The sequence below is a fragment of the Juglans microcarpa x Juglans regia genome, chromosome 8D (genome assembly GCF_004785595.1).
Source record: "Juglans microcarpa x Juglans regia isolate MS1-56 chromosome 8D, Jm3101_v1.0, whole genome shotgun sequence".
NCBI lineage: Eukaryota > Viridiplantae > Streptophyta > Magnoliopsida > Fagales > Juglandaceae > Juglans > Juglans microcarpa x Juglans regia.
In genome coordinates, this window is record NC_054608.1 from 5801385 (window position 1) to 5945563 (window position 144179).

At 37.9% G+C, this 144179-nt stretch overlaps 7 protein-coding genes, 1 long non-coding RNA gene and 2 pseudogenes across 11 annotated transcripts; 4 read left to right on the forward strand and 6 right to left on the reverse strand.

The window, feature by feature from the left end:
- The first annotated feature begins 26265 nt into the window (after positions 1 to 26265).
- LOC121243748 lies at positions 26266 to 31665 on the forward strand (annotated as a pseudogene).
- Positions 31666 to 35202: 3537 nt separating this feature from the next.
- Positions 35203 to 35717, reverse strand: LOC121242151. The gene has a single exon (XM_041140053.1). It carries the CDS (start codon positions 35715 to 35717, stop codon positions 35214 to 35216), a length of 504 nt encoding a protein of 167 aa, XP_040995987.1. The 3' UTR covers positions 35203 to 35213.
- A 7546-nt stretch (positions 35718 to 43263) lies between these two features.
- Positions 43264 to 49029, forward strand: LOC121242680 (cytochrome b5). The gene is made up of 6 exons (XM_041140602.1): positions 43264 to 43399; positions 43556 to 43600; positions 46491 to 46523; positions 46650 to 46802; positions 48433 to 48488; positions 48582 to 49029. Exons 1-6 carry the CDS (start codon positions 43360 to 43362, stop codon positions 48933 to 48935), a joined length of 681 nt encoding a protein of 226 aa, XP_040996536.1. The 5' UTR covers positions 43264 to 43359; the 3' UTR covers positions 48936 to 49029.
- Positions 49030 to 50533: 1504 nt separating this feature from the next.
- Positions 50534 to 54842, reverse strand: LOC121242683. 3 transcript variants are annotated; one of them, XR_005935946.1, is made up of 6 exons: positions 54539 to 54833; positions 54037 to 54151; positions 53259 to 53888; positions 52567 to 52750; positions 50890 to 50981; positions 50534 to 50776 (listed from the first exon to the last, which is right to left on the reverse strand). XR_005935946.1 is itself a non-coding variant. In XM_041140607.1 (6 exons), the coding sequence occupies exons 1-5, from the start codon at positions 54613 to 54615 to the stop codon at positions 51513 to 51515; spliced, it is 1071 nt and encodes a 356-aa protein (XP_040996541.1). In that variant the 5' UTR covers positions 54616 to 54842; the 3' UTR covers positions 50534 to 50981; positions 51464 to 51512. The 3 variants fall into 3 exon arrangements, 2 of the variants coding, with proteins under 2 accessions (XP_040996541.1, XP_040996542.1); XM_041140607.1 differs by adding an exon at positions 51464 to 51577 and having other exon boundaries at positions 50534 to 50981; positions 54539 to 54842; XM_041140608.1 differs by having other exon boundaries at positions 50534 to 50981; positions 54539 to 54832.
- Positions 54843 to 55990: 1148 nt separating this feature from the next.
- On the forward strand, positions 55991 to 59625 carry LOC121242684 (cytochrome c oxidase subunit 6b-1). The gene is made up of 5 exons (XM_041140609.1): positions 55991 to 56199; positions 57261 to 57590; positions 57710 to 57792; positions 57880 to 57961; positions 59258 to 59625. The coding sequence occupies exons 1-5, from the start codon at positions 56158 to 56160 to the stop codon at positions 59309 to 59311; spliced, it is 591 nt and encodes a 196-aa protein (XP_040996543.1). The 5' UTR covers positions 55991 to 56157; the 3' UTR covers positions 59312 to 59625.
- Positions 59626 to 60188: 563 nt separating this feature from the next.
- Positions 60189 to 62868, reverse strand: LOC121242682 (cytochrome P450 81Q32-like). The gene is made up of 2 exons (XM_041140606.1): positions 61843 to 62868; positions 60189 to 60904 (listed from the first exon to the last, which is right to left on the reverse strand). Exons 1-2 carry the CDS (start codon positions 62746 to 62748, stop codon positions 60275 to 60277), a joined length of 1536 nt encoding a protein of 511 aa, XP_040996540.1. The 5' UTR covers positions 62749 to 62868; the 3' UTR covers positions 60189 to 60274.
- On the reverse strand, positions 60189 to 75458 carry LOC121242681 (cytochrome P450 81Q32-like). 2 transcript variants are annotated; one of them, XM_041140604.1, is made up of 4 exons: positions 74471 to 75376; positions 72676 to 73310; positions 72450 to 72470; positions 60189 to 60260 (listed from the first exon to the last, which is right to left on the reverse strand). In XM_041140604.1, the coding sequence occupies exons 1-2, from the start codon at positions 75374 to 75376 to the stop codon at positions 72693 to 72695; spliced, it is 1524 nt and encodes a 507-aa protein (XP_040996538.1). In that variant the 3' UTR covers positions 60189 to 60260; positions 72450 to 72470; positions 72676 to 72692. The 2 variants fall into 2 exon arrangements, with proteins under 2 accessions (XP_040996538.1, XP_040996537.1); XM_041140603.1 differs by lacking the exons at positions 60189 to 60260; positions 72450 to 72470 and adding an exon at positions 75435 to 75458 and having other exon boundaries at positions 72600 to 73310.
- A 1067-nt stretch (positions 75459 to 76525) lies between these two features.
- Positions 76526 to 94048, forward strand: LOC121242686. Its single transcript, XR_005935947.1, has 3 exons — positions 76526 to 76556; positions 80117 to 80120; positions 93938 to 94048. It is a non-coding gene; the product is annotated as an uncharacterized LOC121242686 (long non-coding RNA).
- LOC121242685 (cytochrome P450 81Q32-like) lies at positions 92071 to 94987 on the reverse strand. Its single transcript, XM_041140610.1, has 3 exons — positions 94973 to 94987; positions 93999 to 94915; positions 92071 to 92773 (listed from the first exon to the last, which is right to left on the reverse strand). The coding sequence occupies exons 2-3, from the start codon at positions 94908 to 94910 to the stop codon at positions 92156 to 92158; spliced, it is 1530 nt and encodes a 509-aa protein (XP_040996544.1). The 5' UTR covers positions 94911 to 94915; positions 94973 to 94987; the 3' UTR covers positions 92071 to 92155.
- Positions 94988 to 141255: 46268 nt separating this feature from the next.
- Positions 141256 to 144179, reverse strand: part of LOC121242152 — a 3921-nt pseudogene continuing 997 nt past the window's right edge.

Sequence of the window (144179 nt, forward strand, 5' to 3'; positions counted from 1 at the left end):
TAATTAACACTAATATATAGCTTGGTTTCTAAGTGTGAATGTTGTACAGAGGGATCAATTGAAGATTTAAATCATGTGTTATATGGAGGAAAAATAGCTTCAAAACTATGGCAGACAGTTTCGAATTTTTTGGGCATTCTTTTGTTTCATCTCGGTCTTGGTCTCAAGCTGTGGAAGCATGGTTAAGGAGATCCAGGAAATCCTCACAGGTGGGAAATCTATTTGGCTTGGTCCCAGCGATATTAACGTGGAGCTTGTGGTCATGGAGGTATACTGCTCGCATGGAAGGACACAAGGAGCCGTTTGATGTTTTATGGTGTAAAACAAAATATTGGATTGCCTGGATTGCTAGCCATTTGAAAGACACTAATCGTTTGTAAAAGAGGGATATTTCTATTTTGCAGGAACTAAAGTTGCCGATGGAGCCTTCCCATCCAAAGCAGGTGAGAGCAATATTTTGGTATAGGCCAAGTCATGGTTGGTTTAAATTAAATGTGGATGGAAGTAGTCTTAATAATCCTGGAGAATCTAGTGCCGGTGGAGTGTTAAGAAATCATGATGGAAAGCCACAATTTGCATTTGCGGAATATACTGTTTTTGGATCGAATAATAGAGTGGAGTTGATGGTGCTCTTATTTAGTATGAAAAGATGTAAATTGCATGTTTTTAATAATGTCATACTTGAAATGGACTTTCTTTTGATAGTTAATTGGCTGAAGGAATGTTATTGTAATGTTTGGTATTTGAAAGATTTTTGGAAGGAGATTTGTAGTCTGCTAAGGGACTTGAATGTGAGGTTTCAACATGTATTCGGAAAGGAAATTCTGTAGCAGATTGGCTTGCGCGCTTGGGTAGTAGAGGTTGCATTGAAGAGTTTTCGAATTATAATATTCCTCATTTGCTGAAAGGTATCTTGAGATCGGATCCAAGTGGCCTGCCGAATTTGAGAATTTGCTTTTGAAGTGTTCTAAGGTCTTACACGGGTTTTGGTGGTTTTAATTGGTATTTTTTCATTCATTTTCATATGCATTAAGTTTAGTAATAAGTGTTATTGGAATGACTTGTAACCATGGTATTCCTTTGCCACAAGTAAGGTTTTTTCTTGTTATATAGTCTAAATTCTAAAATTAGCTATATAGCTATAACTAATACTAATATTTATATTAATACTAATACTTTAGTCTCTAATATAGTAATGTAGAATATAATTATACTAAATCACTAATTCACCATAACTAATATTACTAATATATAACTATACTAACAGTCTAATACTAATACTATTATATAATTATACTAATACTATTATATAATTATACTAATTATAATAACTAAATCACTATAAGTCTATAATTATATATATTTAATATCAATGTATATTATATTCTTTAAAGTATAAGTATAATATATAGTACTAGTATATATTAATATATTAATATATTAACATATTATAAATTTATAATAGTATGGATAATTAAATAATTTATGCTTATTTATAATAGTATGTTAAGTCTGTATCTTTTTCAATTATGAATGTATGGATAATTAAATTATTTATGCTTATTGCTTCATATACAAAATGTAAAAAGTTGTATATAGCTCATTATGCATTAACTTAGAACTATCATAATACATTGACATACTCTAAGTTAGTAACAAAATAACAATTGACATCATCAATATAATTATAACTAAATCACTATAAGTCCATAACTATAAGTCCATATATAGTATTAATATCACTATGACTAATGACTATATCACTATGAGTTTATGACCATATATTATTATATAGTGTTAAATATAATATCACTATTAGTATGGTATATAGTATTAGTAATAATTTAGTATTAATGTATTTTTATATAATATATAATATATATTCCATAATGTATAACATATAGTTTTAGTATCACTAATGTATGAAGTAAAAGCAATTACATCTTCATCAATTACAAATATTAATACCATTAACTAATGTATGATATGAATATCAATTAAGTAACATATCATCAATTCACCATTAACTAATTATAAACATCTACATCTATAATCTAATTAAAGTTACTAGATAATTTTTTTGTAAAATACCTAAGTTGGAAGTAAATATAAAGCATGTATGGACCTATGGATAATTCAATTATTTATGCTTCATATACAAAATGTAAAAAGTTTAAATTGTTTAATATAGTTCATTAATACATTGACATACTTTAGTAACAAATTAGCAATTAACATCATCAATATAATTTTAATTAATTATTTTTTAATGAGTTAATTAAATAATCTACAATAAATAGTTTACTTAATTTTAATTTTACTAATTTAAACAATTTTTGTTATTAATTTATGTGCAAAAAATATAAAAGAATTGAATCGCATTTTAGTCATTATAGAAAACAATGCCGTTTAGTTGGGTTGCATGAAATGGCGATGTTTCACGCAACTCAGTTTATTTTTTTTCAGAACCCTAGGGGTCAAGACTCAGTCTCTACTAGGCTGCCTTCTCCAGCCCCTTCGTTGCATACCCTCCCCTCTCCAATCCATCCGTCACATCCCCTCCCACAAACCAGCCCCTCCGTTGCAACTCGTAGCCCCTGCCAGGCTGCCATCCCCAGTCCCTCTGTCGCTTCCTGGAATCAATCTGAAGGTTACTTTGTATGCCTCAATTTTATTTTGTAGTTTTTGTTGTTTCTAGATATTGTTGCATCTGCTTATTTATACATTGCAATCTCATACATTTAAACACTCATGCCTAGACTTCCGTTCTCTTCCCTTTGGGCCACGTCCGTCCTAACGCGTACTGCTCATTCAGGCCCTGTGAGAGGATGGGGATGCATAAAAATTAAAATGAGTTGATGACTCGTAAACATTACTTCATACGGTTAAAATATAACAACATAGGTTTTCATTAATGCATTCATTATATCATACATACTATACATGCATGCATGTGTGTGTTCGTTCGTTTGAAAACATTACTGGACTGGGTTTTTCTTTAAAAATGAGCTTTCTTTTCGTAAAACGTTTCTTCCGTCAGTGCCTTCATTTCTTAAAAAATGCGATGCATTCATGCATTTATACATTCTTTCTTATCATTTTCATTGGCCGGTACACACTATTACGCCCCGTGTGTTGCGGTTAGTGGTCTTCCTTTGAACCTTGACTTCGCCTATGGCCACGGGTTAGGAATCTCCTTTCACTCAGGGGGTGGCACTTGGTGTACTATCAGAACTACTTACCTAGCATTGCAATGTGCCCATTCATTGGTACTCTTTTCATACATTCATGTGGCCGTTATGTATTTTCACACATTAAACATTCAGTCATTTCATTCAGTCCATTCTTTCAGTTCAATTCTTTCAATCCTTTTTTTCAGTTCATTTCAGCTCTATCTTTCATTTAACAGTTCATTCATGGAAAATGTCATTTAAAAGCGTGGGCTTAAACATCATCTTTCGTCATCTTTCGTGCCATCCATAAAGCATCAGTTCATTAGGGCATTTTAACATTAGTTCATAGGGACCATTTTAAAACACTTTCTTCGCATCAATCAAAGAATCAATTAAAGCTCAAGGCACAAGCCTCGACATTTCTTTTCGTGAAAAATACATACAATAGGTACAGCGTATAGTCATCCGTTCATATGCATACAATTAATACTTTGGGTGCGTAAAAAGGGGCTGCCAAGGAGGGGCCGTACATATGTATAACTTTGAACACTTATACTTAGCATGTTTTTCGTAAAACATCTTTCGTGTCATTTAGCAAGGAGAAAGCGTTTCATTTTCGTTTCTTGTATTTTAGAAAACTTTAGAAGAGTATGAACGTAATACTTACCTGGACTCCATGATACTTTCATATCATGCAGTATATTCATGTGCGTGTCAGATGGCAACCTACATGCATACACATAACCTTAGCGTCATTCTCCATCTAATGCTAAGCAATTTAAACCATAAATAAAGCTACACATCACTTGGAACACTCTCATTCTATCCCCTGCTCTTACGTACCCTTTATTTATGCTAAAACATTCTGGGTTCGTTTACGGTTGCTACCTCTTCCAAACTTGACGTTCTACTTTGAGTACTCATCCCCTAAGGTGAACCCATGATTCACCTTAGGATTAAGACACTAAATCCTTCATCTTACTCTTCTTACCAACCACATTCTGACGCATGATTCCGACAGATGGAATCACGTATCCCAATCCTAGACAATACACACGTCACTATCTTCATACACTTTAGCTCACACTAAATCCTCATTCCCATCCATACACGTCACACTGCTCTAAGCCAACTCTGAGGCTTAAGCATAGTGTAACTATGTTTAGGACAGATTACCCATTACATATGGTGAACCTGTCTGGCACATGTGTCCAACCAGATTACACACGACCTTACCCCCTTATCACTTAAGACCAACATATAATACGTTGATCACCTGCTTGTGTAAACCAGCACCATACTCCAATACCAACCTTATATTAACTTGGCTAGCATGACTCTTCATGCTATCCATCCATTTTAATAGTTCATCCCAACACTTAACACGACAAGATTCCATTCACAACCACGCCTTACGTCACGTCATATAGCTCGAGATTACTCCCAAGCTACACCGTGACCGTGTCACGTCACCTGACATCCTGCTATGCCATTTCTACGCCAACTCCTAACTCATTACGAGTACGATTCCTCCCATACTCCTATCACATCGTGACATCTTGTCACGATCCCTGCTATGTCATTCCTAAGCTAACTCCTCACCTATCATAAGCACGACTGCTGGTAACCATGTCACTTCGTAACATTCCCCAGTCATATTTCCGCTGCGCACTCTTACACTTGTTCTTCTATTTCACCCATACTCCCAGCCATGAGTCAACTACATGGTGACACTCGTCACCTCAGACTACAGGCTACACCATCACTACTTCGGAACACTGTTCTACAATTCCCGACCCTACTCATCATGCTATACGCCCATCAACCACACAATCATCCTTATCTCTACGACACGCCACGCGGTGTGTCGCTGCACCTCCTGGAGTACACTCCACGTGTACTCCTTCTTACACGCTACGCCACATCACCACTATAGCGTACATGCCATATGGTGCATTACTCCATCACATGGAGTACACTTCGCGTGTCCTCCCTTCATACACGCTACACCACACAGAGTACACTCAGCATGTACTCTTCTCATCCCACAATATGCCAGGAGAGTATGTTTTATATATATTCTCCTTATCCCACACTACGCCACGAGAGTACATGCTTTCTTCCCAATCCACATGACGCCATGCCACCATTACAGCACATATTCCACAACCACACTACACAACACTTCACAGCACACTCTTCAACTGCGCCCAACACTTCATTACACATCACATCGCAATACAACGAACTTCACAATACTAACAGCATAGTGTACAACCTAATCAACTAATTAATATCTAACATAAATAATGGGGGATAGAGGGTTATATCATCATCGGGGTTAACCCGTGCATTGTTCACTATCCGTCATGATTGATGACGTCGGAAGGGTCGTACGTGGCTGCTAACCCACGTACAGTGGCTGTCTTGGCCATTAAAGGTGGCTAGAGGTGCGGGTCTAAGTGTAGGTGGGTTAGGTCGTGGTTCTGGAATGGTGGTCTCATGGTGGTGCCGAGGTGGCACACGTTGGAGACATAGCGACTCGTGGAGGAGCTAAGGTCGTGGGTCTCAAAATGGGAACTCGGAGGGAGGCTCGGCTGGTCATGGCTGGTCATGGAGGAGCTGAGGGAGGTGCGGTGGAATTTATGGTGGTACTGGGGTGGCGCCACGGTGGTCCACAACGGTGGATCTAGGCCGTGAAGTGGAGAGGAGCCGTGGGAGAGTGAGGGAGTTAGGTGGCTCGGCTGGACCTAGGAGTGGCTGGGGGTGGTCGCCGGTGGAAGGGGAAGCTCTTGGTGGTGATGTAGTGGTTGTGGGAGGCGGAGCTCTGCCACGGGTATGGAGAACCCGTGCATCGAAGGAGCTCCGTGTGGCTGAGGAAGGGGCTATGGGCTTCGGGCCAAGGAGAGAAGGAAGGGGAAGGGAAGGGGAAGCTTGTGGTGGTGCTCGATGGGGCTAGAACCAGCGCACGAAGGCGCTAGGGTCGTCGGTGGCCTTGAAGCCGCGTAAAACCCATTTATGGGTTGGGTGTGTACGTGCAACGGAAAGGGAGAGAGAGGTTGTGGTGGAACTTGGGTTCCATGGAAGGGGTTCACCGGTGAGAGGGGAGGCAGTTGGTGGTGGTGTGGTGGCCTGGGTGGCTACGTACGGTGGCTTTAGGAGCTGCACACGGTGAAACCGTGCGTGAGAGGCTGTGTGCATGCATGGGGGAGAACGACTGCAAGGTGGGAGCTGGGTTTGTTGGTGGGAGCTCGTTGGCGTGATGGGACGTTGGTGGTGGTGGCGGTGAGGCCAGGCGGCGTGTGGCAGTGCCGAGCTGGGCTATGGAAGAATCGAGCGAGAGGGGGGTGGCGTACGTCATACTCGTGAGGTAGAGGGAGCAGAGAGAAAGGGGAGGGAAAAGTGAGGGAGAAAGAGAGAGGGTATGGGTTTTAATCCTGATCCTTTCGTCTTGGGATCTATAAAATGATCTAACGATAAGATTTAAATACTGATTTGAAAATGCGTAAATATAAACTTAATTAAAAGCACTAATAGGAATTAAGGTAGAATATTATTTGAACTAAACTTTAGTTTATAAGACAATATTCCTTCATCATTAATAAAATGATGAAGTCTTATTTAATATCTTTAAGGAATAAAATCATTTAATTTAATTAGAGTTTTAACATAATTTCAAATCACATAGTATTTTAAATAACTTGAATCATTTTAATAAATGATATTAAAATGATTTTCGATAATTATAATATTTTTGGAGCTTTTCAAAAATATTATAATTGCCTTATTTAAAATCAAGGTTAGTTCAATAACCCTGAAAATACTCTATATAAATATTTTCAGTGCATTTAAAATACTGGACGTACTTTAGAAATCACAAAGTATCTTTAAAAACACGCCATCGGGGTTCAGCATGCATAACGAGGCTCGCATTCGTTAGAGAGAAGGAGCAGACTATTGCATAATTTTCTTTCTCGAAATTTGCTTACATTAGAAGAATGAGCGTACGTACAAAGGAAGGAGTGGGGAGTTACAAGGTCCCTAATAGTGCAATATGTTAAATGAAAATATATAGTATTTCAACCATTGAAATACTATCTACTATTTTTATATGTTAAACATGGACCCATGCATGATGCATGAGCTTCCATGCTTGTTGAAGCCAAAAACTTATGAAGGATTTCAGTTAATTACACACACAAACACACACATATATATATAGGTCATGTGTATAAAGCATGAGCTGATGATCATTTGCATAAAGAATGATCTAATTATTAGATTACATTGAATCTAATTAGATTACAACTTGAATACAATTCCAGTACCCGGCCTTTAATTGACCCTTGAATCTCGGACTAATTAGTGAGCTCTCAATTTTCAAAGCATCTTCTTTGATTTCTCAATAAAGTAACTTTGTCTTGAAAGCATTATTTCTTTTAATGGCAAGCATTTGATTACTTCTTACTCTCATTATTTTTCTAGATGGAGTCTTCTACAAAAGCCTCCCATGCGGGGCACCAGAGAGAAAGGTAGGCCTAAAGGTTGCTTTATCCCTCCTACGGCAAAGTGCGGGTCAGTCCTCAGCCACTCAAGGAGAAAAGACTTACCTTCCTCGTACGTGTCAACAGGCAAGAGCTAGTCCAATAACAAACTGCCCGAACGACTTACCTCCCCTCGGGATACCAAAGGGAAAGGTAAGCCTAAAAGTTGTCTTATCCCTCCAGCGGCAGGGAGCGAGAACAGCCACATAGCTACCCGAATAACTTACCCTGGCCTCCATTACGACGAGGTGTGGGATTAGCACTAGCCTGACCCAAACTTACCTTTTCCTGTGATGTCAAAGGGCGGGACGGGTCCAACAACATACTTCTCGAACAACCAACCTTCCGAGAGGAACAAAGGGACGGGTTGATTTTGAGGCCTCCTTGTCCGTCCCACGAAGAAGAGTGGGTCTGGCCTTGAGGCTACCCGAATATTTACCTCGACCCCATCGCGGCGAAGGAGCGGACCAGCCACGTCGTTGTCTAAATTACCTCCTCAGGGAGCAAAGGGGTGGTTTGGCTTGAGGAGTTCCGAACCCTCCCCAATGGAGTGCGGGTAGTCCTTAGCTACCCTAAAATGAAGATTTACCTTCCTCGTTAGCGTCAACAGGTGGGAGCAGGTTCAATAACAGACTGCTTGAACAACTTACCTCCCCGCATGATACCAGAGGTAAAGGTAGACCAAGAGGTTGCATTATCTCTCTCGCGGCGGAGAGCAGGACTAGCCCTATGGCTTTCCAAATTACTTACCCGAATCTCTGCTACGACGAAGTGTGGGACCAGCGCCAGCCTGACCCAAACTTACCTTTCCCTGCAGTGTCAATGGGTGGGAAAGAGTCCAGTAACAAATTGCCCGAACAGCTTATCTCCTACGGGAAACGACGGGATGGGCTAAGCCTGAGGTTGCCTTGTCCCTCCCGTGAAGGAGAGCGGGTCAAGCCCCGAGTACTTACCTCGACCCCCATCACGGTGAAGGAGAGCACTAGCCACATTGCTATCTGAATCACCTTCCGGGGGACAAAGAGGCAGTTTGACATGAGGCATTCCGACCTCTTCCCAACGGAGTGCGGGCTGAGTCTATTAACCGTCCGAATAGTGCATCGAAAAGCATGGACATCAGCAGCACGAACATCGGCAACATGGCATAAAAACAGCAAGCGCAGTACAACATAGGCCAGGAGGCCTAGGTTTGCAAAATTAACTTTTGCCCTTAAGGATAAAATAATGATATCATCCTTGTTTTCCAACTAAGGATCAAATATGAAATGTCAATGGGCAAAATCCTAAATTGCCTATAAGGTTTACCTCCCTGTGGACCAAGTATACATGTTGAGCCAGATGCTGCCTTTTTTCCCAGCGATAGAGAACGGGATCAACCCCACAGCTACCAGAGGGAAGGGCATGGAGATGACTGCATGCCCCAATGAAGCACAGCGACTCAAAATGGAAGAATTGCATGCCCCAGTAAAATACAACGACTCAAAAATGGAAGATTAAAAAGATTAGGTGGGGTAAAGCCCAATCGAAGGACGGACAACGAGAAGAGGAAATCAGCACAATTAGAATGCGGGGAAACATTGGTCTTGTCAGAAAAAATTGCTAAAGGCCTCAGGAGAAAGACGAATCCCATTCCTAACTGTCCAAATGGCTTACCTCCCCATGGACCAAGGAGATGAGCTGAGCAAGAAGCCGCCTTGTCTCCTAGCGTTAGAGAGCGTGATCAGCCCCCATGACTACTTGAAGAATCGATCTCCGCCATCATCATGATAAAAAGCAGTCCGGCCTGCTTATATCCAACTTCACGGCCACGACGCTACTCGGGAGGGGCACAAAAAATGGAAGGAAGAAAGGTCTAGGCGAGGTAAAGCACGTTTGGAAGACTCACTATGAAAAGAGAAAGTCGGTGTAAGAAAAAGGTGAAGAGACATCAGCTACAACAAACAAAGTCGCAGAAAACCTCGAGAGAGCAACTACTTAATGAAGGCAAATATAGTATAAACAGGAGGGCCATCGAGCCACGAGGTTGTCAAGAAAAGGCTAGGCGTATGGGGGTTGGAATTCCTACGCCGTGGAAACCCCCAGCCGGCCCAAAAAAATACAAAAAGAAGAAGAAGACCAAAAAGACGAAAGAAAATGCACAAAGACAAACAGTCGGACACAACAACATATAAGGTAATATCATTAATCATCACAAGTTATGACATGAAGTTGCAAAATTACAAAGGACAAGTACTTACAACATGAAGCTGCAAAATTACAAAGGACGAGTTACAACCTGAAGCGACTAATTAGAATGAAGCCACAGAATTACAAAGGACGAGTAACAACCTGAAGCGACTAATTGCAATAGCGAATAACAGAAGCCAACCAAGTGCAATAGAAAGTTGTAAGGTGGGGCGAACCAGAGCCTAGTCAAATCACATTCTGGTGGAAGTGGTAGGCAGAGATCTCCATCACTACGACGTGCCAATAATGCCCGAGCTTTCCTAAAAAAAAATCAACAAGGATGTAATAAGACAACTAATTGAGTTGTACGGTGACAGGGATTGCCCATAACGCCACCAGACACCATCTGCCAGCCGAGGAGAGGTATGAGAAACTGTTGGAGGAGGTGAAGACAGCAGATAGGAACCACCTTAAAAAAGAGCTCAATAAGTAAAAGGACGAGAACGAGGAGAGCTCCATAAGCAAAAGGACGAGAATGAAAAGACAAAGAGGAGGTTTGAGGCCATAACACCAGAGAAGAGCAAGAAGATCTGCCTGGAAAGAGCCATGCGGCTTGCAGCCGAGGTGAGTCCACTTTCAGTAAGCAGGTTCCCAATGAGGCTACCACCAAGGGAACTTGGAATTAGACCCTTCCTGAAAAGAGCACCCCGCTCCAGAGACTCCTTACACGAAGAAAGTTCCCCTACACATAGGACCCTCAGGTCGCATCGAGGATTCTAAAGAATGTGAGTCTTCATCCGCTCGAAGTCGTCGGTATAACTGAAGTGCCATGCGTCGTCGCAAATGCCATGGACATATGACAACTCCTCCTATAGACTATTGATGGTAGCATCACAAGCCCCGAAGACCCTCCTGGCCTCAGCTTGGTCAGCCTCCAAATCCCTCCTCCGTTTCCTCTCATCTTCCAGGGCTTTTCTCTTGTCCTTCAAAGACTTGGAAACCTTCATGTACTCCCCCTGACATCCACTTGTACTACCGTTCGTTAGAGTCTCGCTGCTTGCGTAACTCCAAGTTCTCAGCTTGCAACCGCTAAAGGTCCTGCTGATAGGTTTCAAGAGACTGTTGTAGCACTTCCTTCACCTCGAAAGCAAGCACGGCCTCGAGGCGAAGAGTATCGACCTTGCCCTGGGATCTCAACAAGTCGACGAGGGCCTCCTCAGCCTCTTCTTTCTACTTCTGCTTCTTCACCACACAGTCTAAGGCCAACTGTGCAAGCGAACAAAGTGCTCGGTTCTCGCTCATCACCTCTTCTCGGCAATCCACGATGAAAGCCGCCAAATGCTCCAGCCCCTACCATAGAAATCTAAATCAAGATCAAGAAAGGAAACAAACGAAGAGTCAGGCGAGTTTGTAAGTAAAGATTGTAGTCCATCGAATGGCCTCTTAAGTTTGCCATCCATCTAGCGGATGCGGTCAACGCGGCTTACAGAAGATGTCGGCCTAAAGTCTATCGGAACCTCATCGACAACCTCATCGCCCTCCCCCTCGTCAAGAGCACCCATCGTCACCTCCTCAGCCGAAACGACAATCCCCACCACTTCGACATCGTCGGAGGAGACGACTTCGATCGTGGGAACGGTTTCGACAAGATCACCTTGAACCGGCGGCACGAAGTGAGGGAGATCCACTATTGTCACCATCTTCTTGGGAGCCGACGGTTTGGACAGGATAACGAGCACCATTACAGAAGAACCCCCAGGAGGAATGGGAACGTTCTCAAAATCATATCTGACGTGGGAAATCCTCTGGGACTTTTTTCCTTTCCCCTCCACAAGCGGACTAGGGAGCGACTATGGGCTCGCGACGTGACCAGCCTTATTACAAAGCCTATGTCGAGTGCAAATTGGCCGAGAGAGCCAAATATTGACAAAGGTTATCCTTAGCCAGCAGAGCCTCCGAATAAATGTCGTTTGGATGTGCCTCCACCCAAGCTCGAATGACCTGGAGTTTAAATGCCTCCTCTAGGGTCGGGCTAGGTCAATGACCCTTATCCTCCATCCACGGTGCCCCATATGGTAAAAACATGAAATTGACACTTAATGGTCTGCCCAATAGGAAACTCCCATCCATCGCCCGACAAAAAGAAGAATCGATGACTATACCCTTTCACGACAGTATGTTGCGCCTCCAACTGAACCAACTCTGAGACTGGCTGGAAGCCGTAAATGTGCCGACCCTTCCTCAAAATGTTGTGGGTGAGGAAGAGCACACACGTTGTGATGCCAAATAACATTAGTTGGACCCAGCCTACTCTGCGCCAAATAACATAGCACGAAACGAAAATCCTCCACGCATTGTGAGGGAGTAGAGAAGGCGCCAACTCGAAGAAGGCCAACACTTCTCGCACTGATCAACAGAAGGACAGCCTAAGGCCACAGGGGAACATGGCATGGTACACCTTGACCTTGGTGCCAAAGCCCTCAGAGTCTACCACCCCTTCGGCAGGAGAGGGCACCATGAGCTTCACCTTTGAAAAACCTTATAGGTCTCCTTCAATGACTCCAATTCTGCAAGGGTCACCACCAATCGCCACGAACAACCAGCGAACTCTTCCAGAACGATGCCGCCCTGGCCACCAATGGCTCGTGTATCATCGGAGGGCCCAACCGATCCAGAAGAACGCGAAGATTTCTTCAAGGCCATTAGCAACCAAAAGAAAAATAAATGAAATTAGGAGGGGAACTAGAAGAGAACGATTCAAAGGAAGAGTCTAAAAACGGGAAAGGAACGTAAAGAACAAAGTAGAAGAGGGGATAAGTGAAGTGGACTACCACATGGGAGGAAAGGGCTTTATATAGGCGAGATTAATGGTTGACCTCCCAAGGCAATTGAACTCCACGTGTCCCCCAAAGTACCAGAATCCCTTTTAGTATGACCAAGGGAGTAAAGAAAGAACTCCCCTCAGACCTATGAGAGGAATTGACGGTTAGCTGTAAGGGAATTTTCCCTACTTCACAAAGCCCACTAGGCTTCGGCCCAATAACCAGCCACAAGGTCCTAAGACCACCCATAAAGCAAGGTGCTTGACAGGGAAATTGATCAAGACTGACAGACCAGTCTGACATCGTACGACCACGTTCCAGACCTGGGAACTTGTACAAAACATGGCAGAAAATATGGAGAATCCTTGATCCACTAACATGGGAATATCAACGGCTCACAAAGGATAAAAGCAAGGCTAGGGAACCACGCCGCATTAATGACACTACTACCAAGCTACATGCCACATTGATGGTGTCATTGATAAGCCACACTGCATTAAAAGACTCTGACAAGAGGAACAGTATGAAGGGCACAGACACCGTACAGACAAACACGATCTACCCCCCTCCCAGACTCATGACATAAATAGGAAGCCCCAGTTACGAGAAACTCTCTCTGATCCTTAAATTCTCTCGCTTATTTACAAACTTTCAAGAGAATTTATTAACTTTAGCGTCGGAGACTCCTTGCCCCTAGATCGCCCTCTCCTAGTTGCCTCATTTCCTATCTTTTGCAAGCCCAAGTTCGGAAGATTTTGGCCTAAAGATGTGTGAAACACAACGTTAATACTTATGTTATGACATAACTTATGTTAATCAATCTCTTATTGTTTTGAATATAGCATGGCTTGAAGAATCTAAAAATACAATTCTAATATGGGTTTTTTTTAATATGTATTTTATGTTAGGTCGGTTGATTCAACTGGTGGTTTACTCTTTCTCATTGTGTTATTTGTTAGTTTTTTTTTTTAACTTCACTAATTCATTGATAAACTGTGCTAAAGCACAGGGTAAATACATTTTGGAGACTCCTCTAATTCATCTATACATTCAGTTACTAACAAAGCATCTTTTCCCAACTTATGAGCAACTAAATTGCCCTCTCTGTGTACATGCCTAAAGTAACATGAATTGAACTGAAACATCAACAATTTAATGTCTGAGATAATCATTCCAAAATAGTTGTTCTGCTACTGCCTCTGTTGAATTGCCTTGACTACCAACTGTGAGTCACCTTCCATTACCACATTCGGCATACCCAATTCAAGGCAAAAAATGATTGCTTGAAGAGTAGCTCTTGCTTCTGCTATTGGAGGGTCTAGGATGGTAGTCTGTTTCTTCCTCATTGTTTCCAAAAAGTTTCCTTGCTCATCTCTAACAGCCCAATTAATTTTGGAAAAATCTTGTGGAGGACATTCCCAATTAATTCTTCTTATATTAGCAAAAATGTTGATGTTGAGGTCCTTGGAATTTGCAGCAGCCAAGTCAGTCTTCATTTGATTAATTTTGTTTATCACTTTTGGTTCAACTAAAATGTTGCAAAAGACTAGCTCATTCCTCCTCAACCATAAATTCCAAAAGGTCAAAAAGAGCTTCACCATTCCTCCCTTGTCAAGCTTTTGAAGCATTTCCTGCAAGATCTTTTTGAAACTTCCTTTTGATGGTTGACTTTTCTGAATCTTCCTAGAGATAACACCCAATACATCAGATGCAGATACACAATCCCACAAAATATGTTCAATTGTCTATGGTTCTTGAAGGCACATTGGACATGTCGAGTCTTTCAAAATTTTCTTTTTACACAAGTTAACTTTAGTAGGCAAAATATTTATACAACCTTTTCACAAAAAGTTCTTAGTAGCTGGCATAATTGGTAGATTACACAACTTGGTCCAATCTTCACTTAGAAATGTTTTGCATGAGGTTTCAGGTTGTTTCCTTGCTTGCATCTCCCTTTGCATATGATATGCACTCCGCATTGTGAATCCGCCATGTGTATTGCCTTTCCACATTAATTGATCTGGTTGTCTATAGTAACTGATTGGAATCTGAGTAATTAGATCGGCCTCTTTATTATTAAAGACATCTTTGATTAAAGAGACATTCCATTTCCTAATGTCTTCATGAATGAGTGTATTCACAATAGCTTATATTCCCAACAAATTAATACCATTTTAAGGCTTGAACAAAATAGGTTAGGGAGCTAAGGATCTGACCAGATTTTAGCAAAACTTCCAGTACTATTCTCCATTTTAGGCCTTGTTGCAACAATTCCCTAGCTGATAAAATACTCCTCCATATAAATGAAGGACTACTTCCCATTTTTGCTTTAAAGAAATCTGAGTTAGGAAAGTAGTTTGATTGCAACACTTTAGAGACTAGGGAATTAGGATGTTTGAGCATCCTCCAAACTTGTTTTGCTAATAAAGCAAGGTTAAAGTGTTCAAATTCCTGAAACCTAAGACCCCCAATTTTCTTTGACTTTCCCATTTGAGACAAACTCATCCAACTTAGCTTTCTTTCTTGGTTGACTTGACCCCACCAATACCCTGTCATTTGCCTATTGAATTGTTTTAGCAATCCTTTAAGGAATTTAAAGACTTTCATTGCATATGTTCGGATGGCTTGAAGAACAAATTTTATCAACACTTCCCTTCCTGCCTGTGATAGCAATTTGAATTGCCAATTGCTTAATTTAATTCTAACTTTGTCTAGGATTTCTTTGAAGCCTTGATTTCTTGATCTTCCTATCAAATTTGGAAGTCTTAGATATTTCTCACAAGAGGTTGTAATTCTGACCCCTGCTACACAAGTAATATTGTCCTTTGTTGCTCTTGGTGTGTTCTTGATGAAGAAAATGGAAGATTTTTTTCTATTCAATCTTTGCCGTAAAACAAATTCATAACTGCCTAAGAGATACAACAATCTACTCAATTCCAATGAAGAGGCCTTACAAAAAAGCAAACAATCATCTGCATAGAACAGATGATTTAAATTCATTTGACCCTTGGCTAATGGAAGATCTGTGATCAGTCTATCTCTTGTAGCCTTGTTGAGCATTTGACTTAAAGCTTCTGAACAAATGTTGAATAAATAGAGGGACAAAGGGTCCCCCTGTCTAATACCTCGAGTTGGAATAATCTTAGATTGTGGAGTTCCATTGAGTAAAATCGAATAGGAAATAGTGGTTACACACTTCAAAATCAATTCTATCCATTTTCTAAGAAATTCCATTTTGTCCATCACCCTTTTAATAAAACTCCATTCTAGCCTATCATAGGCTTTACTCATATCCAACTTAAGTGATGTATATCCATTTTTTCCTTTTATTTTGTTCTGCATAAAGTGCAGTGCTTCAAAAGTAACAATAACATTGTCTGCTATAAGCCTTCCTTGAACAAAGGCAGATTGAGTTGGAGATATGATGTGAGGCAAAATATTTTTCAATCTACTAGCCAACATCTTTGCCATGATTTTGTATAAAACATTACACATACTAATGGGTCGATACTGTGTCACAGCTTTAGGATCTTTTGATTTTGGTATCAAGACTAAAAAAGTCTCATTAATAACACTATCCCAAGTGTTTGTATTTAAAGCCAATGTAATAGCTTCACAGAGATCCGTACCTATTGAGTTCCAATTCTGTTAAAAAAACCAGTTGAGAAAACATTTGGCCCTGGAGAACTCATAGGATTCATGTTTAAGATAGCTTCCTTCACTTTTGCATGCTCAAATTTTTTGGTCAGAATAGAGTTCATTTCTTCAGTAATCAAAGAAGTGATGAATGCCACACTTTATTGTTGTCCCAATGGATGAGAAGTATTGTACAAAAGAGAAAAATAGTCTTGAAAGGTATGAGTAAAGCCTTCTGAAGTAGTATGATTACAACCAGCTTCATCAGTTATATTTTTTTATAGCATTATTTTTCCTCCTTTGAGAAGCATAACTGTGAAAATATCTTGTGTCCCTATCCCCCTCTTTGAGCCATTTTATTTAGACCTTTATTTCCATTTGACTTCCACTTGCTCTATACTGAGATTAGCAAGTTGCTGAATCTATCTAATTTCAACCTAATTTGATCATGTGTTCATCTCTTTCAACTGTTTAATAAGACTTAACTTGTGTTCAATATCTTGAGTTCTTTCCCTCTCTTGATTTTTGTTCCAGTCAATTAAGCAGCCTTTACACTTACCAAGTATGTGAGCTAGTGTATTCATGGACCTATCCACAGTAACATTTTTTTCCCATTCTTCTCATATCATTTCCTTGCAAGAATTATTAAGACCCCGACTAAGCTCATACCTAAACAGCCTTTGTCTTCTGTGAACATGTTGTACTTGAGTGCTCAAATGTATTAACAGTGAACTATGATCAGAAGAACATGTTACTACATTAGATACTTGAATTGCTTGAAACAAACCTATGCATCGAGTGTTTGCAAGAACTTTGTCTAGCCTTTCTTTGGTAAAATTAGGTCCTTCTCTATTATTTGACCATGTATATTTTGTGTCAATATAGCCCATGTCACTTGAATCCCTGTCTTGCATAGCTTGTTTGAAAGCTTCCATATGAGATAAAAGTCTTTGAGGTCCCATACTTCTCATGGTAAAAGAGAAGTTCATTAAAGTCTCCCAACACAACCATGGTTCACTCTCCTTAGGTTTCAACATCCTTAAAAGTTCCCAACTCCCCTATCTTTTTGCAGTAATTGGATCCCTATAAAATCCAGTGAGAATCAAAAAGTTTTCAATCTATGAATCTATTACTCTGACTGAAATATGGGAGCAGGTATAGTTCACCACCTCAATGTCAACATTTGATTTCCACATTATTGCCAGCCCTTCCCTAGTTCCCCTACTATTTACAGAAAAAATTCTGTCAAAACCTATCTGATTTCAAATTTTTTCAATCCTATCCCTTGAGCTTTTAGTCTTTATAAAGGAAGAGAATTTATGGGCACTTCTTCTTCACCATAAAGTGAAGCTCGGAAACTGTACAAGGGTTCCCAAGCCCTCGACAGTTTCATGACATACACCTCATTGCTTCTGGTGGGGCTGCACAACAACCAGCACCTCATTTTCCTGAGTTTTGCTCTTTACAAGATTGAGCCCCCTTCTTTGACTTTTTTAAACAACTATTGTTGATCACCATTACCTTCTCTATTGATCTCCCTCTTTCTGGTACTAGTTCCAACTTGGTTATTCTCCCCACTATCCATCTCTTGCTCTCTTGATAAACTGACTACTATGGCCCTTCTTTTCCATCCCTTAGTCTTCGAAGGAATTATCACCTGTTCCATAGCATTAAAGATGGATGTATCAACATTATTAGCTGGAATGATTTCATCTTGTTGTCCCTCATCTCTTAGAGTCTGCCCTTGTTTAACAACATGATCTTCTTTATCTGGCAGAACTATTTGCATAATCTGTTTCCCCTTGCCAGAAACTTCCTCCTGATGTAGGTGATTCAATTGTTTAAGCACTACTTTCTTACTACTTTGTCCCTCTACAGGTCCTTGTTTATCATTTGGTTGTCTAATTCTTTTTCCCCTTCTCTTTTGTCCCCAGTCCCCATCAACTTAAAAGCAATAGCTCTCAGCCACTGTCCATATTGGGATGTGGCAGCACTTCTGTTGAGTAGTTTGTTGTTTTCCATGGTGTAGCTCTTATGAACATGTTGAATTGCTTCACACTGAAAACAAAATAAGGGGAGTCTCTCATATTTAAAATCACACCAGCTAAGTTTGCCATCAACTCGAATCAATTTCCCTCTTGGAAGAGGTTAAGTTATGTCCAAGTTCACTCTAATTCTAAGACATTTTCCCCAACCTAGTTCTTCCTCATTCACATCGACTACTAGAACCTCTCCTAGAGAGGATCCGATTATTTTCCCACCTACAGTTGTCATAGCAACAAGAGGCAGGCCATATAATTAAATCCAAAAAGGCTCATGAGTAAAAACAACTTCACTAGGAGGGTTACTATTGTCAAAAGGTTGTATACAGATTAGGTGCTTGTCAAGAGACCAAGGTCTTCCCTTTAATACACATTCCATGTCCACTAGTTTCTGAAATCCAACTAGGAATCTGTGATGTCCTACTTCATGGAAAATTATACTTCTTTCAGGATTCCAGACCTTAGTCAAAGTTGCTTTGAAAGCATCTTTGTTGAGATTCTTTTCAATTAAGATGAACAACAACATACATCTATGTGCTTTCAACTTAGCTCGTTTAGTTTCATCTTCAGTAAGAATTCCCTCTTCTTTCTCATTCTTTGTTAGATTGAAATTTCTCCACCGCCTTACCCTTCAAGAGGAAAGGACTCTCACCTTACACCATTGTGTTATTTGTTAGTTGTTTGCACTTCCACCATTATTTTGCTTGTCATTTACTCTATGGTATGTTCTTTATTTGTTAATATTTTTATTATATTTTGTGATTGTCATGATGCTACCTTTATAATATCATTTTCTTCCAAAAAAAAAAAAAATTATCAATGTTTAGGATATTTTTTGTTTGGATTTATTTAATTTTTAGTTTTTTGAAGTAGGACATATAATCAAAATATTTCTCCGTAATGATTTAAATCCTATTGTTGTTGTATATTAATATTTAAAGTAATATACCAGTTATATTGGCTCTAATATCGAATTTCAATTACACAGAAATGAAAAAGACATTTTTATTTTTTTCCTAATTGGACACACGTGCAGTGCACCTTATTAAGTAATGATAAACGAAGAGGTAGAAAAATTCAAACAAATTTGAAACAGGTCATAAATTTACAGAAGTTAAAGTAAACTTAATAAAAACTAAATAGAAGTCATAGATTTATACTTAATTACTAAGTCTAACATAAAATGAAATATCAATTTAATGCAAAATAAATTAACAGTATGAGAAATATATGTTAAAGTATCTTGGTTAAATATTTGTAGAATTCTATCGATGTGAAATGTTGACATCGTAAAAATGGCACAACAGGCCAAAAGGGAAGAATGAGTCATTCTCAGCCCATTAGGGCGACTTGGGCCTCGTTCGGTATTGTTTGGAGCCCCCGATAGTGTTCTGGTTCGGTTGTATGGTGGCGATACGTACGTCCATGGCGGTGAATAGAAAACATAAGTGTAGAGAAATAAAAGAGATGAACACATAGGTTTACGTTGTTTGACATAATGCCTATGTCCATGGGTGTTTGGGGAGGAGAAATCCACTATAATATTCTTGTTTACAGTCCCTCATGGCCTCTCATATCTCACTATATAATTGTGATTCGGCATATAAATCTACTAAAAAGAAAGTCTTCAATGGAGCTTCCTGCGTATCTGGTTTCGAAGGAGAAGTCGAGGAAGGAAAAAATCTCTCTAGAGAAGAAGAACTCAGGGAGAAGAAGAAGAACTGAATAAGGAGAAGAGAGAGCCTCCTGCGGGTCATCTTGCTGAAGGCCTTTTATCCACCCCCTGTTGCGTGTGTCAGTCGGTAATGGTGGAACCGGTCCCTTGCATGTGTCAACCCCCTTTTCCTTGTAATTTCCACTGATCGGCTCAAATCCAAATGCCATTTGCCTGCTGCACCTCCCACCTTGTCCCTCGCTCACATCTTTTGTCCTCCACTCATAACTCATTGTCCCCCCACTCCTAATGTGGCCTGGTGGCTGGGTCTGGTATTGACTACTTTATTTTCCCCCTTCACAGTACCCCAAGATTCATAAAGGCAGGTAAGGACCTTGAGAATCTTTAGAGGTAAAAATATAGCTGACTTAGTCTGCCCAGATACATGGGGAAGTAAATTCCTGAGGCCGGCTCCCGTTCATTTGTTTATCTGGCGCAAACAGTAAATATTTTTGAAATCAAGTTTGAGATATGAGCTCAATTACATAGAGTGCAGGTAGGCAGCTTGTGTGAGTCTAGGGCGGGACATGGGCTCAACCGCGTAGAGTGCGAGCATGTGGCTCGTCTAAGGCGAGTGATGGACTCAACCTCATATGGTGCAAGCGAGGAGCTCGAGTGTGGCAGGAGATCGACTCGACTGTGTATGGTACGAGCACGCAACTCAGATGAGGCAGGAGGCTGGCTCGACCACATATGGGGCGAGCGTAGAGCTCAGATATTTGTTATTATTTGTAAAGTGTATGTTCATTTTATGCCTGTGTTTTGTTGTTAGTGTTGGAGTTTATGTGAAGTAACCCATGCAAAGTGATCAGAGGGCTCGTCGACCCCTTGGGTCCACCTTAGGTGGTTGTCGAGTCGGTTGGCTTGTTCCCAAAGATAACCTACTGGCAATGGTTATGGCTCAAGCGTGACATGCAGCGCAAGTCTAGGGACTCAAATTGTCTTGGACAAGGGGTTGGATGGTCTAGAGACTTGGCTACCCCGCAGCGGGTCTAGAGGCCCAATTTCTTGCGAGTGTAAGAACTCGACTTTGTTGGACGGGGGGTCGGCATCAAGTCTAGAGACTCGGCCTTACCTCGCAGCGAGTCTAGGGACTCGACTTCGTAGTGAGTCTAGGGACTCAGCTTTGTTGAATGGGGGGTCAGTGAATCTAAGGATTCGGCCTTACCCTGCAGGGAGTCTAAGCACCCGACTTCGTGGCGAATCTAGGGACTAAACTTTGATTGGCGAGTTTAGGGACTCGGCCTTACCCCGTAGCTAGTCTAGGGACTCGGCTTTGTTAAATGGGGGGTCGACCAGTCTAGGGACTCAACCTTACCCTCAACGAGTCTAGGGACCCGACTTCTTGCAAGTGTAGGGATTTGGTTTTGTTGGATGAGGGGTCGACGCCAGGTCTAGAGACTTGGCCTTATCCCATAATGAGTCTAGGGATCCAACTTCGTGGCAATCTAGGGACTCGATTTTGTTGAACGGGGGGTCGGCGAATCTAGGGACTCGGCCTTACCCCGCAGTGAGTCTAGGGACCCGACTTCATGACAAGTCTAGGGACTTGGCTTTGTTTAACTGGGGTCAGCACCAAGTCTAGAGACTTGGCATTACCCCGTAGCTAGTCTAGGGACCCGACTTCTTTGAACGGAGGTGCTCTTCCATGCCATATCGCTTCGCCAGAGCGTGGGGCCACATGATCAGTGTTTCTGCACTACAAGAAGTGATTTCATTAGTAGAAATAAATTCACACAAGTTTTTTGAGAGACAAGCCGGTGATTTATTTAGATGAATTTCCTAAGTGATGCGCCCCGTGCCAAGGGGACTTTTTCCTAACGGAGGAAACTTCCCCGAGCTATGCTTTCCCAAACCGTGGAGGTGAATCTCGAGTGGAGAGTTTGAGCGATGTTGAGGGTCTGTCCCAAGGAAGGTTTCCGACCAGTTGACTCTCGTGATGGTGACTCCCTCCCGAGCAGGTGATTCCCGAGTAAAGGAGCACAGTGCAGACCAGGTCTGTCCCGATGAAAGTCGGCGATCGAGCAAGTGCTTCCCGGGCGGAGTAAGTTCTGATGGTGACTCTCGAGCAGTATAAGGGCTGGTCCTCAGTGGGTGGGCTATCAAGCAGGTGCTTCCCGAGCAGAGTAAGTTTTGATGGTGACTCCCGAGTGGAGTAATTTTTTATAGTGGCTCCCAAGTGTAGTTGTTCTTGAGCAGATGAGTCTCGAGCCGAGGGGTTGCGATGGTGACTCCCGAGCAAGTAGAGGTGGAGGTTCCCGAGTTGAGAAGTGGAGGGGGAGGTTCCTGAGCAGTGGAGGTGCAGGGCTGGTTGTCCTCGAGCTGGTGACTCCAAGGTAGGTGGTTCCCGTGTTTGTAAGGTGAGTCAACGCATAGGAGATGAGTCTTGGCAGGTGTGTTCCGAGCGGAGCAATGTTTCCTGAGCAGTGACTTCCTCAAGCTGCGAGTCTTGTGTTACAACCTTCCTGAGCAATGTTTCTAAACAGTGACTTCCCCGAGCTGCAAGTCTTGTGTCACGACCTTCCTGAGCAGTGTTTCCTAAGCAGTGACTTCCCTGAGCTACGAGTCTTGTGTCACGACCTTCTTGAGCAGTGTTTCCTAAGCCATGCTTCCTGAGATGGTTCCCAAGCCGTGCTTCCCAAGCTTAGTAAGTCCTGGGCAGAAGAGGTGCCGAGCAGGTTGCTCCCGAGCAAAGTGAGGGTCTGTCCTGAGCATGGGTTTCCCGATAAGTTAGGGTGTGTTTGCTTTGAGCCTCTTGGTTGCGCCACGGGTCCAAACCCATTTGGTGTGCACCCCTCGCACTAAGTTCATGCATGGCTAATGGCACCGCTAGCTGATCGGGGTGGTCAGTAACCACCCCAAGTTTCCCTTAAAAGCTGGGCGGTCAAGTGGTAACCACCATCAAGTCCACGTAGCTCACGTCCGTGCCGTGAGCCTAAACACACGTTGGTGCAACATGCAGCCAACAACCATGGCCAGTCAACTGGGGTGGTCCAAGACCACCTCATGGGAGGCAGACAGAGCCGACGACACCCTTGGTGGTAGTCGGGGGCCCAGCCATGCCACTGTACACGTGGGGTGCAACGCTTGTGTGCCACTGTGCACTTAAGTGCAAAATGTTTGCCCGCTAGTGTCCGGGCAGTGTGATTTTTGCATGATCGTTCCTTACCGTACACTTACTTTTGCATGTACATTAGAGCAAACTGGTGCAATGGTGAGGAGCTCAGTTCCTCGCCTGGGCGAGAAAAGATTTAGTCGCCCATTTCTGCAGTAACATTTTTTATAAGTGTAAAAGTTAAGTAAATCGAGAATAATCATCTGGTAGGGTGTTACCCGTTCATCCGATGATTTATTCAGTGTGCCGAGAAATCGTTCTTGTCCCACCTTCGACAAAGAAAGGAAATCGTATCCCACAGACGGCACCATTGTTGACATTGTAAAAATCGCACAACATGCTAGAAGGGGAGAGAGTCATTCCAAGCCTACTGGGGCGACTTGGGCCTCGTTCGGTGTTGTTGTTTGGAGCCCCCGATAGTGTTCTGGTGCGGTTGTACGGTGACAATGCGTACATCCATGGCGGTGAATGGAAAACATAAGTGTAGATAAATAAAAGTGATGAACACATGAGTTTACGTGGTTCAGCATAATGTCTACGTCCACGGGCGTTTGGGGATGAGAAATTCACTATAATATTCTTGTTTACAATATCTTATAGTTTCTCATATCTCGTTATACAATTGTGATCCAGTGTATAAATCTACTGAAAATAAAGCCTTAACTGGAGCTCCCTACATATCTGGTTTCGAAGGAGAAGCCGAAGGAGGAAAAACTCTCTCTAGAGAAGAACTTTGGAAGGAGAAGAAGAAGAACCAAAGAAGGAGAAGAAAGAGCCTCCTGCGGGTCATCTGGCTGAAGGCCTTTTACCGCTACATGTGTTAGTCCCTTTTCCTTATAATTTCTTTTGACCGGGTCTAACCCACATGTCATCTGCCTGCTGCACCTCCCACCTTGTCCCCCCCCCCCCCTCCCCTCCCCTCACATCTTTTGCCCGCCCAGCCCCCCCCCTCCCCCCTCCCTACCTAACGTGGTTTGGTGGCTGGGCCCAATAATGACTTCTTTATTTTTCCCCGTCACATGAAAGAAATGGTTTTGCTTCAATGACCTTTTTTTTTTTTTTTTTTTTTACTTGAAACAATTTTATTAACTCATTTTTAACAATAATAGGAAACATCAATTACAAATAAATAAATATGAGAGACATGTATTCTATCGATATGTTATTATTACAATCATCAAGAATATATTTGAATAAAACTATACAATTTTGCAATTTATATAAAATTATGTTAGATTTGTTATTTGTATTTAAATAATACAGATAAATGTATACAGAATAATGTGTGACGTAAAGATTCTATATATAATTTTTCTATTCTGTAATTTACCTCATATATGTCTGATTAAAAAAGAAAAAAAAAACATAACTGATTTAAATTAGATAAAACTCTAAAATCAATGGATGCATTTACTGTAAGGAAAGCACTATGCCTATAGAAGATTTCTACCGAAATTCTCTAGCGAAATTTTTTTTAACTAATGATTAAATAAGTATTTTTAAATGAATATGTGATTTTTTTATTTTTAAAAAATATCTAAATAATTTAAAAAAATGGTGAAAGAAAAAGTAAAAAACCTAAAAAAAAAAAGGAGTCCCTCTAATCGATAACAACTTTTCATTCATGACAAGTGTACTCTTTATCCAGGCCCCATAAATCGACATATGTCAAACGGCATCATAAACGACACAGCATATCTCTCTCCCAAAACACAACACGGCATGTAATTAAGTGTCAAGTCGTATTAACAGAGAATATTCGTATCGTGTAAAGATATATATATATATATATTATATTATATAGATCAATTTTAATCTGATTTATTAAGTTTATTATATAAAAATTTCAAATCTTAATATGATCCATTAACATAACGGGTTGTGTCTATCCGTCTTGATCCGTTTATATAAATTGATTGAATAGATTTAAAATTAATTTATTTGATCTAGTTAAATTTAGCATAATTTTATATAAATATTAAAATCACAATATCTATAAAAAATGTAAAACTAACTATAAGTTCAAAATTACAATTTCAACGATTTTATTTTTAGGTATAATTATAACTTTAACTTTTTTAACGGATCATAACAGATTATAATAGATCAAAACGGATTGACCCATTATCAACTCGTTAAACAATCGTGTCTTAACATGTTAGCTTATTTTGACTCAAATCCGTTAAAGTTAAATTTTAATCCATTTTTATCGTATCGTATTTATGTTAAATTAACTAATTGTGTCATATATTACCATCTCTACGTGTATCAGTTTCTGTCACAAAAAGCAGGGGCAAAGTAGCAAACAAAGTATTGGACGCATAAAGTATGGGACAAAAAGGTACACAAACAAAATAGAGGGATAAAATCGTAAATGTAATATAAAAAAGCAAGGATAAAAAAGAAAAACTACTAAATAGAAGAGTAAAAGTGGGAAAAAAAGACTAAAATTTGCCTTTTACATTCACGCTTTTAATATGGAATAGATATATGAAAATTATATTCGTAAATCTTATACATTACACGTCACTTTTTTATTATTTTTTTATTTTTTTTCTTATTAAATGTGTAGTATATAGATAATAAGTAAAAGAATTTAATTATTTAAAAAAAATAAAACTAAAAAAAAAAAGTAATGTGTGTGACTTATGAATAATAAAGCTCATTTATCATTTCTATGTATTACATACCACATTTATTTATTTATTTATTTATTTATTTTTCTTATCAAATATGTAGTATATAGGTTATTAGTAAAAAAATCTAATTATTTTAAGAAGAATAAAATAAAATAAAAATTTTAAAAAAAATATGATATATAGTGTATGAGAATGATTAATAACAAAAGCTTATATAAATATATATATTTAACCTCGCAGAAAGCCAAAATTATGTCATGGCTGGGGTCATCTTTGAGATCGGATTTTCTGCTTTTTGTTCCATATATGTACAAGGTAGAGCAGAGTGCTCCTGCATAATTAACCACTACAAAAGAAAGCTTAGGAATTTGGATTGAAGGTTGACTGGGAGTAGCAGGACTCTTTCCTTCCAACCCCACTCTCTTCTTACTTCAATTTTCATCCTTCTGTTTCATCCTCTCCCATATTCTCATAATCATGATCACCTGGCTGTGGGCTAGAGCTGTTGGTGCCACTGTTTTTGATACCGTTCCGTACCGGCCAGTTGGCCGGTATCGAAAATATGCTATTCCGTACCGGTTTAAAAACCGAGTGTATCGGCCGGTACCGGCCGGTATTTTATGTTTCGGCCGAAACAGAAATTTCGGCCGGTACATATTTCGGCCGGGTCAGTCGAGTTTAAGGCTGATGGCATTTTCAAAATTATGGCAAATAGTTAGGGGCAAAGTTGGAATTTCACCTCAAAATTAAAACCTAACACCTCATTTCTCTTCTCTTCTTTCACTTTCAGCCTTCTTCAGTTCTTCCTTCAATTTCATCACACGCAGCCGAGTCCCAAAGGGCCAAACAGCGTAGCGCGGCAGCGCCAGCCCAGCAGCCGAGTCCCAAACCGCAGACGGCCAGCCAGCTGCCAGCGTCCACCGCACTCCGTCTCGTCGCACCGCACGTCGCCGACCACCGCCCTCATCTCGGTATTTTACTATTTTTTTTGTTTATTACTTAGTTTGATTTTTTTTTGTTACTTTTTTTATAAATAAATCATAATTGTATTTTTATAGATGTTTTAGATTATATGTTTGTAGATGTTTTAGATTATATTGTTATAGTGTTTATTTTTATAGATGTTTTATATTATATTTTTATAGATGTTTGTTTATATTTTTATAGATTATGTTTTTGTAGATGTTTGTTTATATTTTTATAGATTATATTTTTGTAGATGTTTTAGATTATATTGTTATAGTATTTGTTTTTATAGATGTTTTAGATTATATTTTTATAGATGTTTTATAGATGTTTATTTATATTTTTATAGATTATGTTTTTATAGATGTTTATTTATATTTTTATAGATTATATTTTTGTAGATGTTTTAGATTATATTGTTATAGTGTTTGTTTGTATTTTTATAAATGTTTTAGATTATATTTTTATAGATGTTTGATAGATGTTTGTTTATATTTTTATAGATTATATTTTGATAGATTATATTTTTATAGATGTTTGTTTATATATTTTATAGATGTTTGTTTATAGTTTAGATTTGATTGAGTTTCTTCTTAATGGCTTACTTATAAGTGTTAATGTTTTATACTTTAATAGTTATAAATGTCTAGTTGTCAATCAACCGGTAGTATGACTTCAAGTTCAACTCCAGCACTTGCTCCTGTAAGATCAGAAGATGCAGCTTGGGCCCATGCACGTGCAGTGCCAGGGGCAAGAAATAATACCGAATGTTTATATTGTAATAAAGTAATTAGAGGTGGCGGAATCACTCGGTTGAAGTATCATCTAGCTGGGATTCCAGGCGATGTAGAAGCATGTAAAAAGGTCACTGAAGATGTAAAATGGCAAATGAATGAGTTGCTTAATGAAATGAAAAAAAGTAAAGAGAAGAAAAGAAAAATAAGTTCAGAGATTGGAGGCGATATAGATTTAACATCTGATGATATTGATGATGGTAATAGTATAGAGGAACAGTCTCAGCTTTCAAAAGGTAAGGGGAAGTCGAAAGAATCTGGAACTGGAAAGTCAGTGGGTGGATTGAGTAGATTTTTTGCTCCAAGAACAACTCCTGGGGCCCAACCTTCAATTAAGAGTTCTATGTCTTCAAATGAGATGATTGTAAAAGCAAAGATGGTTGTAGCACGTTGGTGGTATGATGCTAATCTGCCTTTCAATGCAGCTCAATCCAAGTTTTATCAACCAGCTATCGATGCCATGACTGCCATCGGGTCAGGATTCAAAGGCCCATCTTTATATGAGTTGAGAGGAAATTTGTTAAAGATGGCTGTAGATGAGGTTCAAGATTATTTGCAACAAATTAAGAAGGTTTGGAATGAGACCGGTTGTTCACTAATGGCAGATGGTTGGACAAACCAGAAGCAACAATCAATAATCAACTTTCTAGTTTATTGTCCGAAAGGTACAATGTTTTTGAAGTCTGTTGATACATCTGGCCTTCGAAAAGATGCTGAAACATTGTTTAATATCTTTGATGAGGTTGTTCAAGAAATTGGAGTTGAGAATCTTGTGCAGTTCATAACGGACAATGATGCAAGTTATAAAGCTGCAGGAAAAAAGTTACAGCAGAAGTATGGCTCTTTCTACTGGTCCCCATGTGCAGCTCATTGCATAGATTTAATGTTGGAGAATTTTTCTGATTCAAGATGTTTTCCCCTTATTGATGATGCTATAAAAAAGGCAAAAAAGATAACAAAGTTTATCTATAACCATAGTTGGGTTTTGGCATTGATGAGAAAAGACTTTACCAAAGGTCATGATTTGTGTCGTCCTACAATTACAAGATTTGCGACAAATTTTTTAAGTATCCAATGTTTGCTATTGTTTAAGAAAGAACTCAGACAAATGTTTACTTGTGATAAATGGATTGCATCAAGTCATTCTAAGAGTAACATAGGGAAGGAGATAGCTGAGATCGTTTTAGAAGATAAAGAGTTTTGGGCTCAATGTCAATTTATTGTCAGAGTTAGTGAGCCTTTGGTTCGTGTTCTACGACTTGTTGACGGGGATGAGAAACCTACAATGGGATACTTGTATGATGCAATGGAAAGAGCCAAAGAGAACATAAAAGCAAGATGCAATAATAAAGTTAGTTTATTTAGTCCATTCACCAGGATCATTGATTCAAGATGGGATAGGCAGCTTCACAGTCCATTACATGCGGCGGGTTGTTTTCTTAATCCTGGAATTTACTATAGCCCCAATTTTAAAAATAAAAATGATGTTGTAAGAGGCTTCAACAGTTGTGTTATGAAGATGTAACTTGATCCCGATAATCAAGATAAGATCATTGCAGAACTTGACTTGTATAAGAATGCAATAGGTGAGTTTGGACATTCTTTAGCAATCCGCCAGCGTGATAAGATTAATCCAGGTATTATCATTTATCAATATCATTTGTTAAATAATGTGACTTTGTACTTTAAATTTTATCTTATTTTATTTTTACTGATTAATAATTTATAATTGCATTATTGTTATAGTTGCATGGTGGACCCAATTTGGTTGCGAGGTTCCAACGCTTCAAAGGTTTGCTGTTCGAGTGCTAAGTCAATGTTGTAGTGCAACTGGATGTGAGAGAAACTGGAGCACATTTGATGTTATTCATTCAAAGAAGAGAAATAGATTAGTGCATAAACGTTTGAATGACTTAGTATTTGTTCGTTATAACTTGAAGCTGAGAGAGAGGTAAATTTTTTTAATACTAATGTTTTCACTCTTGAAAAATATATAATATTTTCACTTATGTTTGATTTTATTTTTACAGGAGCATAAAAAAGGGAAGAGATGCTTTAAATCCAATCAATCTTGAAAACATTGATTTGATGGAAGAATGGGTGGGTGAAGAATCTGAGCTTCTTGATGGAGAAGATTTGGATTGGGCAAATATTGAGGAGCCATTAGCCTCACTAAATGAGGAAGACAATGATAATGTTTGTATTGATGTTGATGACAGTGATGACGTTGATGAAAATATTTTGATTAACATGTCGAATCTTGATCCTTATTGTCTTTTTGATGAGGATGAGTATCTTTGATGACGTGGTGACGTTAATGACTTTATCATGATAATGTTGATGTTTATAACTTTATGTTAGTTGTAACTTAAAACTTAAGACTTGTATTGAGAAGTATTGAGTTTATGACTTATTCTGTTGTTATTTTAGAATACAGTTAATGCTTGTATATATATAATTTATTCAAGTATAAATTATTCCGAAACGGTATACAAAACGGTACCGGTACCGAAACGGTATCGGGACCGAAATATTATCCCGAAACGGTACACGAAACGGTACCGGTACCGAAATATTTCGTTCCAATGCCTTGACCGGTACGACTTTCGGTACGGTATTCAAAACTTTGGTTGGTGCTACAAAGGCAAAAACTTTTTTTTATTCCCCAATGCTTAAATTCTCAATATAATACACCCACTTGCTATTTCTTTGCAAATTAACTCAGCTTTATTATTTTTTGAAGAAGATAAACGATGCCAAAGAAGCAGTACTACCGCCAGGAAGCTACCAAAGTGTGGGCCTGGCTATCGGCGTGACTGGAATCGAGGGCAACAGGCTCGCCGAAATCCTCCCTCTTCCTGACACTCCGGGAGGCCCGTGGAAGGTCTATGGCGTGGCGCGTCGTCCTCGTCCCAAGTGGAATGCGAAGCATCCAGTCCATTACATTCAGTGCCACGTCTCGAACTCAGAGGAAACCGAAGCTAAGCTTTCCCAATTAGCAGATGTCACCCACATCTTCTACGTCGCTTGGGCTAACCGACAAACCGAGGCCGAAAACTGCGAGGTCAACAGCGCTATGTTCCGCAACGTGCTCCGTGCTCTGATTTCGAACACTCCGAAACTCCGGCACATCTGCCTCCAGACGGGCACCAAACACTACGTCGGACCCTTCGAGGCGTTTGGCAAGATCCAACCCCACGAGCCACCTTTCACGGAGGACTTGCCCCGACTGAACGTGCCGAATTTTTGAAGAGGCGAAGAAGAAGGAAGGCTTGACTTGGTCCATCCACCGACCCATCACTATATTCGGATTTTCCCCATATAGCATGATGAACATAATAGGCACGCTTTGTGTATATGCAGCAATATGGAAGCACGAGGGGCTTCCTTTGAAGTTCCCTGGAAACAAAGCGAGCTGGGAAGGGTACTCAGTGGCTTCAGATGCTGATCTTATTGCAGAGCAGCATATATGGGCAACAGTAGACCCGAATGCAAGGAACGAAGCGTTTAACTGCAACAACGGGGCCGTGTTCAAGTGGAAGCATCTTTGGAAGGTGTTGGCGGAGAGATTTGGGATTGAGAAGTATGGATTTGAGGAGGGTGAGAAAGTTAGTTTGGTGGAGATGATGAAGGACAAGGCACCAGTGTGGGAGGAGATTGTGAGGAAGAATCATCTGCAGCCCACGAAGTTGGAGGAGGTTGGGGTGTGGTGGTTTGCAGACTTGATGCTGTGTGTGGCTGGTGCGTTGGACAATATGAATAAGAGCAAGGAGCATGGGTTCTTGGGTTTCAGGAACTCCAAGACTTCTTTAATCACTTGGGTTGATAAGATGAAAGTACACAATATTGTACCTTGAAGGTTGTGACTTGTGAATGTCTTTGGACACGCCGTTAGTCCTTTTTATTTTATGTTTTTTTTTTTTTTTTCTGTTTTGGTGACCACTTCCACGCACAAAAGATCGTTTTTGTTTTAAAATAGGTAAGAGAGTGTTGTGGTTGTACGTTGGGCTTATAAATAAGAGCATGCAAACAAAGCTTATGTTTGGTTTGGCATCCGCCCGATAAGTATTTTCGATGAGAAAAAAATGTACTTTGATTCGGTTTGGAGTTGGACTAGAGCAAGGATAGAAGCTTTTAGAACAAGGGCGAATTCAATAAAATACATCATTTTTATATTCTATAAAAAAATCTATAAAAAGAGTCTTTAAAGGGTAAATTTTAAAATATATAATTTTTCTCTTTTCTTTGGATTTCTCCTCAACCAGCTTTACTCACTTTTTCTCCTCCTCTTTCTTTTGGCAATGGAAGACTTTGTTGGTTTGCTCTTCTAATATAAAATCTGAATTCTCTCTAAGCGGAAAGTTGTGTTTAAACCTCGCTCTCTCTAAATTCACAAAAAGAAGACCGTATGAGTGGGGGGAGGAGCTCATTGCTCTTTCCTTCCCTCCCCCTTCCTTCTCTCTGGCTCAGAAGTCATGGATATAATAATCTCGTGTGTTTTTTCTCTTTCGGAATAAGAAATAGCTTGTTTATCGCCTTTTAGCCACCTTCGAACTACACACGCTACACCATCAGATTGCCGATTTACAAGGAGCAAAATGTGATGAAAAACAGTGAGGGAGTGTGTCTCATGCGCCATCCAAAGTGGCAAGTGGGCCTAAAGTGCCATTCGTTGCTAAAGCTCCAACCGCCACATGCGCAGCTCCATCAGATGTTTAGACCTTAAATCTTTAAGATATGACCATCTACACCCCTCCATTATAGGAGTATAGATCTACATACTCTACAAACGCTTGCAAACATGTGACCGAATTGTTCCTCCATTCCCACCTATCTTGCAATTTTTCCTAAAGTCCAGAGTCGACGCACTCTCTTATCCAAGTCTACCAAATAAGAGGCAAAAGCCATCTCCAATTGCAACAATCAACCAAGAATTTGTGCAACCCTATCTACGACAATCTCTCACGGCTACCCTAGAAACCTTAGGCTGGCCTTTCAAGGACTGCCTACAAGTTGATCTGTAACGCCCCAAATCCGGGTGACTTGGAGAATTTCTACTTGTCACTCATAAACATATCTCCCAACACATCCAAAGAATAAACTCCAAAAAAAACTTCATAAATGAAATTAATCTCAAATCTTCTCAATAATCTCATTACAAACTCCACACAATCTTTAATGCAATAATAATAAATCAAAGGGGTCCATAACCTCCCGATAGTCATAACAAACCAACTAAATCTTTCATAAATCTTACTAAACTCAAGACATAAATAAAACTCAAAGATATTAAAACTAAGAACACCAGAAGTCCTTCTTCTACCAACATCTCCTCAGCTTAGACACAAACAGCATTCTAATCCAGGTCCTCATTTGGACTCACCACATCATCTGAAAAATATTATAATGATAGGGAGTGAGTTATCAATAACTCAGTAAGCAGAAATCATATGCTAGCGTGCAAACATGAGCATTTATCAAGGAGAGTATGCAGAACAAAATAATTTTTCCTGAGTTATCATGCAGAACAGAACATATTTTCAAAATAACAGAGCGATGGTTTTAAAACAAGTAAAACCCATGGTACTTTGGCATAACATAAACTGAGTATCATTGTCAAATCAAAACAGAGCATCAAACAGAGCAGAGACCATGTTTCACCCCCGTGGTAGGGTTGTGCTAACCCCGGTGGCCAAACCAGGCAGAGACAGAGGTGAAATATTTCCTTTATTCTTCTCGGAGCCCCAAGTGTGCACACAGGAAAGACCACAATAAAACCACTTTGTTCCCAAAGTGGGTGCACTCAGAGACAGAGAAGTTGGTACCAACCCAAACAGAGCAGAGTATAACAGAGCAGAGCAGAGCAAAGCAGAGACAGAGTCAGATACGAAAACCAGTACACCATGCCAAAGGTTTTCAAATGCTATATCAAAATAATACAGAGTACCAAAACAGAATCAGACAGTTTACCCACACTGAACACAAAAGTCAGAACATCTTTTTAAATAAATGCACAACTTTTCATATTCTCAATATCGCTCATTTTTCAGATTTCAGAAACCACATGACAGAATTTAGCCCATGTCTACACAATGCATGCCAGAACATATTTTTCCTTTTTCGTACAGATTTCATGAGTATGCAGATGAGTGACCGAGGTTGATCTTTATTTTCACAAGTTCCTAACACAACACAAAATATGCAAAGTTTTCAGAAAATCAACCTCAGTCTTATTAACTTGTATAAAACCTAGCATAGGAACCCCGCTTACCTGACTCCTGCAATGTATTATCTATGACTTGGATACGGTCTCTATCCGTCTCGCCACCTATTCATAAGATAATATAAACTAAATATTAAAGTCCAACAATACACAATTGGTCTTAAACATCTCAAGACTCAAACTCTAGACCATAATTCAACGAGTTTAATCAAACTTAACTAGCCAAATAACAATCCGGACAGCCCACCATTCGACCCAAAATATTCTATACTAAACTCAGTATGTTGGTTATAAGTGGAGACTGATTTGGAACTAAAAAAAATATTTGCTAAAAGTTGGCTTGACAGTTGGCTCGAGCCAAGTTCGCTCGACATACCGCTCGAGCGAAGGCAAGTCAGAGAGGTTCGCTCGACACTCCGCTCGAGCTAATGCAAGACAGAGAGGTTCGCTCGAGTCTCGCTCGACACTCCGCTCGAGCGAATGCAAGTCAGAGAGGTTCGCTCGAGTCTCGCTCGACACTCCGCTCAAGCCAATGCTCATTTGGCTGTTCGCTCGAATCGCGCTCGACAGTCTGCTCGAGCGAAGTACGCAGATTTTGCCAACATAACCAGTTTACACTACACAAAGCACTCTTATTTCCATTCCCAACTCCATAACATAAAGTATAAACTAACACTTCCAAATATTTTCTCAACCACCAGTCCAACAATTCCACTACAATGAAACTTCAAATAATCCAAACCTAGGACAAAACACCAACCCGAAATACTCACCACGTAACAACCAGAAAAACTTACAAAAAACTACTCAAACTCACAGCCAAAACAGATACTGCATCAAAAAGAAGATAAACCAAACCCAAAACTAAGAAGCAGAAATCGCACGGTTACAGAAGGAGAAACCGATACTTGGATGAGAAAGAAACCCTTACCAGTCGAAAATGGAGGGGATGCGAATTGATGCCCGTGAGTTATCGACGGAAACCAAAATGCAAAAATGGAGGAAAAAACAGAGTGTAGCAGACGGCAACACTCGGGAAACCAGAAGCAACGCAGCAACAGAAATCCACGTGAGGAGGTCTAGGGCATGGGATTCGGAAACTCAAACTAATGCCAACAACAAGAAATAAAGATGAAACCGAAAAGAAAAGAGAGACGTGCGCGAGAGAGATGCGGGAGAAACTAAAACTGAAACAGAAAAATGCGGAAAGAAACGGAAGTTGAAGAAGAAAACACTCACCTCAAAAACGACGTCGTTCAGGATTCTCACTAAACACGAAAATGGCTGGGCCATTTTCATGCACTGATCCGGGCCACTTTGATGAAGAGGCAGGGCCTTACATCCTCCTCCCCTTACAAGAATTCCGTCCTCGGAATTCGTTACAAGCTATAATAATTTATTTCGAACAAGTGAGGATACTTTACTCGCATCTCTTCCTCGAATTCCCAAGATGCTTCATTGATAGCATGATTATTCCACAATACTTTAACCAAAGAAATAGTTCGATTCCGCAACACTTGCTCTTTCCTGTCCAGAATCCGCAATGGTTCCTCGGTGTAGGTCATGTCCTCTTGAATCTGCAAGGGTTCATGATCTATGATGTGAGTGGGGTCATGGATATACTTTCTCAACATGGACACATGGAACACATTATGCACTCCCGAGAACGCCGGTGGTAGAGCCACCCTGTACGCCACCGGTCCAAACCGATCAAGAATCTCAAACGGCCCAATGTATCTAGGACTCAACTTACCTTTCTTTCCGAATCTCATAACTCCTTTCATTGGTGAAATTCTCAAGAAAACCTTATCTCCCATCGCAAATTCTAACTGACGGCGGCGTTTATCTGCATAGCTCTTCTGTCGACTTTGAGCTGCTTTCATTCTAGCCCAAATGATATCTATCTTTTCGGTGGTCTGCTGAATAATCTCTGGCCCTAGAAGTTTCCTTTCACCTACTTCATCCCAATACAATGGAGACCTACATCTCCTGCCATACAAAACCTCGTAAGGTGCCATCCCAATGCTAGCCTGGAAGCTATTATTATATGCAAACTCAACCAATGGTAAATGTTGCATCCAAGATCCCTTGAAATCCATCAAGCATGCCCTCAACATGTCTTCTAAAATCTGAATAGTTCTTTCTGACTGTCCATCTGTCTGAGGATGAAAAGCGGTACTGAAACTTAGCTGAGTACCCATTGCCTCCTGTAAGCTTTGCCAGAACTTCGAGGTAAAGCGAGGATCTCTATCCGACACAATGGATACCGGTACTCCATGCAACCTCACTATCTCCCGCACATACAGTTCAACTAGTTTCTCTAGTTTATAAGAAACTTTAATGGGCACAAAACGAGCGGTCTTCGTAAGCGATCCACGATCACCCATATAGCATCTTGCCCGCTTACAGTCCTTGGTAGACCTGTCACAAAATCCATGGAGATATGTTCCCATTTCCACTCTGGAATCTGAAGTGGCTGTAATAATCCTGCAGGTCTCTGATGTTCCGCCTTCACTTGTTGGCAAGTCAGGCATTGTTCTACGAATTTAGCAATTTCCCTTTTCATGCCATTCCACCAAAAGGACTCTCTCAATCCCGATACATCTTGGTACTCCCTGGGTGAACAGTATACAAAGAACGGTGTGCCTCTTCAAGAATCAACCTTTTTAGTTCATCATCAGCAGGTATGCATACTCTACTCCTAAACCTCAAAACTCCATCCTTGGAAATACAAAAATCAGGTTTGTCCCCGTTTTCGATCTCTTCCCTTAGCTTCACCAACTCTGAGTCCACTTTCTGAGCATCTTTGATTCTATCTATCAAAGCAGGTTGAACCACTAAACTGGCCATGACAGCACTTGTATCACTAGAAAAGACTTCAATACCGGCTCTTTCTAAATCCATTAGCAACCTATGCTGAGTGGTAATAGCTGCAATTGTCGGTCCCACTGACTTCCTACTTAGAGCGTCGGCTACAACATTAGCTTTGCCTGGGTGATAATTCATGGTACAATCATAATCCTTGATCAACTCAAGCCACCTCCTTTGTCTCATGTTTAATTCTTTTTAGGTAAAGAAATACTTCAAACTCTTGTGATCCGTAAAAATTTCGCACTTTTCTCCATACAAGTAATGTCTCCAAAGCTTAAGTGCAAAAATGACTGCCGCGAGTTCCAGATCATGGGTGGGATAATTCTGCTCATACACTTTCAGTTGGCGTGAGGCATAAGCTATAACCTTCCCATGTTGCATCAGTACACACCCCAAACCAAGCCTAGAAGCATCGCTATAGACAACAAATCCGCCTCTAGCTGTGGGAACTGTTAACACCGGGGCTGACACTAATCTCTGTTTCAACTCTTGGAAGCTTTCTTCACACTTTGCTGTCCATTCAAACCTATTATTTTTCCTGGTGAGTGCAGTGAGAGGAACTGCTATCTTGGAAAACCCATCAATGAATCGACGGTAATACCCCGCCAATCCCAAAAAGCTTCTAACCTCAAGAACATTCCTCGGTGCCGACCAATTAACCACGGCTTCCACTTTTCCTGGGTCCACTGAAATACCATCCTTCGAAACTACATGCCCCAGAAACGTGATTGAATCAAGCCAAAATTCACACTTCTTCAACTTAGCAAACAGCTGCTTGTTTCTGAGTGTCCCAAGTACCAACTTCAAATGTTCTTCATGCTCGGTCTCGCTTTTGGAGTATATCAGTATATCATCAATAAAGACAACCACAAACTTATCCAAAAACTCATGGAACACCCTGTTCATCAAGTCCATAAATACGGCTGGGGCGTTAGTCAGGCCGAAAGGCATGACCAAAAACTCATAATGGCCATAACGGGTTCTGAACGCCGTCTTAGCCACGTCTTCAGCTCTGATCTTCAACTGGTGGTAACCTGATCGAAGATCAATCTTCGAAAATACTTGAGCACCCTGAAGCTGATCAAACAAATCCTCTATACGGGGTAGCGGGTACTTATTCTTTATGGTCACCCGATTAAGTTCCCTATAATCGATACACATTCTCATCGATCCATCCTTCTTCTTCACAAAAAGAATTGGAGCTCCCCAAGGTGAAACACTGGGCCTGATGAAACCCTTATCTAACAAATCTTGCAACTGCTCTTTGAGTTCCGCTAATTCAGATGGCGCCATGCGATAAGGTGCTTTCGAAAGGGGTGCCGTGCCTGGAACTAACTCAATAGCAAACTCTACCTCCCGCTCGGGTGGAAGTCCCGATAAATCTTCAGGGAAGACCTCTGGATAATCTCTCACAACAGGTATTTGTTCCAACATCACTTCCCCCTTTGGCGCTTCTACCACACAGGCTAGGAATCCCTAACAACCTTCATGCAACAGTTTTCCAATCTGAATGGCAGAAATGATGGGTGGAGTCAACCTCACTTTTGACCCTGTGAACCGAAATTCACCTTCATTAGGGGGTCTGAATACCACTTCCTTTTTAGCACAATCAATACTGGCGTGATAGGAAGCCAGCCAATCCATACCCAAAATTACATCAAACCCAACCATGTGGAAAACTATTAAATCTGCTGGCATCAGTCTTCCCTCTATAGAAAGAGGGCATCCAGGTAAAATCTCACTACAGACTACAGAATTTCCTGTTGGGGTCGCAACCACTAACCTGTTCCTCAACCTTTCAGTATCTAAAGTGCAAAATCTAGAGTACGCCGTGGAAACAAAAGAATGTGTCGCTCCCGAGTCAAATAACACAAAAGCATTATTAGAAAACAGAGAAAGAGTACCTGTGATCACATTCAAACTCATCCATGAACCAAGAATATTCAAAGTCTTAACCAGAATCAATCAAAGAAAAGAAAATAATAGAAACTATAAATCCTTGAAGTAAAACCAAAGAGTCATACCAGTGATCACGTCATTCCTACCCTCAACTTCTCCAGGTGTTAGTACAAAGACTCGAGCAGGCGCAGTAGGACGTTGATTGCTGCCCCGGGCCGATACTTCATTCCTCTGAGGTGGCGGTATGAATGTCTGGTTGCTCCTATTTTGCATTGGGCAATCCCTGATGTAGTGTCCTGTTTTGCCACAACGAAAACACAATCCCGCCCCTTTTCTGCACTCTCCGGAGTGCACTTGATTGCATGTCCTACACTGGTAGGGCTGTTGATTACTCTGAACCAGCCTTTTTCCCGAACTACTACCCTCATTCCTCTTTTTCCATGGTCCCTGATCCATGCCAGACTGGTACCCAGTAGGAGTAGTCCTTTTTCTCTGTTCATGCATTGCAGCGCTTCTTTGAAGGGTTCTTTCAAAAACTGTTGCTTTATCCACCAATTCTGAGAAGTTCCGAATCTGGAAACCCACCACACGCACGTACAGTTTCTCATTCAGTCCTTGCTCAAATTTGCGTGCCTTCTTTTCCTCATCGGGAATCAAATAAGTAGCAAAACGGGATAACTCAGTAAACCTAGCAGCATACTGATGTACCGTCATGGTTCCCTGAACCAAGGTGGCAAATTCCATAGCCTTGTCCTCACGGAAAGAGCTAGGGAAGAAGCGCTCAAGAAAGATCTGCTTGAAGTGCAGCCAACTGACTATCTCTGTCCCCTCTGCTTCCCTGATAGATCTTTCAGAGATCCACCACCTCTTCGCTTCCCCAGTAAGCTTGAATGTGGCGTACGCCACTTTTTGCTCCTCAGTACAAGTTAGGACTCGCAAAATCTCCTCAATGTCCTGAACCCAATCCTCCGCCAAAGTTGGATCGCCTCTCCCATCAAATAAAGGAGGGTGCATACGATTGAATTGCTCAACAGTACAACCCCCTTCATTGAAATTACGCTGGCGACCCGTGGGATTTTGCACAAGGTCATCAATTAACTGATGTGCAGCTGCTCGTAACACGTCGGAAGCACTCGGGTTTGCTTCCCTTTCGTTCTCGATCGCATTCAGATCCGACATGCTTCGTTCTCTACGACGAGGTGGCATCCTGACAAAATAACTAGAATTTTTAAAAAATCGCTTCGAAAATAGAATTTATAAGAACATAGAAAATTAGTGGTATTTGTAAAAACAAAACGTATATATATTAGAATTAAAAAATATAAGAATATCTATAACAGAGACAAAAGAGGAACGCACAACGGTAGTAATAGTCAATCTCTCCAAAATTTAACATCTTACTCCATCTGAGTATTTAAGAAGGCTCCGCCACTAAACTAAACCTTAATCAACATGAATTTAGTTCATAGACCTATGAAATACCACACTTCATAGTTATTCGCAAAGCTTGCGAATTCTAAGACTTCCCACTTCAACAATATTCAATCCTATGTACCCACAGAAATCTAAACCTCCTAGGTTTATAGTATGCAGAATTCTAACCTGTCTCTGATACCAAATGTAACGCCCCAAATCCGGGTGACTTGGAGAATTTCTACTTGTCACTCATAAACATATCTCCCAACACATCCAAAGAATAAACTCCAAAAAAAACTTCATAAATGAAATTAATCTCAAATCTTCTCAATAATCTCATTACAAACTCCACACAATCTTTAATGCAATAATAATAAATCAAAGGGGTCCATAACCTCCCGATAGTCATAACAAACCAACTAAATCTTTCATAAATCTTACTAAACTCAAGACATAAATAAAACTCAAAGATATTAAAACTAAGAACACCAGAAGTCCTTCTTCTACCAACATCTCCTCAGCTTAGACACAAACAGCATTCTAATCCAGGTCCTCATTTGGACTCACCACATCATCTGAAAAATATTATAATGATAGGGGGTGAGTTATCAATAACTCAGTAAGCAGAAATCATATGCTAGCGTGCAAACATGAGCATTTATCAAGGAGAGTATGCAGAACAAAATAATTTTTCCTGAGTTATCATGCAGAACAGAACATATTTTCAAAATAACAGAGTGATGGTTTTAAAACAAGTAAAACCCATGGTACTTTGGCATAACATAAACTGAGTATCATTGTCAAATCAAAACAGAGCATCAAACAGAGCAGAGACCATGTTTCACCCCCGTGGTAGGGTTGTGCTAACCCCGGTGGCCAAACCAGGCAGAGACAGAGGTGAAATATTTCCTTTATTCTTCTCGGAGCCCCAAGTGTGCACACAGGAAAGACCACAATAAAACTACTTTGTTCCCAAAGTGGGTGCACTCAGAGACAGAGAAGTTGGTACCAACCCAAACAGAGCAGAGTATAACAGAGCAGAGCAGAGCAAAGCAGAGACAGAGTCAGATACGAAAACCAGTACACAATGGTTTTCAAATGCTATATCAAAATAATACAGAGTACCAAAACAGAATCAGACAGTTTACCCACACTGAACACAAAAGTCAGAACATCTTTCTAAATAAATGCACAACTTTTCATATTCTCAATATCGCTCATTTTTCAGATTTCAGAAACCACATGACAGAATTTAGCTCATGTCTACACAATGCATGCCAGAACATATTTTTCCTTTTTCGTACAGATTTCATGAGTATGCAGATGAGTGACCGAGGTTGATCTTTATTTTCACAAGTTCCTAACACAACACAAAATATGCAAAGTTTTCAGAAAATCAACCTCAGTCTTATTAACTTGTATAAAACCTAGCATAGGAACCCCGCTTACCTGACTCCTGCAGTGTATTATCTATGACTTGGATACGGTCTCTATCCGTCTCGCCACCTATTCATAAGATAATATAAACTAAATATTAAAGTCCAACAATACACAATTGGTCTTAAACAACTCAAGACTCAAACTCTAGACCATAATTCAACGAGTTTAATCAAACTTAACTAGCCAAATAACAATCCGGACAGCCCACCCTTCGACCCAAAATATTCTATACTAAACTCAGTATGTTGGTTATAAGTGGAGACTGATTTGGAACTAAAAAAAATATTTGCTAAAAGTTGGCTTGACAGTTGGCTCGAGCCAAGTTCGCTCGACAGACCGCTCGAGCGAAGGCAAGTCAGAGAGGTTCGCTCGACACTCCGCTCGAGCTAATGCAAGACAGAGAGGTTCGCTCGAGTCTCGCTCGACACTCCGCTTGAGCGAATGCAAGTCAGAGAGGTTCGCTCGAGTCTCGCTCGACACTCCGCTCAAGCCAATGCTCATTTGGCTGTTCGCTCGAATCGCGCTCGACAGTCTGCTCGAGCGAAGTACGCAGATTTTGCCAACATAACCAGTTTACACTACACAAAGCACTCTTATTTCCATTCCCAACTCCATAACATAAAGTATAAACTAAAACTTCCAAATATTTTCTCAACCACCAGTCCAACAATTCCACTACAATGAAACTTCAAATAATCCAAACCTAGGACAAAACACCAACCCGAAATACTCACCACGTAACAACCAGAAAAACTCACAAAAAACTACTCAAACTCACAGCCAAAACAGATACTGCATCAAAAAGAAGATAAACCAAACCCAAAACTAAGAAGCAGAAATCGCACGGTTACAGAAGGAGAAACCGATACTTGGATGAGAAAGAAACCCTTACCAGTCGAAAATGGAGGGGATGCGAATTGATGCCCGTGAGTTGCAGACGGAAACCAAAATGCAAAAATGGAGGAAAAAAACAGAGTGTAGCAGACGGCAACACTCAGGAAACCAGAAGCAACGCAGTAACAGAAATCCACGTGAGGTGTCTAGGGCATGGGATTCGGAAACTCAAACTAATGCCAACAACAAGAAATAAAGATGAAACCGAAAAGAAAAGAGAGACGTGCGCGAGAGAGATGCGGGAGAAACTAAAACTGAAACAGAAAAATGCGGAAAGAAACGAAAGTTGAAGAAGAAAACACTCACCTCAAAAACGACGTCGTTCAGGATTCTCACTAAACACGAAAATGGCTGGGCCATTTTCATGCACTGATCCGGGCCACTTTGATGAAGAGGTAGGGCCTTACATGATCTTTCCCTGAACGATTGCAATCTATCACTAATATTTTATAGAATAATATTATATATAATTTTAAATTGTATAAGGTCGCACACTCTTCAAAAAAGAATGTCATTTACTATTAAAAATATTTTTTTTATATAGCTTATACATTTATCTTTTTTTAAAAAAAAAAAAAAACAGATGCGCAAAACTTTACACACTTTAAAATTATATGAGTGAAATATACACTCTATTTTACATAGCAGCTGATATGAAAATATATTTATTTTAGAAAAATTATACTCATCATTCTTACATTATATACTGCACATAATTTTTTAATTTTTAATTTTTTTCTCTTGTTAAATTTATAGTATATAAATGATGAGTAGAAGAATTTAATTAATTTAAAAAAATAAAATAATAATAATAATAATAATAATAAATATGACATATAATGTGTGAGATTACGAGTAACAAAATTCGTTATTTTATAAATAATTGAATTTCGGTCCAAATGTAGTAAATTGAATAACAGAGGAAAACCCCCATATTTAAGGTTGTCTAGTTTCTTTGTACGGACCAAACTTGATAAGAGAGCTTATTCGGCCGCATAAAGCAGTATGGTGCTTACAGATTTCAATGGAGCTGGCGTCGGAATTGGTACGGCCTGCTATACCTTATGCATACGATTATTCAAGCTGGGACATTTCTCAGAATCCGATTCTCTGTCTTCTTCTTCTTCTTCCTTTTTTTTTTTTTTTTCCTCAATGGTCTGTTACTAACTTTACAATGGTCTCTGAAATTTCTTTTCTTCAGGTTTCGGCATCGGTTGTGGTTTCGGAGTTGGCTGGGGTTTCGGAGGTCTGTGTTTTGTCCCTTTCATGTTCACGTGCTTGAGATAATTTGTTCAATTGAGAACTTTTATTTCATCTTTCGGTGTTTTGGATTGGATTTTTTTTCTTTTTCATTGTGCAAAAATAGTTTGACTATACGGTATTTCTTGTTGCTCAACAAACACAGATCCGAACTTTTGTTCTTACAGCCCTTCAAACCCTTCCACCCTACCAATAAATCCACCACTTCTCTAGGCATTACCCAATGTAAACCTGTCCAGCTCAAAGCCTCATTCCACAAGAATCTTGTGAAGAAAAAGATGATTTACTGATTCTCCATCCCTTTTGCACATAACGCACGAATCAGCAATAAACAATCCTCTCCTTCTAAGATTATCAGTTGTCAACTCTTTGCCCAAAGAAGCCACCCAACAGAAAAAAGCAACCTTGGAAGGATCTTTCACTTTCCAAATACTTTTCCAAGGGAATACACAACTACTATGGCTTGACAAAATTCTGTAATAAGATGAAACTGAAAACTTAGCATTTCCAGCTGGAATCCAAACCATGCTATCCTCTCTTTCTAGCACCAACTTTGTGCTGTAAAGTTTAACCAGCAATGCCTTAACTTCATCCACTTCCCAATCATTAACATCCCTTTTAAAAATAACATTCCATTCAACCTTATTATTACTGCTGCAGTAAGAATCACAAACAGCTGCATTTTGATCTCTTGCAATTCTGAAAAGGGCAGGAAATTCTAGCTTGAGAGCAGTATCTCCACACCACAGATCATGCCAAAAGAGTATCCTCTTTCCATCTCCTACCTTCAATCTGAAATTATTGGAGAAGGAATCCCGTCCTTTTCTAATATATTTCCATAAACGCACCCCGTAAGCTCCACTAGATTCTTTAGAACACCAACCTCCCCTCAATCATCGTTCCTTGACAAAGTAAAGCTTGATTTTTTTTTTTTTTTTTTTGGGTGGAAGTGAAACTGTGTGAGTGTTGGTTGCTAGAAAATGCAAAGGGCAGAGTGTTTCGGGGTGGAAGAGATGAGTAAACTTAGTCTTGGCCAAATAACACAAACACAACATTCCCCACTCATGTTTCAAACACTAGAATTGGAAGGAACTGAAACAGTATATATCAAGATGGCATGGGTCTTAGCCACGCATTCGGATAAATAGGTAGGAAGTTACTGAAATGGTGTTACACTTGCTTACCAAATTCGATTATGTAAGTTGACAACAGCTATCACCTGCGTGGCTTTCTTTAATCAAGGTTGTTCTAGAATGGATTGGTGCATTATAGGCTATGTGCCTCTTGGGTTTCACGAGCATGGTGGCATTCATCAGGAGTGTGTTACTGTTAACACCCATCCCAAAATAGAGCCTATGGCCCCTTTTCAAGAACTTAATAGTTCAACCTCTCTCATTAACACTATTGTTATACTCTATAGGGATGCACTCTTCATTGTTTTCTTCAAATGAATGGATAAACTAAACTAGGGTGAGAATATCTAATAAGATGTCATGTGACCTCATTTTCTCCATTTAACCTCCTTTATGGAATCTATGATCAGAACAATTGAATATCAATCTTTATCTTCCTCAATGTGTCATCCCTTAGGTTCCCAGCCGATGGCTTGGTAAGAGAACGAGCCAAGCTTCTCTCTGACCTTACATCGTCCATCCATTCTCAATAAGCTGTCTGACAATGTTATGCCTCAATCTTTTGTGTCTGGATTTTCCCATTAGAGAGTTATATCAGCCTGGCAATCATAATTAGTTCAAACATGTGGGACTAGTTTAGTCCAAAAAGGCAAATCTACTAACAAAGTCGGCCATTCGGTTTCTGATCCAGCCTTCTCTGAAGCAACATAGATTCAGAGGTTGATCTAGCTATACAAGTCTTGCCATAGGATTTCCAATGACAGCTCTTGCTAGTGTGAAAACATATCTATTAGTGGGTTCATTTCATCCAAACATTGATAATTGTTTGTTACAATATAACCTTCAAATACAGCAGGAGAAATTTCATTGCTGAGGTTTTTACCCAAGTGCACCTTTAAATCAATCAAAATGATCAAATCTTTTGAGTATTTTGTCTAAGTAGTTGTGATGTGACCCTGTAAGGCAATCGTGTCTAAGAATGTAATGCCAAAAATGACATCAGCATATCCCATTTCTCAAATGTCAAATTTAGAAGGAGAAAAGCCTTACTGTCATGCAAAATATTCGAATTAGCTCCAAAAAATAAACTTCTGATGGATAGTCCTATAGAGATAGGATACCTGGGCCACTTAGTAGCAGAAGTTCAGGGATAGGTAATGGTAATGAAATCCATTTGTGGTTGTTGACAAGTGGACAATGAATGACAGAAAAGCTAATTACTGGTTTTTCACACTTAGTTAGATTTTGCAACTTATAATAATATAGTTATTCAGTTAGTACTCTTAGTTAAGCTGGTGGAAAAGCGTAAAGTTTGACATATATGAAACAAGGGGCTGCAAGTTCATTACCCATTAACAAAAAAATAGTGGCTGCAAGCTCATTGACCGTCAGCATCTCTTTTGACCATGCATGTCATATATGTATAGGCAATAATCAGTCAGAAATTCGAAGGGCAATAATCACTAGGTTGTTGACGTTTGGCTTGGACAAATATTTGGAATCCTAGATTTTAGAATGGTTTTATTTCCACATCTCATGATTTTAGAATGATGTTATTTTTCAGGTTTCAGGTACCTGTATGACAATGCTAATGGTGTTGGTCATATGTCATATTCTGTCATTTTTCCAAATCAACTTTTACTTTATAATGAAATGATTGAACTCTTTCTGTAATTCCTTGATTATTTATGTTTCTGTTACCAACCAGCTGATTTGCTGATGTTTGATGATTCTATGCTACAGGCATGCCTCTGAACATATTGGGCCTCGGTGCAGGTATGCAACTAGCACCCTCTTGATTGAAAGCAAAATATTTGGTTGATCTATAATAGTTATATCATGTAACAGAATGTATCATCTTTATATCAAAAACACCCATAACCTTGGAATTTTGTTTTAAAGGTGGAGGCTGTGGGATTGGATTAGGCCTTGGATGGGGCTTTGGCACTGCCTTTGGCAGTCAGTATCGATCATCAAGGGTCATGTTTCAGGGTATGGAATTCAGTAAAAAGGATCAAAGTGATGATGCATTCAAAGATTTATCACAAATCACCCAAGAAACTCGTACTTCACAATAGCTTTTCATTTCGACATCTCTTCAACGCAGTGGCCATGAACTCAATGTAGAATGCCGCTCATTGCAAATCTGCCATTAAGAGTTGTCAATTTTTGTGCAATGTAGAGCTTTTGTGCACACAATATTGGTACTGTAGAAAGCAAACGTTGAACCAATTACCATTAAATAAAAGGGGATGAAAGAAAGCACTTCTCGGCAAGCCACTGTGATGACTCATCTGTTTTTAACCTTTCACAAAATCCACAAGATCTAGAGAACTTAAAGCTGTCTAGCCCCGTTTGGTTGATAGACTTAATTGAAATCAATTCAGTTCAATCTAATTTTAAACTGAGTTTAATATCCAAACACTCAAATTGTTAAATTCATCTTAACTCAAAATCTGTTTACACGTGAGATCTATAATTTTTTTCAATTCAACACTTATTTGTATGTGGGATCTACAACTTTTTTTAATTCCTTATAAATATATCTAAATTTGTTTTAACATCCAAACACATTTAAACTCATATTAGGTGGATTCTATAAAATTTATTTTATCATATCAATTCACTATTATTTATAAAGAGTTTAACTCAGCTCAATATTCTAACGCAACTTTAATGATTATAAATTGAGGAGTGTTATATGGCAACTGGCAGTAGTGACAGGATTTTAAGGTGTTTGTTTTGGAAGTTTAAGGTTAAAATTGCAAACCACGGTTAGCAACTTACCAAATGCTTGTGTTCAAATTGTTGTATACTACACTGTAAATCTCATTTCCATCATACTGTATTGTTGTGATATTGTCTGTCAACTATTATATCCACTCTTATTTTAAAAATAATAAAATCAATAGTTGATGGATAATACTGCATCAACACAATGGGATAGGAGTCGAACATCTTTGTGTGTGCATGGATAATGACCGTGGTTTCAGTGGCACCTCTCCTTTCCAAGACACATCGATTAGTATAGCAAAATTATCTCACCTTGATTAAAATGAAGTGTAAAAGGAAAAGAAATGACACATAAGTGTGCTCTATTATCTGTAGCATTTCTTTTCCGTATCAAGCCTCTTAAACAAGAGAAAAAATATTTACAATCGTGAATTATGCAACTGTCGTGTAATCGTTTTGAAAAAAGTGAATAAAATATAAATTCATATGAAAAAAATTTATTTTTTAATAATAAACCTTATTTTTTTTCAAAACGATTGTGTAGCATTTACGCATTTCACGATTATACGTAGAATTGTTTTTCAAATAAATATTTAAAGAGGATTTTGGTTAGGTAAACAGATTTAACGTGGGGAGGACCAGAATTAGGCTCAGCTAACTCCAATCAATCAATCTTCCTCATGATCGGAGTCATTTTCACCATCTGAGGGTCAACTTCGTCTGGTCCAAAACGTGTCTGTTATGGTTACCATCACAACTGGTGGTTGTTCGCGTGCTCAGTGCCTAACCCCCATCCCCATCCCCCCCGCCCCCTTACCTTTCTTCTCCTACAAATTCTGCACTCAGTTCCTGCAAAACCAACACACCAATTACTTCACTTGATCAGCACACCACATACACGCACTCTTTCAAAGCCCAGTAAAAACTATGGCCACTAGAGTTTTCACCCTCTCCCAGGTTGCTCTGCACAAATCAAAGAAAGATTGCTGGTTGGTCATCAATGGCAGAGTAAATCCTTCTCTCTCTGTCTCTGTGTGTGTCATGTTCTGGGTCGAGTGAATCACTCGGAGTGATGTGAATTTGACTGTTTTTCATGATCAGGTTTTGGACGTGACGAGGTTCATGGAGGAGCATCCAGGAGGAGAAGAGGTGCTGATAGAGGCGGCAGGGAAGGATGCCAGCAAGGACTTTGAGGTTATTGGACACAGCAAGGCAGCTCAAAAGTTGTTCCTAAAATACCAAGTGGGTGTACTGGAAGGATGCACAGTCCAAGACGGAGAGTCCAAAGAAGTTGGGTACAAGGAAGCCAAAAGCAAGGAGATGAGTGCTTTCGTGATCAAGGACGACATCACACCAAACTATGCAGCTGTTCTTGAGTTCTTCGTACCCTTCTTGGTTGCTGGTTCCTATTTCTGTTACAGATGCCTCACCAGAGCAGCCCAGATCACAATTTAGATCATCATCTTGTCTAATTTGTTAAACCACTATATATCCATTGTGATCATCTGTATGTTGTGGGGTTTGTTATCAGTGATCTATATTGGCAGAATTTATTGGATCAACCTGAATATCTTCGATTCCTCTTTGGGGGATATACCTACTTATTCATCAAGCAATTATGTACTCCATCTGCAGCCGGCAGCAAATCCTCACACACGTCACTTAAAACTACGTTTGGAACACAAAAATAAACATTCCTTTCGACATTAAACTTTGAAAAATGATAAACACACGTCACTTTTCACAACACTTTACAAGTTTTTGTACTAGTTTTAGCATGGTCTGATTGTACTAGTTTTTGTTAGGTGTATATCCTTTTTGAAAAATTTTTCTCATCAACTACTATTCATCACCCCACATCTCACACATTATGAAAAATACCTCCGTAATTGATGCATTGTAAATCTCATATTTTTGTAGGAGCTTGATTTTGGAATCTTTTTGCAACTCCCTTACTCCTTTTTGTATAAGGTATTCCTTCAAAACAAGTGATGGTAAAGAATCTTAAGAAACTGTATATTTTGACATAGATTTGCTCAATGAATATTTTGAGGAGTTCCAGAAATATTTATATAGATTATACATCTTAGTTTATTACAAGAATTCTATCATTAACTGTATCCAAAATATACAAGAGATTAGATTGAATTTGATTTGATTTCTCTTTTCAGCTTCTTATCCTTTATCTTCATTCTATTTGTCTTTGACTTCATCTTTATCTTGAGTTTGAATTGAGTCTGATCATATCAATAAAATTGGAATATCATCATTTTTTAAGATTTATCTTCACTTTCATTTGATGTGATAGTTAGAAGTAATGGAAGGACAATAGCATTAGTTTGTAGATTTGACATTGGCACGCCACTTTTTATTCACACAAGATTAGTATCAATCCAATAATTGGAGTAGCCACAACAGCGTTAATGGCAATCCAGGACACAATGAATAGAAATTTGAAAACAATTCTCATTGAACCAGACTCAAAGCTGGCAATACAACTATTGCTCAACCAAAGTACACAGAAAACAGATTCGACAATGTAGTCTATCATAAGAGACATATAATATCTGTTACATTCCTTTGATGAATGGGAAGTGTAAAAAACTCTTCAATCTCAAAATTGTTGTGAGCATAATATTGAGCAATGTACAACTTTCAACTGGACATATGAAAGCATTCCCTTTATTTGTATTCCTCGATGTCTATTAGTTTTTCATAGTGGGAAAGATCCACTCAGACAAATTATATTACGGAGATTGCTTGTAGTGTAAAGGCTTTCAAATAGAATTATTATTTTATTATTAACTTTCTTCGAAACCGTTGCTACGGTTTATTTTTCATCAATAAAACTTGGTTAGGGGAAAAAAAAAAAAAAAAAAAAAAAAAAAAAAAAAAAAAAAAAAAGGGCAAAGGTGCTTAACACTCGAGTTTCAAGTTCAGCCAAACATATTTGCCTCGTTTAAGGATGTATCATGTTCTGATTTCATACAAGTCCCCATATTTCCTTCCCTTCTACAGCCATTGCAGATAAAACAAGACAAAGGATAAACATGGAGGAGATTAACAGAAATGCAACTCTGCTAAAATATTTGTGTATTTTTTACAACTTCAAGTAGCTGATAGGTAAACATGTTTTGAATTACAAACCTATGCAAACTTTCTTTCACGTCTCTCCTTGCCCCTTATCATATACAAACTGAGTTTGTCCTTCATCAAAGAATCAAAATTGGAAAGAAAAAGAAATGCAAAAAACAGAGGGAGATGGCGTTTCTACAAAGTGCTTGGATCGTTCCCTCAGCAGTAATCACCCAGGACCGGCATGTTTAAGACATATATTGTGTACGAAAGAATAACGACCCACGATTCAACAAATCCAGCAACAGCCTAAACATGGTGCATTGCCATTCCCTGAGATCCTCTGATCCGAATACTGCCTCTCCAACAACAAAATGCAGATGAAGAACATAAGTAGATCCTTCTACACGGCACATAACACTAAAACTGCAGAGAGGAAAAAGAAAGATAAGCATCCATAAAGGGAAGCACCAAGAACAACCCCCCTCCGCCCCCCACGAAAAAAAAAAAAAAAAAAAGAAAAAGAAAAATAAGACATCAATAGATTATAAAATTAGAGATAAAAGCTTCATACGAAGTTGGATGCAGAATCAAATGGAGAATTAAAATATTGAATCGATGAAAAATATGTGTGGATGCCACAGGTACAAACTTTTTGACCCAGATTAATATCTTATGCAGAGGGGAAACTCTTGAGGCAACTTAACTTCCATTTGACATTTCTTTATGATCAATTAATTAACAAATGAAAAAAGAAAATCTTGGAGAATGATTTTAATTGAGACAGAGAAAGATGGATACACAGAAAGTTTTCAATCTCCAAAATATTCCGTGGAGAGTGCTTTAATGACAAACTGGCAACATAAATTTTAAGGGAGAAATCAAAATGCTTTAAGATTGGAATGTACATCTCGAGGCATTAATTCTTCATTATGGAAGCATGCATCATTTTATTCTTCAGCAATAATTTGGAGCCTCATAACCCCAAAAGAATGTAATTGCTGGAATACCGACATTTATACCTGCTAGAGTATGAACTTATAAATGAATTACCATGTCTCAGAAATGAGTCAGTTAACATGACAACAGCTGAAACAAATTATAGTTGGGCAGTATACAACAGAACACTGAAAGAACTGGAGGTAGAAGTATCAAGCATATTACATGGAGCATAAAAAGTTTCTGCTTCTATATACTGCTCTTGTGGAAAAATTCTTCATCTAGTCCATTTTTCATAAGGTTCATGAACAGCAAAGAGTGATTGCATGGGCATAAAATGACTGAAAAAATAAGTACCGTGATAGGCCCTTAATGAGTAATTGTAGTGGCTGCTAGATGACAATTTTTCCTAGACCATGACACAAATATTTTCCTAGTGATTGCATTGTATTTGGAACAAATAATACAACATATGTTCCACTAGTTTTTCCACATTGAAAAATTTGTTACATTCTTGAAAATGTTATTGGTAGTTTAGTGCTAATATTCACTCTGTCACCCTTGCTGTATGTTTTCCCACTCCATTATCACTTTCATTTCTCCATTTGCTTATTGAGTAGTGCACGTACTCAAGCGAGATTCCCAGCAATCACGTTTAGCAATTCATTTTCTCCAATGAAAAATGATACTTGTGCCCCATATATATATATACTTGCACCCCATTTAACAACCAACAATAGTTTTTTCCTTCTTTTTTTTTGAATTTTCTTCAATGAAAAACTTCAAACTTTTTAATTTTCAATTAAAAAAGACAAAATTTTAATAAATAAAAATTTTAAAAAATTCTTCAATGATAACTTTGAAATTTTTTAATTTTCATTTAAAAAAAATGACAAAATTTGAAAACAAGTGAAAAAAAAAATTGTTGATGGTTATCAGATTAGTTGTCAAATGGGGTGCTCTCTAGAAGGACTCTTCTCCAAAATTTTCCACACAGCTTTTGATATCCGACTGAGATGAAATCAATCAAAATATGAACAAATAATTTGGGGAGGATTTCAGGAAAACTTACAAAGCAAGCATAGTAGAAGAGCAATCCAAAAAGTCACTTGAACAGGTCGGCTATACTGCATCTGGTACTGAGACCTTTGAAGCTGTCTCTGAATAGCTCCATGCCATCCATGAAGTTGCTTATCATAACAATCATTGCTACCATCGAGGCAACTCTTACTTCTTTCATAGTATGCATTAATGCCCTTTATGAAAAAGAAAATAACATAATTATGAATACAACAAGGCAGATATAGAAATCACCTGGAATTGCATCGGTGATGCCTAAGTGGGTGGTAGATTTGTTCACTTGTTGGCAAAGAATTAGGGGCAATTGCCATAATGTGAATGTATGGAGAATGATTCCTTTATGTATTATGTGTTGTCTGTGTATTGAAAGGAATGGTTGAAGCTTTGTAGATAGGGAACGTTCTCCAGATGAGCTTAAAAGTTTCTTCTTCCATACTTTATTTCTTTGGGCCTCAGCCAGTGTTTTTAATGGAGCCAGCTTACATGATTTTATTGTATCACTTTCCAGCTCCTAACTTGTAATTAGGTGTTTCCTGTTTGTATACTTCCTTGTGTACTTGGGCTATGCCTATTTATTAGCTTCAATAAAATCTTATATTACTTATCAGAAAAGAGAGATCAAGCAGCAAGTTTTTTGAAAAAAGTCTTAACCTCAGAAACATATTGAAGTCATTGAACACACACCTTAGACAACTGAGGAGATTGCAAAAATGCAGTATCAGCTTCTTGTTGGCGATCCGTTGCCTTCCACTTCCTAAAACCATTCTTTGACCACTTCAACTTGGATGAAGATTCCATGGAACTTGGGAATACTGACAAACTGGGTATCTTACGTACAGGCAACCCAGTCTGCTCTTTTGAAAAATTCTGCTGGTGTCCATCATCAGGAACGACAATCTTCCAAGCACTAATGTCAGCACTAGCACTAGCGGTCCTCCTGTGTCCATGTGACTTACCTTCGCTAACCTCCATGCACTCAGCAGAACGACGGGAGTTCTCTGAACAATCGGGCGTTGAACCTTTATCTGTCACTTGTGGATTCTCAATATCCTTTCGATTACTCTTCCCAGGAGTTTTGTCTTCAGATGTTGACGATCCCAAAAGAAACGATGCCAGTTCATTGCATTCTCCTTCGTCTAAGCGCATCCAAGGCAATGATGCCCTGCCCTCTGAAAGAGTGGATACCTGCAACGAGTTCTCGATTTTTGAAACCTGGTCTTCAATGGCGATAACAAATTCATGGTGCCTGCCTCTTGTATCGTCACTTGAGCTCTTCACGTAACTAGACTGCACAGCCCGTTCAAACTCTTCTAACTGCATTGCCCGCACAAAAGTTTCAATCAGATATTCACTCTACTGATACGAGTAGATATATGAGTACAACCCCAATCAATCAAATATCCAATTTACGTCAGCTGAGTATGCGTGCGGATGCAGGCACAGTCAGAAGGTCGGAAACTACCTGCCATTTGGTAGTGCCAAGGACAGTGTGAAGATCACGGCGGAGTTCTTCGGAGTCCCACATGCTAGAACCGTCTTTCTCCGCGTGAATCCATGTTCTATACGTAGATTCCATCCTTCACAACAATAGAAACAACAATTACAAAAATATGAATACAACCAATCCCAAACTCCGCATTTAACGTTGAAAGTGAATTGGAAGCATGGTTTTCTGCCTGTGTTTGATTAAACAAAGACCCAGATATACAATACGAGGACAACCCAAGCTCTAAATTTTACGTATAATCAGGGCACAATAGAACAAATGGCTCAGCCAAAATGTCCTAACAATAAAACAATGTAGCATAACTGAAACTTTCATTCATTATCGTTTCCGAACTTTTTTTCTTTGCTACCAAACAAATAATATAAAAAATTTAGGACAAAATAGAGACTGCAAATCCTGAAAAAAAAGAACCCAAAACAGAAATTGCAAATATTTGATAAATTGAATTAATGGGTACCTGTCGGCTGACTCTTGAACTTCCTCGGCGGCAGAAAAGAAAGGATCCTTCTCCCACCGATCAAAACTGGAACCCATTATTAAAAAAGGAAAAGATAATGGATACGAAGCAGATCGATGAATCGAGATTCGATTTCAATCAATAGAATCACAGAGAGAGAGAGAGAGAGAGAGAGAGAGAGAAGCTAAGGCGGGTGAGAAGAATGATGTCCAAGCGGACACAGCGCGGCCTCACGACGGAATATTTATTTGTTTTGTTTTTTACCAAATTGCGCCGTCAACCGGAAAATCAGAAGAAACGGTGTCGTTATGAGCTGTGCGGTCAAAATTCGTATACGGCATGGATCTAGTTGGGAGAAAAAAATACCTTAGCTTGTTGACAAAATAAAAAAAAAAATATATATATATATAAAAGTTCCACAATCATTAACTTATTTTGGCTCCTAATGGATTCCCCACTATACAATCAATTTAGAGAGTTGGATGTTGCAATCTTACCTATGCATATAAAGCAAATATGTAATTGTTTTATGATTAGTAGTACCAACCAAGCAACTTTAACTGTATTAAGATGGGCAGTCAAACAACACCTAACTTCAATAATGGACCATTTTATCTTTAGATATTTGAAGATTCTAGAACAAATATATGATTGCATTTCCTAGTCTTTCATTTGCTCTTTGCATATTACACGTGTTGCTTGAAGATGTGTCTCTCCTTTGTAAGGTTTTCTTTGTTTTATTTTGAAAGATCTTTGTTGATTGATCTCTATATTGAGTTGTGTTATATATAGTCGTTTTTGTGTATTCTTTACGCACTCTACTAATGTAATTTATCATATTAGTTATTTTAAATTAAAAAAAATTGACACAACTAATCAGACTAATGAAATGTACATAAAAGTAACAGTACATAATATTTTTAATTTTTTAATGTGCTAAAGAGTCATTACACTTGACATAGAGCCTACTTTTATAAGCCTCATTCACAATATTTTTCCTTTTAATGGGGGTTCGTTATATATTTAATGTCAATTTCAGCTCAATTATTCCACAACCTCTTAGTCTTTTTTTTTTTCTTTTTTTTTACTAATCAATGATAATTAAATATAAATTAGATATATAATCAATTGCTTAAATAATGTCTACAAGTTACGAAGATCAAGCCCCAAGAAAATAAAGAAAGCTATTTGTAAATTTATATTTTTACATATTTAATATACCGAAGTGGGTTCTACGATGATGAAAAAGTATTAATATTTTAATTTTTTTTTATAAATATATTGAGTTTCACAAATTAAACTTGTATATTATTTAAAACTCAAAACATTATTTTTCCATAGTAGAATTCCTACTTTTCTTTTCTTTTTTCATTTATTATTATTATTATTATTATTATTTCTAATTTTTATCAAAGACAAAAGTTCGTGCCAAATAAAGTCTAGCACAAAATGGAAATGTGGCCAAACGCAGTTGGCTGCCCAGTGTTACCATCTGAAACCACACCCACCCAACCATACGGACATACTCCCTTTTCCTCCTTCACCAATCTGTTTCAGCTCGGCGGCCTCTGACCTGACCACAGCTGTACGTGGTGGTACATCGCTTTCTCTCCATCAAAATGGCGGAGGCCCAAAGCGACAAAATTCCATCTCTATCTGAGGTAATCTTCTAGTTTTCTTTTATTTATTTATTCATTTTTCCCCAAGTACCTAATGCTCCAGTTTTGTTCGAACAAACGGGAGCATGTCAACAGTCGATCTGTTGGGTAGATTTTGCACCCCGATCACGATTGGATCTTCGCTTTTGTGCGTTGGGTTCTGATTTTCTGGGTCGATTCTGGTGTGTGTGGGAAACGATCAGAAAAGTAGGCCATGTGTGACAGAAGACTTGATTTTAGTGTTCGTTATGCAATTTTTTGTTTCCTTTTCAGTGACTAAATTGATTGATGAAAACATGCTTTTGGTTTGCGGGCTTTGTTTGTTTGTTTGTGAACGATGGAGCCAATGTTCTCAATTATGAGCATTGACGAAGCCGTTTTCCACATGGAATTCACATAATTGTTGTTTCAGATTTTCGATTTAGTGAACGCTTAAAATTAGTTTGTTTCCCAAAGTTTTAGAATTTATTTTCGTTCAAGTATACTGGAACCCCGTGATTGCGTAATTGCTTACCGTTTATTAGAGATGATATACTTCGAACAAAATTATTGGAGATGATATAATGTTCTTTGCACCGCATGGGTCCATCATATAGCAAAAACCTTGTTCAAAGTGTAATGACATATTTTCTTATACAAGGACATTGTGATATTCTCTAAGAATTAGCCTTTTGTTTTGTACTAAGACCTGACAATTATAATGAGATCTTTTATTTTTCTTTCCTATTATTATTTTTGCGGGAGAACTCGTTAACATTCTATAGCTACTTTTATTTCTTTTTGGAAGAAAGTCTCTCTAATTCATGCTTAAAAAGTAAGTAACTTATTTTTTAATTCTAAATAAGTGGTGCCATATCACGTGGCCACTCTAGGGATAAACTCATTAGGTGTCGATGCTGGCTTCCTTCATAGGGACAACATCACCTGTTAAGAAACCTGGAAGACAGTTACCTGGTTGAATCACAGGAGAATGTATAAATTTCAGTTTGGTTGTAGTAAGATTTTGGGTGCACTTATTACTTAATTAGAATGTTAACCTTTCTGCCACATGATTTGACTTACAGCAATACTCATTGGAGGAGGAGAAGAAACCTGATGCAGTTACTAAATCTGTGGAAGTAAAAGAGGTTGAGAATCCAGTACCTGCTGAAGCTGAGGAAGTTTCCACTGAGAAAGCTGAGGATTCACCTGCTACTGCAGAAGAAAATACTGAAGTTACCTTGGTTGCCAGTGAAGCAAGCAGCGAAGCAACCCCTGATTCTGGAGAGAGCACTGAAGCCAACTCTACTGCTGTCGAAGATGATGGTGAAGCTGCTACTGAAGCAAGTGGTGAAAATTCTGAAGAGGAGAAAACTGGCGAGCAGGATGCTGCTGAAGAGACAGCAGAGATTAAGGTTACTATGCCCAGACCATTAAACTATAAATTCTTTATATTGCTACCTAACTGCATCATTCATTCAATATTTGCATCTTATGTTTCTTTTTTATTAACTTAAGAATTGTGGTTATACAGCTTGAGACAGCCCCTGCAGATTTTCGCTTCCCAACTACAAATCAAACAAGGCATTGCTTTACTCGATACGTTGAGTATCATCGGTAAGGCAAACTTGTTCTGTAATTTCTTCAGATCATTTTTAAAAACTTATTTTGGTAATTTATCTTTATTATTTTGATCTGCTGTAGGTGCATAGCTGCAAAAGGGGAAGGTGCCCCAGAGTGTGATAAGTTTGCAAAATATTATCGTTCTCTTTGCCCAGGTGAATGGGTATGTATCTTCAATGCTTTTGCATGTTTACAAGAGTACAATTTTATCTTTTCTTGTCAATCATCTTTAAGTTTGTTCTAAATGTTCAGATAGATAAACTGCTTTAGGTTTTATTTATTCACTGGTTTTACACGTTTTGTGCCTTAATCCAATCGAATTGTGGCCCTCATGCACTCAATCTCTGTTGATGATGCTTCATTACTCTTGCAACCATTGAGAAATTTTGAGTGCAAAGCTAAAAGTGATACACCTAGATTGGTATGAACTAAACACCTCTTGCCTGAAAGCCCGGCTTTTGACAAGCTGGACTTTGTATGGTTGACACCATGCACTGATGAAAAACTACTGCTTCAAGAATGAGTATGCTGCTTCTGACTGGAAATAGTTGGAAAAAGTTGCTGCTGATAAAAGCGACTAGTATCTAGTTACACTATACAAAGTGGAATATCATCACAAATTACTAGGGGTATTCAGGTTTGGGCCGGAATTTCTCCACCTGAACAAAACAACCAAATTTGGGTGTTTACCCATATTTCTGCAAAACTAAATATATTGGTTTGGGGCTCAGTTTCAAGGGTTGGTTCACTGACCCCAATCTGAAAACCATGCATTTATATGTTAAAAAAGAATTTATTTCTAATTTTTACCCCTAGTCCCTAACAGATAAATTAGAAACCATAGGTTCCAATCTCCCCTTGGTTTCTTTCCTCCCTGCGACATTGCCCTCGCTTCGTACCAGGCCTCCATTAACTCTGGTCAGACACCACCCAGATTCACAGACTATCCATCTCTCTCACACTCATACTCGACTGACCACCAACTGAAGGTTTTGGTTTGTGGGCAGCAAGCATGTGTAGAACTAGGTTCAGTTTGGCCATTGTAAATCATCATTTACGTATGCTTGGCTCTAACCCCTTTTGAACGGAGGTGGTTGGGTTTGTGGGCAACCAGCATGTGTAGAACTAGGTTCAGTTTGGCCATTGTAAATCATCACTGACGTATGCTTAGCTCTACCCCCATTGTAAATAATCATTGACGTATGCTTGGTTAGACCCCTGAAATTAGACGTGCTCACTAAATAATCATTGATGTAAGTCATTGCTTTCTTTTTAGAGTTTGCAGCTACCAATTACAAACTGACAATAGTATTCTGATACATTGGTTGGCTGATATATCATGGTGTTTGATAGATTGTAAATTCTACTTTTGGGTATAATTTGATCTCATTTCTTGTTTGGCGGGTTGACTTGGTTGTGTATTGCTTATGAAAACTGTTGTGTGCTTTATGCATGTCAGATCGACAGATGGAATGAGCAAAGGGAGAACGGAACCTTTCCGGGTCCTCTGTAGCTGATGTTTCCACTTTGATACTGAATTTGAGATGTGGTTTCTTTGATGAGATATGGAACCTCAGGGAATGTGCTTTTAGGACAATTGAGTTAATAAGAAATTTTGGTTGTTTATTGGGATTTAGTTCCAGTTCAAATACACATAAACAAAGTTACTGTTTCACTATCACTCAGGTGTTTTTCCATCATATACTTCTGCTTCAACTGTTCTGTAACAGTTAGAGGTTAATGAATGGAAATGGAGAATAAGAATGTAGCATTTACCTACATGTTCTCTACGCATGACATAATAATAAAATAGTGTTTCTTGAAGCAGTTTTCAAGCATCGAGAAAGTCTATATGCCATTGCCAAAACGTTTTAATAAGGTCGTGTTTTGGACGTGAAACCGAGTCCTTTTCCGTTCTGGCTCATCTAATAAATATGCTCCTTTAGTATATTACTTAACATGTTAAAAACAATGAAACTCCATGAAACTGATCCTACTGATCAAGATTATTTTTGGCTGCATATGTTGAAATCCACAGATCGTTGTGTTCAAATGCATCTATTTTTGCAGAACCTTTCTTTGGTTTCAGATGTTTTTGGAGGATTACACCCATTAGGAAGACCCTGTCCAACAATATTCCACTGTCTAGGTAACTAAGGCCACATTTGTTTTCAGAACTCCTCCTAACTCATCTCATCTCGTTTAATCATTACAATTTTTTCGAACTTTCATATAAAATAACATAAATAATTCAATTTTTTCAAATTTCAAAATAAAAATAATATTAAAACAATATATTCTAATAATATTTTATTTAATTTTAAACTTTAACTTCAATTCAGCTCAATTCATTTTATTTGCGAAAACAAACTAGTCCCAAGACCAATGTATTTCAAAGCACAACAACACATATATGACAAGGGCAATGTGCACATTTCTTTTGGGCTGCTATATATATATATATATATATATTGGTTCAAAGTTGAGAAAGAAGGTTGGCCATGGCTGGACGAGGTCGACAAATAGCATGCAATGGTCGAGCCTTGGTCAAGGTCAGCCCAACCACTTCACTCATGTCTACCATTTCCTCATCAATCCTCTGCCACTCGAAGCACTGTATCAGTGAACCCAAAGCAGAGCCAACCACCCTCATGGCCAAACCTTCTCCGGGACAGCCCCTCCTCCCTGATCCAAAAGGCATGAACCTAAACTTAAACTCATGATCTTTCATCCCTTCAAAACCTTCAAACCTCTCCGGCTTGAAATTCGTGGGGTCCTCCCAAATTGACGGGTCATATTGTATGCCCCACAAATTCACAAGCAGTGTAGTGCCACGAGGGACGTGGAAACCACCCACCTGGCAATCCTCCGATGACTCGTGCGGCACAAGTAATGGCGCTGCTGGATACATGCGCAGTGTTTCGTTTATAATGCAACGAAGATATGGAAGCTTAGCCAAATCGGATTCATCAACCAGGCGATCGTGTCCCACTCGATTGTCGATTTCTGCCTGCGCCTTCTTCAGAACTTCTGGGTTGTTGAGCAAAAGTGACATTGCCCACTCCATGGTGCCGGCCGAAGTGTCGGTTCCAGCTGATAATAGGACCTGTACATGCATGAACATATTTCAAGCATAATTATTTTGTGTTTGTGTAATGATGGCACTTTTTTGTTAGTGATAATATTGCTCGGCGTAGATAAATATCTTTACATGAAATAGACAGTATCCATTTATACGATAATATAATGATCAAATGTCCCACACAGCGCTAAGTGGATATTATCTCTTTCATAAAAAGAAAAGAGACACCAATGTATACATTTAAACCAAGATGTTTTGTGGTATGGAACTTGTATTATTTTGTTTTGTCATCTTATAGATGGTAACAGTCTTGACTTATACATGATCACATATATATTTCTTCTATATATGTTGATTCATACAAAGACCAACATCAGTTGAGTTACAACATTTTCCATTAGTACAGAATTATGCTGTTGCTGTTCCATTTTAGACCCCAAATTTTCAGCTTTTGCTGGTGTCTTGTGCTCACTGGTACAATGATAATCCTATTTTATTTTCAAGTAATGCTATTCATCATTTCAATTTTTATCATCTTCCCATTATCTTATAATGTGACATTAGATAATTGGAGATTATTTATTATATTTTACTTGTGAATCTATTATCTAATTTCGTATCATAGGATGATGAGAAGATGATGAAAAAATAAATGATGAATAAATTTTTTATTTTTAATTTCCACATGAAGTCCCAATAGAGGTTCAGTTTTTATTTTTTAAAAAATTTTATTTTTTTAAACTTTTTAATCCAAAACACTATAACTGCAACAGAGGTTCAGGTTGTCAGATGCTTATCTTTTATGTTTTCGTGACATTTGTTACTGTAAAAATTAAATTATAAATTAGTGATCTAAAATGACTCGATCTGTCTACAGTTATAGAGTTTTGGATTAAAAAAATCTTGTTAATGCATGAAAATTTTGGTGATCCTTTGCAAAACTAGATCATCTCAATACTTACCAGCATGATGCCTCTGATAATCTCGTCCTTGTAGTATTCAGGTTCCGATTCTTGCAGATCCAACAGAACTCCAATCATCGTCTTCTTCTTCTTATCCTTTTCTGCATCTGCATCACATCCCATTCTTTTATGCTCCTCTATCAAGCTCTGCATGAACCTGTCTCTCTTTTCCTGCAACAAAATCAACCTCTTCTCCATCCCACGAATCCCAAACCACCTTAACATCGGCAAAAAATCTGCGAGATTTGTCAAAGACCCCAACCGAAATGTTTCAGACACAATATACCGAAACTTGCAGACTTGATCTTCGTCTGCTTCCGCCGCGGAATCCCCGTAATACCGCTTCCCAGCAATCATCCTCATCATGACGTTAAGTGTCAGCTCAATGAAGGCTGATTTCAGAGCATGGACTTCAGTCTGGTTTTGATTATTATTATTAGTAGGCAAGAGCCGGCGAAGGAGCGAACGAACCTCGTCGGTGCGTATACGGGAGAGCGTTTGGAGGCGGTAGGAGGAGAGAAGTTGGAGGGAAGAGATACGGCGGAGGTTTCGCCAGTGGTCGCCGTATGGTGCCCATGCAAGGGAGGTGAATTTGTAGCCGAGGTGTTTCCCGGTGACCAGGCGAGGGCGGTTGGCAAAGATGATGTCGTTGGTGGCGAGGCATTCCTCGGTCGCGCACGGGGAAGAGACGACGAGGACTTTTCGAGAGCCAAAGGTGAGATAAATTATGGGACCGTACCGGTTTGATAGCCTGGTTAGAGAGCGGTGGAGGGGTTTCTTTAGGAGGTAGAGATGGCCAACAATGGGGAGGGCGGGGAAAGGGCTTGGTGGAAGGTTTTGGGTCTTGGAAAGCAAGTGCTTGGCTACTACATAAAAGGCTACAAAAAGAAGGATTTGGAAGAACATGATGGCGATGATGAAGGATATAGACTGTGCCGATGGATCCTATGAAGGTTAGAATGCGTTTGTGTGGGGAGGAATGAAGATAATGGGAAAATAAGCAGCTTCCTTCTTATATATATTCTACTTTTTCTTTGCTAGCTATCTGTTTTGGATTTTTATTACCATAACGCTCAAGATAGTTTTCTTGCATGTTTATGTAGTTGGCTTAATGTTGAACAAGTGTAATGTTGTTATGGAGTCATTTAAGCGTTAATTAATGTAAGAGATTAAAGATGGAAGGTTCTAGGTGGGCCAGAGGGGAAGTCCCACAAAATTTTCCTTCTCAATCTCTTGTAATCTAAGTTTTAGAGGTATTTTCTCTTATTTGAATGATACATCTTTCATGTGTTAAGACAGAATTTTTCTGAAACAAAAATCTATGTATCTAATTTGTAATACCAACATATTGGCATCAAGAGTGAGGTTTGAATCTGGAATGACCCGGTCCAACCTAAGCCCTAAAGTTAAATCTAGCCCGTTAAAAAGAAAAAGAAAAAAAACATAGACAGTGCAACGCACCTTTTCGACTTAGGTTTCCGTTTTCCCGTTATCCCGAAAAAAAAAAAAAAAAAAAAAAAAGAAAGGAGAAGGAGGAGGAGGAGGAGAAAAAAAAGGAAAAGATTTTGGTTTTTCCTTTCCTTTTATTTCTAACCCCTTAATTTATAATCCCTATATGCTTTATAAAATTTTTGAAAATCTCAGTATACCTAGAAATGTATCTCCAATTTTTTTTTTTTTCTTAAAGTCTCCAAATTTTGTCTAATTTCTATATATTATCTATTTTCAATGTTGTAGTCTCTCCAAAATTAAAATTAAAACTAAATTTACCATAAATAATAAACTTATTAATAAGGATCTTAAAGTTTTTTGTTATATAATATTAGGCTTCTTAACGGTCACCACCCCTAACTCCTGAGCTCATTGAACGTGAAGTCGATTGTTGAGACAAAACAAGCTTGAAGCAAGGTGAGGTCGATGAACCCCTTGAGCTGATCACCTTAGATCAAGCTCACCCAAAAGCCATGGTGAGGATCGGAACTGAGGTAAAGGCCGAAGTTAGGTAACAGTTGAAGTTGCTGCTCATCGAACACAGGGACGTCTTGGCCTTGAGCCATAAGGACATGCTTGGGATTGATACGGACGTGATCGAACATTGCATGTGCCTAAGCTCAAAAGCAAGGAAGGTCAAGCAAAAGAGAAGTTTTAGTACGAAGAAATATGCAGCGATTGCAGAAGAAGTCAATTAACTCTTGGTTGCAAGGCTCATTAGGGAGACCAACTACCCAAAGTGGCTTTCAAGTGTGGTTCTCGTAAAGAAACCCAATGGAAAGTGGAGGATGTGTCGACTTTATTGACTTGAATAAATCCTGCCCAAATGATAGTTTTCCCAAATTGACTTAATTAAGGATTCCACGGTAAGGCATTGTATGCTAAGTTTTATGGATGCCTACTTTATGTATAATAGATCCAGATAAGCCGAGAGGACAAAGAAAAAGTGTCTTTTTAACCAACTGAGAACTATACTGCTACCAAGTAATGCCTTTCAGCTTGAAAAACGCCAGAGTGACATACTAGACGTTGGTAAATCAAATGTTTAAAGAGCATATCGGGATGAATATGGAAGTTTAAGTCGATGACTTGCTCGTCAAGAGCAAGGAACCAGGATAGCACGTGGTAGATTTTCCAAAAGCTTTCAGCATACTATGACGATAGAAGATAAAACTCAACCCAACAAAGTGTGTCTTCGAAGTACGGTCGGACAAGTTCCTAAGTTTCATGGTGTCTGAAAGAGGGATTAATGCCAACCCCGAGAAAATCTAGGCAGTCGTCGATATGAAGCCACTAAAGAACATGAATGAGGCATAAAAGTAGGGCTGAGCAAAAATCTGACAATCCGACTCTGAATCCGAGTCCGCTCTGGCTCCGCTCCGACTCTGACAAGTCGGAGTCGGAGTCGGAATTTTTTCCCTATTGGAAGTCGGAGTCGGAGTCGGAGTCGGAGTCATTGAAGAACCGACTCCGACTCCGCTCCGATCCGCCTCCGACAATCTGCCTCCGCCTCCAACTTGGTCCTCCGACTCCGCCTCCGATTTTATACATATTTTATAAAAAATATATGTGTTTTTCTATATATTAATCATTTAAATTTTATATAACTATATCTTATATAGTTAGTTAAACTCAATAATATACTAGTTAAATAATATATTTATACTATAATATATAGACTAAATTGACTAATAAATAATAATAGTTTAGTATATGACTATATGTAAATATCATACTATTACAAATTTATAATATTACTACCATGTTACATGTAAGTTGTAACACTAAATTACTAATGTATAAATATAATAACATGTAATACTAATGTATATATAATATACTATAAACACTAAGATGCATAATAACATCAACATGTAATACTAATGGATAAACACTAATCTATAAATTTAGAATAACATATAATACTAATGAATAATAACTAAAGTATTATTCATATAAATTTTATATAACAATATCTTGTATTAATTATATTTTTTGACTTAATAAATTCTCAACATATTCCTTTTGATAAATATATTAGTAATAGTAATATACATTAGTATATTAATTAGATTTATGGTCTAATACTAATACTATTAGTAATCCACTTTAACTAATACTAATATTTATACTAATACTATTATAGACTATAGTTATAACTTATAGTATTATACTTACACTAAATCACTGATTCACTATAACTTATACTAATATAGTTATGTTAAATCACTATAACTAAAACTAATGTAGTTATACTAATCATTATAACTATATATAGTATTAATATTACTATTAGTATAATATATAGTATTAATAATAACTAATACTAATATAACTATTAGTGTAACTAATGTCACTACTAGTATAACTAATACTAATATTAATATACTAATACTATTAGTGTATTACTAATATTTATATATATTAATATATATATCAAGTATAAGAGATTAGAGATTTAATATATATAATATTAAATCACTAACATACTAATAGTATGATACTATAGTATTAGTAATTATACTATAAGATATAGTAATAGACTAATAGTATAATATATTAATACTATATTATATATAAAATAGTAATACTATATTTTGAATATTCATTTCATATACGGTGCCTTTTTTTTTTTAATATTCATATATAATAATATATATCATATATATAATATAACTAAAAATAGATTCATAGTAATTATAATAGTATACTATAGTAACTATACGGTGCTTTTTTTTTAATCTTCATTTCGTATACGGTGCCTTTCTTTATTGTAGTGATTAGTTGGATGTGGATATAGAATCATGGACGATGGGAGTACATGTAAAAATATGACTTTCTTTTTATTTTTTGAATGTATGTTAGTATGTTACTTATTTTATTTAGTTGTAGTTTTTATTATAATCAAAAGTTTAATAAGTTTGGATTGTAATTTTGAGAAAATTGAAATTTGAAAGACCACAATTTTTTTTTAAAGTGGGTCAAATATGAAGTTCAAAAAAATTTAAAAAAAAAAGTCAAAAAATCGGACTCCGATCCGACTCCGATCTGACAAGTCGGAGTCGGATCGGAGTCGGATTCTCTACATGTCGGAGTCGGAGGTCGGATTCGACCTCTGACAAAGTCGGAGTCGGAGTCGGAGGTTGGGCCCTCCGACTCCGAAACTGTCGGTGCTCAGCCCTACATAAAAGTGAATAGGGAGAATATTGGTGCTCAACGAGTTTGTGTCCAGATCTATAGACAAGTGCCTACCATTCTTTTGAGTCTTGCGAAAGACCCATGACTAGGACAATGAGTGCAAGAAGGTGTTTGCCCAACTCAAAGAATATTTATCAAGCCCCCCTCTCCTGAGCCAAACCAATCAAGGGGAGGCCCTGAGTTTGTTATGTTGTTTACACCAAAAGCCATGTCCGCGGCCCTAGTTCGGGAGGAAGAAAAGGCGCAGAACCCAGTTTACCACATGAGTTGTACTCTAAGTGGTGACAAGACCAAATATCCCATAACAGAAATTGTGGCATTTGCATTAGTGGTAGTTGCACACCGGCTAAGACCACATTTCCAAGTGTATCCCATAAAAGTTTTAATAGCAATGCCTTAAAAAAATATTGCAGCTATCGGACACCTCATCTCGCTTAGTAAATTGGTCAATCGAGCTGAGCAAATTTGACATCAACTACCTTCCTCAGACGATGATAAAGGGTTAGGTATTGGTTGACTTCATAGCCAAACTCACCAACTTCGCCGAAGAAATACAAAGATCCCCTATTGGGAAACCCTTACAAGTTTATGTCCATGGTACATCCTATTGTGCTAGTGAGAGTAGACATATACATAGTGGTAGACAACAAGAAAATGTATTATGCATTATGGCTCAAATTTAAGACCACGGCCAACGAGGCAAAATATGAAATAATATTGATAGGACTCGCCATAGTGGAGGCTCTAGGGGCCAAAGAAATTGACATGAAGGCAGACTCCCAAGTATTAGTCAACCAAATAACAGGAGAAAACCTAGCAAAGGGTGAGAAACTTAAGAGATACCTATAGTAGGTATACAATGGCGCGACCGCTTCAATTATGTCCAAATTAGCCGTATTGACAATTTGAAGGCTGACAGACTAGCACAGGCCACATCAGGTATGGATGAGAAAGGCCTATCATGGAAGGTGACCATCCGAATGATAGGAACCCCAATCATCAGACTCAATATCTTGAAGATAAAAATAGGAACCCTGGAATGGGAGCATGACATAGCCAAGTTCCTATCTACCGAGGAACTTCTAGGTGATAAAGAGAAGCAAGGAAAATGAGGAACAAAGCTGCTTATTTCGCCCTGATAAGTGGAGTGTTATACAAACGGGGTTTCTCCACACCCCATCTAAGATGCATCTCAAGGAAAGAGAATAAGTACATCCAAGCAAAAGTGTACGGGAAGGAATACGGGAATCACTTAGGAGGAAGAGTTTTGGCGGCTAAAGTTATGAGAGTAGGATATTATTGGCTCCGTGCCCTCAAGGACGCCAAAGAGTTTGCCAAGAAATGTAGCCAATGCTAGTAGCACGCACTAGTACCAAACTGTTTTCCTGAAGAACAAAACATCAGTTACAGCGCCGTGGGTGTTCATCCACAAAGAATAATGTCACTAGATTCCTTTGGAGGGCTATTATATGCCTGTTTGGGATACAATGAAGCATCATTTTGGATAACGGTCGATAGTTCAATTCTAACCCCTACCGGAGTTGGTGCGTCTAGGGGTGCTACCCGCATGGTGTGGGGTGGGGGCACCCCCTCCCCGCCCCCCACCCCGCACCATGCGGGTAGAGGGGTTTCATACCCCGCCCCCCGCCCCACTACCGGGGGGTGGGGTTGAAACCGCACCCCGCTCCGGCCCCTGCCCCCACCCAACCCATTGTCTAAAAATTTTTTTTACTCTAAAAATATTTTTTAGACCCATATAATATAATTTAAAATATAGATTGAAATTTATACATTAAAAAAAATATAAACTCATTAGAGTTATATTTTAGATTGCTTTGGTCTCTTAAACTAACCATTATATAGAAGATCAAGACAATATAATATAGTTAAGCAATGTGGGACTTACTGTTAAGTCCCACATTGCTTAACTATCACTATTGTATTGCCTTGGTCTTCTATATAATGGTTGGCCTAGGAGACCAAGGCAATCCATTAACTTGAAGTTAAATTCAAGTTTTTAACAAATTGTATATATCTATATACAATATATTTATATAAATTACTTATATAATTATTAAAAATTAAAAATTTTTACATTAAAATGGGGACAAGTGCGGAGCGGGAGGCGGGGCCCCGCTGGGGTCAATCCGCCTCCCGCCCCCGCATGGGGTGTTCCATGCGAGACGGGGTAGCCAGCCTGTCCATGCAGGGGCAGGGAGGACGGGGGCGGGCCCCCGCTGCTCACCCCTAGGTGCGTCGAAGTTGGGATTAAGGCCAAATGCTCTTCCCTTAGACACCCCCAGGCCCACAGTGCAATGCCCCGATCTTGGATGGGTCAGAGAGTTACTTTGTGTCATTTAAAATTGTATCTCACCTTACATATATAAACTCCAAATTCTCAATGACATATAAAATTATTGTTTGCAACTAACTACCTAAATATAATCAACCTCCCAAAATACTAGATTATTAAAACACCACAAAATTACCGAATAAAATTCTCCAAAAATTATATAAACCTTTTATGTTTAATCCACCAAGTTTAAATCATTTCACCCATACTCCCTAATCTTGGTCCTCAGCTAAAATATTCAAATTATTTGAAAAATAATGTGGAGATAATGAGTGAGTTATCAATAACTCAATAAGTATAAAACATATACTAGTATGTAAATATGAATATTTATAGAGTTCAAAATGCATAACAAAACATTTTTATTTTCAGAATGTAGAATTAGAACATGTTATAAAAAATATCAGAGCAAAAGTTCAGAAATATTCTTATTCAAAATTCGTTTGGCATAGCATAACTGAACATCACATCAGAAATATAATTCCATGTTTAACCCCCATAGTAGGGTTGTGCAAATCCCAACGGCCAATCAAGCATAAATAGGATGTGAAATATTCCCCTTATTATTCTCGGAGTCCTGAGTGAGCACACAGGAAAGACCATGCAGAAAATCACTTTGCTTCTAAAGTACGTTCACCGAAAATAGAAAAGTTAGTACTAACCCAAATAGAGGCCACAGTTTTACACCCGCGGTAAGTAAGGTCAGAGTAGAATAGAAACATAACCATATACAAAATCACAATCAAAATAAAAAGGGAAACAACTTATTTAACTGTTTCGCTCTTCGCCCACTAAGTGCGATTGAGTCTGTCTCCCGCCTAAACACCAAAGTCGAGTGTCTCTACTTGCTCCTAGCAAACAAAGGATGAAACCACTAAGTACAGTCAAGCTCATCTCCTGCCTAATCATTAAAGCCGAGTGTCCTGCCACACTCAACGTACAAAACAAACTGACAAGCAATAGGCGAAGTAAACTAAGTGAAACAACAACCCACGCACTCTCAAAGCTTAAACACTACATACAAGTGTAACAAACGGACCAAGATAGACAAATAGTTGACAAATAATCCACCATTAAACATGATCCAAAATGTCATAATCAGTACAAAATGTTCAAACTTCAATACAAACTTTGGGAAAAGAAAGAAAAGAGTCAAGGATCTCAACGAGTTCAAGGCGTTAGACATGGTGTCTCTACCCAAGGAGTCAAAAACCCGATAGGCAGCGTGGTAAACCTTAATGGACTTCAGATTCAATGTTCGCAGTTTACCACCAGGGTGGTCTAGCAAATAATCCCTTAGCTTTGTGAGGCCAAGCTCAAAATAAAAACTCGTCGGGGTCAAAAATCCTTGGAGCTTACTCACCATGGCACGAACAGACTTGTCCTTATATCATCAGCTTGTGGGGGTAGGGCCTACAAAATTAGATCTTGAGGAACTAGGCAACCTTGAGAAGTTAAACATTCCCTCGGCAAAAGTCCTGAAGCCACCCATTTTGCCAAAGCCTTACAATGACGAGGGAATCAGAAAAGGTTGAGAAGAGGAGGTCGAAGCTACAAAGGCACCCTCCCTCAACTGCTCGACCGAATCCAAATGATGATCACCAGTCAGAAAATCGCTCGAAGATGTAGATGAAGAAACATCACCTCTCATGGGAGAGGTGTTGAAGTGCGAAATCTACCCTTGAAGGGTTGTCATGAAATGATGTAGGAAGAATAAAAGGTAATTTTGGAGTTACGTCACTAGAAACAGTAGAGGGAATGGATGACGAAGAAGAACCATCCTTCGACCCAAGCACTACCTCTCCACAGGCACCAGAGGCGTCAACACCTCCACTGGGTGTCAAAGACAGATTGTTTGCTTCATTGCAAAACTCATCGGAACTGCGAGAGCAGCTCCCAAAAATGTAGAATGAAGAACCACATTAATATCTTCCTCATCCTAACAACGAGTCTCATCCTGACCACCTAAGGCAAGGGGGGTTTGGCGAACGGCCTCTTGACCAGCCAGTTCAGGTGACTCGATGTCTAACAAAAATGCCAGGTCAATCTTAGCTTGGTCCATGACTTCCTCTAGTAAGTCTAAAAATGGAGAAGCCAACTGAATCGACCCATTTCCCTAGGGTCAATGAAGCATCAACAAACCTGTTCCTATTAGAGATTGATTCATCGGACGATTTAGTCTCACCACGAATTAGGCTGCTACCTATGCGAGTTTTCTTTCCTTCCTGCCTCAAAGGAGCAGAAGATCCCTTCTTTTGCCCTCGAGATAACAAGGGAGAACCTAAGAATTGGTGACCAAAAACATGAGCCCAGTTTGTTGAAACCAAAAACCTATTGATGTTGGAGCGAGAGAGGAGAACATCAGACCAAGTGGTGCTGTCATTCTGTTCCACCCACTCATAAACTAGATGTAGGTGAGCTTCCTCACTATTAGAAAGAATAATAGCAAGGTTGCGGTCCTCAGGGACAATACCCTCCCCCGCGCGAATAAGGAATTCTAGATGGCAAGCCTCACCAGAAGGGAACTCCTAACCATTACCCTAGACAAAGAAGAACTTCCTATGCTACTCCTTGGTATGGGAATAATGGCCTTCCAAATGCACCACCTAGTAACCAGTTCGATATCAGAAACTGCATAAATTTCCATCTATGTTTCTAACACCGAGGGTATAGAGGAACTCCTCGAGCTATAAGATCAAGGTATTCCTCACTAGTGGGTTCCAAAACCTACTGTCACGCTACACAACATGCCATTAAGATCCTCCAGGCGTTAGGAAAAAGCCGGGAGGGAGCTAGTCCCAAAAAGTTGAGCACATCATGGACAAGACGACGAAATGGCAAATTGAGCCCCATCAAGAACATGGTTGAGGAGAAAGCCACTCAGGCGGCAAAGTCCTTAGGGTCAACCATCCTGTGGAGAGACTCCGGCAAATCCATGCCATAGATCTGGAACCTCGTATCAATTTCTCACTAAGTCCAAGTCAATGCGAGATGTAATCGTCAACCACTGGTACCCTTCAAAGGAAAGGGAACAATGCAAACCGGTTCTCTGAGATGATTGGAGCAATCGCGGGGTCTGGAAGACTGAGAACCAAGAACGCCGAAGCAGGAAACCTTACAGAAAGCTATCGAAAAGGAAGAGCTTGGAGAGAAAAAGAAAGTAGGTAGAAGAAGGTATGGATTAAGAAGAGTACAGTAGCAGAGAGCGAGTTAATGTTTGAGAAGGAATGGAACGACAAGAGATGGTGAGGAAAAAAAAACGATTTAAAGGACAAGGCGTTGTTTGAATATCCCCCAATTAAGAAGAGAGACGTGTCGAGAACAAAAAGGAGATCGGAGAGATGAATGGGTCCCTCAATCCGCACTATGTGAAGAGATGCGAACGTGGAACAATGCATGCCTTTGACATGGTAATATGTGTCGATAAATGGTTGCGAGTGGAAGTAAATCTAAGTGACGTAAAGGGAAAAAAAAAAAAAAAAAGAAACATTTCATTGCAATTCACATTTCATCTCATTCCCCAAACATCATCCCCTCATCTTCCTAAAAAACAAGAAAATTTCATAGCACTAAACAACACATATATTGCATAGGTAATGCATATTTCTTTAGGACACTATATATATATATATATATATATATATATTAATAGTAATGTTATACACCATACTTTTATCTTATTAAGTAAGATATTGTACATTTTTCATCATTAAATGATAAAGAAGCATCCAATAAATGATCATTCAATGGTGATAAATAGTGAGATAGTAGTCTGCTGTATAGAATTTTACATATATTATATATTGGTTCAAAGTTGAGAAAGAAGGTTGACCATGGCTGGACGTGGACGACAAATAGCATGCAATGGTCGAGCCTTTGTCAAGGTCAGCCCAACCACTTCATTCATGTCTACCATTTCCTCACCAATCCTCTGCCACTCGAAGCACTGTATCAGTGAACCCAAAGCAGAGCCAACCACCCTCATGGCCAAACCTTCTCCGGGACAGCCCCTCCTCCCTGATCCAAAAGGCATGAACCTAAACTTAAATTCATCTTTCGTCCCTTCAAACCTCTCCGGCTTGAAATTCGTGGGGTCCTCCCAAATTGTCGGGTCATATTGTATGCCCCACAAATTCACAAGTAGTGTAGTGCCACGAGGGACGTGGAATCCACCCACCTGGCAATCCTCCGATGACTCGTGCGGCACAAGTAATGGCGCTGCTGGATACATGCGCAGTGTTTCGTTTATAATGCAACGAAGATATGGAAGCTCTGCCAAATCGGGTTCATCAAGCAGGCGATCAAGTCCCACATGATTGTCGATTTCTGCCTGCGCCTTCTTCAGAACTTCTGGGTTGTTGAGCAAAAGTGACATTGCCCACTCCATGGTGCCGGCCGAAGTGTCGGTTCCAGCTGATAATAGGACCTGTACATGTACATATTAATTTCAAGCCCAATTATTCTGTGCTTATGTGTGTAACGATGGCACTTTTTTGTTAGTGATCATATAGCACGGCGTAGATGAAAATATCTTTACATGAAATAGACAGTATCAATATATACGGAATATAATGATCAAATGTCCCACACACATAAGCTAAATGGATATTCTCTCTTTCAGAAAAGAATATTTTGTGGTATGGAACTTGTATTTTTATGTTGTCATCTTATAGATGGTAACAGTCTTGACTTATACTTGATCACATATATTTCTTCTATGTTTATAGTCAAATCAAGGCATAAAATGTCAAAAGCAATAGTTTGTCCAATTGTCTGAACTGTTAATTTTCTCCCAGCTGGTCAGTGGTGGATATCTTCTTGCTATGTCATTCTTGACCTTTACAAAGGGAGAAGCTAAAAATAATGTGAAATCGCTTAATAATTCCATACGAAGACCAACATCAGTTGGGTTGCCACATTTTCCATCAGCACAAAATTATACTGTTGTTGTTTTAATTTAGACTGCGTTTAGATATTGAACTGAGTTGAATTGAATTGAGTTGAGATGATAAAATATTATTAAAATATTATTTTTTAATATTATTATTATTTTAAAATTTAAAAAAATTAAATTATTTATTATATTTTATATTAAAATTTTAAAAAATTATAATAATAAATTAAGATAAATTTGATAGCCAAACGTATCTTTAGACTACAACTTTGTAGCTTTTGCTAATATTGGTACAGTAATAATCTTATTTTATTTATAATAATAAAGGTTACTATTTTCTTCCTATTTATTTATTATTTATTTATTTGATTTTTTTAAATTTTAAATTTTTTTAATTCTTTTAAAAATGTTAAAAAAATATTTAAAATAAATGATAAAAAATAAAATATTTTAAATACATTATACATAATAAATAAATAATACAAAATAGTAACCTATCACTGTCCCGTTATTTCCTCTTCAACTCCCAAGAGAGTTCAGGTTCTCAGATGCTTATCTTATATGTTTTCGTGACATTTGTTACTGTGGAAATTAAATAAATTAGTGTCCTAAATGACTAGATCTGTAGTTAGTGTTTTGGACTAAGAAAATATCGTTAACCATGTCGAGTATATTGCCTTCTCAATACTTACCAGCATGATGCCTCTGATAATCTCGTCCTTGTAGTATTCAGGTTCCGATTCTTGCAGATCCAACAGAACTCCAATCATGGTCTTCTTCTTCTTACCCTTTTCTGCATCTGCATCACATCCCATTCTTCTATGCTCCTCTATCAAGCTCTGCATAAATCGGTCTCTCTTTTCCTGCAATAAAATCAACCTCTTCTCCATCCTACTAATCCCAAACCAGCTCAACATCGGCAAAAAATCCGCGACATTTGCCACAGACCCCAACCGAAATGTTTCAGACACAATATCCCGAAATTTGCAGACTTGATCATCTTCTGCTTCCGCCGCGCTACCCCAGTAATACTGCTTCCCAGCAATCATCCTCATCATGACGTTAAGCGTCAGCTCAAAGAAGGCTGATTGGAGATCATGGACTTCAGCCTGGTTTTGATTCTTATTATTGGTAGGCAAGAGACGGCGAAGGAGCGAACGAACCTCGTCAGTGCGTATACGGGAGAGCGTTTGGAGGCGGTGGGAAGAGAGAAGTTCGAGGGACGAGATACGGCGGAGGTTTCGCCAGTGATCGCCGTAGGGGGCCCATGCAAGGGAGGTGAAGTTGTAGCCGAGGTGTTTCCCGGCCAGCAGGCGAGGGCGGTTGGCAAAGTTGATGTCGTTGGTGGCCAGACATTCCTCGGCCGCGCACGGGGAAGAGACGACAAGGACTGGTCGAGAGCCAAAGCTGAGATGAATTATGGGACCGTACCGGTTTGATAACCTGGTTAGAGTTCGGTGGAGGGGTTTCTTTAGGAGGTAGAGATGGCCAACAATGGGGAGGGTGGGGAAAGGGCTTGGTGGGAGGTTTTGGGTCTTGGAAAGCAAGTGCTTGGCTATTACATAAAAGGCTACGAAGAGAAGAATTTGGAAGAACATGGTGGTGATGAAGGATATAGATTGGTTTGATGGGTCCTATAAGATTAGTATGTGTTTGTGTGGTGAGGAATGAAGATATATAATAGGCGAGATATCTATACCTTGACTTCATATAAAAAGAGGAAAATTAGCAGCTTCCTTCTTATCTTAGATTTTTCCTTTTTTCTTTTTCTTTTTTCTTAGCTCTCAATTTTGGATTTTTGATAGTATTACGCTCAAGATAGTTTTTGTTAAATTTAAAATAGTTAATTGTATTATTTTTTTTTTAACAAAAGACAGTATTTCAATTTTATTAATAACGCTGGACGAAAAAATATCATTTTAGAAACAAATCTTGGGTTACAAAAGTCACTAATCAAGATTTGAAAAAAAGTCCATACTAAGCTTTGCAATATGTAAACAATGAAAGCAGTAACTATTAAAAAAAAAAAAATTATATAATACCAAAAGTAAAACTTCTATTTCCACCTAAATTTTGGCAAACCTAGATTTATGAGTAACTAAGATTCCATACAGTATGTTGTTGAGGCAGTGATGATGTAGAAAAAAAAAAGACAAGGCGAAGTAATACATTAATTGCTACAAGATTAGTTAAACCATCTGCCAATTGCCTATTCTTTATATATACTAAACATCAAAATTGGAATTTTGTTAATGTCTAGGATATCTTCCCAAAGATCCACATACCTACAAGGAGGACTTTTCTTACTTTTATACCAGTTAACTACTAGCAAAGCATCTAATTCAATAATGGGGTCATAAAAACCTAGCTGGTAATATAGAGAGAGGTCAGCTTTAACTGCAGAACCACCAAATAAATGAAAAAGCCATTTATGAAATGACCATAATAATCGTGAAGATCCCACCACAACCATCAAATCCAGTTGCCCTTTGAGGCTCCATCAATATTGAGTTTTATTCTACCAGTTGGAGGATTTAACCAACGAACCATGCAATATGAGACTAATGTTCTAGTCTTCAGTAAGGGGATTCTCAAAGAGAATACCTTCAAGCTGGTCGGGGTTGTCCAACTTCAAATAATAGCCCTTCAATAATAACCCGCCATGTAAGTACTTCAATTTACATATCTTGCACTCATCGTACAGAAGATCAAAAACTCCATTAAAGCAAGTGTCCTCGTCGTCTTCCAAATTGACTAGATCCAGAGACAAACCCCTTCGTCTTCCTTCGTCATCCACCTTGAGCTTACCCAGCAAATACCTTGCTGCGATGGACTGATTTCCTACCGAGCCAAGGGTCTTGAAGTCTTGAACGACAGACTGATTTTGAGAATCCATGCGGCGGGGTCGCAGTTTATTACCCATATGGTTGGGAGGGTCTTGGAGCTGTTCAACTTGGAATCCACGTCGATTAATACCAATGGGTGTGAGGCCTTGTTGGATTTGGTTGAGAACACGGCCGAGGACAGCTATGATTTGTATTACGCGCTATTCATGTACACTAAGAGCTCTTTGGAAATGTTGGAGAGGTTGGATTAGGCTTTCGAGGCATTGAGGAATGAGCTCTTTGGCTAGTTGCATAAATTCTTTCAAACCCAGGACTTGAAAAACTAATAACCTTGCTAACATTATGTATAGGAGAGGCATTAGAATGGAATAAGCCTCATTTGATGGAAATTATTTGTTAATGGATCTGGGAGAGCCACTCATGATGCAAAGGTGGATATACCTGGAGAGGGGTGAGGGATTTAGGTTTTTGTGGGAAGGGATGAATTGTCCTGGATTTAGTTCAAGACCCAAACGGACTAAGATGGTTGCATCGGCGTGATGCTTGCGTCGACATCGAATTGAGATTGGGGCAGTGCAAAGAAACGGAAGAGAGGGGTAGCAAGGAAGAGGAAGACGAAATAGAAGGCTACGAAATCTTAGTGCATTTTCTCTTGATTCTCTATGGCGGAGCCTATTTAAATTATAGTGTATTTTCTTACGTGGCAATAGTTGAATAGAGGGTTGTTTTTGTGCAATTTATAGTCCGACCGCTTAGAAGTGGTTCTGATTCTCAAAATATTGAATATGCCCTTTAATGGTTTAATCATCAGATTAAGTTCTTGCAACCATTTCACAACTTTAATGAGCCACTTCTAAGCTTTCACTGACTTGAACAAGTGTAATGTTGTTATGGAGTCATTTAAGTGTTAATTAATGTAAGAGATTAAAGATGGTAGGTTCTAGGTGGGCTAGAGGGGAGTCCCACAAAATTTTCCTTCTCTCTCTCTTGGAGTCTAAGTTTTAGAGGTATTTTCTCTTCACATCTTTCATGTGTTAGACAAAATTTTTCTTAAACAAAAATCTATGTATCTAATTTCATATACCAACATATTGGCATCAAGAGTGATGTTTGAATCTGTAATGACCCGGTCCAACCTAAACCCTGAAGGTAAATCTAGCCCGTTAAAAAGAAAAAAAGCAAAGAGAGTGCAACGAACCTTTTGGACTTAGGTTTCGGTTTTCCCATTATCCAAAAAAAAAAAGAAGAAGAAGAAGAAGAGGAGGAGGAAAAAGTTTCAGTTTTCCCTTCCTTTTCTTTCTAACCCCCCAATTTATAATCTCTATATGCTCTATAAAATTTTTGAAAATCTCAATATACCTAGAAATGTATCTCTCTATTTTTTTTTCTTAAAGTCTCAAAATTTTGTCTAATTTCAGTATATTATCTATTTTCAATGTTGTGGCCTCTCTAAAATTAAAATTAAAACTAATTTTACCGTAAATAATAAACTTATTAATATAGATCCCAAAGTTTTTTGTTATATAATATTAGGCTTCTTAACAGTCACCACCCCCACCTCCTGAGCTGATTGAACGTGAAGTCGACACCTGAGACGAAACAAACTAGAAGCAAGGTGAGGTCGATGAACCCCTTAAGCTAATCACCCTAGATCAAGCTCACCTAGAAGCCATGGTGAGGATCGGAACAAAGGTAAAGGTTGAAGTTAGGTAACAGTTGAAGGAGCTGCTCGCCGAACACAGGGACGTCTTGGCCTTGAGCCATAAGGACATGCCTGAGATTGATACAGAGGTGATCGAACATTGCATGTACCTAAGCTCAAAAGCAAGGAGGGTCAAGCAAAAGAGAAGTTTTAGTACCAAGAAGTATGCGGCGATGGCAGAAGAAGTCAATTGCCTCTTGGTTGCAGGGTTCATCAGGGAGACCAACTACCTAAAGTGGCTTTCAAACGTGGTTCTCGTAAAGAAACCCAATGAAAAGTGGAGTGCAAATGTAATTTATGTTTGGCTACAATTAGATGAGTCCATACTCAATTCGAATTATGGATGAATGTATTTTTTAGGATTCTAGGAGTACATTCGATAATGATAAGTGTTTATCTGATAAGGATGAGTGTTTAAATTGTAAATTTTATCAAATCTTGTTCATATTATAAGATAAGAATGTACAAGAGTCATAGGCATGTTTTGAGTCCAAAAAGTCAATTGAAGAGATAAAGATGCAAGCTTTATTGAAGAAACTGAAACAGACTTGAACTCAAGATAATCCAAAAGAAGTGATCCAGTCCGAGATGTTCGCAAATAGTTAACAACGTATCTGATTGAGATTCTGGATAAACATGTTAGCAGAATTCTTCTCCAAATTAATGACAACATTGTCTATTTATAGAAGAGTTGGCTAAGGTTTTGTGCGATACTTGAACTGCACATATTCACAAGTATTTGAGAGCTTAAAGATCTGGGTAGAACTTCAAGAGATCGTGCAAGAAAAAATTATTGAAAGAAGGATTTTTCAAAAAGAATCAATCCGTGAGATTGAGTGAGAGCATACTCCAAAGGGGAGTTGTCGTATTCAAGTTCAACCACTGGAGGTTGCAGTAAGAAATACAAAGATTGGAGAGTGTCAGAGATTCTGACTACCTATTGCAGTAGAAGACAAGTGGGTCGTGTGTCTGGGGTAAACTTGTCTAATTACAAAGGTTTTGTAAACATTTTATTTGTAATACTCTCAATCGATAAAATTGACTTTCCTGAATTTGGTTGTCTCGTAGAGTTTACATTTGAGGAGTTCTTCAAAAGGTTTTCCTTCGTAACCAAATTATTATGTTAGTGCTCTTAATATTTTATATTGGTTATTAATTTGTGCTAATAGTTTCTTTATTTAGCATTAATGTGCATAATTAGGGGTATGTGGGTAATTTCATAGAGGATGTGTCGACTTCATCGACCTGAATAAATCTTGCCCAAAGGATAGCTTTTCCCGAATTGACTTAATTAAGGATTCCATAGTGGGGCACTGTATGCTAAGTTTCATGGATGCCTACTTTATGGATAACAGACCCGAATAAGCCGAGAGGACCAAGAAAAAAGGGTCTTTATAATCAACTGAGGACTATCCTATTACCAAGGTATACCGGAGTGACATACCAGAGGCTAGTAAATCAAACATTTAAAGAGCAGATCTGGAGGAATATGGAAGTTTAAGTCGATGACTTGCTTATCAAGAGCAAGGAACCAAGATAGAATGTGTTAGATTTGCCAAAAGCTTTTAGCATACTATGACGATACAAAATAAAACTCAACCCGACAAAGTGTGCCCTCGAAGTATGGTAAGATAAGTTCTTAAGTTCCATGGTGTCTGAAAGAGGGATTAAGGCCAACCCCAAGAAAATCTAGGTGGTCGTCAATATGAAGCCACTAAAGAACATGAATAAGGCACAAAAGTGAATAAGGAGAATAGCAGTGCTCAGCAAGTTTGTGTTCAGATCCATAGACAGGTGCCTACCATTCTTTTGAGTCTTGCGAAAGAATTGTGACTAGGATAGTGAGTGCAAGAAAGTGTTCGCCCAACTCAAAGAATATTTATCAAGCCCCCCCTCTCCTAAGCCAAACCAATCAAGGGGAGGCCCTGAGTTTGTATATGTTGGTTACACCAAAAGCCATAGTTTGGTAGGAAGAAAAGGTGCAGAACCCAGTTTACTACATGAGTCTTGCTCTAAGAGGTGACAAGACCAAATATCCCATAACAGAAATGGTGCCATTTGCATTAGTGGTAGTTTCTCGCCGATTAAGACCACATTTCCAAGCGCACCCCATAAAAGTTTTACTAGCGACGCCCCTAAAAGAATACTGCAGTTATCGGACACCTCGTCCTGCTTAGTAAATTGGTCAATCGAGCTAAACTTCGACATCAACTACCTTCCTTAGACGGTGATAAAGGGTCAGGTATTGGCTGACTTCATAGCCAAATTCACCTACTTTTCTGAAGAAATACAAAGATCCCTATCGGGAAACCCGGGCAAGTTTATGTCCATGGCTCGTCCTGTATGCTAGTGAGAGTAGACATATACATAGTGGCAAACAACAACAAGGAAATGTATTATGCATTATGGCTCAAATTCAAGACCACCACCAATGAGGCGAAATATGAAATAGTATTGATAGGACGCACTGTAGCATAGGCTCTAGGGGCCAAAGAAATCGACATGAATGCAGACTCCCAAGTGGTAGTCAACCAAATAACAGGACAAAACCTGGCAAAGGGTGAGAAACTTAAGAGATACCAATAGTAAGTATACAATGGCAACACCGCTTCAGTTATATCCAAATTAGCCGTATCGATAATTGGAAGGCTGACAGACTAGCACAGGCCACATCAAGTATGGATGAGATAGGCCTATCGTGGAAGGTGACCATCCAAACAATAGGAACTCCACCAGTCAGACTCGATATCTTGAAGATAAAAATAGGAACCCTGGAATGGGCCCATGACATAGCCAAGTTCCTATCAACCGGGGAACTTCTACATGATAATGAGAAGCGAGGAAAATGAGGAACAAAGCTGCCTGTTTTGCCCTGATTAATGGCGTGTTATTAGGGGTGATCTCGGTTTGGTCCAGTCGGTCCCCAGGGGGTTTTGTGGACCGGACCGGACCTATTCGATCTAGCCTTTTTCCACCCTGGACCGGGCTGAATAGAAATTCCAGTCCCTTTCAGTCTGATCTTGTCTCGGTCGGTCCATTTGGTCCCCCACAGTATCAAATAGGCCAATAGTTCAATCCTAAATCTTATAATTTTCAACCCAACAGTCATTTTAACTTTTTGGCCCACTAACATTTTATCTAATTTTAAGTCCAAAAATACCAAAAAAGAACTTGAATAAAAGGATTTAGTATAAAATAATATAAATTTTTTATATCCATCCAAACAACTGAAACAAAATTATCAATCATAATAATAAAATTAAAAAAATAGAGATAAAGAAATTTAAAACAATCCCTACTCAGTAAAATTTCTAATAACTAATAACTAATAAGAAATCATCTAATTTATCCAAATTTCAAATTTCAAATAAAAAAAGAAAAAAAAAATAAATGCATATTTACACGATTACATGAATACACAGCTCTCACTGTCTCATCCTCTCATATTTACATCAATACAAAACACAAATATATATAAACCAAACAATCATATTAATACAAATATAAAAAACATTAAGTTAAACATTACTACATTAGTTATATTAAAGAAACAACTAACAATGCATTAAAGTATATAGCCCTACTCCATCACTGTAAGTCTGTAAGAGCACAACTGCATAATCACGATTCACAACCTACTCCAAGTCTCCATCACTTAAGTCTTCAGTGTTTACAGTTTATCTATAAAAAAAAGGCTTAAAGCTGTTTTGAACTTATGCGTTTATGCATGTAAAAACTGGGTTGTTATGAACTTATGGAAAAAATATAGCCTTTTATTATTTATGGTTCTATACAAAATAAAAGTAAATAAGCCAATATATGAGATCATGTCAGCTTGTAATAAAACAAAAAGAAACAATTAATGAGATCATGTAATATATGCATCCAATTATTATATAAATCTGAAGTCTGAAGTAATGCTTGATCAATTTATATTGTGGATCAGATTCAACACTTTGGGTGTTAAAACTTAAACGTACTTCTTAATATATATGCCAAGCTAGCTAGGGGGCATGCATTTCGTACTGTATATATTATATATATAGATATATATATATATCCAGTTGTAATATGTTTTATTTTCCAATTAATTACCTGGACGACAATAGATAATATAATTTTGTATAGCTGATAAGTAATTAATTGAATCTCCATAATATCTTAATTGAAGAAGGAATAAGATCATAAGGGTTCAAGGTTCTTTTAATGGAAGTTTCACTGATTGCCAAAACTTTCAAGTCTAACAGAAAAATCTACTAAAAAATAACCATTTCCCAATCAAGTTTCAGATCAGTTTTTATTTCTTCTACTAGTCAACAATTAATCATGATTAAAAAATCATAACCAACAATCTTTTCACATCTTTAGTCTTTAATCAGTATTAGGTGTAGGGCTGGTAGGCATTGTATTTGACGCCTCCACAAAATAAGCAAAGTTCCTAACAAGTTCTATCTTAAAACAAAACAAGTTAAATGAAATTACATAACATAGAAGATAAAACAAAATAAACCACAAAATATATCAAAAGTAAATGCATTACATACCCATATCCAATTGCTTCTTAAATTCTTCCACTTCATCAATTAAAGTCCTAAGGCTTATTGGAGTAGAAGAAAAACGAAGCCAGTTTTGTGCACATATGAGACCCTCAACACTCATTGGATTTAAACTATTTCGGAAATGGTCAAGTACATGATCCACAGTGCTAAATGTAGATTCAGAGGCCACAGTAGATACTGCATTGCAGGTACATCGCGCGCAACCTTTGAAAGTACACGATATCTAACTGAATTCACCTTCCACCAATTTAGAAGGTCAAAATTATCCTCTTGATCCTCACATCTTTCAACTAGATATCTATCAACTTCTGACTTACTTTCCAAACTATCTTCTGACTGTAACTGTTGCTTAAATTGGACTATCAAATGTGTCTTTCTACTCGCAATCTTGTCAGCTGAAGGATCTACATCTTCATGTGGGGAACTTGCGTGCTAACTCTGAGGAGAACTCTCTCCTTCATTTTTCTTGTATGCCTCATACATACAGATAAATGCATTTCTCACCCTCCAACTGAAATCAATTTTTTTTTATTGATCATGTGCATACATATGTCCCAACCCAAAATCAAGATATTTCATTTTGTAGTGAGGATCAATAAGAACCCTAACATACAACATCATATTTTGATTTTTCAAGTTCTCTCAATACTTTTCAAACTTTTTCTTCATATTTGTGGCCATTAATCTCACTACGGGGCTTCGTTGTTCACACTTCATGTTAATAGCATCTTTAATACTAACCAACTCTGTAAAAAAACATTGCAAGTTACATATTCACCCCCGAGAAGCGTAAAGTTGCATCATGAAATAATTAAAGAAACCTCACAAACAACTTTTTCTTCTCCCAATTGGATGCATTGGGAGGCCGTAACTTCTTTGACTTTCACTTATTCACCACTTCTTCATCATCTACATCGTCATCATCGTCATCTCCCATACTACCAAAGAAGCACGAATCTTTTTCTTCCAACTGATCAAAAACCTTTCTAAAATTTGAAGCCTTCTCCAACATAAGATAGGTGGAGTTCTATCTAGTCGATACATTTAGGCAAACTTGGCTTTTGGATTGAATATCTTCCAACCCCACACATTTATTAAATATACTCCATCTTTGAGGAGATGATTTAACATATTTCACAACAATCTTCACATTCGCAATAGACTCATCATATTCTTTCAACCTCTCACGAATGATCAAGTTCCAAATGTGGGCACAACATTGAACATGCAAGAATTCATATTCCAAGACCGTATCTCCTCCTATACTTGGTTTTTTTTTTTTTTAAAAAAAAAAAAGAAATGGCTACATTATTAGAACTTGCATTATTAAGAGTGAGTGCAAGTACTTTTGTTCGCCCCCAATCATGCAAACACATCTTTTTGCCTTTACCAAGTGCATCACCCTTGTAATTTTCAACCAAAGAAAATGAAAGAATTCTCTTGTGTAATTTTCAGTCATCATCAATAAAGTGTGCTGTGAGGCACATATAGTTTAGATTTTGCACGGATGTTCATGTATCCATGGTGAGGGAAATTTGCTGCCCTCGAAGAGCATTTCTCAACTTTTGTTTTTCCTTAAAAAACAAACTAAAATAGTCCTTGGCAACCGTCATACGAGATGGAATCCCTGCTCACTTAGGGCAAACCACAAGTATAAACTTTCTGAAACTCTCCCCTTCAGCAAGCTTAAAGGGCAACTCATCAAGAATAATTATCTCTACTAAGGCTGGTCGACAAGTCTCAACACTAAACGAAATGGGCACAAGTCCCCCACTACCATTTCCTCACTCCACCTTCCAACCTAGAGTCGTATGGGACTTATCTGTCTTCTTAAATGAACATTTTTTTACATTGTTTCTCAATGTGATACTTCATGGACTTCATACTGTTGATCTTCATATCACATGCATGAAACACCACAATAACTATAAGCAGTCCTAGGTTTAGTGGGATCACATTTTGGTATTTTTATAAAGGGATCCCAAACCATTGACCTAACTCTACCACTTTGTGACCCACCAACCGATTTATTACTTACATTGAATGGGGGTAGGGGTGGAGGCATGTCTTGTGTTGACTCTTGCACATCATTTTTAGAAAACTCAATTGGGCTCTGTTCAAATGAGATCAAAATAAATGAGAATTCATTATCTAAATAAATTCCATTGGGCTATGTTCAAATGAGGTCAATTCAACTCAATTGCTAACATATGAAGTAATTTTACATGAAAGTATAAGTTGAGGATACAAAGTGGCTCTGTTCAAGAATAAATTCCAGTGGCTCTATTCAAAACTATTATACTGTTATGTTTAAGAATAAATTCCAGTGGCTCTGTTCAAATGAGATCATAACTATTATATCCATGTAGTGAAAATAAGATCAAAACAAATACAAATACAAATTACATGTAAGAATACTGTTATATGGTATCTCAAAATGGTATTGTGATTATTTGTAACAATTCCTTAATCTAATGACATGATCTATGGGACAGGATGATTATCTGCCATCTTGTTTTTGTGAAGAAATCAAGTCTAAGAGAATTCATCTACACATATTCCAACTGATCAGTTCAAGCTTTTATTTCATAGACGCAAGGTCCTGGTACTTGGAGTTTAATGCAAATCATTCTTCTAATGCATTCAAGATTTTGGGAAATTCAGTTTACAACTCAATTCTCACCCATAGTTTTTAGATTAAACAAATACAAGTACAAATTAAAACAAATACATCAAGATAAAAAAACCATAACGACAAATACATCAACATTCAAGTTCTCAACAAATACAAAATACATAACAAATATATCAAGGATTCAAGATCAAAGATTCAAAATAATCGGCTTTAGGGGTTGCGACTGCGATTGCAAGTCGAGAGAGAGAGAGAGAGAGAGGGTACCAATCGGCTGCGAGCCTGCTGTGACGGAGGGGACGGAGGGGCAAGAGGGGGGCATTGTGGCTCACGACACTTAGGGTTTCTAAGACGAGAATTGGGGAAAAGTGATGGAAAGAAGAAATGAATCACCGGGGGGGACACTGAGTTATAACAAAACGGTACCGTTTCGTTCGAAATTGGATCCAAACGGTGCCGTTTTAGGGACATTAAATTGAAAAAAAATAATTGGGTTGCGTGAAACCATGCAACCCGGTTATTTTTTTTCCCTGCAGTGACAAAAATGGAGTCATTTTTGGGAAGGCAGCTCACAATTCATATGTGTGTTTTTCACTTGTATATTTTTGGCACATAAATTAATTAAAAAATTTATTTTAATTAGTAAAATTAAAATTAAATAAACTATTTAATGTGGATTATTTAATTAACTCGTTAAAAAATAATTAATGATAATTATATTTATGATATTAAATGTTAATTGCTAATTTGTTACTAACTTGGATTATGTCAAATTGTCAATCGCTCAGTGTATTCTAATTTATGATTCTAATATTCTATGAATCTATGATAATTTTCAATTTTTCAATATTTTAAACTTGAAGTTTTTACATTTTGTATATGTAATATGATTAATAAATACTTGTGTTAGCCTATAAGCCTATTAGGTATATATAGTTAATAGTTATAGTGATTTTAATACTATACTATTAGTCTATTATACATATATTATGCTATAATCCTATAACTCTTATAATATATTAATATATACTAATACTATATATATTATACTATTATAGTGTTATTGTTACTACTGCATATAGACTTATAGTGTGTGTACATATATTATAATGATATAGTGATACTAATACTATATATTATATAATAATACATTGATATAAATTATTACTAATATTATCATTACTATATACTATATTAATAATTTAATAGTGATATTAATACTATATAATAATATATGGTCATAGTCTCATAGACTCATAGTGATATTAATAATTTAATACTATATAGAGAAAATAGACTTGTAGACTTATAGTAATTTAGTTATAATTTATAATTATAGTTATAGACTATAGTGATTTAGTTTAGTTATAATTATATTGATGATGTTAATTATTACTTTATTACTAACTTAAAGTATGTTAAATGTTAATGCATGAGCCACATACAACTTTTAACATTTTGTGTAATTGAGAAAGATACTACTTAACATACTATTATAAATAAGCATATTTAATTATCCATACTAAAATTTATAATTTATACATATATTATAATTTATACTATAACTCTTAATAGTATTAGACTATTAGTAATACATTAAAGAATATAATAATACATTAATACTAAATATATATAGTTATAAACTTATACTGTATAGAGTATAGACTTATAGTGATTAGTTATTAACTTATTATGATTAGTAATTTAGTATAACTATATAATAGTATTAGTATTAGACTATTAGTAATATAGTATAGCTATATATTAGTAATATTAGTTATAGTGATTTAGTATAGTTATAACTATATTAGTATAATTATAACTATAGTCTATATTAGACTATTAATATTTTTTTATACCGTATTAGAGTCTAGACTATTAGTATTAGTATAAATATTAGTATTAGTTAAAATTATAAATTATAAAATTATATATGATTATTATCTAAGTAATATATAAATTATAAAATATATATTTTTATTTATTCATTCGGTTTGGTCCAGGGTGAAAAAGCCCTGGACCGTGGACCAGACCGAATGAATTCGGTCCTATGCAATTTAGACTGAGACCAACTGGGCCTAGTCCCAGGTCGGTTCGGTCTGAACCGAAGTGGCCAGTTCGGTTGGTTTTTCCAGTCTGGACCGACCTATTCTCACCCCTACGTGTTATACAAACGGGGTTTCTCTACACCCCATCTAAGATGCATCTCAAGGAAAGAGGATAAGTACGTCCAGGCAAAAGTGTACGAGAGGGTATACGGGAATCACTTAGGAGGAAGAGTTTTGGTGGCTAAAGTTATGATAGTAGGATATTATTGGCTGTATGCCCTCAAGGAAGCCAAAGAGTTTGCCAAGAAGTGTATCCAATGCTAGCAACACAAGTTAGTACCAAACTGTTTGCCTGAAGAACTAAACATCAGTTACATCGACGTCGGCGTTCATCCAATGGGGCGTCACCCTGGTCGGTCCCATGCCCCCGGACAAGGGAGGAGCAAGATTCATAATCCTCGCCGTTGATTACTTCACAAAATGGGTAGAAGTCGAAGCCCTAGTGACCATCACGAAGAATAATGTCACTAGATTCCTATGGAGGGCTATCATATGCTTGTTCGGGATACCATGAAGCATCATTTTGGATAACGATTGATAGTTTGATTTTGACCACTACCAGAGTTGGTGCTTCAAACTTGGGATTAAGGTCAAATACTCATCCCTCGGACACTGCCAAGCCCACAGAGTAATGCCCTGATCTCGGATGGATCAGAGAGTTACTTTGTGTCACTTAAAATTGTATCTCATCCTACAGATATAAACTCCAAATTCTCAATGACATATAATTTCAAACCAACTACCTAAATACAATCAACCTCCCAAAATACCAGGTCATTAAAACACGACAAAAGTACTGAATAAAATTCTCCAAAAATCATGGAAACCATGTATGTTAATACACCGAGCTTAAATCATTTCACCCATGCTCCCTAATCTTAGTCTCAGTTGAAATATTCAAATTATCTGAAAAATAATGTGGAGATAAAGGGTAAGTTATCAATAATTCAGTAAGTAAAAAATATATACTAATATGTAAACATGAACATTTATAGAGTTCAGAATGCATAACAAAATATTTTTATTTCCATAATGCAGAATCAGAACATATTATCAAAAATATCAGAGCAAAAGTTCAGAAATATTCTTATTCAAAATTCATTTGGCATAGCATAACTGAACATCACATCAGAAACATAATTCTATGTTTAACCCCCGTGGTAGGGTTGTGCAAATCCCAACGGTCAATCGAGCATAAACAAGATGTCACATCATTCCTCTTATTATTCTTGGAGTCCCGAGTGTGCACACAAGAAAGACCACACAGAAAATAACTTAGCTTCGAAAGTGGGTGCACCGAAAACAGAAAAGTTGGTACCAACCTAATAGAGGCCATAGTTTTACACCTATGGTACATAAGGTCAAAGCAAAATATAAACATAACCATATACAAAATCACAATCAGAATAAAAAAGGAAACAACTTGTTTACTTGTTTCGCTCTTCGCCCACCAAGTGCGATTGAATCTGTCTCCTGCCTAAACACCAATGTCGAGTGTCTCTACTTGCTCCTAGCGAACAAAGGAGGAAACCACTAAGCGCAGTCGAGCTCATCTCCCGCATAATCATTAAAGCCGAGTGTCCTGCCACACTCAACGTACAAAACAAACTGACCAAACAATAGCGAAGCAAACTAAACAAAACAATAACCCACACACTCTCAAAGCTTAAACACTACACACAAGCACAACAAACAGACCAAGATCGACAAATAGTTGACAATAATCAACCATTAAACATGATCCAAAATGTCATAATCAGTACAAGTTGTTCAAACTTCAATACAAACTACGGGAAAAGAATGGAAAGAGTCGAGGATCATGACGAGCTCAAGGCGTCATACATGGTGTCTCTACCCAAGGAGTCAAAAACCTAATAGGCGGCACGGTAAACCCTGATGGACTTCAGATTCAATGTCCGCAGGTTAGCACCAGGGTGGTCTAGCAAATAATCCCTTAGCTTTGTGAGTCCAAGCTCAAAATAAAAACTTGTTGGGGTCAAAAATCCTTGGAGCTTACTCACCATGGCATAAACAAACTCGTCCTGATCATCAACTTGTGGGGTAGGGCCTACAGAATGAGATCTTGGGGAACTAGGTAATGTTGAGAAGTTAAACATTCCCTCGGCAAAGGGCCTGAAGCCACCCATTTCGCCAAAGCCTTGCAATGATGAGGGAATCCGAAAAGGTTGAGAAGAGGAGGTCGGAGCTACAAAGGCACCCTCCTTCAACTGCTCGATCAAGTCCAAATGATGATCGTTAGTTAGAAAATCGCTCGAAGATGTAGTCAAAGAAACATCACCCCTCATGGGAGAGGTGCTGAAGGCGACGAAGGGATGAATACATGACCTCTGCTAAAATCTACCCTCGAAGGGTTGTCATGAAATGATGTACGAAGAATAAAAGGTAATTCTGGAGTTACGCCACCAGAAACAGTAGAGGGAATGGATGATAAAGAAGAACCATCCTTCGACCCAAGCACCGCCTCTCCCCAGGCATTAGAGGCGTCAACACCTCCACTGGGTGTTAAAGACAGATTGCCTGCTTCACTGCAGAACTCATCGAAACCGCGAGAGCAGCTCCCGAAAATGTATAATGAAGAGCCACATCAATATCTTCCTCATCCTAACAAGGAGTCCCATCCTGACCACTTGAGGCAAGGGGGGTTTGGCTAACGGCCTCTTGACTAGCCAGCTCAGGTGACTTGATGTCTAACACAAATGGCAGGTCAATCTTAGCTTGGTCCATGACTTCCTCTAGTAAGTCTGAAAATGGAGAAGCCGATTGAATCGACCCATTTCCCTAGGGGTTGATGAAGCATGAACGGGCCTGTCCTTATTAGAGCTTGATTCATCAGACAATTTAGTCTCACCACAAATTGGGCTGTTGTCTATGCGAGTTTTCTTTCCTTCCTACCTCGGAGGAGCAGAAGATCCCTTCTTTTGCCCTCGAGATAGCAAGGGAGCACCTAAGAACTGGTGACCAAAAACATGAGCCTAGTTCGCTAAAACCAAAAACCTGACGATGTTGGAGTGAGTGAGGAAAACATCAGACCAAGTGGCACTGTCATTCTGTTCCACCCACTCATAAACCAGGTGTAGGTGAGCTTCCTCACTATCAGAAAGAATAATAGCAATGTTGCAGCCCTCAGGGACAATACCCTCCCCCGCGTGAATGAGGAATTCTAGATGGCAGGCCTCACTAGAAGGGAACTCCTAACCACTACCCTACACAAAGAAGAACTTCCTATCCTACTCCTTGGTATGGGAATAACGGCCTTCCAAATGCACCACCTAGTAACCGGTTCGATATCAGAAACTGCATAAATTTTCATCTATGTTTCTAACACTGTGGGCATAGAGGAATTTCTTGAGCTATAAGATTAGGGTATTCCTCGCCAGTGGGTTCCAAAACCTATTGTCATGCTACACAACATGCCATTAAGATCCTTTAGGCGTTAGGAAGAAGCTAAGAGGGAGCTAGTCCCAAAAAGTGGAGTGCATCATGGACAGGACGACAAAATGGCAAATGGAGCCCTATCAAGAACATGGTTGAGGACGAAGCCACTCAGGCATCAAAGTCCTTAGGGTTAACCATCCCATGGAGAGACTTCGACAAATCCAATGCCACAGATCTGGAACCTCGTATCAATTCCTCACTAAGTCCAAGTCAACGTGAGATGTTGTAGCCAACCACTGGTACCCTTCAAAGTCAAGGGAACAGTGCGAACCGATTCTCCGAGATGATTGGAGGAATCGCAGGGTCAGGAAGACCGAGAACCATGAATGCCAAAGCAGGAAACCTTGCGGAAAGCCATCGAAAAGGAAGAGCTCGGAGAGAAAAGGAAAGCAAGTCGAAGAAGATATGGATTAAGAAGAGTACAGTAGCAAAGAGCAAGTTAGTGTTTGAGTAGGAATGGAATGACAAGAGATGTTGAGGAAAGAAAGGGTTTAAAAGACAAGGTGTTGTTTGAATATCCCCAATTAAGAAGAGAGACATGTCGAGAACGAAAAGGAGATAGGAGAGATGAACAAGTCCTTTAATCTGCACTATGTGAAGAGATGCGAAAGTGAAACGATGCATGCCTTTGACATGATAATATATGTTGATAAACGGTTGCGAGTGGAAGTAAATCCAGAATAACTAAGTGAGGTAAAAAAAAATATATATATTTCATTACTATTCACATGTCATCTCATTCCCCAAACACCATCCCCTCATCTTTGTAAAAAACAAAAAATGTATTTTATAGCACTAAACAATACATATATTGCATAGGCAATGCATACTTCTTTAGGACACTATATATATATATATATATACACACACACTAATAGTAATGTTATATACTACACTTTCCTCCTACTTTATCTTACTAAATAAGATGTGACACATTTGTCACCATTGAATGATAAAGAAGCATCCAATAAATAATCATTCAATGGTGATAAATGTGTCATATCTTACTTGGTAGAATGAAAATAGTGAGATAGTAATCTGTCGTATAGAATTTTACATATATTATATATTGGTTCAAAGTTGAGAAAGAAGGTTGACCATGGCTGGACGTGGACGACAAATAGCATGCAATGGTCGAGCCTTTGTCAAGGTCAGCCCAACCACTTCGTTCATGTCTACCATTTCCTCACCAATCCTCTGCCACTCGAAGCACTGTATCAGTGAACCCAAAGCAGAGCCAACCATCCTCATGGCCAAACCTTCTCCGGGACAGCCCCTCCTCCCTGATCCAAAAGGCATGAACCTAAACTTAAACTCATCTTTCATCCGTTCAAACCTTTCCGGCTTGAAATTCGTGGGGTCCTCCCAAATTGACGGGTCATATTGTATGCCCCACAAATTCACAAGTAGTGTAGTGCCACGAGGGACGTGGAAGCCACCCACCTGGCAATCCTCCGATGACTCGTGCGGCACAAGTAATGGCCCTGCTGGATACATGCGCAGTGTCTCGTTTATAATGCAACAAAGATATGGAAGCTGAGCCAAATCGGGTTCATCAAGCAGGCGATCAAGTCCCACATGATTGTCGATTTCTGCCTGCGCCTTCTTCAGAACTTCTGGCTTGTTGAGCAAAAGTGACATTGCCCACTCCATGGTGCCAGCCGAAGTGTCGGTTCCAGCTGATAATAGGACCTGTACATGCATGTACATATTTCAAGCTCAATTATTCTGTGCTTATGTGTGTAATGATGGCGCTTTTTTGCTAGTGATCATGATATTGCACGGCGTAGATAAATATCTTTACATGAAATAGACAGTATCAATTTATACGGAATATAATGATGAGATGTCCCACACACACCAAGCTAAATGGATTTTATTTCTTTCAGATAAGAAAAGAGACACCAGTCATGTATACATTTAAGCCGAGATATTTTGTGGTATGCAACTTGTATTTTTATGTTTTGTCATCTTATAGATGGTAACTGCCTTGACTTATACTTGATCACATATATTTCTTCTACGTTGATAGTCAAATCGAGGCATAAAATGTCAAAAGCAATCGTTTGTCCAATTGTCTGAACTGTTAATTTTCTCCCAGCTGGTCAGTGGTGGATATCTTCTTGCTATGTCATTCATGACCTTTACAAAGAAAGAAGCTAAAAATAGCGTGAAATCGCTTTAATGATTCCATACAAACACCAACATCAGTTGGGTTACCACTTTTCATCAGCGCAGAATTATGCTATTGTTGTTTTGATCGTTTGGATGTTAAATTAAGATGAGATGATAAAATATTATTAAAATATTATTTTTTAATATTATTATTATTTTAAAATTTAAAAAATTAAATTATTTATTATATTTTATATTAAAATTTAATAAAATTATAATTATGAGTTGAGATAAGTTGAGATAAATTTAGTAACCAAACATATCCTTTTATCAATGGACTACAACTTTACAGCTTTTGCTGATACTGGTACAGTGATAATCTTATTTTATTTCAGATAATTATAAATTTATTATTTTTTTATATTTGATGTTTTTTAATATTTAATTTTACTTAATAGTTAAGAAAGTAATTCTTAGTAAAATTATATATATATTTTAATTCTTTTAAAGATATTAAAAAATTACTTAAAAATAATAATAAAAAAATAAAATATTTCAAATGAATAATAAATAATAAATAAATAATAAGAGAATATCATTATCACTAACCTTTTATTTTACCTTGAAGTCCAAGAAAGTTCAAGTTGTCAGATGCTTATCTTATATGTTTTCGTGACATATGTTACTGTGGAAATTAAATAAATTAGTGATCTAAATGACTAGATCTGTAGTCAGTTATAGTGTTTTGGACTTAACAAAATCTGGTTAACCATGTCGAGTATATTGTCTTCTCAATACTTACCAGCATGATGCCTCTGATAATCTCGTCCTTGTAGTATTCAGGTTCCGGTTCTTGCAGATCCAACAGAACTCCAATCATGGTCTTCTTCTTCTTCTTCTTACCCTTTTCTGCATCTGCATCACATCCCATTCTTCTATGCTCCTCTATCAAGCTCTGCATAAATCTGTCTCTCTTTTCCTGCAATAAAATCAACCTCTTCTCCATCCTACTAATCCCAAACCAGCTCAACATCGGCAAAAAATCTGTGGTATTTGTGATAGACCCCAACCGAAATGTTTCAGACGCAACATCCCGAAACTTGCCGACTTGATCTTCTTCTGCTTCCGCCGCGCTACCTCCGTAATACCGCTTCCCAGCAATCATCCTCATCATGACGTTAAGCATCAGCTCAAAGAAGGCTGATTTCAGATCATGGACTTCAGTTTGGTTTCGATTCTTACTATTAGTAGGCAAGAGCCGGCGATGGAGCGAACGAACCTCGTCGGTGCGTATACGGGAGAGCATTTGGAGGCGGTGGGAAGAGAGAAGTTCGAGGGACGAGATACGGCGGAGCTTTTGCCAGTGATCACCGTAGGGGGCCCATGCAAGGGAGGTGAAGTTGTAGCCGAGGTGTTTCCTGGCCAGCAAGCGAGGGCGGTTGGCAAAGTTGATGTCATTGGTGGCCAGACATTCCTCGGCCGCGCACGGGGAAGAGATGACAAAGACTGGTCGAGAGCCAAAGCTGAGATAAAATATGGGACCGTACCGGTTTGATAACCTGGTTAGAGAGCGGTGGAGGGCTTTCTTTAGGTGGTAGAGATGTCCAACAATGGGGAGGGTGGGGAAAGGACTTGGTGGGAGGTTTTGGGTCTTGGAAAGCAAGTGCTTGGCTATTACATAAAAGGCTACGAAGAGAAGAATTTGGAAGAACATGGTGGGGATGAAGGATTTAGATTGGTTTGATGGATCCTATGAAGGTTATTATGTGTTTGTAGTGAGGAATGAAGATAATAGGTGTTAGAGAGAATGAGTTTCTTGAATATTCTTTATTGATTTGTTTTTGTACATGATGTGTATATTTATACACAATAGAGGAGAATAAAAGAATATTTGGTTTGTTACAAAAGCTGTAGAGAATGATAACAAATTTTCGTATTGTTACTTTCTAGAAGAATACGGTAGTCTATTGTTTATGTATTGCATGTGTGATCCTCTGCTTCTCCTGTTGCTGCATGGGCCTGAGTGATGCTCACCTTCTGTTTGTCAATATGTGCCATAGGTTCAGATATTCTAATACGTCCCTCGAGTCCAATGAGGTATCTACCACATTGAGACTCGATCTGAGATTGATGAATTTATCTGAAACCAATGGCTTGGTCAACACATTTGCTATTTGATCTTTGGAGCTACAAAACTGAACTTGTAAAGTGCGAGCCGCAACACGATCCCTGACGAAGTGAAAATCTATATCCATGTGTTTAGTTTTGGAGTGATAAACTAGGTTGACTGATAGATTGGTCGCACCGATGTTATCGCACCATAAAATGGGAGCTTTGGCAAGCGGAATACCCAACTCCCAAAGAACTGTTTGGAGCCAAATTGTCTCAGCAGCTGAAGAAGCCAAGGATTTGTATTCTACTTCAGTTGAAGACCGAGCCATCGTCCTCTGCTTCTTCGAGCTCCAAGAAATGAGATGATGTCCAAACTAAATACAGAAACCTCCCGTTGATCGTCTATCATCAGGACAGCCCCCCAATCGGCATCAGAATAAGTTTGAAGAGTGAGAGTGGACTGCTTTTTAAACAATAAGCCGTGGTTGTGATAGTGGCTTTGAGATACCTTAAGATTCATTTGGCAGCACTCCAATGAGAGACCTTGGGCGAGTGCATGAATTGGTAGATCCTATTCATAGCAAAGGAAATGAAGCATTTGACTTCGTTGAAGCAGAGTATGTATGTAGTGCCATTGAGAAAGTAGTAGTCTCTGAGTAGTGTGCTATGCTTCTAAGCCAAGAAAGTAAGAGAGTTTGCCAAGGTCTTTAACAGGGAAGGCACGGCCCAAGTCAGAAATGAGTAAATCAATTGCCGAAGGTTTAGAGGAGGTGATGATTATGTCATCTACATAAACTAGAAAATATATAAGGACATCACCATGCTGTAATATAAAAAGAGAGGGATCGGCTTTGGATGCTAAGAAACCATATGCAAGCAACCAAGAGCTGACTTGAGCAAACCAAGCTCGTGGTGCTTGTTTGAGGCTGTATATGGCCTTGTGCAATTTGCACACATACGTGGGATGAAGTGGATCAAGAAATCCCTAGGGTTGTTGCATAAACACATCATCAGTCAACGATCCATGCAAAAAAGTATTCTAGATGTCTAATTGGCGCAACAGCCATGAACGAGTTACTACAATGGATAAAACAAGCCGTTTAGTTGACGACTTCACCATTGGACTAAAGATCTCATTATAGTCCAAACCATGGATTTGATGATACCCCTTAGCTACAAATCATGCTTTCTTGCATTGGAAGGAACCATCAAAATTTGTCTTAGTTCAAAAAACCCACCTGCAACCAAGAATATTAGTAGCAGAGGTAGGAGGAATCAAACTCCAAGTTTGGTTTTGTTGTAGAGTAGTATATTCTTGTGACATTGCTTCTCTCCATTCAGAGAACTTGGCAGCTACGGAATAACTCGATGGTTCATCTGGGACAGATGCAGTGGTAGTGAGACAAAAGCGAAAAGAGTAAGGTACTGTACCATCCTTGAACTGTCGAGGTCGAGAGTAATTTGTGTGAGTACGAGTGATAATTGGTGATCGTGAGGAATTAAGGCAGGTGGAGGTGAGGGAAGGAGAGGAGCTGTGGAGTTCGGTGAGAAGGTTCTAGAGAGGACTGGCTGTGGAGAGGAAGACGTGGAAGACTCTGGGCTTGAGGAGAACGATGATTGATTAAAAGAATTTGGATGTGGGCCAGGTCCGAGAAGGGATGGCATGACTATGGGTAGAGATACCGTTTTTGGGTTTGAGGAAAGCTTAGATGAAGGGGGGTCCATTTGTTTGAAGAGGAAAAGATGTCTCATTAAACACAACATCTCTAGAAATATAGAATCTATTATTAGTGAGATCTAGACACTTATATCCCTTATGAGATGTACTGTAACCCAAAAAGAGACACGGTGTAGAACGAAATTTATAGGGCCTGAGATTGGGTCAACATGTGCACCCAAAAATTTTGAGGAATTTGTAATCTAGATCAAAGTTGTAAACAAGAAAATGAGGAGATTTATTTTTGAGAGTAGGAGAAGGAAGAATATTAATTAGATAAACAACAGTCTCAAAAGCATCAGCCCAATAGGAAAAGGGAAGAGATGAGTGAGCCATTAAAGCGAGTCCAGTTTTAACTATGTGCCTATTTTTCTTTTAACTAAGCCATTTTGTTGATGCGTGTGAGGGCATGAGAGACGATGAGTAATACCCATTTTTTGACATATTGGAGTTAATGGTTTGAACTCCCCACCTCCATCAGTTTGTAGAGTGAGAAGTTTGGTGTTGAATAAACGTTCAATATACGACAGAAATTTAGAGAAAATATGAGAGACATCAGACTTAAGTTTAAGTGGAAAAAATCAAGTGTAACGTGAGCAGCAATCAACAAAAGAAAGATAGTATTTAAAATCCAGTCTGGAAACATAAGGGGCCAGACCCCACAAATCTACACAAAGCAACTCTAAAGGCCTTGAATAATGGGCTTGACTATTACAAAAAGGTAATTGATGAATTTTTGCTAAGGGACACTCAGGACACTGAAACTTGACATCCTTGTGAGAAAACGACAGGCACTTCGAATGTAGGACACGAGAAACTAGTGCTAAGGATGGATGTCCTAGCCTTCGGTGCCATGAGCAACACTTGTTCTTTCACAAACATGAGTGGATGGAGAGGAGGATGAAGACAAGTTGGGAGGGAAGACAAACAGGCCATTACGCATGGGACCAGTGAGGAGGAGTGTCCTTGTGTGTTTGTCCTTCACAGAAAAATGGGAGGAGTGAAATTAAAAAAAACAAGAGTTATCAATGCAAAATTGAAGAACTAAAACTATATTCTTAGTTATGGATGGAACACATAGCATATTGCGAAGACAAAATGAAATAGGAGAAGAGCTAGGAGAAAAAGAGGAGTCACCGAAGTTCTGGATGTTTAAACCAGTACCATCTCCAACTCGGATTGTGTCATCACCACTATATTGCTCAGATGAAATATTTAAGTTATTCAAATCATTGGTAATGTGATGAGTGGCTGCTAAGTCCGGGTACCATGAAGAGTCAGACATCGAGCCAGGAGCAGTATAGTTAGCTGAAAAAGATTTTGGAGCATCAAATTGATAGGAATGATCAAACCTGTGTCTACACTGCAGAGCAACATGCCCTGATTTGTTGCATACTTGACAAGTGGGACATTGAGCCGTGTAATGAGGTGTAGAGTTGTTAGGAGAGTAAGATCTGCCACCACAAGAATTAAAGGAGGAATGCCCGCGACCTTTGCCTTGCCGTTCGCTACGAGCAAATCCACACCCACGTTGATCACGCCCACTCGCAGCACTGAAATTAGTAGTAGGTTCAACAGAGATAGAACTACGGGTGAAATGAGAGGCACGAGTCTCATGAATGAGCAAGAGCTGGTATAGCTCAGTGGAGGAGAGAGGGGCAGCTTTAGTAGTGACTGACGTGATGAATGGTTCATAAGCTGAACCTAAGCCATTGAGTAAGTAAGTAAACAAGCTCTTTGTCTGGTAATGGGTTCCCTGTTGCTACAAGAGAGTAGGCAAGAAGATGTACTTTCTCAAAATAGTCCGAAATAGATTGGTCTCCTCTGGATAAATTCATGAACTGAAAGCATATTTGGAATTCCTTAACATGGGAGTGAGAAGAGAACAAGGATTCTATAGAGACCCAGAGATCTCGGGTTGTAGTAAAGGAGAGTACATGGCCTAAAATGGATTCAGAGAGAGAAGAAAAGAGAGTGCTTAAGACCAGTTGGTCTGTGCGTCGCCATGTAATGAATAATGGATTCTGTTTGGGTAAAACATGTTCAGATGCAGAGATGGTTTCCGCGTGGGGGGAGGAGAGAACCATCAACATAGTTGAAGAGTCCTTGCCCTCGTAGATAGGCTGAGATTTGAACTTTCCATAGAAGATAGTTGTCGGAGGTTAATTTGGTAGTAACGATATGGGAGAGGGAGGTGAGGGTGGAGGGAGGAGGAGAAGAAGAAGATGAAGAAGAGTTGGCCATTGATCAAGGTGACGGTAGTTGAATGGCTCTTGATACTATGTTAGAGAGAATGAGTTTCTTGAATATTCTTCATTGATTTGTTTCTGTACATGATGTGTATATTTATATATGATAAAGGAGAATAAAAGAATATTTGGTTTGTTACAAAAACCATAGAGAATGATAACAGATTTTCCTACTGTTACTTTCTAGAAGAATACGGTAGTCTGCTGTTTTTTTATGTATTGCATGTGTGATCCTCTGCTTCTCCCGTTGCTGCATGGGCTTGAGTGATGCTCACCTTCTGTTTGTCAATATGTGCCATAGGTTCAGATATTCTAATAATAGGTAAGATATCTAGACCTTGGCTTTATTTAAAAAGAGGAAAGGTAGCAGCTTCCTTGTTATCTTAGATATATATATATATATATATATTTTCCCTAGCTCTCAATTTTGGATTTTTGATAGTATTACGCTCAAGATAGTTTTTGTTAAATTTAAAATAGTTAATTTTTTTTTTTTTTTTTTGTAGAAAACAAAGATAGTATCTCAATTTTATTAATATCCCTCAAAGATGACGGGAGAATATCATTTTAGAAACAAATATGGGGTTTCAAAAGTTCCTAATCAAGATTTCAAAAAAGTCCTATACTACGCTTTACTAGGGCTGAGCACCGACACTTTCGGAGTCGGAGGGCCAACCTCCGACTCCGACTCCGACTTTGTCGGAGGTCGAATCCGACCTCCGACTCCGACTCCGACATGTAGAGAATCCGACTCCGATCCGACTCCGACTTGTCGGATCGGAGTCGGATCGGAGTCGGATTTTTTGACTTTTTTTTTAAATTTTTTTTTAACTTCATATTTGACCCACTTTAAAAAAAAATTGTGGTCTTTCAAATTTCAATTTTCTCAAAATTACAATCCAAACTTATTAAACTTTTGATTATAATAAAAAAATACAACTAAATAAAACAAGTAACATACTAACATACATTCAAAAAATAAAAAGAAAGTCATATTTTTACATGTACTCCCATCGTCCATGATTCCATATCCACATCCAACTAATCACTACAATAAACAAAGGCACCGTATACGAAATGAAGATTAAAAAAAAAGCAGCGTATAGTTACTATAGTATACTATTATAATTACTATGAATCTATTTTTAATTATATTATATATATGATATATATTATTATATATGAATATTAAAAAAAAAGGCACCGTATATGAAATGAAGATTCAAAATATAGTATTAATATTTTATATATAACATAGTATTAATATATTATACTATTAGTCTATTACTATATCTTATAGTATAATTACTAATACTATAGTATCATACTATTAGTATGTTAGTGATTTAATATTATATATATTAAATCTCTAATCTCTTATACTTGATATATATATTAATATATATAAATATTAGTAATACACTAATAGTATTAGTATATTAATATTAGTATTAGTTATACTAATAGTTATATTAGTATTAGTTATTATTAATACTATATATTATACTAATAGTGATATTAATACTATATATAGTTATAATGATTAGTATAACTACATTAGTTTTAGTTATAGTGATTTAACATAACTATATTAGTATAAGTTATAGTGAATCAGTGATTTAGTGTAGGTATAATACTATAAGTTATAACTATAGTCTACAATAGTATTAGTATAAATATTAGTATTAGTTAAAGTGGATTACTAATAGTATTAGTATTAGACCATAAATCTAATTAATATATTAATGTATATTAGTATTACTAATATATTTATCAAAAGGAATATGTTGAGAATTTATTAAGTCAAAAAATATAATTAATACAAGATATTGTTATATAAAATTTATATGAATAATACTTTAGTTATTATTCATTAGTATTAGATGTTATTCTAAATTTATAGATTAGTGTTTATCCATTAGTATTACATGTTGATGTTATTATGCATCTTAGTGTTTATAGTATATTATATATACATTAGTATTACATGTTATTATATTTATACATTAATAATTTAGTGTTACAACTTACATGTAACATGGTAGTAATATTATAAATTTGTAATAGTATGATATTTACATATAGTCATATATTAAACTATTATTATTTATTAGTCAATTTAGTCTATATATTATAGTATAAATATATTATTTAACTAGTATATTATTGAGTTTAACTAACTATATAAGATATAGTTGTATAAAATTTAAATGATTAATATATAGAAAAACACATATATTTTTTATAAAATATGTATAAAATCGGAGGCGGAGTCGGAGAACCAAGTCGGAGGCGGAGGCGGATTGTCGGAGGCAGATCGGAGCGGAGTCGGAGTCGGTTCTTCAATGACTCCGACTCCGACTCCGACTTCCAATAGGGAAAAAACTCCGACTCCGACTTGTCGGAGTCGGAGCGGACTCGGAGCGGAGCCGGAGCGGAGTCGGATTCGGAGTCGGATTTTTGCTCAGCCCTACGCTTTACAATATGTAAACAATGAAAGCAGTAACTATTTACAAAAAAAAAAAAAAAAGATTATATAATACCCAAAGTAAAACTTCTATTTCCACCTACATTTTGGCAAACCTAGATTTATGAGTAACAAAGATTCCATACAGTTAGTCGTTGAGGCAGTGATGATGTAGAAAAAAAAGACAAGACGAAGTAATACATTAATTGCTACAAGATTAGTTAAACCATCTGCCAATTGCCTATTCTTTATGTATACTAAACATCAAAATTAGAAATTTGTTAATGTCTAGGATATCTTCCCAAAGATCCACATACCTGCAAGGAGGACTTTTCTTACTTTTACACCAGTTAACTACTAGCAAAGCATCTAATTCAATAATGAGGTCATAAAGACCTAGCTGGTAACATAAAGAGAGGCCAGCTTTAACTGCAGAACCACCAAATAAATGAAAAAGCCATGTATGAAATGACCATAATAATCATGAAGGATCCCACCACAACCATCAAATCCAGTTGCCCTTTGAGGCTCCATCAATATTGAGTTTTATTCTACCAGTTGGAGGATTTAACCAACGAACCATGCAATATGAGACTTGTGTTCTAGTCTTCAGTAGAGGGATTCTCAAAATATTGAATATGCCCTCTAATGGTTTAATCATCAGATTAAGTTCTTGCCAACCATTTCACAACTTTTTCAAATAATGCATGAGGCATGTCTTATCACACCTTCATACTTGCTAAATTTCTAGCTAACCACAATTCATAGGGTATCAAACATGGAATTAATTGAGCTAGTAAATGAAGCTGATTTGAACCATGAAAAACCGACCATCAAGTGAGCAACTTATCTCTCCATCCCAAGGCTATAATGGATGAGATGCCAAAAATCTGGGAGAAATGAGACCATACAAATACAGCAAGGGAACAATCATTATAAAAAACATGTAAATTAGACTCAAAGCTTCACAACCATAACTACATTTTGAAGCCATGCTTATGCCCATTATTCCACAAGATATCTCTGGTGGAAGAATTTTACTCCAAATCCACTTTGATGCAGAAAACTGAGGTTGGTGAACTCTAAGAATATCCCAAGCTGACTTCGTAGTAAATTTTCCATCATTTGTATGCTTCCAAAATTGAACATCATCACCACTTCTTAGTTTGACATTGAATCTAAGAATTCGATGCATCAACATAGGATTCTGTAGCGCTTTAAGCTTAACATTCTGCCAACAACAGTACATAGATCATTTATTCGAAGCTTTGGTGTAGAGACAAAAAAATCCAAAGATGCAAGGGATCTATCACCAATCCAGTTATCATGCCAAAAATTTAATGAGCCACTTCTAAGCTTTCACTGAATTTCAGATTGTATAAAGGGCAAATGAACAGATATAGACCTCCATTTATGAGTGTCATGGTCTAGATGAACTTCAGTCTAGAGACACAACATTGGAGAGAAACTTCTGGCTCATATAAATAGCCCAAAGAGAGGTCAAATTTACCATATTCCAAGTAAGTTAGCATTGCAAAGCTTTTAAAAAATCATTTAAATTCCTTATGCCCATGCCAGTCTTTTCAACAGGTCGACTTATCTTTGCCCAGGATACCCCTTTTTTTTTTTTAATGCCCTTCACATTCCCCCCGAAAGAAAGATGCAAAATCTTGCTTAACTGAATCTTCACCTTTTTGGGAGGGCATATTACATAAAGAATATGCACTGGAATAGAAGATAATACAGCCTTAATCAAAGTAGATTTCCTACCTGCAGATAATAAACGAGCTTTCCAACCACAACTTTCCTTTCGATCTTAGCAAGGATAGGTTCAAACAAGTTTATATTTAATCTACCACAAAAAAGAAGAGCTCCAAAGTAAGTAATAGGGAAACTACCTTCCTTGAAACTAATAGCTCTAGCTACAATCTGCTTCCCTGCTCGAGATGCATAATTGTGCATAAGAAAATATTTTTTTGTGGATTAATTTTTCTTCCAGATGCTTGTTCATTAACAAAACTCCATTAAAAAAACTAAGCTCCTTTTGGATCCATTAAATAAAATTAACAGATCATTAGCAAAGAGAATATGAGATACAACAGAACAATCTCTTGCACCTTGTAAGGAATAACAGAAGACTCCAGAAGAATTTGTGACAACCCTTTACTTAGGGCCTCTTCACTTAAAATAAAAAGAAGAGGTAAAAGCATATTGCCTTGCATCAACCCTCTGATGGAATGAAAAAGTCCCTCATGAGTTCCATTAAGAACAATAGAGAAAATGAAGCCTCTATAATATTGCTATTAAAAGGGAAACGACCGGGGCATTAAAACCAAACGTTAGGAGAACTTGAGACAAGAACGGCTTGTCAACATGATCAAAGGCCTTTGTCATATCGACTTTTAAAATGACATTCCATCCTCTAGATTTTTTTAGATGCGCTTGGAGTAAGTGATTGGGCAAGAGCTATATTTTTATAAATAAGCCGATTGTCAACAAAAGCTCCTTGTCGAGGAGAGACAAGCTCTAGGTAATAAAGAGCCAAGCCTTGTTGCAAGAATCTTGGAAATTATTTTGTATGAAACTTGGCATAAGCTTGTTGGCCGAAAATCAACAAATTAAGTGATCGGCTCATCAACTTTAGGGATCAATGTAATGAATGAATGCTAGAAAGAATTAGGAAGAGGAGACCCCCCTATAGAAAGACAGTACAACATCCCATACGTCATTGCTAACAATGTCCCAACAACTAGAGAAAAAAATGATGTGAATCCATCTGGTCCAGGAGCTAAATCAGTTGGAATGGAGTCAACAACAACTTCAACTTCTTATAAAGTGGGTGCCAACAACATGTATAAATTGGTATCATCATTAACTAAGTGTGGAATAACTTGGATAATTTCATAGCAACATGAGACAGCCTCTTAGGCTAACTGCAGCAGACTGTATATCACCATGATTGGCAGAAACCATCCCATTAGGCAAGGTTAGAGAAACAACTCTTGACTTTCTCCTTTTATGTAAAAACATCTTATGGAAGAATTTCGAACTTCTATCCCTTTTTTTAGCCAATTAATTCTAGACTTTTGCTTGTAAAACATTTCCTCTTGAAGCAAAATTTGATCATACTTAGATTCTAACTTTTGCAAATGACTTAGATTAGCCTCTGAGTTTGATGATTGTAATGCCGATTCAGCCAATTGTATACTATCCATTAACTCAGATAGCTTCTAAAGAATATCACCAAAAACTGAAGCATTCCAATTCTTCAAAGTTGTCTTCAACCTTTTCAATTTAAATGCCATTCTATTTAATCCAGTCTTATGACAAGGCTGATTCCAAACAGGAGACACAAGCTCCAGAAAATTTGGGTAAATTATCCACATATTTTGGAATCTAAAAGATGAGAATGGCTAGCTTTTCAACCCCTTAGTTTCAATCAACAGAGGGCAATGATCTCAATATAATCTTTCCAGGTGTGATAAAACAACATGCAGAAAAGAAGCCAGCCAATATTGACTAACTAAAGCTCTATCCAATCTTTCCCAATTAAAATGCCCATCTCTTCTGCAATGCCATGTTAATCTAGAGCCAGAGTAAGGAAGATCTTACAATAAATTTACCTCAATGAAATTAAAAAAATTATTCTTTAGCTGCAGTCGACACAGGAACACCCCAACCTTCTCCAGATCGTTTTTAATGCTATTGAAATCTCCTATGACCATCATAGGTTTATCAACAATTCCCAATCTTGAAAGAGATTCCCACAACTCTCTTCTAAGAATAGAGCTGCATTTAGCATATCCAACTGAGAATAGAGCATTTGAACCCATGAAATCAAGAGTAAAATAGAAAAATTGCAGTGATTATGACAGGATAGAAATCTCAACACCCTCCTTAGCTAACAATCAGACTTTTCCCCCATTCTCCTCACTTGGAAAAGATTGAGACAAACCCAACCTTCTTGCAATATCTAAAGACTTATTAAAAGCCACCATTGGCTCCAACACAACCACTATACACAGATTATGCACCTTAATCAAATGCTTAAGGTGTAAAAGAGTCTTCTTATTAGAAATCCCTCTGATATTCCATACAAGTAATTTGCTCATTAAAAAAAAAAAAAAAAACGATTCGGTATTTGGAACAGACTCCTGTAACCCGTTATTCTTTTTCCTTTGTTTTTAAGTTTAGCTGAGTCACTAATAACCTTAGAATTAGAAAAAATTACTTTAGACACATCAGTTTCTTTCAATTGAGGCTCTATAGAGGAATCCAAATTTAAATCTATAGCTAGAATGGCAAAAGAGTTAGAGATAGGAACTTTACCAGAGAGTTCTTCTGCCAAAGCATCTGGAGGCTCACCATAGAGTTCTACTACCCAAACATTTGGAGGCTTCGGTTCAACAAAGTCATCTACTGCCTTTTCCATAAGCTGAATTCCCGAGCCATTTTTCACACAATTTGAATACAAAAGCCATTTTTCAACACCAGCCACATTTTTATCACTATCAATTATCATGGGACTAAGATTTTCCTCATTTGGTTTAGGAAGCACACCATTAAATTATTTAGAACACAAAAGTTTATTATGATCAATTGAAATCAATTGTAATTGAAAATGAGGATTTACTTGATAAAAAATGTTGGGGGAAAAAGTAATTAAAATGAGCTGGAAAGAAAAGAAAGAGCGTAGGGAGAGAAAGAGCGTAGGGAGACGAAGCACTCGTGCACTTGCCAATGAAGGCCTCAGGCAAGGGCTCACCAAAAGAAGTGATGAGACGATGGTCTCAGGAGTCCAACAGAGACAAGGTGATCGGCGAAGAATGAGATGAAGGTTGATTTGACAGGTGAATAGACCAAACAGGTAGATGCAATAAATGTAGTGTGGTTTGCGACCTTTCATATAACCTACTTAGTGAAACAACATCGATTCCTATTGTATGTCCAGCATTAAATGCGTTCAACAGAATTACCTGCGTTAACAACTCATTTTAACTCATAACTCGTTTTAATTAATTATTATAAATTTTTAAATTTTAATACAAAATATAACAAATAATTTAATTTTTTAAAATTTTAAATTAATAATATTTTAGTAATATTTTATTCAATTTTAAATTTTATCTCAATTCAATTTAACTTAACTCAATTTAACATCTAAACACAACCCAAATATTCCACTAAAGGAAACGAAACTTCGTGCACAAGACACAATCAACCTGCAATGAATAATCCCTGGTAAGATAAAAGACCCTCTAAACTCATTAAGAAAATAAAAGTGCTATCAATGTTTTGAATACTGTTTCGGTAATTATTTCGGTTGATACATTGAAATGAGGTATTTCAGTACTAATATCATTTTGGATACCGTTTCGAAATAGTTTATATATGAATAAATTATATATAAATTATAAGCAGCCTGGTCTGAATTGAAGATTAAAAAATGAGCTTGTAGTTTGAATAAATGAAAAAAAAAAAAAAAGTAAAGGCCGAAATATGTATATCGGCCAAAATCCAAGATATCGATCGGTATGGGTTGAAATGGCCGAAATTCTGAGTGGTATGAAACTATAGCATTCTCTATATCGGCTACCCTGCCGGTACAACGTATTTCGACTGCACCAGCAGGTATGAAACGAAATTCAAAACCTTGGGTGCTACAACCATCGAGACTCGATACCGAGATATTGTACTAACTGAAGTGACATACTCCCTGCATGCCACATGGCTACTAAATGAAAAGAGAAATTGACCCATACTACTTCCCTCCATGATTGAGTTGAATTATTGCATATTTTATACATATATTAATGTTTCTTCACATGCACAACACATCTTTGATATTTTATTCTTCCTTTTTATTTTTTCTAGTTTCTACTTTTTCATATAGAACAAGACATGCACTTATGCTTAAAGAGAAGAAAAGACAAAAGAAAGGTTCAACATCTCTCCTCTCCAAAACACAACATAAGATATTAAGAAGGGAGAAAAAGCACATGCATGTGGGAGAAAAAGAACGGACGCACGCTGGGAGAGAAAAACACGCACGTTGGAGGAACCAAATAAAAACAGAGCCGCTAGCTTGAAGAGCTCCTCGAGGGGTCCAAATCGCCACTGTCTAGCCTTCCTCTGTTACTTGCCATCTCTATCTCCAGTTGCCTGCTGTCTCCATCTCCAGCCATCTTACTTGCTCTTCCCATTCCCTAACTTTCTATTTAGTTTTAGTTTGAATTTTGTGGTGTATTTTTTATATTTTTGGCTTAGAACCATTCAGTTTTGGGTATTCTATTTCATGCTTGTTTAACTTTGATGTTAGTTGTTTTCCTTGCTCTCTTAAGTTTCCGTCTAACAGGTATTACAATTGTTATGGATTGATTTTGAAAATTTATTGATTTGAATACAAGGATGAACCCTAAAATCTTGATTTTATGGCTTTTCAATTTCCAGCTTGTATTTTATCAATTACTCTCTAATCTAGTTTAGTTCTTATTTTAGTTTTGTTAATCTCTTAGTTCCATTAAACATTAGATTTATTAAGAGTTACTTAGGGCTTAATTAATTTTAGTTTTGCTAATTAATTTTATGTTAATTAAGATTGTTTAACTTAGTTTCTTGATTGTTTAATTTCAATTTGTTAGATTTAGTTGTTAATTTTGAGTCTTGCAATTAGTTTGGCAATTTTCGTTGGTCAGTAGGTGGGTAATTTAGATTTAATTTTTTGTTTTGCCTCATTAGTTGGTTAATGTTAGATTAGTTAGCTTGCTTTGTAATTTGGCGTTTAATTAGTTTCAGATTTAATGTTTACTGTGTTATTAATTAAATTAGTTTAGTAAGTTGCTTCTTGTTAATTAATTTCAGCGAGTTTGGTTTAGTTATTAGTTTACTGTTTTGCATCTTAGGCCCAGTTTGTATTCGTAAGTCATCTCAACTCATTTCAACTTATCTCAACTCATCTCACCACTATTCATTATTATTCATCAACTTTAACTCACAAATCTCACTACTATTCACAACTCATCTCACTACTATTCACAACCCAGCTCAACTCATCTCAACTCATCTTCGAATCCAAACGATACCTTAGTCTTTTACTCTTCCTTGCAACACTCAAAAATCCAAAAATATGAGTTTGATCCATGACCAATGCTCTTTTCATTCCCTTTGCATTCTTCCATTCATTACACATATCACCACTTTTATTTTCTCTTTGTGAATATTTTCACCATTTTATACAAGTTTGATTTTAAGCAACCTTCCCCAAGGAGACGATCAAGAAATTTTATTCCTAATTATTACGTGACACATTCCTTTACTTGGCACAGCTTTTGTGCTGCTTATTTTTTAGTGAGTTAAGTTTTTGGTACCGTTTTCGGAGAAGTTTGCTTGACTTAAATTTAAAGTCTTCTTCTTTTTATTTCTCAAATGTTTCTCGCTATCTTTATTTTTGTTTTCATATTTCACTTGTCACCTACTACTTAGTCGCTTAAGCCTTACTTCTACTATTTGGACTGATGTTTCATGTCTTGGGTGACAGACAGTTCAAATAGGTTGCTCAGAGTTACATCGAGCACTGAAAGTAATATACACAACTCAAAGATAGATAGCTCTTCTGTCTCTTCTACAAGCAAGGACACTGAAATTGAACAATCCATGGCTACACCTGCACCACGCACTCACTCTTAAGAATTATTTACTACACGTTCATGTATTGTTTTGCCTGATGATGCAACTAATTTATGTATTAAGTATGACTTGATGTGAGTGATACATCAGTTCCACAGGATGGATTCTGAGAGTCCTTACCAATACTTGACGAACTTTGAGTTGGCCTACACTACTTTTATCAATAGAACCATTACTAATAAATTTATTAGACTTCATTTATTTCCTTTCTCAGTAAAGGATAAAAAGAATTTTGGTTTAATTCTTTGAGGCCTAATTCTATCTCTAGTTGGTCTGATATGCAGCGTGAGTTCTTACAGAAATTTTTTCCTCTTTAGAGGACTCAGTTTTTACAATAGCAAATAAGCTAGTTCAATCAGAAACCTGACAAAACTTTACAGGCCAGTTGGGAAAGATTTAAGAATTTGGTAAACATCTGTCCGCATCATGGTTTCAAATCTTGGAGGCTGGTAAACTATTTTTACACTGGTCTCACTCCAAAGTGTAAGCAATTTGTTTAGACTATATACCAAGAGTGCACAACAATGGAACTCTCGGACTGATTGAGTTTCGTTGACAACACAACCACTAAGGGCTATTACTAGTGGGGGCAAATATGAGCTTAAGGAGGACACTGACGTTCAAGCTCAAATAGCTACATTGACTAGAAGATTGGAGGTAATGGAGATGGAAAAAGTAAAGGCCGTGAAAGCAGTATAGACATGATCCTTATGTGTTGATTTGAACCACAAGACCCAGGATTGCTCGATTATGCCAGTATTTTAGGAAAATGGTCTAAGCATATGCAATCAATGGACTGGGTTAACGGAGCACCGAACCAGCTTTTTCCCAACACGTATAATCCAGGATGGAGGAATTACCGAAATTTCTCATGGAGGAATGATCAACCTAGCCGGTCTCCACCACCTTCTCAGCAGCCATTTCATCAGGTTCTTCCGTAGCAGTAGCATCAGCCATATCAGATTTCTCAAAGCTATCATTTTGTAATACCTCTAGGATTTCAGTCTCATGTAGCTTCGTAGAGTTCTCAACCTCAACCATTTGCTCTACCAAAGAAGTCTTTTGACAACAGTATGGCACAAATGGCCAATACACTTCAGCAATTCGTGTAGATTTAGACCACCATAAACAATCAGAACACTCAAGCCATATATGAATTGCGGGGCACCATTACTAAGATGAGCATGACATTGAGCACTCTAAAGAGAGGGAGATTTACAGCACAGCATCAGCCTAATCTTTAAGTATACCGACAACAACCATAACAAGTGAATAATGTCTTAGGTGAGGTTATTGAGATAAGAAATGCCGTTATTACTTTGAGAAGTGGAAAAAAAGTTCCCAACCTGAGATGACCATGGATAGACAAGTAGTTGCTCCTACGCCTAAAGATTTAATAGAGACTGATGAAGCCGAAAAATAACTAGAGGAAGTGAGACCAAAGTCAAAGAAGCTTGTGAGTGCATAGGCCGAAACTAGTAGGGAGCACCGACTTGTGGTCCCCATCCTCAGAGATTGGCAGCAGGCCAAAAGAACAAATACGATACTAAGATTCAGGAAATCTTCAAGCAAGTGAAGATTAACATTCCCTTATTGGATGACATACAACAAGTTCCTTCGTATGCAAAATTTCTGAAGGACTTGTGCACAGTGAAAATGAAGCTGAATGTAAAGAATAATGCTTTCCCAGCAGAGCAAATCAGTGCGTTGATATTGAGCGAGACTCCTCAGAATCTCAAAGATCCTAGCTCTCCCAACATTTCCATTATGATTGACGAGTCACGCATTGGGAAAGCTCTATTTGATTTGGGGAGTAGTGTGAATTTTCTACCGTTCTCAGTATATGAGCAATTGAGATTGGGTGAGGTGAAAAAGACCTCTATCATGCTACAGTTGGCTAATAGATTAGTTGGGAGAGCTCTATTTGCTTTCGAGAGTAGTTAGGATTGGGTGAGCTAAAAAATACCTCCATCATCATGCCGAGGGGTATTGTTGAAGATGTACTGGTTTAGGTGGACAAATTTTACTATTTAGTAGATTTTGTAGTTCTTGATATGCAGCAGCTAGTCTCCACTATTTACCATGCGTCTGTCATCCTTAGACACCCATTCATTACTACGTCCAAAGCACTGATCAATTATTGAAGTGGAGTACTGAAACTCACATTTAGAAATATGACATTGGAGATGAAAGTGTTCAACGCATGCAAGATGCCTAGTGGATGCAACAATTCAGAGGTGCATGTAGTTAATATGATATATGATTTTGACATTTCGGAGCTGTTATCGGTATTTGATCCCGAGAATGCATTTGAGGATTACTTTCCCAAGCATTATGAGGCTTTTGTTGAGGTAGTTCCTTCGTCATTATAGTTGACAGAATTAGAGGGGCAGTTGTTAGAGAGAGATGAGTCTTCTCAGTTTTTAAATGTGAGTTACATGAGCAGTTGGCATAGGCCAGTCTTTGAAGCTCTTGATTTACCGGAAGTCATGAATTCATCAGAAGAAGAAGTCCCAACACTGGAGTTGAAGCAACTACCCAAGGACTTGAAGTACATTTTTCTGCGAAGTTGAGGGCACATTTTCGGTAGTCATTTCTTCTTAGCTTACTTCTAAGTGGGAAGCCGAATTATTGACAGTGCTGAGACAACATCGATGAGCGATAGGCTGGACTATCGCAGAATCAAGGGTATTGACCCTTCAATCTATACCCATAACATTTTTTTGGAAGGAGATGCAAGACCAATTCGTGAAGCACAACAGAGGTTGAATCCCATCATGAAGGTGGTGGTGAAGAAAGAGGTGCTGAAATTGTTAGCTGTGGACATTATCTATCCTATTTCCGACAGCAAGTGGGTAAATCCGACACAGGTAGTCCAAAAAAGATCTGGTTTGACCGTCATTGAAAATGCTAATGGTGAACTGATCCCAACTAGGAAGGTAATGGTCTAGAGAATGCGTATCGACTATGGAAAGTTGAATTTGGTTAGTCGAAAAGATCGTTTCTCATTACTTATCCTAGATCAGATTTTATAGAAAGTAACTGGTAATGCTTTTTACTGTTTTCTGGATGGTTTTTCTGGTTATTATCATATTTCCATAGCACTAGAGGATCAAGAGAAGACAACCTCACTTGCCTCTTTGATACTTCTGCTTTTAGAAGAATGTCATTTGGTTTATGCAATGCACCTGCTACTTTTCAGCATTGTATGATGAGCCTTTTTCTGACATGCTTGATGACATGTGTGAGGTTTTTATGAATAACTTTTCTATTTTTGGTAAATCTTTTGATGTCTATTTGAAAAATCTTGCTGCTGATTTGAAAAGATGTGAGAAGAAAAATTTGTTGGTCAATTGGGAGAAATGTCAATTTATGGTCACTAGTGGTTTGTTACTAGGACATTTAGTTTCTAAACGTGGCATAGAAGTTGATAGGGCTAAGATAGAATTAATATCTCAACTGCCTATTCCTAAGATAGTGAAGGATATTTGTTTTTTTCTTGGCCACGCTGGCTTTTATCGGTGTTTCATTCAAGGCTTTAGTAGTATTGCAAAACCATTGTGTACTTTGTTGAAAATGATACTGCTTTTGTTTGGACTGATGAGTACCAACATGCTTTTAAGACCCTAAAGGAACACTTAACAGTTGCCCCTATTATGTAATCTCCTTGGTTATGACCGACGTTAGTGATTTCGCTCTTAGTGCCGTTCTTGGCCAAAGAGTGGACAACAAGCTTTCGGTCATTTATTATGCAAGTCGTACTTTGCATGATGCACAAAAAAACTATACGACTATTGAGAGGGAGACGAGAATGTGGTAGTTGGTCACCTGTCACGACTGCAGCTGCCTGATGTGTCTACATCCAATCTTTCCTTGAATGATGATTTTTTTTATGAGGATCTTTTTGCAATGTCGCACACTCCATGGTTTGTGGACATTGTGAATTACCTTGTCACTAACCAGATGTTGTAGCATTGGACAACTCAGGACAAGCGTAAGTTCCTTGTAGAGGTACGATTTTATTACTTCGACACTCCTTATCTTTTTAAGTATCGTGCTGATCAGCTGGTGTGTCGATGTATTCCTGATGATGAGTTTACATCTGTTTTCCACTTTTGCCATATTAGGGCTTATGGGGGCCATTCTGCAGCTAAAAAAATTGTTGTCAGAACTCTACAAAGTGAACTCTATTGGCCCACCGTTTTTAGAGATATGGAGTCTTTCTGCAAGGCCTGTGAGCCTTGTCAGAAACTTGGAAAAATCACAGCACCTAACATGATGCCCCTTTCCCCTATCCTTACACTTGAGATATTTGATTGTTAGGGGATTGACTTTATGGGACCATTCCCAAAATTCATTCGAGGATTCCTATATTTTAGTTGTTGTGGATTATGTTTCAAAATGGATAGAGGCCATAACTGAACAAATGATCATAAGGTTGTCATTCATTTCTTGAAAGAATTGTTTGCATGTTCTGGCATGCCCAAGGCAATCATTAGTGATGGAGTTCACATTTTTGTAACAAACCTTTTCAAAAACTTATGTAGAAAGATGGAGTGACCTATAAGGTCTCTACTCCATATCACCTTCAGACTAATGGTCAAGCTGAATTGGCTAATTGGTTATAACATGTCATGCTATGTTGAAGTGCTGTTCTTGGTAGTCTTGGTTGACGTGGAGGGCAATTTTTCTCCCTTCTGCTAGGGGCTTTTTTCATTTAGAGTGGGGGCGTTGCCGCGCCTCATGGTCATGTCTGTGGCTACCGAAGGGGTGGGTGTTGCTGTGGGTCAAGGAAGGGGTTAGGCGATGGATCTGACGAGGATGGGGGTGGAAAAGGAGCGGATTCTGCATGCAGGGGTGGATGTACATTCGCTCAAGCCCTTCAATGGCCCTTGTCGACCGCTAAATTTAGGTTGCCATTGAGAAAACCTTAATTGATTAACGGGGCTCTAGGATTTGTTTTCTCAGATGTGGAGATGGATAGGGCGGCGGAGGAATTGAAGGTTGCTTTGGTGCTAAAGTTTGTGTCGAAGAGGCCTTCTATTGATGTGTTGTGGCTATAGATTATCAAGACTTGAGGTTTGACAGAAGTACCAAATACCAATTTTATGGATGAGGTGCATTTGGCAAATGAGAAGGATTACCTGTATGCTTGGGCGACGGAAGGAAGGATGGTTGCAGGATGTCAATTCCGTTTGTTCAATTGGTCGGTGGAGTTTGATGTAAACAAGGAGCCATCTATTGTGCCACAGTGGATATTTTTGCTTGGCTTGCCGTTACATTTATACCATATGGATTGTTAGCAGATTTTGTCATCTCGATTTGGTAGATTCCTTGGATCTGATAATGCAACATTATATCGAACATAGGCTACCAGGGCGAGAATCTGTGTGGAAAGTTATGTACGAGAAGAGGGGCTTTTACTGTAAGAAACGCTTTCGGTAAGGGCATATTGCGGTAGTGTGTCGGTCTGGTGAGAAAGCAAGAGACAATATCAGCAGAAAGGAAGGGATGCGAGGACTAGGAAAGGAGTGTGTGGATCATGTTTGGAAGGAAATGGGGTGGAAGGAGGTTGTTGTGAATTCGTCTGATGCAAAAAAACAAAGTATGAATGAAGTTGTGAATATGGGGTAGATAGATAATGTGATGCGGAATGAAAGGGAGGTGAATGATGGGGGTGAGAGGGAAAAAGAAGTCGTTCAGGTAGAGGAAGGGGAGATAGTGCCATTCGAGATTGTGGTGGTTAGCGGTGGAAAAAGCAAGGAGGAGGTGGAGATCATGCAGTTGCCAACAATGGTCCAGGATATATGCCCTACGACCCCAATAATTCCAGTTGCCTATGAGAAAGGGCATTCTGCAACGGAAACCACGGTGGTACAGCAAAAAGTCTGGAACAAATTGGCAGTGCCTTAGAATATGAAAATGATTAAGAGGGATGTGAGGAAGTGTGGTGCGATGAAACTATCAGTATTACACCTGATGAGGCTTTGTTGATGGCAAAAGAGATTACACAGCTGCCAATGAAGGTCCAAGATATATGCCCTGACGCCCCAATAATTCAGTTGCTCATTATAAAGGGCATTCTGCAATAGAAACCACAGTGGTACAGAAGAAGAGTCTGGAACAAATTGGTAGTGTCATAGAATCTGAAAGTGATGAGGATTTGTTGATTGCGAAATAGAATGGGACGGACTATATAAATAAGCCAAAAGGGGGTCAGCGAGGTTCTAGTCAGGGGAAGCTGTCGCTGGGTTATTCTTCTGAGCGGGAGGTAGGTGAAGTCTAATTGCTAAGGAGTAAAGAAATAGTGTATGAATCAGACGCAGAGCACCGATTGACATCCAAAAAGAATATAAAGGAAAAAACACTAAGGAAGTCTCAGAGGGTTCATACCTATTGCCATAAGTTGGATTTATGATTAATACAATATTTTTCTGGAATATTAGAGGGTTGGGCAGGTCTAGAGGAAGGTTGAAATTTTAATTAAGAAGTTTAAAGTGGATATGTTTGCTATCTCAGATCCTTTCATGGCTGAGGATCGAATGGCAACATTGGGACATTTTTTCTGTTACCACTATTTTCTTTCTAATGAAGGTCAGGGTGGTAAACTGTGAGTCTTTTTGGAAGGATTTAAATGCCTTTGAGGCAATTTCGATTACGGCGCAAATGGTGTCAGGTTGGTTTAGCATGAATGGACAAAGGATCCTGGTGTCTTTTATCTATGCGAAATGTTCTTATGTGGAACGAAGAGATTTATGGAGGAGCTTGGAAAAGAGCCAAGTTTCGGATGCTCCTTGGTTGGTTCTAGGTGATTTTAATATAATTCGAATGGATGCGGAAATGATTGGTGGAAATCCAATGCCTTTAGTATCTATGGCAGATTTTAATGACTGTATACATCATTGTGGGCTAGTTGATTTATCAAGCACAAGACAACATATGTCATGGTGTAATGGCCACAAAGGGGCATTGCGTAGCTGAGCAATGCTTGATAGAGCACTTATTAATACTGCTTTTTTGGTTTCTTTTGGATCGGCTCATTTCAGATACTTGAGTTGGAATTTTTCTGATCATTGTCCTATGGTGCTATATGTGAATAGGTCGTTCTCTTTGTATGGCCCGCCGCCATTTTGTTTCCAGAACACGTGGTGCTTGCATGATAATTTTTTGTTGAGTGTTAAAGATGCTTGGTGTAGGAATGATTTGGGTTCGGGACTCTCAAAACTTGCAGTCCGTCTGAAGCATATGAAGATTGCTTTACGTGCGTGGAATCGAAATATTTTTGGGCGGGTGAATGCTAATATACAAGCTCTTGAGGAGCAGATGGATGTCGTGGAAAGTCGCTTACAATTAGGCTATTTGATGGATGATGAAGATGATTTTTTGGCTAAGAAGTTGGAGTTACAAGTGTGGAAAAAGAGAGAAGTCACTCGCTTGGGACAAATTGCTAAGAAAAAATGGTTAACTGAGGGGGATCAAAACTCTAAGTTCTTCCATTCGGTAATAAATCAGAGGTGTAAGAAGGGCCGCCTAGATAGAATGGTGCTGACCAATGATAGGATTTCAGAAAGTGCAAAGGTGGTGCACGACGAGGCTGCTAAGTTCTTCCAGGATTTTCTTGAGGAGCCGTCCATTATTGAGCCTGGTGATCTCTCGACGTTAATAAATCAGCAATTTCAGAAGTCGAAAATAACCTCTTGTGTGCAGAACTGACGGAGGTGGAAGTTAAACGAGCAGTTTTCTCTATTCCGGAAGAGAGTAGCCCAGGGCCCGATGGTTTTGGATTGGAATTTTATCTGGCTTGCTGGGATATTGTAAAGGTAGATCTAGTCAAGGCAGCAAAAGATTTTTTCTGAGGTACTCCTTTCTCTAGGTTCTATTCTTCCTCGTTTATTGTTTTAATTCCGAAGGTGGATAATCCTTCGAGCATTGACAAATCTTGCCCCCTTAGTTTGTGCTCGGTGGTTTACAAAATATTCTCAAAGATTATTGTTTTCAGACTCACTGATATTGTTGAGAAGTTGGTTTCATATGAGCAAGGGGCTTTTATTCCGGGGCGTAGAATTTTCAAAAATATTTCGCTGGCATAGGAGATGGTCCATTCTTTACATAAGAAAAAGACAAGTGGCAATGTGATGGTAAAGCTAGATATGGCTAAGACCTATGATGGAGTTAATTGGAGCTTTCTTTTGGAGGTATTGAAGGCTTTTGGGTTCTCGGACCACTTTTGCAAGCTCATAAAAAATTGTGTGGAGTCTCTGTGGTTTTCAATAATGATGAACAGAACCTCAAAGGATTTTTTTCAATCAACTAGGGGCTTACGCTAAGGGGATCCCCTCTCTCCTTTTTTATTTATCCTTATGGAGGAGGTCCTGACCAGGTTACTTCGGAGGAATTTTGACGATGGTAGTATTGGCAATTTTTATCATCCACTTGGGGCGCCTCTAGTATCTCATTTATTACACGCGGATGACGTCCTTATATTTGCATATGGTGGGAAGAGGTCAATAAAAAATTTGGTGAAGGTCCTTGAGACGTATGAGAAGTGGTCGAGTCAAAAAATTAGTAAGACTAAATCAACGATTTTTTTGTCCAAGCATATCACCCAAGCTAGTAAACGGGGTCTATTGGGAAGCACAAGTTTCACGGAAGGCAAGTTCCCAGTTACATATTTGGGTGCGCCTTTGGTTTCAGGCATGTTAACTTCCCGGATTATGGAGCCACTAGTGGAGAAGATCCGAAAGAAAATCGCTGGGTGGAAATTGAAATTGCTTTCGCAAGGTGGACAATTGGTATTGCTTAGACATGTACTGTCTAGCATGCCCATACATTTGATGTTTGTCATGAATGTTCCGCTGGGCACTATCTCTCGCATTAATTCTCTTTTGGCTAATTTTTGGTGGGGTGAGGTGGAAGGTAAAAAGAAAGTCCATTGGCATTCTTGGGGGAAAGTGTGTAAACCAATTTCGGAAGGGGGTTTGGGTATACGACATCTTAAGGAAGTTCAGCAATCTCTCCATACAAAACTTGCTTTCAGATTACTTACCTCTAACAATTTATGGGCAGACGTTTTCAGGGCCAAATATTGCAGGAATAATCATGTTCTTGCTCAGAAGGAAAGACCAAATGACTCGAGGTTTTGTAGAGCTATGGTGGCCATCATTGCGGAAGTCATGGATAATGTGAAAACCTTGGTGCGTGGTGGAAACTCTTCTTTTTTGGTTTGATAGGTGGCTTGCTTCTAGCCCTCTTTCGATGAGAACAGAGGAGATCACAAATAAGAAACTATGCATTTGGGATTGCTAGCAGCACAATAACTGGAACTTTGAACTATTGCTGTAGTTGGTGGGAAACGAAAAAACTATGGAAATTTTGGAAAATGTACCCACTGGTAAAAGAGGTGCACATTTGGATGCCAACCCCTAATGGGAATTTCTCCACAAGAACAGCATGGGAGACAGTGAGAAGCAGAGGAGAAAATCTAGTGTGGAACAACTGGCTTTGGCATCCTTTACTGCCTAAAAGAATTTCCATTTGTTTATGGAAAGTATGGTTTAGCTGCTTAGCCATAGACGATAGAGTCCAGGCAAAAGGAATTCTACTGGTTTCGGCATGTGACTACTGTGCACAAAGGTGCCAGGAAGATATTTGATCATATTCTCTCATCAGGTGAGGATGCTGCAGATTTTTGGCATTAGGCTAGTGTTATGTTAGTGAACCATTTTCACAAAATCATTCCCTGGAAAAGCAGAATCACCAACTAGTTTTTTTATGCCAGAAAATCAACTATTAAAGGTATTTTAATTGGAGTGATGCCGTGTGTAATTACTTGGTACTTTTGGAAGAGAAGATGCAAAGCATGTATGGAGGGTGTGAAACAGAATGCGGAACAGGTTTGGAGACAATTTAGGTATTGGGTTAGTGCTATTGCAGAGCATTCAAGGCCACTTCGAAAGCTTACGCTGCCTGAAATGGAGATTGTGTGGGAACTCAATCTTCCGCATCTTCCTTTTTGCGCAAGGCCAAGTAAATTAATCTCGTGGGTTAAGCCTCCTTCTGGTTGGTAAAATTGAACTATGATGGTTGTTGTTGGGGCAATCCGGGCAATTCAGGAGGTGGAGGAGTTATTCGAGATTGCCATGGCAAGCGATAACCGCTTTTTCTAGTCATTTTAGGCAAGGAGCAAATAATAGTGCGGAATTAAAAAAAATCTTGGAAGGAATTCGGTTGTGCAAACGGCTTCAATATTTGAATGTGATAATTGAAAGTGACTCGCGCATTGTCCTGGATTGGCTTCGAAGCGGTACATGCTCCTTATGGTATCTTTGAGATTTTTGGGAGGATCTACTGGCAGCGTTAGAATGGGTGAATTTCATGGTGCTTCATCAATATCGGGAAGCCAATAGTGCGGTTGATTTTCTTGCTAGAGAGGGAGAAATGGGTAAGAACGTACTTTACGAAGAGAGGCATACTCTACCTCTTTATCTTAAAGGGATTCTTCATTTGGATAGGTGGGGTCTCCCATCCTTTCATAAATAGGCATGTTTGGTTAGTTTGGTTGTTATTCTCTTTTGGTTTTGTAGGTTTGTGGCTCTATTGGAGCTTAGGCTTGTTTTAGAGTTGTGGTTTTTTGTCAAGGCTAATTGTGTCTTGCCGTTTTTAGACGGGTTTTGATTAGCTATTGTTAATTTTTTGAGTGAACCTTGTTGGTTTAGTATTCCATATGTTTCATATGTTACCATGGCATTCTTTCGCCAAAAGTGAGGGTTTTTAATAAACTTGAGACGGGGCCACGTTGCGAGTGGTTACCGGCTATTTAAAAAAAAGAAAATGAATTGGCTAATAGAGAGATCAAGCTCATTCTCGAAAAAATAGTTTGTCTCACTTGGAAGGAGTGGTCTGAAAAATTGCTTGATGCTCTCTGGGCTTATAGGACTACATTCAAAACTAACTTAGGGATGTGACCTTATAGATTGGCTTATGGCCAGGCTTGTCATTTACCCATTGAGATTTAGCATCGTACTTTATGTGCTATTAAGCAAATTAACTTTTCACTTAATGCTGCCAAAGATTAAAGAAAGTTGCAGATTTCGGAGCTTGATGAAGCAAGGAGGGAGGCCTATGACAATTCCTACTTGGAAAAGGAGTGAATGAAGGACTTGCATGATAAGAAGATCCATGACAAACATCTTGTCCCTGATTAGAAAGTGGTCCTCTAAAATTCAAGACTACATCTTTTTTCTGGGAAGCTAAAATCCAGATGGAGTGGACCTTATGTTGTAAAGGAGGTCCATTCTCGTTGTGCTATAGACATTGTCAATCCGAAGAATGACAATAGCTTCACTGTCAATATAAAACGTCTCAAGCATTTTTTTCCCTTTTACAGCTTTCCTTTAATTGCATTTTGTCTTTTATCTATATTTGTTGTTTTGCTTTGATTTTATATCACATGATAAGTTGTCTGTTTTGCTTACTTATTCCTGTGCACTTTGTTTTACTTCATTCGATTCATTGAGGACCATGTGTCTAATTAGTTAGGGGGGTGAAACGTGTGTGCACATGAAAACACAATTTTTGCATTAATGTGATGTGCACTGATACACAAATGATTGACACACACTCTATTTCAAGCATTTTGTGAAATTTGAACATCTTGGTGGAGTGGTTGAGCGGGATTATTTTTGTGAAAATTTATTTTCAAGCCTAAGCATAGAGCATGATTTCTGATGCATCATATTTTATTGATGTGTGGCGTGAAACACCAGGATGCTATACTAATTGAGATCAGACTTGGTAAGATTTATAAAGAATGAAGGGCAAGTTTTGAAAGATATTTTGCACATACTTACACTTGTAGTGTTCCTCATTTACTGTTCACTCATTTAACACATGAGAAGTAAACTGTAGGACTACCGAGCCATTTTCAAAAAAAAAAAAAAAAGAAGAAAAGAAAATAAAGGAAAGAAAGAAAAAGGATGAACGCGGCTTAGGGAGCTTTCCTAAGTAAAGGGCTAGAAACAGTTACCCAAAACTTTGGGGGTTGAGTGTTCAACCTTTAAACAGAGTTTACGTGAAAACTACGAGTCCCTTGGGCCTTGAGGTGGTTAGAATCAACAATGATTAATCTTAAGGTTGAAAAATCCTAGGACAAATCATGACTAGTAATGAGGAACACATAGCCAGTTTAACTACACACACACTTTTGAGTTCTCAGACATTTGCCCCAATTCTATATGTTAAGATAGTCTTGGTGAATATAGCTCCAAGGGTTGAGTAGTCATGTGTCACCTTTTGTGAGAATTCAGAATTGTGTTTGATTGCTTTTGTTTGGATTTTGATCTTTATGCAATATTTATCTTAATTAATTTTCATTATTTTGCTCAAAGATTAGCAAAATACTAGTTGGGGAGTGTGATTGAACTGAATTATTACATATTTTATACATCTAAAATCAATATATTTCAATTATTTCATGACATTATTATTGGTTTTAGATAGAAAAATGGATAAGAGGCATAAATCCAAGTTATGATTTAAATTAGTTGATAGCATGGTTTATTCTTAATTTTATAACTTGTGATTTAATTGGTCAATATTTCTTCACATGCATAACACATCTTTGATATTTTATTCTTCCTTTCCATTTCTTCTAGTTTCTTCTTTTTTATATAGGCCAAGACATGCACTGATGCTTAAAGAGAAAAAAAGACAAAAAAAAAAAAAAAAAGGCTCAACACCTCTCCTCTCCAAAATGCACATCATAAGATATTAAGAAGGGAGAAAAAACACATGCATGCAGAAGAAAAAGAATGGACACATGTTAGGAGAAAAAAAAGGCGCACGCTGGGAAACCAAAAACATGCACGTAGGGGGAAAAAAAAGAAGCAGCACCTCCAACTTGAAGAGCTTCTCGAGGGGTCCAAATCGTTACTATCCAGCATTCCTCCGTTGCCGAACGTCTCCATCTCCAGCCATCTTACTTGCTCTTCCCATTCCCTAACTTTCTATTTAGTTTTAGTTTAAATTTTAGGGTGTATTTTTGAGATTTTTGGCTTAGAACCATTCAATTTTGGGTATTCTATTTCCTGCTTGTTTAACTTTGATGTTAGTTATTTTCCTTGATTTTGAGAATTTTGTCATTCGAATACAATGATGAACGATTTTAGGGCTTTTCAATTTCCAGCTCGTATTTTATCAATTATTTTCTAATCTAACTTAGTTTTGTTAATTCTATCAAACATTACATTGATTAAGGGTTAATTAGGGCTGAATTAATTTTTATTTTGTTAATTAATTTTTTGTTAATTAAAATTGTTTAGCTTAGTTGGTTTCTTGATTGTTTAATTTCAATTTGTTGGATTTAGTTGTTAATTTTGAGTCATGCAATTAGTTTGGCAATTTTCGTTGGTTAGTAGGTGGGTAATTTAGATTTAATTTTTTGTTGCATCATTAGTTGGTTAATGTTAGATTAGTTAGCTAGCTTTATAATTTGGAATTTAATTAGTTTCAAATTTAATGTTTAATATGCTATTAATTAAATTAGTTTAGTATGTTGCTTCTTGATTAATTAATTTCAGCGAGTTTAGTTTAGTTATTAGTTTACTGTTTTGTATCTTAGTTTTTTACTCTCCCTTGCAATGCTCAAAAATCCAAAAATATAAGTCTGGTCCATGACCAGTGCTCTTTTCATTCCATTGCACTCTTACATTAATTGCACATATCACCACTTTTATTTTCTCTTTATGAATATTTTCACCATTTTACACGAGCTTAATTTTAAGCAACCTTCCTCGAGGAGATGATCTTGGAATTTTATACCTAATTATTACACAACACCTTCTCGCATTTGCAATAGCCTTTAAACTGTTCATTTTTGAGTGAGTCACTCCCCTCCCCTCATCTAACGCTAACTGTAAGGGTGAAAACCACTCCTTCACTCCTCCCCCTCTCTCCTCCATCACTCACATAGAAATGCAAGAGCAAAATGTCCAAGAAAAATAAAATAAAAAGAAGAGCAAAAGACCAAAAAATATGAATGCTATAGATTGTGCCATTCAAAGCAACAAATTTTAAGCTCGAACTTTCCTCCCAAGGGGATCTTGTCATTTGACATGGTTTTTTGAAGAGAAAAAAACACAAAAAAAAAAAAAAAAAAAAAAAGTAGATAAATCATAGATTAGGGCAAATATTTAAAAAAAATAAAAAAGAGGAAAAAGAACACGTACTGCATTGCCGTTCCAGAAACATAAGAGTTGTAATGCTACTACATATGATTCTTTTCCCCATTGTACAACCAAACAAAAAGAAACAAAACCCTAATTTTCTGCATCTCTTTCTTTTTATCTAATGAGGAAGATGACGAAGATCTCTTTCTTTCAGCTGTTTCATGTTTACAAAGAAGATGGAGAAGCGGTTGCCAAACAATTAGAAAAAGAAGAAGGCGACCAAAGGAGGAAAGTGGGAGATGTGTGAGAGAGAGAGAGAGAGTGGGGGATTTTTTTCTAGGAAAAAACTGCCCACAAAGGATACCAAAATTCTCTACCGAAATGTTTTTTATTTTTTTTTAATTTTCTTTAGTTAGTGATTAAATAAATATTTTTAAATGAATATGTGATTTTTTTTTAAATATTTAAATAGTTTAAAAAATTGTGAAAGAAAAAGTAAAAACAATAAAAAAAAGATTTTAAGTGATTGGTAGAGAATTTCTATTTCTCTGTAGACATAGCATCGTCCTTTTTTATTTCGTTTTAAATTGTCAGGTGGCATAGCCACCTCAGTCGGTAGAGATCTTCAATATAAATCTTCGATAAGAGTAGTATTTTCCTTAAGAAAACTACACTAAGATTCCTATTGACTTAACTACCAGAGACATACCCTATTAGGATCATCTGTTGCAATGTTTGCTGCATGCAAGTGGAGAACATTGGAGGATGTGATGGTCTTGAGTGAAAAAAGATTGTCTAGTACAAAATAGAAAGGGAAAATCTTAGTGGGTGGAGGCGAATAAAGAAATCAAATGGGATAATGGGATTAGGTAGGATGTGTTTAGAAAGCAAGTTAAACGATGGACGCATATAAACACATAAAAAAGTAGAAATAACGTACTAATAGCAAATAATTTGCAATGTGAAAGGAATGGAAATATGATAACAAACTTTTTACTTTTGTGAGAAAAAGTAGTACCCCGCTACGATGAAAATATAAAACTCTACTTCCATTTTCCTTTTTTGGGTCTGGTGTTTATTAAGAGGATCGAAGAGATTATGATTAAAAGCAATGAAGAAAAAAGGGACCAATTAAATGTTTTTTCACAAATAGAAGTAATCGACGGAAAACATTTGCCTCCAATGTTGACTATATAATTGATATGCAATTATTGTACAATTCTATAATATAATAATATTTTTTGAATTCAAGCACACCAATGTCAAAGTGATAGTAAAACTATTAAAAGTTGTGTTTAATTTACTGTGTGGCTGTTCAAAACTTTACCATTATATTTTTAAAATTCTATGAGGAATACTGTGTTTTTCCATGGACGAACTTGATGGCAAAAGGCTGGTTTTTCGGGAGAAAAACCTTATACACACCAAATTTGTCCGTGAGAGTCTCGTGACGTATACTTCGCTGCAAAAAGTGTTATTCTCGATAACTCTAACATGTGGAGACTACGTGTGTTTCAACACGGCACATTCCGCATGAAAAAACTTTCATTTTCGTCTCAAAAGCGAATTTAAGTTCTATGAAGCTCATAGAAAAAGGAACAAGTCTCATGAGTGTAATCGGTGGGTAAAACTATTACCCACTATTACCGTTTGTGGGAAATAAGCATGTATTAAATATGCATGAATATTGATTACCGATGAATGTGATGGTGGGAAAAACTTGCTTTCCATGAAGGGATGTTGTAGAAAATACTTTTGGATTAATGATGAAATATTTTTTCCCACAACAACTTATTCATAGGAAATGGGTTTTACATTAAACCAATTTAATCCATAAATCCCACAACCATGATCGTGGCATATAAGTTATTTGCCATGGAGGAATCATGTTGCAATAGCATTTTGGCAAATATGGTATTAGATTTTGCCACGATTGCGAGCTCCTAGGGAAAAATAATTTTTCCCCATTAAGCTGGAACCTTAGACAATAATTCAAATTGTCTACATTTTGCCTCAAATTTTTCCCATTAAAGAGTGAATAAATTGGTTGATACCTAGTTGAGATACATGGCAAAATTACTCCAAAATACACTTACAACCATATAACATAATTTCTGGTGTTCATAAATAGTTAAACTCACCATTTGAAACTGTTCATTGAAGAAAATGGAAATACATCAATGTATATTGTGTGGGAAGGACAAGAGAGGGTCATTAGCATGATTGTTACAACTATTGTGTAGCCCATAAGACAACTATAGTACTTCTACATATACGAGGATGAACTTTGCCCCAAATTAAATCTCCTCATATCTCCATTGCACTCACCCGCATGAGAGAACTCATTTTGATTTGACCAGGTGATGAGCACCAACTGTACCAATGTAGCCTTTATATCAGGAGATTTTCAGGGCTAAATGAAAAAGACATATCCAATAGATAGCATACATGATGTTATCATCACATCAAACTCTTGCCTCAGCCAAAAAAGCATTACACTACAACAAATTACAACCTGACAGTGATTTGAGTAAGAAATCCTCACATACCATCTTTCCTGCCTGTCTCTTGGTTTTATCTATTTCCTTATTATTAGTGATAGGTTTCCAATAGATTGGACCCAGTCAATTGTGTCCCTAAAATCTAGATTGCCATCAAATGAACTGCCCTGAAATTGTCTCAAATTGATTTCCATGCAATGCGGGACTTGTGAGAAGATTGTTGAACAAGTTGTCAGGAAAGTAAAGTTGGTTAGTTGTGGGATATTTCTCCAAACAAGAGAAATGCAACCTCTGCAACCTCGTAATGCAATGCATTATGGTCAAACACAAAAATAAAATAAATACAGAACTTTCTTCTGATAGTCATAGTCGTCCATAGTGTCAAAATGATGCTTATTTTCCTTTCAAAAAGGAAAAAAAACTACGAATTGAAAATTGCCAATGAAATTTTATAAAAAATAAAATAAAGTCCATAAGTAGATGACAAAAGGAGGATAAGAAGAGAAGACTTGGAGAGTTAATAATGCATTTTAGAAGGTAAAGACCATGTGAGACTTGCATTAATTAATTAACAATGATATTCCAACGTTTCTTCTAATATATATATATATATATATATATATATATATATAAACAAAATAGTGTCAATAATTTTGACATTGATCTATGACAAAATATCATCGGGAAAATGTTTTGACCACAAAGAAAATCTATAAAAATAAATTTACAAACTCACATGCTTTGATATGATATATTAGATTATAAAGTAATTTTTATTGTAAAATAGATCTAATATTTCATGTGAAACTATGTCAATTTATGAGTTTATTTTTATAAAAACTTTTTATGACTGTAGCACTTATTTGTCAAAAGATTGTAAAAAAGATATTTACCCTCTATATATAATAAAATCCTTGTAATAATAAATATAGTAATCATAGACGCGATCATTTTTCACAGCCTTTTATACAACAAAATAAAGAGTTGTTGATCGCCAGTAACAAAACAAATAAAATACTATCTCTAGTACATACCACACCAAACATAAAAAATAATAATAATAAAGAGTACTAGTTGTATCTTAATCGAACTACATGATTTATTAAAAGTATCTAATCTGAATCTCATACCACAACCATTTGCAAGGATTTTCCTAATCCCAAACCAATACATTCTAGTAAAAAATCTCAATGTTGTATTCAACTTATATTCCTTTCACTTTGGAAATTGTTGATATCCAAAAACGACGCAATCCGAAAGGGAAGAAAGATCTATTCTTAGATGCATTGAAGTGGGTTGAGCCTCGATTGGTGTTATGTGAAGTCCCCAGTGGTGCTCTAATGCGTCTGTACGGTGTTCATGCGTACATCTATGGTGGTAAATAATATTTAAATATAGAGAAAATAAAGAGAGATAGACACACAGATTTACGTGGTTCGGCACTAGGCTTACATCCACGAGAGTTTGGGGAGGGGAGATCTCACTATAATATGCTTGTTTACACTCTCTCATAGTCTCTTATCCTCACTATATAATGGAGATCTGATTTCTCTCATCTCCTGTAGTCTCTTTGTCGTGAGTTTGAAAAAAAATAAAGTCAAAGAAGAAGAACCCCATTCGAAGTCGTCTGGACGTCCCCTTTTATTTGATATCTCTTTTCGCGTGCTCCTCGGTAGTGGTGAAGGATGTTTGCTTTGCGTGCATGACCGTCTCTCCCTTTCCCACTTTCTCCTAACTCCCTCACTCCATTGTCCCTTCTTGTCCCCTCTCTCTCTCTTTTATTTTGTCTTCTAATGATGGTCCTTTGATGGGGTGGCCTTGAGAACCATTTTGGGCCTAATGTATTTTACCTCCTCACAGTTACCCGCAATTCTTAAAGACAATTTGTTCCAAAACAGACCTTGAGAATCTCCAAATGTAAAATATGCAATCGAATTGATCCACCCCAGTCTGTAGAGAAATAAATCCAGGAGCTCGTCCCTGGTCATCTGTTCCTCTTGCATTAAGTAGTCAAGATTTTTGAGTGCAGGATTAGGCGGGAGATGGGTTCGACTACGTAGAGTGCGAGCTCGAAGCCTGTCTTGGCAAGGTGAGCGGGAGGTAGGCTCGATCACTTAGAGTGCGAGTGCAAAGACTATCCTGGCGAGGTGAGCGGGAGGTAGGCTCGACCACTTAGAGCGCGAGATAGGCTCTACCGCATAAGATGCATACGAAGGTTGGTCGAGTATTCAAGTGACTTGCCCGCCTATTCGGACAGTTGGGAGGTCGGGCAGTCCATGACCTTTCCCGCCTATTCGGGCACCTGGGAGGTTATTCGAGCGGTCCTTGACCTTTCCCGTCTCTTCGGCACCTGGGAGGCCGGGCAATCCTTGACCTTTTTCGCCTGTTGACTTTTTATAAAAATGGTAAAAAGAGTCAAGTAGTTTGTAAGACTGGACTCACCCTAAGTGTTTGTCAAAAGGCGTATGTTCTTTCAGTGTCTTTTTTTTCGATTGTGTTGGTGGACTTTCCTTTTTCTAATGTGAATTGTGCTTAACGTTAGAGTATGTTTGCTATAATCCGCGCGAAGTGGTCAGGGAGCCCATCAACCCTCTGGGTCCACCTCAGGCAGTTGTGGAGCTAGGAGGCACATTAACTTCGAAAGCTCGTTCCTAAAGGTAACTCGCTAGCAGCAGTTATGGCACGAGTGAGAACACCCGGTATTTGCTAGTGGAGATGTTGTCCCAAGAGAAATGTCGAGCAGTCGAAAGACTAATCCCACACTTCGCCGTGAGGTAGGTCAGGTTGCCTTAAGGCTAAACTCGCCTGTTAACCCTTAGCGGGAAAGTAAGTAGGAGATACTGCAAAAATCAAACCTGTTAATACAAATGTTTCCCAATCATGAGTGTGATATTCGCAAACCTGAACCGTTACTCGTGAGTGCGGTGAAGATCGGAGGCTTGGCGCTAGCTAGAGGAGATATTTTTTCTCAAAAGTAACACCAGGCAGTCGAAAGACTGATCCTGCACTTCACCATGAGGCAAGTCAGGCCGCCTTAAAGTTGGACCCACCTGTTTACCCTTAGCAGGAAGGTAAGTAAGAGATGCTGCAAAAGTCAAACCTGCTAATGCAAATATTTTCCAATCACAAGTGCGAAATTCACAAACTTGAGCTGCTCCTTTGCAGCGATAGGGGTCCGCTGCTTCGTTGATTGAGATTTCATCAGTGGAGATTCCGTCTTCAGGGGTAGCCGTAGGTTGACTCGCATTCCTCCGTGAGAGGGATAGAGCAGCCTTAGGCATTATACCCATCCCTTTGGTGCCTCATGGGGAGGTAAGTAATTGATGGAAATTTCGTTAGTGAAGATTTCGTTGGTGGAGATTCTATCTTTGGATAGTCGAAGGTTGACTCGCACTCCTCTGCGAAAGGGATAAAGCAGCATTAGGTATTACACTCATCCCTTGGGTATTTCATGGGGAGTTAAGTAGTTGATGGAGATATTGTTGGTGGAGATTCCAATATCAGGTAGCCAAAGGCTTATCCGCACTCCTCTGCTAGAGGGATGAAGCAGCCTTAGGGGTGGTTTGTATTCGGAAGTTATTTCAAGTCATCTCAACTCATCTCACTACTATTTACTACTATTCATCAACTTTAACTCACAAATTTCACTACTATTCACAACCCATCTCAACTCATCTTCGAATCCAAACGACACCTTAGGCATTACACTCATCCTTTTGGTGCCTTGCAGGGAGGTAAGTAGTTGATGGAGATTTCGTTGATGGACAATCTATCTTCGGGTAGTCGAGCGCTGATCCGCACTCTTTTGCTAGAGGGATAGAGCAGCCTTAGGCATTACACCCATCCCTTTGGTGCCTCACGGAAAGGTAAGTAGTTGATGGAGATTTCATGTTACAGGGATCAATCATGTTAGTGAAAACAAAATCCACATAAATTTTGAAGGAGACAAACCGGAGTATTTAGCCGCTATGACTATGTTTTGCTTGCTACTTGACTGAAATTGCCTGCTGCTAATTTTCATTTCTTCTCTTTTTTGCTCCTCATTTTTTTTAGTCAGCTTGTTGTTGGGGAAGTCGTCCGTCTTTCGGATCTATTCATTTTCTCTCGGGTTGTGTACTGTGGGCGAGTGGAACACTGGGTGACATCATGTGTAATGTGCATGGTGCACATTACACATGCGTAGTGCATGTATAATCATTGGTTTTTAATTCTTCAGGATGTTGCCTGCTGAGTGAAGTGGTGGGCCACATGCCTACCATGCATCTGACCAAGCTATTCCTGCCCACCATAAGTGTGGCCGATGTGCTCCTGCTTGGATTGCATACGGCCTAGTTGTAGCTAGGATGTCCATTGGCCAAGCAGTTTGCATGGCTGAATCTAGGTGAGGAGACCCTGTTGCATGGTCGCAGTGCAGTGTGCTGTGAGACCCAGCTGCATGGCTACAGTGCAATGCGTGATGAGTGATGGGCTGAGGGGTGACCTTGGCATGGTGCAAGGTCGTGGTTGAGGAGTCAAGGGTCGTGGAGTGTGTTGGAGTTGTGATCGTGGGGTCCCTGCCCATCGAGTAGAGGAATGATATGATCATTGGTACGACTTCTTTGTTTTGTTAAAGATATTAATTTGTTGGTTGATTGATGTTAAGACTTGGAAATTTTAGTTCATGAATGATGTTGATTGTGACCATAGGTACTCTTTCTTTGTTTTCTAACAATGCCACTGTGTTATTTGATTCGGAAGCGACACAGTCTTTTGTTTCTAATGACATATTCTCGATTTTGCACCTTAGAAACCGAAAAGTTGAAGTACAAGTTAGTGGTGGTGACCCCAACAGGAAATTCGGTAGTTTGTGATTAGTTTCTACCAGGGTGTCCTTTATCTATTGAGGGACGATTATTGCCAGCAGATTTAATAGTGTTTAACATGATCGGGTTTGATGAGGATTAAGAATTGATGATGGGAATACTTAAGGTTTGAAGTTCTACAGACTATGGTATATAAGGTTTTAGAACCTACAGACTTTAGGAATGATGTTTTATGAAACTCGAGGTGTTAGATTTTGCAAATTTTATGAGTTGATTTCATGGCGATTGAGGTTTTAAATTCAATGGGCTTATTCTGTAGATTGTACAAATGATTTGATAAGATTGAAGGTTTAAATTTTGGAAGGAAGGTTAGATTCTGGAGGTATATTGTTACTACATTTGCGTGTACTTTTATTTTATTTATTTATTTATTTTTTGTTGGTACTTTTATAATTTCAAAGTAGTATGTATATATTTTATTTGTTTTATGATTACAATTAGTTGCTTATGCTTATATGAACTCTATATTTTGAAACATTTATTAAAGATCCAAGTTCTCAGGATGTCACCCTGTTGTCGATTACGAAACTTTTCGGAGCTGAATGTGACTAAGAATGAAAGAGTATAAATGAGTGTGCATGGATTTAGGAGACAAGAAAGCCAGTTGCTACCCAAGTGCGGTAAGAGTCACCTTTGTAGATATTAAAATAGATTAGACTCCAAGTTTTAAGCATGTTTGGGCAAAATTATCAGAGTGCGGAAGGGAAGCGTGGTTTTCGGTAATATGATTTTAAGAGTAAACTTCCCGAAATTTAGAAATTTTTTAACTTGAGATCACTTAGGACTTGAATCTTGTGACCAAAGACTTTCAATTTTTAGGATTGTTGGGAACTTTCAACTTTTAGAAATCACGAATTGAATATCTTCATGAATCAAGTATGACACAAAAGGTCAAGGACTGTGGAGAGTGTATCTTGATATTAGTATGAGTTATTATATTATGTGGAGAATTCAAAATTTATTATTAGGTTTTTTAATTACAATGTTGAGGTTTATATTTTAGAACTGATTTAGACTTTTGAGGTGTACGATAAGCAATACAATAAGCGCGAATCTGTATGTTTAGGGAAAATATGTGAAGCATCGGGCTTCAATTGGAGGGTTAGAATTTTGAAATAATAGGTTCGATAAAATGATCGAAGTTTGGGGATAGGCATGAAATGGTGGGGGCGGATAAATATTTAAGCTTTCTTTGAGGTACTAGCAAATTTCGAGGACAAATTTTTTTTAAGGGGGGAGGATGTAACACCCGGGTCTAGCAACAAGTCATTTTCAAAAATTTTTGTTTTTGGATTTATACATATGAAGAGCCCAATTAGTTTTAAAGTATTGTTTTTTTATATATGCTGATTGTGGGTCCAAATTGTATTTTGGCAGATAACGAAATTTTTATAGGCCTACTATTTTAATATTTTCCTTAAATATTTTTGGGTCGGATGAAAAATCTTTTTTATGGGCTGATGAATTTATGGAACAAGTGTATTTTTTTTATGTTGAGTAGAGACCCAAAACTTAAGGTAAAAGCTCAACCATCCAAACTCCTTTGAGCATCCACCCTCCATGTGAACCTCAGTCCAGGCCGCACCACCTCGCAGCTAGCCACCGTTTTTCAGTAAAACACCAAATCGAAGGTCTCGGTTTGCATCTAGTAAACCGCCACCCCAAAGCCAATCCACGTGCCTCAACTCCACATAACACAGTCCTCACTGGTGCCTCAGCCACTCTGAGCTCACCACCCCAGCCCTACGCCACCTCTCCTCTAAGTATCCCGCCCGGTTCTCAAATATCAGTAAAAACAACACCCCTGTTTTTACACCAAGAAATTGAGGACTGTTTCCACCACCGTGAGCCATCAACCTGCCAACCCACGCCGCCAGCCATCGTCTTTTCACCCCCAGCCCGCTGTGCACCACCTCAGTCTCTCGATAAGCCACCAACACTCCCTTGCCGTATCTCCCTCCTTCGACTTGCTCTCCCTCCGTCTCTTCTCTCACATTATCTCCCTCTCCCTCTTTTTCAGCACTCTCTCTTTCTCTCTCTCTCTCTCTCTCTCTCTTTCAGCCCAACATCTGTCACACCTTACCCCTCCAAGCATGCCTCGGTTTTCCTTGGGTAAGCCCCTGCCGCCACACGGTTTTATTTTCGTGTGTTTGTTCCTCTGGTTTTATTCTTATAAGTTATATATATATATATGTATATATATATAAGTAACTATGTTAACCTAATAGAAGGAAGTGCTATTCTTTTCTTTACCCCTTATGTATGCCTCCAACTTTATTGTTTAGGGTGTTTAATATAATGGATTTATATTATGTACTTTGGGTTTGAAATCATGAGAATATTACATGGGTTGCAAAGTATGTTTTTAATTGGACGTAGACGTGTAGATTTATATTGTTAAGTTGGTATTTGTAAGAGACTGATATTTTAACGAAATACTTATTATGTAAATACTAATGAATTTTTGAAGTGATTAGTAAGTGCAAAATCTTATTTTGAATCCTTTTAAAAGAATATTTTTTATTTAAACAAAAGTATGATCTTCTACTTATAGTGATTTCAATATAGTTATGTTATTTAGTTTTATAAATTACAGTAAGATCTCAATCGTAAATAAGTTAGAATTTAATGTTTTAGTCGGAGTTATTAAGTTGGATATTGATGAGTTTAGAAAATGATATTGGTATTATAGGAATAATGAGAATTTTGGGTTTTGAGGAATTAAAAATAGGTTATTTTAGAAGTTTAGGCTTAAATATCGAAATACAAGATTGATTGGAGATTTATGAAAATTTACATGATTATCTTATAGGAGATGATTAATTTTGTTCGGCATTGTTGAGGAAATTTTTCGAAAAGCTAATAAGTCTAGGTAAGCGGGGTTTATATGCTAGATTTGCATAAAAAAAAATGAATTGAGGTTGATTTGTAAAAATGTGCATGTTGTTTTAAAAAGAAAATGTGAAAAACAACCTCAGTATATGTTTTGCATTTACTCATGAAATATGTATGAAAGATAAAAGAAATGTTTTTACCATAAATAGTGTAGACATGAGCAATATTTGATATATTTCTGAAATGTGCAAAAGAGTGAATATAAAAATTGAGATTTTTATACATGTGATATGAAATATTTTGGATCTATTATTGATCATCTGAAAATGATATGAATGTGTTCAGCACGTGGTTTTGATATGATATGGATATGAAAGCTTTTGGCACACTTATCTGTTTTGATTCTGATTTTGAGTATGGTTTTGATATGATGATATTGGTTCACCTAATATGGTTGGTACCAACATAATATGATATGACATGAGTGCACTAACTTTGGAAACAAAGTGGTCTTTTATGTGTTCTTTCCTGTGTGCACACTCAGAGCTTCGAGATTGAAAAATGAAAAATTTCACAATATGATACTGTCTGGTTTGGCCACAGGGGATAACACAACCTTACCACGGAGGTTAAATATGGTATATAATATGACATGATACGATACGATATGATATGATAAGATGAAGATGTTCAGTTATTCTATGCCAAAGCCTTTTTTTTTTTTTTTGAAATATGAAAATAGTTTTTGAATATGAAAAGGTTGAAAAGACGTTCTGATTTTTCTGATAATAAGTTTTGAGATGTGCATATGAAAATGAAATGTTTTGTTTTTGCATACTAAACTTTCTAAAAGGGGCTCATGTTTACATACTAATATATGTTTTCTGCTCACTGAGTTGTTGATGACTCACCCCTTACCTTCAATATTTTTCAAATGATATTGATGACCCAACTGAGAGTCAGTAATAGAATTGGAGCTTGACTAGATATGGATAGAAGGTCGAGTACCTACGGGTAACATTGTTAGTAGAAGGGTTTAACTTGAGTATTTGAACTACTTTATGTTATTTGGATCTTTTGAGACTTAAAGATGTATCGTTTTATCATGTTGAGATTATTGGGAGATTTTGGACCCCTCTAATTTATGTTATTTGGTAATGATGACTTATGGAGTTCGTATTATGGTTATTTGGAAAATATGAGATTGTGTACTATTGATGAAATCTTTGAAATTTTAGATGCTTTGGGAGATAGGTTTGTAAGTGACAGATAGTAATTCTTCGACCCTTCCGGGTTCGGGGTGTTACAATACCCATATCCATATAGGGGCAAATACGGAATCCAATTACCTGCTCCAATAAATCTGGTTTTCGAAACTCTGAATCAATCCAGAAAAAGAACTGGCTTGGATGCACAACCCTAGTCTAATCTCGCCAAGTTTTATTGGTGGCTTTGTATGTGTTGTGACAAATGGAGATTTTAGAAGTGGTTTGGATTTAGAGGTGAGTTGAGATGGGTTGAGATGGTTTGTGAATAGTAGAATAAAAATTGAATTATTTATTATATTTTGTGTGAGAAGTTGGAAAAGTTATTTTGAGATTTGAAAAAGTTGAATTGTTTATTATATTTTGTGTGGAAATTTAAAAAAGTTGTAATGATGAGATGAGATGAGTTGAGTTGATGTGGGTTTTGAATCAAACAAGCCAATTCAAAATCGCTGATAAGTGAAAAGAAAAAATAAATTTCAAAATTTATACAAGACACCAAGAACATCATAATAGATGCATTGGAAAGAGCGTTATATAATGATAAGAGACATTTGCCGTCCTCTTTTTAATAACATGGCCATCCATTGAACATGAAGTAGCAAATTAATTAATTTAAAACACTTCATAACAGATGCATTTAAAAGACAATATATTATATAAAACTAATGCTAATTACAAGTCTTAATTAATAGATAAGTCTCGTTCAAACTTTTTATAAAAAAAAAAATTATAAATAGATCGTGCGAAACTTGTCTATTTAAGATTTATATAAATATTATCATGTCTCTTAACTTTTATAAGCCTGAAAGATACAATCATAGAAGTTAGGGCAGGATAAGAGCATGGGTATCAAATCATGTAAATTATATAAGCATGTATATTTTAGCCAAGCATGCATATTGAAAACACCCCTGCATTATTAGTTATATTCTCTCTGGCTAAATTAACTTTCAGCTGGAGATAAGTTCTGCGAGAAAAAGGAGAAGAAGTCTTCTCTCTGTCGTCACCTTGGCGAAAGAGGTGGCGAAAGAGGAGAAGGATATTGACTCTTTACTCCCATTGAGTAAAGAGAAATAGTCCCACGGTCTGTGGTGTTTTTTCATCTAATGATGGAGAATCTGAGTGAAGATTGGGAGAAGCTGAGTCTAAATGAGGAGGAGAAAACAAGAATAGAGGTACAATTGGAAGACTTTGAAGGGGATGTGGCAGGGAATAAGGGAGTAGTTGAAAAAGAAGTTGCATTGACTCAGTCTATGGTTGATCAAGTTTTAAATAGGGATAACGTGGATACACTCGAAAAGAGGAAGGATAATAGGGTGGAAAAGGAAGTTGTCATTATTGTCTCAGGGTGCAGTGGATCCATACCTGGTCTGAGAGGTATAATGGGGGCGGCATAGGCCTGTGGGGATTAACATTCAAGAAGAGCAATATCTGCTTTCAAAGGAGAAGCTTAAAACTACCATGGTAATTGACAACGATGTTGAAGTAGTAAAAAGACATGATTTTAGAGGGAGAAGGAGTTGGAAAAGAAGGGCTAGTCAACATGGCTGCTGCCTAGTAAGAACTAATTATAATTCTTTATGTTCCAGTTTCTGATTTAAATATTGTCTTTGTGATAAGACTTTGCCTGTTTTAATATTAAAAATGGTAAACATACAATTCTTTTCACAACCATATTTTAGATGAAGAATAATTTTATAAAATAACTTATAAAATATCATTATTTATAACAATATCCTCATTTTAAAAATTGGTTATGAAAAGAGTTATAAAATTAATTGTGTTTATAACATTACTCATGGTTTTACTGCTAAAATCAGTAATCCAAGTAGAAGCAGCAGAACTAGATATACAAGTATCCTTTTAAATTTATTAGCAAATATGGTTAGGGGAAAAAATTAATGAAACTTGTTCCACTAAAACGGAATAGTGTGTTCTGGTGTACTATTTTGGGATTAACTATATGTATAAACTAATCAAATAAGAACATGTATATGTGTATCATGTATGTATGTATGTATGTGTGCATATATATATATATATATATATCTACATATATCTCTCTCTCTCTCTCTCTATATATATATAAGAATTGAACATTTATAAAATGGATATAACATTATTGGGCAAAACAAAAAAACTCTATTCTCGCTCTCTCCATTTTCTCTCTACACAACCCCTCCTCCCCCCCCCCCCCCCCCCCCCCCCCCCCCCCCGCCCAAAAAAAAAAAAAAAACTCAGATAAGAGGAGGGGGGTTAGAGCTTTGGCTCCTCCCTCCCTCCTCATTTCCTCCCTCATCCCTCCTCCCTCTTCTCTCTAGTTTTTCTTTTATTTTTCTGGTTTTGTTTATTTATTTTGTTCACAATAGGGCGAAATTCAAATCTGTTGTTCTCTGGAGCCAAGCGACCACCACGTGCCCCACCACAAGATTCCCAAGGTGCTGATCCTTCAGACAAATGAAGAATCTTGTCGAACAGAGCGGCACGTGAACACACGCACGACCCAATGTGTGTGCATGACATCCACCACCAATGCAAGGGGATCTCTATCGCCGCCATGCGCGGATTTTCTGGGACCACGACCATGATCGGTTTCTTTAGATCTGACGTTCGGCCGTACTTTCAGGTGGCACTTCCCTCACACGACACCACAATCTTGTTGTTTACATTTTTTATTTCCTCTAAGATTAAAAATGCTTATCTGACATTTCGCCGCCACGCGCGGCTTTTCTGGAACCATGACCATGATCGGTTTCTTCAGATTTGACGTTCCGCCGTACTTCCAGGTGGCACATCCCTTACACGACACCACAATCTTGTTGTTTGCATTTTTTATTTACTATTAGGTTGAAAATGTTGATCTACAGCTTTTCAAGCTGTAATTCACTATTTTCTCATGTATCTTTTACGTTTTCTATTATTTACGTTGTTTTAGGTTGAAAAAGATGCAGTCTCTTGGATTTTTGTCCGTAGAATGTGTCATCTACTCCGTCTTAGACAGAGTGTTGGGTTGGTTAATTCTGTTTTAGGACAGAATGTGGGGTTTGTTAAGTCTGTCTTATGATAAAGTGCTATCTCTTAGACAGTTTGTCTGTAGAGACTTACAACAATTGACTAGACTATGTTAGTTACAAAAAAATTTGTGTATTGGAGAGTCTTAAAAGCAGTAGTTGGCTTATATTCTATATGTTTCATGTTAAAAGTTGTAATGTCTCGTTATGAATGAATGGAGTTTGTTTTACCTTAAAAAAATGGATATAAGTTGAAAACATTAAACAAAAAAGGTAGAGATTTGGTAGTAAAAGATATTATTAGAAAATCACAAACTTGAGTTACATGAATGCCATTTATATTTAAAATTTACAAAAATGTCATACAAACTCAAAAAAATTACAAAGTTACCATTAAAATAGTCTGAAACAGAATACGGTCTGAAATATAAATTCTTGTCAGAATAGGCCAGAACAGACCAAAATTTAGAACGAAACGAAATGGGATACATAGTGTATTAGATACTACACCCGAATGGAAAATTTCAACCATTACGATTAAAACAGAACAAAATTTAGAACTGTGTCCAAACCACTAAACAAGTGCCATTATCATTAATTATCATCATTTTACTGTAAAATTATTTATTATAAATTTGTCCCGGGCGAGATAATAGTGTCAATAAAACCATGTGTTGGAGAGCCTTTAATTTATATATATATATAGTCAATTTACACAAGGGGTATACAAGGTGCATGATCGTTGTATACAAAGATATATACAAGGTACAAATCAAAACATAAGAGGAATATTTGCATTTGTGCTGTTGTCAAGAGTTGCCATATGTGGACTTGATGTTGCCATGTGAAGTCATGATGTAGCCGTTGCAGTCATGGGCTGCCATATATGTGTACCACTATTGTTGAGAATAGCCCTTATGTCAGGAAAAATGTTTGATGTACGGGCATCCTTGTCGTGGTCGTGTAGCAAGATAAAGTTCCAAACCCAAAACACAAAGAAACAACTAGAAAATAAGAGTATGCGATTAGAGGTAATCAAGCAAAGAATAGGGAGCCTAGTGTTTTCGATGCTGGATAGAATATCGATTGTTCTGCAAGCTAGTTTAACAGATAATTCACAAGAAAGAAGACAAGAAAATCGCCCAAAAACACAAAGAAGATGGCTTTGATGCTCAATTCAAAATTATCAATATTCAAGAATCATCAAATCAACTCACAAGCCGGGCTGTAATAGCTGAAAATCGAATGTATTAGAATTTTACCAAAAATAGCAAAATCTCAATAATTATGCCAAAATTAAATACATAATAAAATAAGTAATCTTCAAAAAATCTGGCCCAAATCGAGTTCAAAATCACTTCCAAAACAGTAAATGAAATATTACCATAAAAGGTAAAAAATAACTAAAAATAGAAAATTAAAGGGGAAAACAGTGGAATTCGGCCTCGAAAATTATGCACATCGAGCATAGCCGGATTGTTAGGGACCTCGATCGAGTCCCTAAACACTATGTTGTCCACGCCTAGGTTCTCCTTGTATTGACTAAATGTCATTCCTCTCTTGCTTGGATATTGTGCAATAATGGCAACGATGGCAATTTTGGTGAAGTGAGGTTAAGTGTTTAGGGTTGGTTTGGTGTATAGGATGATGGAAAAGATGATAAAGTTAAAGAACTCCCATGCATGAATGGGTGCACGACAATAATGGGGCATTAGGGTTGGAGCTACTTTGGGGTATGGAATTAGGGTTTGGATGATGATAGGGTTAGGGTTGGACAGCTTGGAGTGGGAACCAAATAAGGCAAGTGTATTTCGGCTAAGGCAACTTGGATAAAGGAAGTAATTTATGGAAAGTTTGACAAACACAATGGTGGTCGAGTATGTGGTATGGAATGGATCAAATGAGCAATGGAATGGAAGAACACGAAGAACAAATGATGAACACGATGAACAAGTGATGAACACTCAAGAACTTGAATGAACAAAAGATAAATAATCAACTATGATTCACAAATTGCACATAGATGAAAATAAACCTCATATATTGATAATTGAAAGTCACAAAGATAACAACAACTTTGATTCACTAATTTCACAAAGTTGCAAGAACAAGATAAGTTAAATCACACATATTCAATGAATTGCAAGGTAGTGATCCTCTCTTTGGGATTCACGGATTTCACCCAAAAAGCCCAAGTGCATAGGCATTCATTGATGATCTCCTAAACAAATAATCTCCCTCTAGGGTAATTGCCAAAAGGTTCTAATGCAAATGACTAAGGTCCTATTTATAAAGGTTACAAGGTGGAAATCCCCAAAAGGTCCCTTAAAAATAATTAAATAAATAAAATAAGAATTAACTTAAAAGGCAATAAGATAGTTGACATGGGCCTGTGGTATGCATGAGCTCATGGGTGGGCTAGGATGGTGCATGGTCTTCGGTCTGGTCCAAAGCTGGTGGGCAAGACATGGCTTGCTGATGGGCATAGCATGGTGCCATGCAAGGGCCTGCTGGTGGGCATGGCATGGTGCCACGCAAGGCCTGCTGACGGTCATGGCAATGAGCCATGTGTGTGTGTTGCGTGTGTTGCATGCTGTGCACTGGATGGCATGCCTGTTAGGGCGTGCCACTAACCTAGTTGGCATGCAGCAGAGTGCTGTGCAAGGCATAGGTGCGCGCATGGGCTTACGGCGGCGTGCGCAGGTGGATGCACAAGACCACGCGCATGGGCACTCGGTGCAGGGCTGTGCGCATACCAGGCCATGCGCTAGGCTGCGCACGGGCACTAACCTCACTAGCCTGCATACTGGACTCCCCGTGAATGTCATGGCAAGGGCCAAGGCATGCATGTAGGCTGGCCATGGTGCTGTCCTTGCCTCTCAAGGGCAATGTCAAGGCTTGTCCCGAGGGTACTTCTTTAGGGGTTCTGACACAGATGTCCACGACATGCACGCCAAAAAGAGCTTTCTGAATTGGGGTCATATGCGTGATTCTGATATTCGTAATCGAAGTTATGACCAAAATATTGAAACGTGCTCAAAACTGTCCCAATCAAGGAAAGATTATGATTTCCTGCCCTCTTTGTGCTGTCAATGTGCGGTTTAACAACTCAACATCATTTGACTCAGATACTCTGCATCAGTTTCAGAGCTTCAAAATGTAATTTTCCATTGCCGGGTGTGGCCTCTACGTGGCTAGTAATGGTTGTGCTTTGGGAACTGTGAGCCCTGCCCCTTCCGTCATGTCCACCATCTCCTCCCCAATTCTTTTCCACTCAAAGCATTGAATCAACGATCCTAAGGCCAGCCCCACCATCCACATTGCCAGGCCCTCTCGAGGGCAACCTCTTCTTCCTGCTCCAAACGGCAACAACATCATTCCATCTTTCCTTTCCCTTTCCAGACCTTGGAACCTTTCTGGCTTAACCTTTCTAGGCTTAGCCCATATCTTGGGATCATTTTGTATGCCCCATGCATTTACCAGTAGCATTTTTCCGCGCGGGACGTGAAAGTCCCCGACGGTACATTCCTCAGATGACTCGTGTGCAGGCAGAAGTGCGGTAGGTGGGTACATCCAAAGTGTCTCATTTATGATGCTGCGGAGATAGCGAAGCTCTGTAAAATCTAATTCCTCTAGTAGCCTGTTTTGTCCAATGTGATTGTGAATTTCAACCTGGGCTTTTACAAGGGATTCTGGATTGTTGAACAGGAGACAATACCCACTCCATTGTTCCAGCTGAAGTGTCTGTCCCGGCAGTTAACATGATCTGAAAAAGAAAAATCCTAATTTGTTTCAAAATGTCAGGGGAGGCTTTCATCCACGAACACCTACGAAGAAAATTTATCTTCTTTGTGTTATTTGGCCTAAAAACATTCATAGTATCTGTATCTGTATCTGCCACATAACTTGTCAACCCAACCGTTAGGTGGGATACGACTGCTAATCATTGAGTAATCATGTTATGATTAGTATACTTCCCATAAGTATAAATTATAAAAACCACACACAAACTCTCACTCCAATGTTAGTTTCATTTTCACTTTGACCATTACGATGACTCATCCATAAATTGGTTTTATTTTATTTGCTAGTTATCCTCCAAGACAATTGAAGAGAACTACTTAGACCATAAAAGAATGGACAATGCTAGAGCCCTGGGCTCCCGTTGGGCTCTTTATGTGTATTTTTTTTTTTTTTTTTGGTCCCTTTTTTATATATTTTTTTTAACACTTTCAAATATTTTTAAAAAATAAAAAAAAATTATAACATCATTAGAAAAATACTTTCTTAATCACGAAGTACAAAAAAAAATTATTAGTCTTCCCACTAAAGCTAATAAAAAAAATTAATCATTAAAAAATACATTAAAAAACACTTCCTGATTAAGGAATTGTTTTTTAATGAGGTTGTGATTTTTTTTAAAAGATTTAAAAGTGTTAAAAAAATCTATGTAAAAAAAAAAACAAAAAAAAAAAAAAAAACACACACACACACATAAAAGAGCCAACGGAAGCCCCCAGCGGTGGCTCAAGCATTTTCATAAAAAGATTTTATAAAAATAAACTCACAAATTGATATGACTTGATGTAATATGTCATACTGTAAAGTTACTTTTATTGTAAAGTATATATAATGTATCACATGAAGTTACGTCAATTTGTAAAAATACATATCTTTCGCAAGCCTTTTGTAAAAATGCGGGCCCTACAAAGAAAATGTGAGATTTTTACACTTTTTTATGGTGTATATTTGAGGCTTGTATATATTATTTCTCGAGAATTGCTATAGGTACAAAGAAATTACACAAAGTAAACTCACAAACTGATGTGGTTTCATGGAATCCGTTTGATCTACTTTATAATAAAAGTAACTTTATGATCTGACGTTCTAGGTTCTCATTGCAGGTTTATATTTGTGTAATCATTTTGTGGTTAAATGATTTTTGCAATGAGAGTAACTAAAATATACGGAAACATCTTCAATGACAACCATATAAATCGATTCGGTTGTTCCATAATGCACTTTATCACAACTGCAGAATCAAGTTATTTTTTTGCTATTCTTCATGAGTATCTCAAATGAATGATTTTGAAAGGGAGTGAGAAAGCTTACAAGCAACATGCCTCTCACGACTTCATTCTTATAAAATTCAGGCTCAGGTTCTTGCAGTGACAATAGGATGTCAACCATGTTCTTGTCCCTCTCACCAAAAGCAGAATCGCCCCTCATTCTCTTTCGTTCTTCAATCAACTTCTGTAGGGGTATAATCGAGCCGAGCTGAGCCGAGCCGAGTCAGTCTTCTGCTTGCCAAGGTCGGCTCAACTCAAAATTCTCGAACTCGAGATTTTTTTTTATTCTTTGTTCGAGCTCGATTTGATAAGCTAAACTCTCAACTCGAACTCGAGCTCGAGCTTGTCCTACAAATGAGTTTGAGTCGAGCTCGAGCTTGAGCTCGAATTGTTTATTTTTAATTTTTTGAATAAGATTTAATAATTAATAAATTAAACAAAGAAAAAAGAAAAGATCTAATATTGAATTTATACAACTAACAAGTAGAAACTCTATTGAATTATAAAAATTTAAAAAAAAATTATAAATAAATAATTTTTAACTAGTGAATATTTATCCAAAATAAAAATATATTATATACCTATATATATTATTAATACATACATTTAATATGATAGCATATATCTATTTCATATATAGTTTCCACACTAATATATGAAATTATTAAATTTTATCGACTAATTATTATACAAATTATAAAATATATATATAAAGTATATTCACTATATAGACATAAGTAATTAGATTACATTTGTATATTTAATTATAAAAGTGGTATGCTTATCTTATTAGCTAATACATATATATGTATATATATAGGTATATGTATATATTTATTAATATATAAATCAGTTTTAATCGAATCGAGCTAATGAGTTAACTCGAGCATAAACGAGCCGGCCTTAACGAGCCTTAGCCAAGTCGAGTCGAGTTTTGTCCGTATGTGTCGTTTACAAATCGAGTAGATTTCTACTTTCACGAACAAGCTTTTTTTTCATGAGTCGAGTTTAATCGAGCGAGTAACGAACGGACTATCGAAC

Coding starts and splice junctions, on each gene's coding strand:
- LOC121242151 (XM_041140053.1), bottom strand. CDS start 35,717: ATGAAAGCAGCTCAAAGTCGACAGAAGAGCTATGCAGATAAACGCCGC.
- LOC121242680 (XM_041140602.1), top strand. CDS start 43,360: ATGGTGCTTACAGATTTCAATGGAGCTGGCGTCGGAATTG. Junction 43,400..43,555: donor TGGAGCTGGCGTCGGAATTG/GTACGGCCTGCT, acceptor TCTTTTCTTCAG/GTTTCGGCATCGGTTGTGGT. Junction 46,524..46,649: donor CATATTGGGCCTCGGTGCAG/GTATGCAACTAG, acceptor TTTGTTTTAAAG/GTGGAGGCTGTGGGATTGGA.
- LOC121242683 (XM_041140607.1), bottom strand. CDS start 54,615: ATGGGTTCCAGTTTTGATCGGTGGGAGAAGGATCCTTTCTTTTCTGCC. Junction 53,889..54,036: donor TTGGCACTACCAAATGGCAG/GTAGTTTCCGAC, acceptor CGGGCAATGCAG/TTAGAAGAGTTTGAACGGGC. Junction 51,578..52,566: donor TCTTCTACTATGCTTGCTTT/GTAAGTTTTCCT, acceptor ATACTCTAGCAG/GTATAAATGTCGGTATTCCA.
- LOC121242684 (XM_041140609.1), top strand. CDS start 56,158: ATGGCGGAGGCCCAAAGCGACAAAATTCCATCTCTATCTGAG. Junction 57,793..57,879: donor CGATACGTTGAGTATCATCG/GTAAGGCAAACT, acceptor GATCTGCTGTAG/GTGCATAGCTGCAAAAGGGG. Junction 57,962..59,257: donor CTCTTTGCCCAGGTGAATGG/GTATGTATCTTC, acceptor TATGCATGTCAG/ATCGACAGATGGAATGAGCA.
- LOC121242682 (XM_041140606.1), bottom strand. CDS start 62,748: ATGTTCTTCCAAATCCTTCTTTTTGTAGCCTTTTATGTAGTAGCCAAG. Junction 60,905..61,842: donor TTATCAGAGGCATCATGCTG/GTAAGTATTGAG, acceptor ATGCATGTACAG/GTCCTATTATCAGCTGGAAC.
- LOC121242681 (XM_041140604.1), bottom strand. CDS start 75,376: ATGTTCTTCCAAATTCTTCTCTTCGTAGCCTTTTATGTAATAGCCAAG. Junction 73,311..74,470: donor TTATCAGAGGCATCATGCTG/GTAAGTATTGAG, acceptor GTACATGTACAG/GTCCTATTATCAGCTGGAAC.
- LOC121242685 (XM_041140610.1), bottom strand. CDS start 94,910: ATGTTCTTCCAAATTCTTCTCTTCGTAGCCTTTTATGTAATAGCCAAG. Junction 92,774..93,998: donor TTATCAGAGGCATCATGCTG/GTAAGTATTGAG, acceptor ATGCATGTACAG/GTCCTATTATCAGCTGGAAC.